The sequence below is a fragment of the Eulemur rufifrons genome, chromosome 18 (assembly GCF_041146395.1).
Source record: "Eulemur rufifrons isolate Redbay chromosome 18, OSU_ERuf_1, whole genome shotgun sequence".
NCBI classification, from domain to species: Eukaryota; Metazoa; Chordata; class Mammalia; order Primates; family Lemuridae; genus Eulemur; species Eulemur rufifrons.
In genome coordinates, this window is record NC_091000.1 from 498,330 (window position 1) to 614,877 (window position 116,548).

General features: G+C 47.9%; 2 protein-coding genes and 1 non-coding gene across 13 annotated transcripts; all 3 read left to right on the forward strand.

Moving 5' to 3' along the window:
* Nucleotides 1-21,678: 21,678 nt before the first annotated feature.
* Nucleotides 21,679-90,696, forward strand: KLHL2 (kelch like family member 2). 9 transcript variants are annotated; one of them, XM_069493717.1, is made up of 15 exons: nt 21,679-21,994; nt 32,803-32,928; nt 39,529-39,635; nt 46,878-46,999; nt 57,413-57,575; nt 67,630-67,739; nt 72,398-72,514; nt 73,743-73,892; nt 78,970-79,087; nt 82,248-82,445; nt 82,880-82,981; nt 84,500-84,628; nt 85,281-85,421; nt 89,047-89,190; nt 89,571-90,687. In XM_069493717.1, the coding sequence occupies exons 1-15, from the start codon at nt 21,969-21,971 to the stop codon at nt 89,597-89,599; spliced, it is 1,782 nt and encodes a 593-aa protein (XP_069349818.1). In that variant the 5' UTR covers nt 21,679-21,968; the 3' UTR covers nt 89,600-90,687. The 9 variants fall into 9 exon arrangements, with proteins under 9 accessions (XP_069349818.1, XP_069349823.1, XP_069349824.1 ...); XM_069493724.1 differs by having other exon boundaries at nt 21,734-21,822; nt 89,571-90,088; XM_069493718.1 differs by lacking the exon at nt 21,679-21,994 and adding an exon at nt 23,985-24,149 and having other exon boundaries at nt 89,571-90,696.
* Nucleotides 33,837-34,021, forward strand: LOC138399273 (U2 spliceosomal RNA). Its single transcript, XR_011236156.1, has one exon. It is a non-coding gene; the product is annotated as a U2 spliceosomal RNA (small nuclear RNA).
* A 5,070-nt stretch (nt 90,697-95,766) lies between the features above and the next one.
* MSMO1 (methylsterol monooxygenase 1) lies at nt 95,767-108,904 on the forward strand. Of its 3 annotated transcripts, none has more exons than XM_069493463.1 (8): nt 95,767-95,813; nt 96,644-96,875; nt 97,145-97,220; nt 100,571-100,856; nt 103,370-103,518; nt 105,105-105,231; nt 106,491-106,645; nt 107,955-108,904. In XM_069493463.1, the coding sequence occupies exons 4-8, from the start codon at nt 100,602-100,604 to the stop codon at nt 108,148-108,150; spliced, it is 882 nt and encodes a 293-aa protein (XP_069349564.1). In that variant the 5' UTR covers nt 95,767-95,813; nt 96,644-96,875; nt 97,145-97,220; nt 100,571-100,601; the 3' UTR covers nt 108,151-108,904. The 3 variants fall into 3 exon arrangements, with proteins under 3 accessions (XP_069349564.1, XP_069349565.1, XP_069349566.1); XM_069493464.1 differs by lacking the exon at nt 95,767-95,813 and adding an exon at nt 95,828-95,893; XM_069493465.1 differs by lacking the exons at nt 95,767-95,813; nt 97,145-97,220 and having other exon boundaries at nt 96,697-96,905.
* Nucleotides 108,905-116,548: the final 7,644 nt, after the last annotated feature.

Sequence of the window (116,548 nt, forward strand, 5' to 3'; positions counted from 1 at the left end):
TGTGAGCCAGGCTGATGCCACGGCACTCTAGCCTGGGTGACACAGTGAGACTCTGTCTCAAAAAAAAAAAAAAGAAGACTTTCACTTTAAACGCAGAGTCACAGCATCACGTAGACGTTCTGTTCTGTCTGTGAATCCCACTGTGCCTCCTCCTGGCCAACTTCATTCCATTCCTACTACTCTCCCCACAAATTTCCTGCTCCCACTCCTGCGTACCCACTCTTGAGACGACGTCCTCACCTCACAACTCAGTGGGAAACCAGAAACCATCAGTCCTCAACCTCCTCATCTTCCTGACACAAAACTCCACGCCCACCTACGTGGACCCTCAGGTTTTCTTTCTTCTGTTGGTCACAAGTAAACTCCTCCCCTTCTGTCATCAAAAAAATGATTGACAGGTACGGTACCATAAAACTGAAGAGGTTATTTCTTAGTCAACAGATTTCCCTGTCTATGCCTCTAATTGAAATGGAATCGTGTTTCTTCTTTTTCCTCTTTTTCTTTAAAAATTTTATAGTATAGTCATATTCTTTGTGGCGGCTGGGATCTGTGTAGGTAAATCTGTTTTCTCTCTCTGGTGACTGGGCAGTCGCTACAGACTGCGGGACTGTGTGTAGCCATCGGGTGTTTTAAGAATCTGGACACATTGCACTGAAACTTTCTGTAGCTGTAATTTGTTGAGTTAAAAAAAATCTTGGACTACAAGTGTCTTAGATGGGTCAAGGTGTCTGGGAATTGCGTGCAATGTTATTAGAGGAATATCCAAAACTAACTTGAATATGGAAACATGATATAATTCAATTGAGCTTTTGTCTTTTATGAAGTGGTTCTAGGGAGTACCGCAGAATTAATAAAAAATAAGAGTTATTCAAAAACTTTCTAGGAAAATAATTCTCTATTCCATTTTACATAGTTTTCTAATGAACCTGGCTATAATTTAGTTTTATTTTCAGATTATTTTTGCCTGGTTTGGATAATTGGGTTGTGCAACATTGAAATAACAGTTCTGTATCCAAGGACTTCTGAAATTGGAATTCAGCCCTGAGACAGCCTTAAAATAAATGAATATGCAAACAAAAAAGCATATTATTTGTTTGGCACAAGTATAAGAAAAAAACATAAAGGAAAAATCAGCTCAAAAAAAGAAGGCTAGAGAAGCATTGTTAAAAAAACAAACTTGGAGAACCAATAATTTGCCCATTGGATATTATCTTCCATTAAGTGTCTACTGACTGATTCTACTCACCAGGCTGGGTTGGATTTGTGGCTGGGTTTCTGAGGGGGGTTGGGGTTTCATTATCTTTTTAAGACAGTTGGAGCTTCTGGTGAAGGCTGTAAGGGAGAAAGGAGAGAAAGAGGGATGATGCTAAGTGGATGAACCAAATAGAAAACTGTGGCTAGAACACTATTAAACCAAGGAAAATGTATTGGAGAATGGGAAAGTAAACCTAAATAAAAGATAAGGAGAAAAAAAATTAATATAATGTAAACCCCAAAAGATTATTTTTTACAAGAAGATAAAATTTAATAATTGTGTTAAGTAGACAAATCTAGGATTTTTTTTTTGTTAAGAGACAGAGTCTTGCTCAGTTGCCCAGGCTGGAGTGCAGTGGCCCAATCATAGCTCACTGTAACCTCAAAGTGATCCTCTTGCCTCAGCCTCCCAGGTAGCTGAGACTACAGGTGTGTGCCACCACCCCTGGCAATTTTTTTTTTTTTAAGAGATGGGGTCTTGCTATGTTGCCCAGGATACTCTTGAACTCCTGGCCTCAAGAAATCCTTCTGCCTCAGCCTCCGAAAATTCTGGAATTACAGGTGTGAGCTACTGCACCCAGCCTATTTCAGTTTTTGATATAAACTAAAATACATTTGTATCAAAGGTAAATTACCTTTGCCCACTACAGGGCTTCTTTTTATAAAACTGTTTTATTGGCCGGGCGCGGTGGCTTACACCTGTAATCCCAGCACTCTGGGAGGCCGAGGCAAGAGGATCACTCGAGGTCAGGAGTTCGAGACCAGCCTGAGCAAGAGCAAGACCCCGTCTCTACTAAAAATAGAAAGAAATTACATGGACAACTGAAAATATATATAGAAAAAATTAGCCGGGCATGGTGGCGCATGCCTGTAGTCCCAGCTACTTGGAAGGCTGAGGCAGGAGGATCGCTTGAGCCCAGGAGTTTGAGGTTGCTGTGAGCTAGGCTGATGCCACGGCATTCACTCTAGCCCGGGCAACAGAGTGAGACTCTGTCTCAAAAAAAAAAAAAAAAAAAAAAAAAAAAGGAGGTGAAACCCTGTCTATTCTATAGCTCTTGGTGTATCGTTTGCTATTTGTTTCCAAATAGTATATGCTTTTGATTACTATTTGTAATTGCACTTTCTGGCAGCAATAGACTTTGTTACCCTCGTATGTTAAATATCTGCATCGTAGTGAATGATATTTTTTTACTTATTACCATATGTTCAACTTTATAATCTATTATTTGTGATCCTCTGTTTGTTCATGAACTCAAAAGTCAAGTGCGGCCGGGCGCGGTGGCTCACGCCTGTAATCCTAGCACTCTGGGAGGCCGAGGTGGGCGGATCGTTTGAGCTCAGGAGTTCGAGACCAGCCTGAGCAAGAGCGAGACCCCACCTCTACTAAAAATAGAAAGAAATTATATGGACAGCTAAAAATATATATATAGAAAAAATTAGCCGGGCATGGTGGTGCATGCCTGTAGTCCCAGCTACTCGGGAGGCTGAGACAGGAGGATCGCTTGAGCTCAGGAGTTTGAGGTTGCTGTGAGCTAGGCTGACGCCACGGCACTCACTCTAGCCTGGGCAACAGAGTGAGACTCTGTCTCAAAAAAAAAAAAAAAAAAAAAAAAAAAAAAGTCAAGTGCTTTTTTCCTGATTTTCTCTCTCCCCAAGTGCACACACCTCTCCCCCAACCTCGTCCCTTACCACCAAATCTCTACTTTCCCAATCATCTCTCACCCCCGTCAAAACCCTTAAGCTTTTGGAATTGCCACTTGGTAAGGGCGATGTTTATCTGAAATGCAGTGCCAAATATTTCAGGCGAACTTGGCCGTTAATCAAGCTAATCAAGTCACAGATAAAGCCATCCAAATCCACAGCTTGCTCCCGAACAGTGCGGATGGTGAGGGGAGGACTCCGGAAGGTACACACTGGTACCGAGCGAGCCTGCTCGTCCCTCTGTCACCCTGTCACCAGGAACATTCCCTCCAGCTCCCAGTTAAATGACCAGTTCTTTAGCTCTCCTTCCTGTCAACGGAAAAAAAATCAAACTCTGTAAATTTTAAAGAAAAATTTTAAAGTAATTTTAAAGAAATTTACTTTGAGCCAAATTTGAGGGCCATGACCTGGAGCCACGCCCAAGAGGCCTTGAGCAGGTGGACAAACTGTGGCTGGGTCACAGTTTGGTTTTATACATTTCAGGGAGACGGGGTTACAGGTAAAGTCATAAATCAATACGCAGGAGGCATACATTGGTTTGGCCCAAAAAGGTGGGGCATCTCGAAGGGAGCTTGCAGGTTATAGGTGGGTTTCAAGGTTCTTTGACTTGTAATTGGTTAAAGACATGAAGCTTTGTCTAAAGGCTTGGAATATTTCAACATAGTTGCTGTTTATCAGAGATGAGCCACTGGACATATATTTGTTGTGTGAATTGAGGACCTGCAGGTGTGTCTTGCATATCCTTAGGCCTGCCAATGGGTCACAAAGGATGTCCCCAAGGAGGGAGGGGGCACGACAAGGCCTGTCTGACCTCCCTCCTCCTGGCAGGCAATTTAGCTTTAGGATATTCCTTTGGCCACGAGGGGGTCCATTCAATCAGCCAGTCAGGGAGTGAGACTTAAAATTTTATTTTAGTTCACAGTGTTTTAAAGCTCCCCTGTTTTTTTTTTTTTTTTTTTTGAGACAGAGTCTCACTCTGTTGCCTGGGCTAGAGTGCCGTGGTGTCAGCCTGGCTCACAGCAACCTCAGACTCCTGGGCTCAAGCAATCGTCCTGCCTCAGCCTCCCGAGTAGCTGGGACTACAGGCATGTGCCTCCATGCATGGCTAATTTTTTTTCTACATATATTTTTAGTTTTCCAGATCATTCCTTTCTATTTTTAGTAGAGACGGGGGTCTCACTCTTGCTCAGGCTGGTCTCGAACTCCTGATCTTGAGCGATCCTCCCACCTCGGCCTCCCACAGTGCTGGGATTACAGGCGTGAGCCACCGTGCCCAGCCCCAAGATCATTTTTTAATGGACATATTCCTTAACTCTGTCTGAATTTAAAAGAAAAACAGTTTTGTTTTGTTTTGTTTTGTTTTTCCTGCCTTACTATCCTTTTCCCATCCTGGGCTGCTTGAACCCAACGAGAGGGAGAGAGACAGCGAGCTCACCCCAGAGGGCGCCGCTGGTGAACGTTCGGGCTGGGGGGTGTTTGGCACAGAACAACCTCCTGCTGGAGGGAAAACAGCAGGGAAGAAATGAATTGTACCCTGGCCTCATCCCCTCTTTCTTTTTTTCAATAAATGACTTTCATAAATTTTACTTCTTTTATTTCTCCTTTTTCCTGTGACCCCAGGCAGTAGATTATTTAAGCTTCCCCACCCAGAGCATTAGCTCCATGCTATGATTCAAAAAGACAAAAAAGAAAGGAAGAAATTCTAGGGACTTGTAGACCAGAGGGCAGACGGCTTCAGCCTTGTCCTGCTTTCTCCTTTGGGTGACAGGCAGGCAGTGGGAATGTGGCCCACGTCCGGCTACTGGGATTAGCTGTCACTCACACAAATTAGTCGAACAGGTAGTAACTATTTGGTCATTTCAAAGTAAGACAGGGTGGATTTAAAACTTATGCTATGATTATTGTGGTAAAAGAGAAAACATTATGAAATTATGTGTGAACTAAAATAAAATTTTAAGGCTCACCCCCTGACTGGCTGATTGAATGGACCCCCTCGTGGCCAAAGGAATATCCTAAAGCTAAATTGCCTGCCAGGAGGAGGGAGGTCAGACAGGCCTTGTCGTGCCCCCTCTCTCCTTGGGGACATCCTTTGTGACCCATTGGCAGGCCTAAGGGTATGCAAGACACACCTGCAGGTCCTCAATTCACACAACAAATATATGTCCAGTGGCTCATCTCTGATAAACAGCAACTATGTTGAAACATTCCAAGCCTTTAGACAAAGCTTCATGTCTTTAACCAATTACAAGTCAAAGAATCTTTAAACCCACCTATAACCTGCAAGCTCCCTTCGAGATAGCCTTTTTGGGCCAAACCAATGTATGCCTCCTGCGTATTGATTTATGACTTTACCTGTAACCCCGTCTCCCTGAAATGTATAAAACCAAACTATGACCCAGCCACAGTTTGTCCACCTGCTCAAGGCCTCTTGGGCGTGGCTCTGGGTCATGGCCCTCAAATTTGGCTCAGAGTAAATCTCTTTAAAATTATTTTACAGAGTTTGGCTTTTTTTCTCAGTTGACATATGTTAAAAGAAAAAAGACAGTTCATGCCTAAAGGAGGAATTTATAGCTCAGATAGACATTTTCTCCTGTCAGTGAGCTCTTGTGAATTTAGAAACCTCAAGGAATGAGTCACTGAAAACATCCCAACAGATGAAGTATTGTTAATCTGCCTTTTCTTCTCTGGAAAATCAGATGTGCCGGACTGAAAGTAAGTCCCCCACCCATCAAGTATCTGGACAATCTAGTGGTAGAACAGTGATGAGACCAAACAAAATAAAGCAAATCAGCTTCGAGAAACAGGGAGAATGTTTTCAGTTGCTGCGAAGTCCTGGAAAGCGAAGCCGGGGTTCCAGCTGTGGACTCCCGGGGGCAGAGACCCCCTGGGCCGGGCAGGCTCTGGGCACGGCTCGCTGCGTGGGAACCCCAGGTCCCCTCGGCGAAGAAAAGGCAGCCGCGCGCCCTGTCACCCCTGGTATTAAGCATTTCTGGGGTCTCTGCCAATCTCTTCTGTTCTCTGCTGTCACAGATTGTGGCAAGACAGCAGACGCCCTCAGTCTTCGCACCCTCTGTTGCAGGCCCGGGCTTCAGTCTCTTCTTCCCCTTCGTGTGTGTGTGTGTGTGTGTGTGTGTCTGTGCATGCATGTGTCTCTGTGTGTTTGTGCGTGCGGGTGTGTGTGTGTATGTGTGTGTGTGTCTGTGTGTGTGTGTCTGTGCGTGCATGTGTCTCTGTGTGTTTGTGCGTGCGTGTGTGTCTGTGTGTGTGTGTGTCTGTGCGTGTGTGTCTGTGAATGCATGTGTCTCTGTGTGTTTGTGCGTGCGTGTGTGTGTGTCTCTGTGTGTGTGTGTGTGCGTGCGTGTGTGTGTGTGTGTGTCTCTGTGTGTGTGTGTCTCTGCGTGTGAGCGCGTGTGCGCGGAAAGGCAGAGACTTTTCTGGTAAAGGATCTGAGTCTCCACTGCCTCCACAGACAACATCTCAGAAGATCTCCAGGCCCCCTATTTTTCACGCTTAGAGCCTATTATTGATTGCAGCGTGGCCCCAACCTTTAATAATCTTATTCCCGGATCTCGGGGGCGCGGGGCGCCGGGTCCGGCTGAAGTTCTCTCCCTCCCGTCCCATTCTCAGTCCCCTGCACGGCTCGTCCTGAGAGCCTATTGCTTTTTTTAAAAAACGAAATTTTCTGGATCCTAAAAGCATATACTTTATTGTTAAAAAGTGGCTTTGGGGAACTTCCAACCTCTCGCCATCCTGTCGCCGTCCCTTCAGCAGAGGTCACGGCCGACGACGTCTTGACCTTGGCAGATGCAGACAGATCACATCACTGCCAATGTTTGACGAAAGGAAGGCTCTCACCTTCACCGCAACTCTGCCGTCAGCCTCCAATGGTGCATGTCGCAGTGTTGGCAAACCTGGCCCGGCGCCAGGAAGGGCTCGGTCGGCGCTCCCGCACCCGGTGCGGCGCGGCCACCCGCACCCCGCGCTTCCCCTTCCCGCGCCCCCGCGCCCGGGACAGGGTGCGCGACGTGGGCGTGTGGCGTGCGCTTCGTGTCTATAAATATGCTCGGGGCTGCTCGCTGCTATCAGCACGTTCGCTCTTCCCGCACCCTCACAAAAAAGGAGTAAAAAGAATTTTATTTCTGCTGTGATGACCACGATTCCAGACACATTGCCACAAACCAGACATCGTTTCTAGGTGCGGCTCTCCCCAAAGATGCAAAATCAACTCCTGGTTTTCCAGCGGCGCCGCGCAGAACACTCTGCCCACTCCTCCTTCTCCACCTCCCCGGTCTCGTTCCGAGACTTCGGTTTGTGCCTCCGCCCGCGCTCTGCGGTGCGGTGCGGTGCGGGGCTCGTCGCCTCCCACCTGTGGATCCGACTCCACGTTTTGGCTAAAGCTTATCTTGTTTCTTTCTCCAGGAATCCCAGCCACAAGTCCTTCCCCCGCCTGGGCTTGTCAGCGCTCAGGGGCTGCGCGGTCCGCCCACCTGCGCGGTCCGCCCACCTGCGCGGTCCGCCCACCCGCCCTCCTGGCCTCGCCGCACCCCCACGCCCTTCCTCGGGTGCAGACGGCGTTACGAGCACAGTCTCCGGAGCAGGGTGTCTGGGTCTAAATCTTCGCGTTGCTTTTTACTAGTTATTGGTCACTTACCTTCTTGGGCTTCAGTTTCCTCATCTCAAAAATGGGGACATTCACAGCACCCGCCTCCCGGGGTTTGCGAGGACCGTGCTGGGCTCCCGCAGTCACGGCAGACGCAGCGCCTCCCGGAACGCACGCTCCGCCGAGGTCCTCAGAACCGGCGACCGGGGCCTGGCTGCGTGGCTGGGGCCTGGCTGCGTGGCCGGGGCCTGGCTGCGTGGCTGGGGCCTGGCTGCGTGGCTGGGGCCTGGCTGCGTGGCCGTCTCGGTCGGTGGCGCGAGCAGAGCGCGGAGACCCGCGCCGGCACATTCGCAGAGCTGAGCCCAGGCTTGCAGCTTTCTGGGACCCGGCCACGACCCGAAAGGGCCTGGGCCAGCCTGTCGGGTTTGACAACGCCTGCCTCAGTGGCCCCCGCCGCTCAAGTCACCGCTGGACGTGTGAACGGTGTCTGGGACCAGCCGCTCCCCGCTAACTCGCCGAGTCAGCAGGCCCGGGAACCGCTCCGGCCCAGGCTGCCAGCTCGCAGAATCGCGAGTAAATGAGCCGTGGCAGATTCGTTAAGTTTTGGCGTGATTTGTTACACAGCAATAGCTAGCTGATACAAATACAATAGGGTTTTTAAAAAATTATGAATTAACTAATTAATTTTAAAGGCTAGTCAACTGAAGCGGTGGAAGTGGGGAAAGAACAAAGGAATCTGTAACTAGTTGTGATCGATTAGCTGTAAATGACTGAGTTTTTATACGGTGCATGGAAAGCGTTCAGGAAAGTGAGCGGAACACAGCGTGTCAGTGGTTGTTTATTATGATAGTATTTATCATTAGCTGGACGCTCGCGGGTCGAGGGAACTCCTGAGCAGGGTGAGCTGCTGAGGCTTCCCTGCCTCTCTGCACGTGGCTAAAACTTCCCTGGGCGCCGACCCCTCGGTCCCTCGAGAAGGGGGATCCGAGATGTTTAGCAGCTGGCACGCGTGGGCACAGCCAATCCGGATGCACCCCCTGAACGCCAGCTCTGTCTCCGGGCCGAGATCAGAGGCCACCGTTACCTGGGGCCTGGACTGTTGTAAGACCTCATCAGGTTTCCCTGCTTTTGCTCCTACATCCCTCCGTCCCCACCCCGTAATTTGTTCTCAGCACAGCAGTATTTTTTAAGTGGAAACAATCCCTTAAAAACATAAGTCCAACCATGTCACCGTGCAGAGAGCCACAACTCTGCAATGGCTCTCCACGCACCGAGAGTGAAATCCAAGGTCTTTACCGTACTTCACACGTCCTGTGAGGTCTGAGCTCTCCGCTCCCAGTCGTCACCTGCTACTCTCCCCTCCTCCCCTCTGCTCCAGCCACACTCACCTTGCGGCTCTTCCCCAGAAATTCCTACCTAGGGATTTTGTTCCAGCTGATCCTTGTGCCTGAAACACTTGTTTGTCCTGAAGGAACAGACTTGCCCAACTGCCTGCCTCCTCCAAGTCTTTGCTCAGATGTTTCTCAATGACACCAAAGCTGACGATGGGCTCTGCCGCCTGCTCCCAGCGCCCTCCCGACTGCTCCCCTGCACCCTCAGCCCCTGCTGCTCTGTCACCTTCTGCATCAGTCAGGGATCCTCCAGAGAAGCAGAACCAGAAGATATATATATATATATATATATATCTGTCTGCCAGGATCTGCAGGACGGGCTGTCAGGAAGAGCAGCCTGGAACCCCCAGGCACCAGCCGACGCCGCAGTCCGAGGGCAGAACTACTTGTTCTTTGGGCAGCCGCAGTTTCACAGGTAAGGTCTTTTGCCTGATGGCATCAGGCCCGTCCAGGTTGTCCAGGGCGACCTCCACGGCCACACCTACACTAGGTTAGATTGGATAACTGGGACTGCAGCTCAGACAGCCGGCGCGTGAAATTGACCACCACATCTTCTGACGGACCGCACAATTTCCTAGTTTAGTATGTCTCTCATCTGTCCCCTCCACTGAAATACAGGTTCCACGAGCACTGCGGGACCTTTGTTCTATTGGCTGATATCCCAGACTTTCAGTAGAAGTTCGCTGAATTGAACAGAAGCTTCACATTCCTAGGAAATCTTCTCTGACTACCAGCCGTCCCCACAGCCGACACCACCTCCCCTAAGGGACGCGCTGTTTTCTTCTCACCTACCTTTCAGTTAGCTAAATGCATCCACCTCAATCGCACCAGTCAACCTCGTTACAGGAGATTAAGTAGAGCACCAGAAATAACTAAATATCTTATGGTTTTATTGATTTAATTTATTTATCTTTTTGCTCACATTGGTCTCCTATTTTGCATCTATTCCTTTAGCTTTCTTCTTCTACTTTCTTCGATTCTACTTTGACCCCGTGAGAAAAACAAAAGGAGGATGCATTGCGATTAACTTACATATAAAAAGAGCACACAGAAGGAGTGTTGAGTTGTTTGGTACTTGCACCTGCAGACCCAGTCTTTCAGTTTAGCAGTGTGCACCCATTCATGTCACCAGCATTTATTAAGCACCAAATAGATCAGACATTGTGTGAAGTACTGAGACCACAGAGATGAAAGTCCAGGTCTTACAGTCTAGTGGAGAATTACGAAGTGATGCCCTGGGGTCTGAATGTAGCCTTTATTCATTACAAGTTCATTGTTGGTGTGTCACAGCGGTGGTTCCGAGGACAAACCGAGCAGCACAGGGAGAGTCGGCGAATGGAGGTTTGTTCCCCCGAGGGCTCAGTGGGGTCTCGCCACCAAGTTCTGAGCCCCATCTGCTCGATTTTCCCACTTTTATTACGTTGGGGTGGTCCGAGGGGTGGGGTCTCAGGCGGCTGATGCCCCAAGTGATAGATGGGGGTCTTCCTTATCAGGTGTATGCAGTATTTGATATCAGTTGTCAACATGGAAAAATTAGATTTTACGTAACAATCAGAATTTCTGGATTCCCTTGAACTATCGCAGACATAGCGACATGGCTGATGTGTCCACGAGGCAGGAGCAGCGCAGTCTGAGGGGCCGCTGCTCCCCTGGGGCCGGCCGCGGCGTTTCTAGTTCGCTGTGTTCACTGCCAGCGTGGATGGCTTCACGGCACTAGGTCAGTTGTCCGTGGTTCCCATCATCTTACACCTGGTCTGGTCTAGTTATCAGTTACTGTCCCGGCCTCCTCAAGGCACTTGAATTTTGGATCCCTAGTGTATTGGGTTGTGTTTGATAACACGACTAGAACACTTTTTAACTCTGCAAAATAATTCTGCTCCTGTGATATAATTTGATGTTTACAATAAATCTAAGATGTAGGTAGGCCAAGTATTATTAGCTCCATTTTTCACACAAGGTAATAAAAAATTGGAATGGTTAATTTACTGATTCAGAGTGTAGAGGCAGTTCTAGCATTCAGATTTCCTCATTAGCCATCCTGTCGAAAGAGTATTGCAGAGGGATCCTATGTATGCAAAAGAAAAAAAAGGGTGTGTGTGTGCATCCCTGTGTGTAATTGGTAAGTTGAACAAATATGACACACTTTGATTACATAGAAAATGCAATTTCTGTCTTCCATTGTCCCTTTGAACATGTATTCATTGGTGTGATCTTCTCCTACCCTGAGATGAAATGCTGAACAGAACATGACTCTCAGATAATAATTATTATTTCTTCTACACACATAGGATCATACTATATACAGTATTTTGTAACTTGCTTTTCTCTTCCAACAGTATATCTTTTTATGACTTTAAGTATTCTTATACTGTATCATTTTAATGGACCCATAATAGTCCACTATATGGTGGTATTATAAAAATATTTAGCCAGTCTCCTATTGGTCAATTTGGGTTTCTAATTTATTGTTATATAAATATGCTGTGTTAAATATTCTGGTAGCTGACTCATATGCATCTATGATTACTTCTTTAGGATAAATTCCTAGAAGTGGAATTGCTGTGTCACTGGGTACATCTGTTTTTTAAAAGTTTTAATGCACGTGTAATGACTCCTTAATCAATGCCCTTCCTTCTAAAATCTCTCAGCTGTCACTAGGTCTGTCTGCTTCTGCTACATAAATCTCACTAATGTCATGCTTCAGTCTTTTACTCCCTTGTTAAAAAGCCTCAGTGTTTTATAGCTTACTAGAACATTTTCTTTCTTTCCTTCTTTTTTTTTTTAAGAGACAGGGTCTCTGTTGCTTGGGCTGGAGTGCGGTGGTGTCATCACAGCTCACAGCAACCTCCAACTCCGGAGGCTCAAGCCATCCTCCTATGTCAGCCTCCCCAGTAGCCACCACATCTGGCTAATTTTTCTGCTTTTTGTAGTGATAGAGTCTTGCTATGTTGCCCAGGCAGGTCTCGAATTCCTGGTCTCAAGCAATCTTCCCGCCTTGGCTTCCCCAAGGGATGGGATTACAGGTGTGAGCCACCGCGCCCAGCCTATTATTAATAGATCGTTTTCAAACTACCCCTCGCCCAAGCTTCGAGGGGCCCCTGGGAAAATGTCTCGTCTTCCCTCTGGAAGCTCAGGACCCCTCTGCAGTTCCGCTTGGGGCAGACCGGGGGTTCCTGCCGGGTCCACCATGGTTGTTTTCCTGCCCTTCCCTGCTCTGCTAATGTAAGTCCTGTGTGTCCCCGCAAGTCCAGATCCAATCATTCCTCTTCCAGGACGCTTCTGGGATAATCCCACCCCCAAATTATCTTTTCACTCATGAATCATATTCCTCTATAATTTTAGTATGTGTTTTTCTAAAATTTCCTTGGGGTGAGCAAGCTGTTCTTGGCAGGCTATATTGTGGATCTGCCTCCACAGAAAACACGCTGTGAGGTTCTGAATCTCGAAAAGGCTGCAAAACTGTGGACTGAGTTACTGGAAGAGGTCCTGGAATGGTCCCTGAATGCCTTTAAAATCGGTTATACTCCCATTCGAAATCAGGCAAATCAATGGACTGGATGAGTTTTCAAAGTGGCTGCAGTCGTTACTTTTCTAAGAATGTGATTACAATTAGTTATTAATGGAATATAAATTATTCTCAGCTGATCCAATGAAAGATACCTCCATTTACTTGCAAAAATTATTTGGTATGAAGTTCACTCTAAGAGAAAAAGCACTGAAAGATGATTTGATCTCCGCAGTTACCAGGGTTGTTACTGTGGTCACATGGCATGGGTTTTGGAAACCACACTAGTGAGATTCCATTGTATAAAGATACTTTTATTCATAGCTTATGATATAAAACAGAACCAATGAATTTAAAAATTATCCTACATTCTGAACATTAAGAAAAACTTTAGTTCATTTAAAAATACATAAATTATTTTCATTCCACCCCCCCAAAGTATGGTATTTCACTATTCCAAAAATACTACACATTCAAATAAACTATAATTAGGAACACACATAGCTTCCCATGGTTAGAACTTTAAAAATGGATCGTGCTAAATAAAATACATGTTGCTGCAATATGTAAGCATGATTTAAAGTGAATCATTATTATAAGTAGGCATGTAATTACTATGGCTTTAGGAAGTTTTAACCAGGAACTGAACACAAAAGAATAAAATTTCTGCAGCTTTTGACCAAAGTAGAATGAACAGACATCCACATTACTCCTTCTTCCAGGTCTTTTTAGATGAGATAACTGGAGTGAGCAATCCTGAAGAGAAAAGAGAAAGACTGGGACAAAAGCCATGAAAAAATAGAAATAGAGAATCTAGAAATACGAAGAATTTCTGGGAATGTAAAATCCAAGTTTTAAAAAACTCATCTTTGCTAGAGAAGTGATGGCTTTGAATCTTGCTCCCTAAGGACTGGAGCTAAAGCAAGATCGTCAAAGAGCATGTTTTGGTGGGAGGGGAGGGGACGTCGTCAGAGGGGCTAGGACGCAGCGGAGTAGCCACCTGGCAGGGTAGTGCTGAACCTAACGCACTAGTCAGCCTTCTGACGTTCAAAACTGTCCCTGAGATTTGTGTCGCTCACTTTAATTCCTGGATGTGCTGGCGCCTGGCAGCTGAGCCCCCTGCCCGGGCTCCCTGCAGCCACACGCAAATTGGCGTCCTCAGGGGCTGCGGACGGCGGCAGGGCCTCAGCATGACGACTTAGGTAAAACAGACAAACACAAACCCACCTACTTCTATGTGACTGCGTATACACGCAACCACACAGAAAAGCAGTTGACATGTGTCACCTCTGGTGACGAGACCGGGGGAGAGGTCAACAGGAACTTTCCCTTTATGGTTTGAATTTTTCCTGTGAGGATGTTTTCATGTGTTATTTGCCTAATTTTAAAAATTAACAATCAAGAGAGCAGCACTGGGATGCCAACCCATGCAGACAGGATGTGGGGAACACGCAGAACACGCAGAGGCCTTTCATCTGGCAACAGAGCAGTTCACGCAGAAAGTCGCAACGCCCGCTTCCTCGGGGGACAATGACCGCAGAGAGCTGTCCTGTCTTTGCACCTGGCGGCCTTGCCCCACTTACGGACGACTTCCTGTGGGAATTTTACTGGGATGTCTTGCTGTTACAGCAGACTCTGGGGTCCTAAGGCCACACACGTCATCATCTGTCCCATGTGACTTCCTTACCTTGATCAGTTCTGTCACATTTTCAGGCTACTGCGTCTTCCGTGTCCCCGTATCTAGTTAGTCACTGAGTTAGGCTTATCCCACCTTTGCTGCTTGGCCTTTTCTTCTCATTTACGCCACACTGCTCTGTTCAAGCATCAAAACAAACTCTTGTAATAGTTTCCCAGCTGATCTTCCTGCCTCTGGTCTTGCCCGTCTGGCATTAATTTTGCATGCCAGTGCCAGACTCAAAATCTGATAGCTGAATTTGTTTATTCTACTACCTGGACACACACACACACACGCGCACACACACACACACTCCGGCAATAATTGTCCACTTGCGTCACAGAAAGCCTGAGGTCCCTTCAAGGATCCCTGGAATTGGACCTTAACATTAGTGTCTCAGCTTTATTTCTTAACATTCCACTCTTAGAATCATTTGTCTCAAATCCCTCTTTATTATCCACTGAACATATATTCTCTTTTTCCCACTATGTGCTTTTCTCTCTCTTAAGTGCTCAAGTCAATATTTACCATACTTGTGAAGGCTTTGTTGTCTGGTATTTTTGTTTAATTAGTTTTATTTAATATGTTGGATTTATTTTTGTATCTGAAGTTTATTACAAATTTCTTAGAGGCAGGATCCTTGCCATAAGCTTTGTGTCACACCGCCCCCCCCACAACAACTGACTCACCCATCACAGCACATTCATCAAAGAAGGCATTCGGCTTGGAGTCCTGGCTGTAAACTCGCGAGGCTGAGGCAGGAGGATGGCTTGAGCCCATGAGTTGGAGGTTGCTGTGAGCTGTGATGACACTACTGCACTCCAGCCCTGGGCGACAGGGGCTGACTCAAAAAAACAAAACAAAAAAAAGGCAGTCAATAAATGTTGGATGATTGACTGAAATAAAAGACTCTCTGTGCCTTTCCTATTTCTGGGGAGCATTGCTGATATGCTTCCAAAAGTAAAAAAGAAAAATTAATACATAGACATAACATATATCTATTAAAATGCACACTGCATGAATTTGAGTTAGAATACATGTTCCTGGAGGAAAATTTAGCTTTTTTTGGTGCCAGTTCATTCATCCAACAGTGTTTGTTGAATGAAAATATGTACCCAGTATTTTGCCAGGCCCTGGGGATATGGCAGTGGCCAACCAGACTGAAATCCACACCTTCATGAAGCTCACTTCCAAAGGAGAGGATAGACAAAAAATAAAAGAAATAAGCAAAACATAGAGTTTGTCAAATTGTGATAAGTGCTTTAGGAAAAATAAATCAGAAAAGGAGTTTAGGAAATGTAGGGTATATGCCAGGGAGTGGTAGTTGCAATTTAAAATAGGGTGGTCAGCATGTTCCCTACCTGGCATTGAAAAAAGTTGATACGTTTATCTGAGCACAACACAATTAAGATTGGCTTGAATTGGTTTGTCTCAGAAAATATGACTTGGAATATTTTTCTCATGATTTAATTTTAGTTGGCTTTTAACAAAGATTTCAAAATGGCAGCTCAGGTTCATTTTTAGTTCAATGAAGAATAGTTCTCATACATATGCAGCCTGGATTTAATTCTATTTCTTGGGCTGGATTATTACCAAGATCTTAACAGGGAAAATGAAGAAATATGGGCGCCTCAGGAATTGACTAACCACTTACATCCTGCGTTAAACATGCCTGTCTGTATCCAGAAGCGGACTAGTACCAGATTAAGAACTAGAAAGGATTTCTTGGCAAAGGATCCTCACTTGCAAAAATAATTTCAAGACTTGGGCTGAGCTCAAATTTTAGGATTTATGTGGAAATTCAAGACTTATCTTTTTATATTACCATGTGAACAATTTGAGCAAGTAATACAAACTCCCAGAGGTTTGGTCTCAAAAGGTCTAGAGTTTGAGAAGAATCTTTTTTATCTCTGGTACTCAGCATTGCACCTTATCAGAGTAAAGCATTCCTTATACAGTGCTATACAGCAATACCTTTATTAACAAAAAGGACACTTCACTGTTTGTGGTCAACAATTTTGTGATTAAAATAATACAGAGGGCATTTGGAATGCATTCTAGGAAGAAGGAGAATGTAGGATAGGGTATGGAGACATTATTTGGCTCAAATAATATCAATATGAAGTTATCCATGTCTAAAAGCCATTTGTACTAAAGTGTGATCCACTAATCATTCCGTTAACTGATATCGTATCATTTCTGAGTTTGATTAGGGGTGGAAAGAGGACACAGGGCCCTGCAGACGGTGAGGGGCAGAGGTGACAGGTGCACTGATGCTACCAGGAAAAAAGAGGACAGAATGAGGAAAAGGAGAATGCCAAAACAAACTGACTTTACAGTTTTGCTCAGGGCCCATGCTATTAACAGTCAGCCGTGACGGACAAGCAGGAGCTCTGGGTAGAAGTTCCTGTGTATGTGCGTATGCTTAATTTGAGATCACAACAAGCTAATAATGCTTTGTATAATTTATTAAGAATTTTTACTTGCTTTTTCTTCTCCCCAGCATTGCTGACTGTGTAGAAAGATGTTTAGCCCTGGATAATTCTATAATGAGGTATTACATCACCAGACTATATAAATAGATACCATATAGCTATACACAAGTAAAAATAGATTGAGTAAATTTCCTTTTCTTAAAAAAAAAAAAACCAACTTAAAAGAAACTGCTTACCTGATATACATTAGTGTGAAACCTATTTTTGGATACTTCCTGTACCAGTTTCAACAGATTTTCAATTAAACTTTGCAGCAAACAATTTTCATTCATTTCTCGAGGAACCTCAGACACAGGGTAATGAGCAGGTGTGCTGTGCTGTAGGTAAAGTTGGCATCTCAAAGCCCACAAAGACAAGGAGGCAAGAATTGGAAGAGTAAATCGGACTCGCGGAAACGATGGATTCCTTCAGTTAAAGGTTTCCTGTGGGTCTGGAGCAGCAGACTCTCGTCACCCCCTTCGACACCACAAGCTTGTGACAAAGACCTTCCTATACTGACAAGTTCATTTGCTAAATACCAAAGTCTCACAAACATGTTTCAAAATGCTTCCTAATATATCATGTGTACTAAGCTGCTTCTAAATCAAAATAATAAAAGCAAAATCCCTAATTTAAAATTAGAAAGGCAATTTAAGGAATGCATTTTTGGCTAACTCATTAAGATAGATAATGAGACTTTTTAGAAGGTCTCCATCTTCTTCAGTGCCTATGTTTGGGTGAGTGATTCTTCTCATACTTGCCATTTTTACACTGGAAGGGATTACAAATACAGGATCTAACAGTCTTATATTCTTTCATAAAATCTTTTTTTTTTTTTTTGAGACAAAGTCTTGCTCTGTTACCCCAGCTAGAGTGCAGTGGTGTCATCATAGCTCACTGCAGCCTCCAACTCCCCCTGCCTCAGCCTCCTGAGTTGCTGGGACTACAGGCGTGCACCACCAGAGCTGGGGTCTCGCCCTTGTTCAGGCTGGTCTCGGATTCCTGACCTCAAGCGATCCTGCTGCCTCAGCCTCCCAAGTAGCTGGGACTACAGGCATGCGCCACCATGCCCGGCTAATTTTTTCTATATATATTTTTAGTTGGCCAGATAATTTCTTTCTGTTTTTAGTAGAGCTGGGGTCTCGCCCTTGCTCAGGCTGGTCTCAAACTCCTGACCTCAAGCAATCCTCCTGCCTCAGCCTCCCAGAATGCTAGGATCACAGATGTGAGCCACCGCGCCAAGCCTTAAGTCTTTTCTTTACAGGAGCAATTCTCAGCTCCCAACTCTCGCCATGTGTGTTTGTGTCTGCCATGTCATGTCGTTAGTTCTACTGCAACATCTGATTTCAACTCAATCTAAGTCTTTTTTGCCAACAGCTGCTGTCACGGTCTTGTTCATCTTTGTGTTTCCATCTTCTTTACAAGTGACATATTCTGGTCACTTACATTAGCTTTAGATTATGATGACTAGTATGGTTAAGGAATCATTCTATTTCAACAGTGTAACAACAGTATAACAAAGGGATGGACCTTTGTAAGATCTCATCCCTCTGCCCGGCATATGAAGGGCTTAAAGAGAATGGCCGAGAGGTGAGTGGAGCTAATGATCCAAGTGGGAGAGGGCAACACCTCTGCACCTCCACCCAGCTCTTACCAAGGGAAATGGGAAAGAGAAGTCCTTGGTGGCCTTGGCTCCTAATCCTTGTTTCCTTCCCTTGAGGAGGTGGTGAAACTGACAAAGGAAGAAGTGTTGTAAGTTTTTGCCCACAGTAGTGTTGGATTTGTGTTCACCCTGTCAAGCAGTTTCCTTTTTCTTGTGAATGGCGAGATAGGGTTAAGTGTGCAGACTGCGTCTGGCTGAGTTTTGTGAATTTATGTAAAGATGAAAAGTGGAAACTTTGGCCTTGTACATTGCCAGTGATCCTAGACAGGTCTGCTTATGTCTGAAAGCCAACAGTTCTGTTGCTGTCTTTTCAGAAAACAAAGGCTCAGTGTGGATTAATATTGTCAAATTGCTTCCAGAGCATTAGATGAGACACTTGATTAAATCTCGGCCTTATCTAGATTTCAGGGTCTGAGTTGTGGGTTCCGCTCTTCCTCCTCTCTGCAGGGAATGGGGTCCAGAGCAGCGCTGTGCCTAGGAATGCAGACTGTCCTCAAATCTGCTTGGTGCCACCACACTGGGATGTTGGAGCTCGTGGTCTGACAGTTACTTCTAAGCAAGGTTGAACTGCATGTGGGTGAGGAAGTACTCTTTCTCAGTCTACCTGTAAAGCCTACAGGTGGAGGTGGTGGTGACAGAAAAGGCTTGGGTGGATATTTAGCATGCTAGATGGGTTGGACCTTTAAGAAGTGGAGAATTGTGACCGACACAACTAACCCAGAGGAGGATGGGAAAGGGGCTATGGTTTTGAAGTATGTGCCTACTTGTCAGATGGACACATCTTCATTTTTGTGTCTACTTGTACACACAACGCTATTTTGGGTGGGACGATACAAAAGCAATAGGAAAGTTTTGTGTTTTTTTTTTCTCTGAAAGAGCTCCTGGAATAGCGCATCACCCAGCCCTGTTCATGCGGCTTGCATGGAGAAGGAAGTCAGGCCAAAGGTTTGGTCGAATCCGAGTTAAGAGTGCACCTCCCCGCTTCAGTACTCAATCCAGGTCCTAGCGGAGTCAGGTATAACTCATGGCCACAGAAATGTGTAGAAATAACAGCGACTAACGTTTATTAAGTGCTTCCATTATACATTTGCTATATACTTTATATACATTATTTCATTTAATTCTTATAAGAACCTTATAAAGTCAGATGTTTTACTACGGTTCTGAACAAAACCATCACCAACACTAGAGAAACAACTCATGGCGTGTGCCCTATGCACAGTGGATCACGAACGCCGCAGCACACAGAGGCCTTAGCTGGTGAGCAGGCATGTGAGGATTTGCTGCTTCCCGGAGCACTTCGCTGGCTGCCCAGACACGGCCCTGGGCCTCTGTCTGCCTCACTGGCTGCTCCTGCTTCCCGGAGCACTTCGCTGGCTGCCCAGACACGGCCCTGGGCCTGTCTGCCTCACTGGCTGCTCCTGCTTCCCAGAGCACTTCGCTGGCTGCCCAGACACGGCCCTGGGCCTCTGTCTGCCTCACTGGCTGCTCCTGCTTCCCGGAGCACTTTGCTGGCTGCCCAGACACGGCCCTGGGCCTGTCTGCCTCACTGGCTGCTCCTGCTTCCCAGAGCACTTCGCTGGCTGCCCAGACACGGCCCTGGGCCTCTGTCTGCCTCACTGGCTGCTCCTGCTTCCCGGAGCACTTCGCTGGCTGCCCAGACACGGCCCTGGGCCTGTCTGCCTCACTGGCTGCTCCTGCTTCCCAGAGCACTTCGCTGGCTGCCCAGACACGGCCCTGGGCCTCTGTCTGCCTCACTGGCTGCTCCTTTTCCGTCTCCTTTGTGGGGTCCTCTCCTCTTGTTTTCCTCACGCTGGAGTGCCCCGGCGCTCACGTGTCGGTCCTCCTTTTCTCCAGCTGCAGCACCTGGCTGACCTCAACCCGTGCCACGACTTTCCGTACCATCACACACCGACAACTTCCAAGTTTATGTCCAGTCCAGACCTGTGCGTCTAATTGTACCGTGGATGTTCAGCTGACGTCTCGGACTTGCCATATTTAGATCAGGATTTACAGATACTGCCCCCTCCCAAACTTGCTCCTTCTCGGCCTCCCCATTTCAGTAACGGGCAACTCCGCTCTCCCTGGAGCTCAGGCGGAAACCCTCAGGATCCTTCTGGGCTCCACCCTTCCTCTTCCGCTCTACTCCGTCGGCAACTCCTGTGTTTCATCTTCCAAACAGGTTCGAATCTCCCCGCTTCTCCCGGCCACTCTGACTGGAATCCAGTCCCCCCTCACCCTTCCGGCGAGGCCCGGCCCCTGCTTGCTCTCTCGTCTCTCTAATGTGCTGCTCTTATGGAAACCTGTCATCTTTTAAAAAATAACTTTTTATTATGAATTTTAAAAACATACACATAAATACACGTGATGACCGTCCCAGGCGCCCATCCCTTGGCCTCACAAATTAACATGTTGCCAATCTTCTTTCGTTTATTCACCTCCCCCCCTTTTCTTTGTGGAGTATTTTAAAACAAATCCCATAAAAGTGATCCTTTTAGTGGTCAGATCGAGCCGCTCGCCACCTTCCAGTGGCCTCTCATCCCAGCAAAAGCCAGTCCTCCACCGTGGCCGCCCAAAGCCTGCGGGACCCGGCCTGCTCCCCGACCCGCTCGCTCAGCCCCGCCGGGGGTCTCCGACCCTCGCAGGCGCCAGCGTCGTCTGAGGCGTCCGGCGAAGCAGACTGCGGGGCCTCACCCCAGAGTTAGGATTCGGCGGGGCTGGTGCGGGACCCGAACACGCGCGTTCCTAACAAGTCCCCGGCGCTCGGCTCCGCAGGGCGGACTGGAAAACGCCCAGCGCCGCTTCAGCCTGCGTCCCTCGGCGGGGCCGGCGGGGCGTGTCCGGCCTCGCGCCGCTCAGGCGCTCGCTCCCTGGCCGCCGCTCCCCCCGCCTCATCGTTCTCCACGGCAGGCGGCGTCCCGCTGCCGCAGCCGCAGCAGAGCCGGTCCCGGCGCCGCGGACGCTGACGGGAAACGCGGGACCGGCGACCTCGCTTCCTCTCGCCTCAGCTCCGTCATCTGCGAGGGAGCGGGGCGGCGACGCCCGCCCGCCCGTCTCCCCGGCACAGGCTCACGTCACGAGCGAACAGCGCGCACACGCCCGTGCGGCCGCGCGGGGAGCGGACGGCGAGCGCCAGCGCTGCGCTTCCTGGCGTCTCTTCCTGCTCGGGAAGCCCTCGGCTGCCGGTTCCGGCTCCCGCGTCCTGGTGACCCACGGACCCGCCGTGGGCGGCGCCGCCCGCTGCTGCCCTCGGGCCGCGTCCGGGCCCGGCCACCCGCCCCGCCCCGCTCCGGCCCCGCTCCGGCCCCGCTCCGGCCCCGCTCCGGCCCGCGTCCGCCTCCAGCAGGGGCGGCGGCGGCGGGAGGAAGGGGAGGCGCCGAGGGAGGGTCCCCCGGCCGCGGGCGGCCGCATCGCGCCCGTCACCGCGTCGGCGCCGGCCGGGCCGAACCCGGAAGGGGCCGAGCCCGCGCCCGTCCCGCCCCGCACACGGGCGAGCGCGGGAGCCGCAGGCACACGGAGCGCGCCCGCCGGCGGGCCATGGCCGCGGGGGCCGCCGCAGGTGGGAGCGCGCGGTGAGGCGAGCGCGGCGCCCGCGGCGGGCGGATGGGACGCGGCTGGGCGGGCGGGCGGTGCCGGCGTCCGCGGCTGGAATGGTGCTGGCGGCGGCGGTCGGTGCCTGCGTTCTGACGCCCGAGAGGAGCCACCATGGAGACGCCGCCGCTGCCTCCCGCGTGAGTGAGCGCGGGCCGCGCCGCTGCGGATGCTGGGGCTGGGCCGGGCCGCGGGGGCCCGGGCCGGCGGGCGGGGGTGCGGGACGTGACGAGGCGCGGCGCCCGCAGTCCCGCGGCGGACGCGGTGGGAGCCCGCCGGGCCGGGCGGCGGCCGCAAACGCCGCCCACGACGTGCGGGGAGGGTCTTTCCGGCCCAGGAGGACCGCGGAGGCGGGCGGCCGTGCGGGGGCTCTGCCTCCCCGAGACCCCGGGCCGCCCACCCGTGGCCGGGCCAGGCCAGGACGCGCGGAGTTCGCGGAAAGGGAACTGGGAAGTGCCAGCCACTGCTGTCTACACGGATTGGTCTTGGCCGGCTTGTTTCCCCGAATCTCTGCCAGAATTAATGTCTGAGGAGCTTCTGCATCTCTCTAAACGGGCCGCCGCCGTTCAGGGCATGTGACCTCTCTTACCTGGCGCTGCAGACAGTTTTAATCAGAAATCGGAGCGTCTTGTGCTTCCTGGGCGCCCTGGCACACGAGTAGTGGCTCGCCCTGTAGGCACAGGTGTCTCCTCCTTTGGTAGCAAAGTGCGGTCAGGATCAGCGGCAACAGAATGACTTTCTAGAAATAGCTGAAAAATTATGTAGAAGCTATTATTGCACTGTTCAGCCCAAGGGTTTTGGGGGTTTGTTTTTAAAGCATCTTGGTAAAAGTGGACTGTAAATCCGCAGGAGTTTTGAAAATTTCAATTTTGATTCACTGCTCGTTTAGGCAGGAAAGAGAGCCCTTTGAATCTGACTTTTCAAATCGCAGACAAACCTCCTTGTGAAAAACGGTGTACGTTTTCATGAGAGCTTTTCCGTGGAGCATTATTGGTTTTTTGGTTAGATTCGGCTAGCTTCACTCCATGACAGTTGTACCGCACCAGCCTCTTGTGGTTATGTGGTAGAATTCCAGCCAGAATATGGATATTTGGCTTGAGCTGAATAATTTTTTGATGTTGCATCCTTTTAGGAGAGCTAATGGGAGTCTGGAACTACAATTTCTAAGAGTGCGTTTCAGAATTTTTAGCTTGGGTGGAACAGGTCACGGTAGATGAGAAGACTCTTGAATTGACCCTGCCTGGCTGACAGAAGTGAGGGTCCAGCCGCTTCTTGACTGCTGTGCCTTTGAGGGCTCTGTGCTCCGGTCTGGTTCTTCAGCAGGTGAGGGGCCCTCGAACCCCAGGAGACAGGATGGTGGACTGTTGAGGGCAGGGTGAGCGCAGCGTGAGCACGTGAGTGTCTGTCCAGCTCAGAAGCACCCAGAGCAGGTTATGCTGTCTGTATGTAGACAACACACGGTGCATAATATATGACACATAGATATGTTACCTGTAGTAAACCTGCCCCTATATATCAGTTCTCTGCAGCCCCTTTTTACCTTTGGAGCAGAGAGATTAAAGGAAAGAGCAAGGGATGCAGGTGAAGAGAAGGGTGTGGAAAAGCAGGCTCTGGAGGGAGGGCGGGGAGACAGAAAATAATTTAAATACAAATAACAAAAAAGGAAACAGATGTGTGCATGCCCATATTGATGAACTGAATCTAGGGCAGGTCAGCAGTCATAGTTTTGATGAGCAGCACAGTTCTCTGGTGTCGAGACTCCATCAGTAGTAGTGCTGGAACAGTGAGAGGCTGGGATGACGTGGAAAACCTGGAATGCCAGCATGGATGAAAGAGTTGTTAAAACTCCTTGCAGTCATCGGTGGCTAAAGTTCTTGAGACTTTTTCACTGTTTCTGTTCATTTAACTATAAATACAAGTAGGTTTTATGTTTGTTTGGTCTATCCCGGATTAACCCTGGCTCTAGGACTTGTAGTGTTACTTGCCTTTCTGTGGATCAGAAATGTTTTTTTTCCTTCCCTCCCCGTGGCCTGTTTGCCTGCGCCGGCATTGGCTTCCTTCCACCCTGGTTCGTGTGTGCCAGATGTGGGAGGTGCAGGCGGTGTCTTTGGGACGGCCTTCGCTGGCCTCACTGCTAGAGCTGGGCTGGGACAGGCCAGTGGAAGATACTGGAAGGACTCAGATTTTCATAAGGTTAGATGTTTAGCCTGAGCGTTAAGGCAAAGAAAGATGTTTGACTTGGACTTAAAGTGCCTGGGATGGTGTGACTGAAGCAGGGACCTGGAGTCTCTGTGTGTGAGTGTCTGTTTATTAATTCAGTCTGCAAATATTGGCATGTCTGTCTCTGCCTGGCATCATGTGTGGAGCTTTTGCTGGTGCTTCTCTTTTACCATCCAAGTTTACATGTTCTCAAATCCCGTCTTGCTCCCCCCTGGCCCAAGAGCACGTCATTTCGGAGGATGGCAGGTGTCTGCACACGATCCCGACTCCCTTCAGGATGGGCTCCTTGAAATTGGGTTTTGCGCTCTCGTGCTTTTTCTCTTGCTTTCAAGCTCTTCTCATCCTTTTTGATTCTCATATTGATTGTCACTGGACTTTATATTTCTACTTACTGTTTTTTTGCAACCTTGAGTATAGGTGGCGTTTAGATTGTGTTGCCTTTTGGAGTTTGGGTGATGGGAAGACCATGTGACATTTGCTTTCAATCAAACCTGACAGATGTGCAACTAAAAATCAGACGTAGATCAGTAAAGGAATCCCAGGTAGTAAACTGAGATGTGCAAAAGGAAACGTAAATCGATCCACCCTGACTTCAGGAATGTTGTGCAGCTGTTTGCACTACGGGTTTTCAGAATTACCCTGACGGGAGACTGAGGCATAGGACTGAGTGCATCCCTCTGACCTCACTGAACATTTTCTTGGCCCTCATGTTCTTACTATGCAGGCCTTGCGTTTTTGCTTTTCCTTCACAAAACTAAGCAAACGTGCCTCAGACACAACCTCGTCTCTTTCCAGTGGATGATTCCACGTCACTGGAGACTCTTGTCGGAGGTGGGCAGACAGCGGTTGGCCGTGTTCTGCGGGATTTGGGCAGCGGATTGGTTGCACATTTTTGGATTTCACTGGCCTGTAAAATTAAAAAGAAAAAAGTGAAGTCTAACATGGAATTGCTAAGTTTTTTGTTTGGCCAAGTAAAAGAGTTATTTATAAAACAATAATTATCAATTATTGCCACCTTTTTATGAAAGAAAAAACATTTTGATATCCTTCCTCGAATATAAGAAAGGACATAATCTCTAACTAAAGGATAGTCCTTAAATTGAGTAAATTTAATTTTATGAAAACTTACTACATTGTCCTCATTTTGTCACAGACTAGGAAAAAGTTCCTTGAAGCCTGACATTTGTGATCTTCTGGGTTAGATCACCTTTAATGTTCTTTCTGATTCTAAGATTCCATAACCGTGAATTTGTTACCCTGTTACAGGGTACCCCAGTATTCATTTGTTTGTCTTTTATAGTGTATTGGACTGCATTTTTGTTTTTGTTTAACTAGTCCTAAATGTTAATTGGCCACCTCTTGTAGATGAATCTCCCCAGTGACAGACAAAGATGTTAAGGTATTTGGGTGCACCAGTGGCCCACAGGCAAGGGTACAGGAAGACATATGGATCAATGTGTGTTGAAGGAAGTGTTCTATTCAGGGACAATTTTGAGTTGCATTTGGGAACTTGAGAAGTGGATTCTGGAAATAGGTGGCATTTATGTTGTAGTTTTAAACATTTTTGATGCTGGGAAATCACTTCTCCCTTCCCCAAAAAGTCCCAAGTCTTTCGTTTCTAATTCACATTTTGTAATGCAGACAGTAGGCATTCAATAAATATTAGTAAGTGTGCTTTTCTGAAGGTGACTGTAAGTGTACTCTTCTGTGGCTATTACAGACCTGCACTAGGAGTGTTTATGAAAACCATCGAACTTCCTCCTTACGATCAGGCAGAAGATTCTTTCAAGGTGATAGAGAGAAAGGAAAATTGCCTTTCAGTTGCTTTTCTATAGTGTTCTACCAAATTCCAAATGCATCTACCATTTATGATGAGGCAGTTTGGGTTTTTTATTTGTATTTGTTGAGTGCCAGCTATGGCCAGGTTTTGGAGCCATCTCAGAAAACAAAACGAAGTCTTTTTCATCCTGGTTGATACCGATAGTAAACAGACATGTGATGTTGGTAGCGGTAGGTACTACACATAAGACTTAGGCAGAGTAGAGGGCTGGAGACTAGTGAGGGGCAGAGTGACAGTTGGGATGGGGTCAGGGCGTCTTTGATGGGGCGATGCCTTGGCACAGTCCGGACGCGGGACTGGCCTTCCAGACAGGGAACGGCAGGCCCAGAGGATTCGTGTGTCCCCCTGCTGGGACAATGTCTGCAGCGAGTGGGTCAGTGTGTTTTCTGTGTGTCACGCACCGTGCTGCCTCACATTTTGGGCCATTGGTGTTGGCTAAAATATCCCTTTGATCAGCCCCTGTCACTGATGCTGCCTTGAAACGCAAGCCTTGCTTTCCCTGACACCACTGTGGTTTCCTCCTCCGGTTTTTAGGTTGCCAAATGTGATTTACAGACTTTATTACCCAATCTCACTTAATCCTGTCAACAACCTTATAGTGTAGGTCTGTTATTTAATACTTTTTTTCAGCTGAGGAAATAGAGGTTAAGTTACTTTCCCAAGCTTATCAAGTATTGGAAAACTGGGACGCTGATCTCTCTGTTGATCACTTTTTCTTAGTCTTACATTGTTTCTCTTCTGTCCATGTTCGTGGGCAGTGGTGGTTCTTCACAGAAGTAGGTCTTGGCCAGTTCTTGTCAATCTACGGTTAATCGCTTAAATTACAGCTCCGTCTGTATCTGAAGTCTGGGCTCCGGTTCTGTGCTTCAGCCTGGAATTTTGAGCTTCTGGCAGCATCTACTCTTAGCTCCTCCCTCACCAGCTGACTGTCCTGTATGCCATCCCCCCTTATTCAATGGGGTGACCATTCTGCTGGTCCCTGATGCCCCAGACATTTGCATAGTCTTTGGTTTCTCTCTTTTTCTTCGTTCTGCACATCTTATCCATCCCCAGGAGCTGTGGAGTCTTGGTTTCAAGTGTCCATTCTGGCCGCTGCTATTCTGAGGAATGGATTTCATCACCTGATACCTGAGCTTTTCTGTGGTCTCCTGTTGAGCTCTGTATTCTCTCCTCACCTTTCACTCCACCTGCTCTTTAACCCTCTGACATCTCAGAGTCAGGGAGACGACTTTTCCAAACCAGAGGGTCAGGCAGCATTTCGACCTTATCTTATGTAGCCAAGGTCATTAGGTGCTTTAACCTCTTAGGAGAAACTCTGCTATTCCACAAGCCAGAATTCTCCAGCCTTTCCCTACTTCCGTCCCCCTGTCCGCAGTTCACACAACTCGGAGTTGCTCCAAGGCCAGCTGGAGCCCGTCTCCTTCGCAGACTCTCTCCTGTTTGCTCAGCCCCCAGCCCACTGCTGCACCCCCACGGTGCTTGCAGCTGGGGGCCTGCAGTCCTGCACCCGTGTGGGGCCCTGGGCGGCTTGGCGGGTGCGGATGTGCCTTCCCATGGCTGGAGAAGGATCCAGGCTCGGCCTCCCTGCCCACCCTCACCCTGCACGGTGTGGGCCGTGCGCTGGCTCCCAGGCAGCACTTACGTGCTTGATTCGCCAACAGCGGGGGCCATTTTGAGTGTTGTCAATTACTTGAATTGAATGTTGCAATTGAAGATATGGAAGGTCAATAAAAAAATCACAAAACCCTATCTCCATATTGGGTTTAGCTCCTCACCTCAATGGTTTTCTTCTAGACTGTTTACACTCACGTGGTGCTGAGCTGCTTGTACAGCTCCCTGAGATGGGTAGGTGAGGTGTTGTTATCTGTCTCTTTCACGTTGCTGCACGTTAGACGTATTTGTGGAATGAAGTTTCTAAGTAAACAGTCTAACGCCCAGAGAGGCTGAGTGACCAACCGGGCAGGGCTGCAGTCCAGGCCTGCGCCTGTACCTCTCCACTGCCCTTGCCTCGCTTGCGGCCCGGCCAGCTGGGTGGCCGGGTTACCTTGCCGCCCCTCTTGCCAACCGAGTGACGGCAATACCAGGAAAGCTGGCAAAACAAAGGTCGGGAATATGCATGATGAAAGAAATGGAAGTGTTCGGAGTGGATCATCGACCTCCTTTTCCCTGTCTTAGCACCTCGAAGATATCCTGCTCTGACGGCACTTTGCTAATTATTTGTAAAATATTCTTTAAAAGATGGGTCTTGCATAAGATGTGCTTTTACCCTGGTCCCTCTCCTGGTAGTAGTCACTGTCAGGGACAAAAAGTGCCTGATTGTGCTCTGTTTGTCATGTAGGTGGGAGGGAGAGAGGGAGAGAGCAGAGTGAACTGAAGCAGAGCTTTTTACGGCTCTATTGTTCTACTATCAGAGAGCAATTATCCTCCCTCCCCGACCCGGCACCGGCTCCCCGGCTCCCGGCACTCCTCCTGCCGGGCCTCACCACGGAGAGAACGGGCTGGTGTGGAGTGCCTGCCTCCACCCTTCAGCGGCCCAAGGCTCTGAGTTTTAAGTGCTAATCCATTTCAGTGAGTTTGGGCAATTCTGGTTTTTCTAGATGTTTCCTTGCCAGCTGTGGAAAATCAGAAATATACCCTTAAACTATGTGTGTCACAGTGAAGTATTCAGTGGCATTATTATGAAGTTATACGTAAGGTGTTCTGTGACTCCATGTAAGACGGGAGGTTTTCAATTTCACAAGATGCTTCATACTCGATTCTAAGGGTCCACATACTGAAGATACAGTCTAAGTCCTTATATGGCTATAGGGCAGATGTTAACATTTTTAAAAAAAAATTTAGCAATATGATCATATGTTTGTAGATTACCGTTAGTCTTCTGGCTCTGTGCCTAATAAAAATTTACACACTAAGCCCTCGAAGAAAATTTGTAGAGCGTCTCTTTGCCTTTAGCTAATTGCAAAAACTAGAAACTGCAGCCCTAGCATAAACCAAAACATGTTTCCAGGAGAGAAAGCCCCTACTTTCACAGTCTCTAAGTAATACGACTGTTCTTTGGGCGAAGGATGTGAGAGTATTTTGTTGAAAAACCTAAAATACTAGTTATGGTTGAATCTCTATACTTCTGATATCCTGGACTTGTGTATGGGAGCAATGCTAGTAAGAGACCAGCTTCTGAGAGCAAGTTTAGCTGGGAAGACAGCAGAGAATAGAAGAAATATTATAAGGTGATGGAGGAACTTCAGAACAGTACGGCGTGGATGGTGACTGAAAACAACAGCTGCTGACGTGGACGTGGCAGAATCTGTGAGTAATGGTGGGTGACTCATTGCAAGCAGGGGAGTCTTGCAGCTCTGGAGGTGAACAGACGAGTGGGGAGCTGAGACCGTGGCCACCCTGGGGCCGAGCATTTGTGTCCTGGATGCAAAAGTGTCTGCTCCTCTGTGGAGTTTTGCAGCTGTGGCGTTCATGTGAATTGTAGCGTTGTTTCTACTAGAAAAACGCCAAGAGCATAAACAATCCGTATTTTCTAAAGTGCTTGTTCTCAATCTGGGATGAGTGTCCTGGGGTGGGAGGTAAGTGGGTGGTGGGACATATTACATCATCTTTTTTTTGGTTTTTTGAAGATCATGCGTGGCTGTTTTTCACCCCTACCCTGGGGAGGCGTCATTCAGACACACCTAGTCCTGAAAGGGCTTGGTGACTCTTCACAGGAGGAGGGGTGGTCGTGCGCAGCGTGAAACAGTGTTTGTGGTGTTCACGATCTTTCTATTCCCCTCCACTGAAAATCACTGTTCCAAAGCAAATAATAAATATCTGAAGAAATTATACCTAATTTCTACAGTGTCTCAGAATTGTTGCAGTAGGTTTAGACCTTTGCCTGATGATGAAATCTTGACTGTTAGAAGGAGACAGCCCTGTTAGAGTATTTTCTTCCTCTCTGAGGATTCGGTTATCGTCAGTAGTGTGTTCGTAGGCAGAGTTAGAAAGTCACCTCCTCTGCGAAGCAGCCTTTGGCCACAGCCGGGAGTTTGCAGAAGTCAGGCGTTGAAGGAAGGGTCTGGCATTATCTGTTACAAAACCCAGCAGCACGCTGGACTCCAGACCCTGGGAAAGCTCGTTTCGATAACAGGCTGTTGGATGATTGTGAGATTAGTTGTGGAGCGTAGAGTTGGGGAAAGACTTAAAGATGAAAGAAACTTGAAAAAGTATCTCTTTGAGGTATCTTGAAGAAGACAATTCTCAGAATGAGGAGCTCTTGTGGAAAAGCCTAGCTCTTTGCTTCAGAAAGGAAGCAGGGAGGTGTAATTCTGGACTTAAGTGATGTCACTTGAAGGGTGAACCTTTACCTCCCACTTAGCTGCCTGCTCACATCTGTTGTTTCAGACACGATGCATCATGTTCTCTTACTCATTTCTGCTTCTGAACGAGAGACCGTCGAACACAAAGCCACATAGGAAATGGGAAATTACAGAAAGGGCATTAGCGTTGAAAATAGGCCTGTGTGGTAGGGTGCTGTGCTTGGAAGTGGCTCTCAGTACAGACAACACTTAAATTCAGTGTTATTTCTTACTTATTCCTCTGAGCCGTTGAATAAACTCCTCTTTGCAGAGTTCCTGTAGCAGGTCAGGAAAAGCAGGGCTGGAACTGTCTTTAACACTAGCGTGGGCCCGGCGTGCTATACGGCAGCTGCCACAGAGTCAGCTCTCCAATGCAGGGAGTTTTAATTCCCAATTTCTTAAGCAAATATACACTCTCGACTCCTAAATAATGATATTCTTTGTAGGGCAAAGTGGCTTTCGCTTCCACCGTGAGCGCTGAAAACTTCTATGATAGTTTTGCTAATCCTCAGTATGTTTCCTCTGTTGCAACCTGTAAATTGCCATAGTAGAAGCAGACGTGGAATAAATATTACCCGGCTGCGTATGTGGGCATTCGGTGTCACGTGGTCAGAGCGTTGGCGTGGGTCACACACGTCTACACGGTTTCCCCTTTCCCCGGTTTCCTGTTGTTTTCTTATACCAGGAGTGAGAGGATCTGTCTTTCACTGTGGGTGTGTCCCCAGCCCTCTCCCTCCAGATGGGACTGTTCTTTCACTTGGCTCCAAACCTACGAGTGCTGTCCCTTTCCTAGACCTGGGGTGACTTGTCCTTCACGCGCCCCCTGCCCAGGCCGTAGGGAGTGGAGCCGCCGCCTCGTCCTTCCGCCCCAGCCCTCTGCCTCCGGCCTTGGGTCTCGGTCCTGGAACACGCCAGGCACCTACGGACCTTGGCTGGAGCCTCTTCTCCCACCCGGGTGCTTCCTCTTCTCCTAGCGTTTTGTTCGGTTTTCAGTTCTGATCAGGCCTTCCCCGAGCCCCGTTTCCTACTGCAGACTCCGCCACCGTCACCCCAGTTCTCGCTCTGCACCCCGCCCTGCCTGTCTGTGTCCGCGGGCTCCCCCTGCCGGCCGGGCGGTGTGTTGCCGTCCGCACCCCCGCGAGACTCCACCCTGAGGACAGGGGGCTTGGTTCTGTTCCCTACCTGGTCCAAGTGCCTCGCGAATGGTGCTCGGTGCATGCTTTGCGCTAAAGAGAATTTGCCAAATTAATGAACAATAATATTTAAAAAAAATGAATCATCATTTCAGAAAGGGGTCAGGAAGGGCAGAGAAGTGCAGCAGTTAGTCATGCTGTTTGCTTGTTCTTTGAGACATGTACCAGTGTGAATTTTTTAGGCTTAATTTTTTAAGCCTGATTAAAAAATAGGTGCCCTGATTTTTTTATGTAATAGCTTTATTGAGATATAATTTACAGACCATAAAAACCACGAATGGTAATTGTACAGTCCAGTGATTTTTAGTCAATTTGTGTGGTTGTGCAACCCCCTCAAGAAGTTCCCTGTGTCCATTACTTTTCAGTTAATTCTCTGCCCCCTCCTCATGGTACCCTGATTTTGTGTGTTAATTTTTTGTCCCCTAAGCCTTGAAAGAATAATTCATTTAGCAATGCTAATTGGCCTTTTGCTCTTAGAAGTTGCGCATTTCAGTACGGCTTGTGTCGCGGCTTGTGTCGTGTAGGACGTGGTGTCGAACAGCGTGAGGATCAGGTGGAGACTCAGACGGGCCACACCTGCCTGGCGCCGCCGTGTGCCAGGTGCCCGGACTGTTCCCTTCACCCGTTAAACGGGGACATGATAGTAATTGATTTGCAGAGTGGTGAGGATTAACCAGTTAGTGAAAGCAAACTGCTCAGCACTGTGGCTGCCCCTTGGTAAATACTTAATAAACTCAGCTAACGTGGTTGATCTCTTGTTGGTGAAGGTCTAAAATACATGGGTAAATAGCCTTGCAGGTCGAGAGCAAAACCAGATTCTAACTTTCCGAAGTTTGTATAAAATATAGCCCTGCTGCTGTCTTGGTTTGTTAATAATGTATGACTGTAGCAGGTTGTGAAAGCAAGTTAATTTCCAACAGAAAGGGTCCCCTCTCAGCATTTGTACTTGGAGGTATCTGTCGGACCACTTTCCCTGAATTTTCTGTATCCTGGACGGCTTTGACGCCAGGGAGATAATTACACACTTTTTTTTTTTGAAACCATAGTGATCACCAGAAAGTGTTCTGAATTGTGTTTTTTTTTTTCTTTTTTATTTCAGCATATTATGGGGGTGCAAATGTTTAGGTTACGTACATTCCCTTGTCCCACCCAAGTCAGAGCTTCAAGCTGTCCACCCCCCATCAAATTGGTTTCCACTGAATTGTGTCTCAATCTGACTCTGGGACAGCCTGTCTGTGGGACCCCTAGATGCGCGGGGGGGGGCCCTCATGTGGCTCCTGTGGCTCAGTCAGCCCCAACTACATTACCTTTAATAAGATCTTTTTCTGTTTTTTTTACTGTTCTTTTACATACAGATGCACAAAGCAGGGTCATCAGAAGCCTCTGGATTCAAAAGATGATAATGCGGAAAAACACTGCCCTGTGACGGTGAACCCTTGGCACATGAAGAAAGCTTTCAAAGTCATGAACGAGCTACGGAGGTATCGTCACCCTCACGTCCACGGCCCCTGCTCTCTCCCTTTGCGTCTGTTGTTCGCAGTGAAAGTGCGGCCCGTGTTGCTCTGTTTGGTGCAGGGAACATGAAAAGCTTTCTCTGCAAATGTTTTTAGAGGCGGAGAGCAAATAATTCATCAGGTGTGGCTGGTCTGAATCCAGACGTGCTGTAGGTGGGAAACACACTGGGTGTCTAAGGCAGTGCAGAAAATAGACATGTAAAATATTTTATTAGTAATTTTAAAAAATATTGATTACATGTGGGAATAATAATAAATGGGTATTTTGAGTTAAATAGAAGATATTGAAATTAATTTCACTTGTTTCTTTTTATCTTTTTAATAAGATTACTAGAAAATTGTGACTTGCATTATATTTCTGTTATACAGTGCTGCTCTAGGGCTTCTAACTTACTGTCAAAAACAATATGGAAAACGGCCGGGCACGGTGGCTCACGCCTGTCATCCTAGCACTCTGGGAGGCCGAGGTGGGTGGATCATTTGAGCTCAGGAGTTGGAGACCAGCTTGAGCAAGAGGAAGACCCCATCTCTATTAAAAAAATAGAAAGCAATTAGCTGGACAACTAAAAATATATAGAAAAAATTAGCTGGGCATGGTGGCGCATGTCTGTAGTCCCAGCTACTCAGGAGGCTGAGGCAGGAGGATCGCTTGAGCCCAGGAGTTTGGGGTTGCTGTGAGCGAGGCTGATGCCACGGCACTCTAGCCCAAGCAACAGAGTGAGACTCTGTCTCAAAAGAGTGGTGGTGGTGGTGGCGGTGGTGGTGGTGGCGGTGGTGGCAGTTCTGGGGAGTGAGTGACCTGCCCGTTGCTAAGGCAATTCTCAAGTGTGTTGGGAGCCACTGCAGTGAAAAGAGTAACCGTAAAAGTTGACTGAATCGCTTCTCAGCTTTTTGGCCAAGGTCATGTGTAGGATCTGCTCTTACCAGTTTCGTGTCTGATACTTCCAAACAGAGGACGACACATTAAATGGATCTGGAGCTGGGGATGGAATAGGCGCTTGCTCCGTCCCCGCCACGCACCCACGTGGTGTTGCAGGACTTCAGGAACGGTGCCCCCCCCCCATCAAACAAAAAAAGTTGATTGAAAAATGAATGGCTTTTTTTTTTTTTTGTTAATTAAAAGGCTAATGAATGTATTAACAGTCTTGGTTTTATTTTCTTAGCACTGTTATGAAGGATTTGCTTTTTCCCAGCCTTCCGTTTGGGAAAGTACTTTCTACCTGCAATGCTGAAAGCTTGGCTGGGAAGGGCTCAAACTTTCCTTGATCTCTCTGCGCCAGGTATTCTTAAAAGTCTGCCCTTTAGGTCCATCATAGGCCCATCATCTGTTTGTTTCTTCTTTAATTAAATTGGCGATTTGGTAAATATCTGTCAGCTGCTGGAGATGCAAGGGTGAATGGAACCAGGAGTGGCTGCCCTCTCGGGCCGGGCTGGCTGCAGGAAGCGGGCTTTCACAGAGAACCCCAAACGATTTGCAGTAGCAGCAGGTGCTGCAAAGGAGGCAGCCTGGGCTGGGACGGTGGGTGACAGTGGTCTGGAGAGAAGCAGAGGTGAGGAGAGGGATCAGGTCATCTGTGGTGCGTCTGAGCTGCCACTGTTGCCTGAAGTCGCAGTTTGCCGCTTGGGCGGCAAGTGAATTAGACGGTGAACTCTAGGGAATCCGCCTCTCCCTGCATAGCTTCGGATCACTGTTTTTAGGGCTTCTAGGAAATAACAAAGGGTGTGTTTTTAATTGCTCTAATATATATATTTTTCTGCAGAACATCGTCAGGTTCTTTTGTTTGCATGTTGTACTGACGGAGAATATAAGACATTCCTGGAAGGAAAGAGTTGGGAAGAGCCCTCAGGTGGAGCAGACTTGTTTATTTCGGAAAGTTGAAGAAACATTTTGAAGCCAAAAGTCTCAGTTTAAATGGTGATATTCTGTAGTGTTTTTTAAGCATTTGTGATTGATATCTTTTTAAGTGGTGTTTATTGAGCCTGGGTAGGATCCTTAAACATTCCGAGGAGTGGGGAGCAGTAAGTTAATTTTCTGAACCAACCTCCCTTTCCTCATCCCTCCTCTGGGTGCTGAGCACCCACGGCCGTGGGGCGCCGCGCGGGGTTGGCGCTCACTGGCCCTCAGGTCGGAGAATCAGGTCTTACTCTGGCTGTTTTAGGTTATTGAAGAGTGTCTACTCATGGTTTATTTCACCAAGTTTTCCACAAAACCTTTAATGAGGAAGTTTCCTTTGTACATGTTGTCATATCCAGGTTTTCACCTGTGCGTCCAGAAACTGAGCTCTGCCTTAGTTTCCCCTCTGAAATCCCTGACCCTCCTCACCTCTCCCACCACCTTCTCTCTGTCCCTGACATCTTCTCTCACTGTATTTCTAACTATTCTTGTCTTCTCCTTCTCCCGGCTGCAGCCAGGTGTTCCCACGAGTGCCCACATCCGGGGACTTCCCCTCCCTGAGGGCTCCGTCGCGTCCTTGCCCAGGGTCTCTGCTTTGTCACCTTTCACGCTGACTCTGCCCTCTTGCTTCTGTCTGGAAAGAATGACAGATCGTCTGTTCTGGGACCCTTTACTAGTTTAAACCAGTTCTAAGCCACTGACTGAAATAGGTTTTCCTGTGACTGTCCACGTTGCCTGTGGCCGATTGTTGCTTTGCGTGTGACAGTCCCAGCAGGTGTGGATCTGTGGGGCGCTGAGTGGCCCTTCAGGACACACTGAGGGGCGAGTCTCAGGAACCCCAGCGTGGCCTTTTCCTGTGGTTCCTGCTGCAGAAGTTCAGAGTGCTCCCGCTGTGGTGGTTTTAAGGAGAAAAGGAAGACAATGGGGACCCCTCATGTGATCCTGTTGCTCTTTGAGGTTGTTGCATTTCAGCCAGGATGTGTCTGCCTGGTCTGTTAGGTGACATTGCCAGTTACAGGCAGTTTGGTGAAGTAGGACTGATTTAAATGAGCATTCTGGAAGCCTGAGGGCTCCTTCCCCACTCCACCCTTCCTGGGTGCCCAGTGGCCAACGCTCAGTCACGTGGCTGCTCACAGCCAGTTTTAGTTTCTTCGGCCTCTGACGTCCTCCCTCCTGTCTGTGTCTGTTGCTCCTGTTTCTTTGTCCCTGTACCCGGTGCTGTCCTCGGGGACCGACCCTGGACACAGTCCTCGGCCCAGCTTGTGTGTGCCTAGGGCCCTGGCTCGCAGCTCCTCTGCCAGCCGGGCACTGCACTGCCATCAGCTGTCCCCAGGCCGGCGAGCGCCCCGCACTTCCCAGCTCCTGGGGAGACGGGTGGGCATGATGTCCCCACCGCCCACTGCCGGCCCAGAGTGAATTCTCGTTTCCTGTGTTTGCGGATTGTTTTTGCTGCCTCCGAGCCTGGTGGCACATTTACTTCTAAGAAGATATCTACTATATATTTTAAGATCATTGATAAGTTTCTCTAGTCTTTGGAATTCATTCATTTATATTAGAAAATCAAAGGTTGTGTCGTAATGTTCAGGAATGTTTCATTTATTTTCAAAGCAGTGTTTTCCCTAAGAAGGACCAATTTCATGGTGCTGTTTCACTTAGGGTACAGAGGGCCGCTCCCTTTTCTGTGCCATTTGGGTTTCACATGAGGCCTGACTCCGGTTCTTTCTCTCTCTAGATTAGAGCTTGGCAGCCGCTCCCCTCCGAAGCTTTTCCGTGGGGTCAGGCTTGGCCTCTCCTGTGTGTTCCCAGCCCCCCGTACTCGCCCGTCTTAATATCGATGGTTCATTTTATAACCACCTGTGTCTCGTCTCCCTGCTCGACTGAGCCACGTTGTCCTGTTTCTGGTGTGAGCCGGCCTGGTGCCGGTACCCAGCGCACGCCCCCTGGATTCTCAGGAATGGATGAACACGTGCAAAATTTGCCACGTAACAACCTTATTTATTAATACTCCATTATTTTAAGGCCTTTTTTCCCTACAGTTCATTCCCTCATTAGATTTCAGTTAATAGGAACGTAAATTCAGACATTCAATATGTAAGACTTTGGATATATGCTGCTAAAACAAGTTTCTTATTTTTATTGCCGGACTTTTCATTCGTAGCTCTCTCCTTCTCACCCATAAGTCGTTCACCTTCTTGTAAGCGTGCGCATTGGAAAGAGGGAAGGGCCGGGTTTAACACGTGCACTGACCAGCGTGTGTACACGCGTCACACTGTACACTCGGTGGCACACTCAGGAGGGAGGCCGGGCAGATCTCTCTCATCTTTGAATTGTTTTAAAATATGTTATAGTTAGAGACAAAAAGACAAAACATTGAACACTAAAGCTGTGTCCTTGACTTGTGATGTGTCCTTTAGATTCCCTGTGACCTGACCCAGGGTATGGCTGCAGGGTATTTCGGCAGTGTTTTCCCCTTACTAGTTACCACACCAACAGGTAAGCCAGTCAGGCTGAACTAACTATGTCAGTGACAGCCACAGGTATTAGCTAGAAGGTCTGGATGAATGACTCATTGTAATTGAAGCTGAATGCAGTGACTTAGGTGATTTTGCGATGTTCAAGTGTAATCCCACTTAAGTTCCGTCTTGAAACTAGGAAGGATTAATGTCAAAGGGAAAACAGGCATAAAGATGCACTTGACTCTTGCTGAGTTGTGTCCAGATCCACTGGGCACAGCAGAAAAGCCTGGAAGGCCGCGTGGTAGAGGGACGGGCGCGCTCTGCCAAGCCTGCCCACCCTCCCCTCCCCATGACCCTCCCTGCTCTCCGTGGCCCCCAGTTCCCTGCTGGACTTTGCTGCTTCCCTCAGGTCTGTGAACAACAGCACGGACCTTCTCTCTGTGTTGGATCCTCTTGTTCCTTCTCCTCCAACTAACGCTCACTTGGTTTCAGAGCCCGGCTTGCCGCCAGCAGCCTTTTCTGATCCCGCTCTGATTTGAATGCCCCTCCAGGGCGTCTGCTGTGCTGCTTTGCACTTTGCCCTGTGATGTGCTGTGGCCGGCCTTTCTGCGCCTCGTCCAGGGGCAGACGTGGGCTTGCAGCGCTTTGTTGGACGAGCGAATGCACTTCATTTGATTTTTAGAGAGTGTTCTGTATCGGTAGTGCTAAAACTCACTGAAACGGGGTCCTTTATCAGCTATATACAGAACTTGAAAAGTAGTTTCTAGTGTATAGTATGTCAGAAATAAGTCATTGTTATTTATAATTTATCTGTTTTATTCACGCTTTAACAAATCTTAAAGCCACACAGCTTGAGGTGGGTTCTGTGTGGTGGCCGGGAGGCCCTGGAGTCGGACCCTGGATTTGCCTGCTGGCATTGGCGCGGGTTGGGGGAATGTAAGCAGGCTGTTCACCTTTAACCTTGGTTTCCCCGGCGATACCTACCTCATGCCACTGCGGTGGGGACGCAACGAGATATCCCCGAGGGCAGGGCTCTTGCGTAGCAGCAGCACCTTCCTGGAAAGACCACTTGCTTTCCCAGCCGGGCGGTGTGTGAGTCCGTGTAGTGCTCAGGATCGCAGAGGGTTCCTCCGTCTCAGAGCAGGCGGGTGGACTTTGTCGGTGCCCCACGCGGAGCTGGAGGAATTGCAGATTGCTGACTCCTGGGGTCAAGCGATCCTCCTGCCTCAGCCTCCGGGGTAGCTGGGACTACAGGCGCCACCATGCCCGGCTATTTTTAGTTGTCCAGATCATTTCTTTCTATTTTTAGTAGAGATGGGGTCTCGCTCTTGCTCAGGCTGGTCTGGAACTCCTGAGCTCAAGCGATCCTCCCGCCTCGGCCTCCCAGAGTGCTAGGATGACAGGCGTCCCTTTTAGCCATTCATGACGGGGCTGCCGGCAAGGCAGGTTTTAGGCTTTGGAGCCCCTCTTGCTTGTTCTGGAATAGGCGTCAGCAAATGCTTTTGCTAAACAGCTGTTCTGTGACGTTTCCCGCAGTCACCCAGAGAGGGTGGTCTGGCGCCACGGATGGCGTGTTAGAAATGAGTGAATGATACTGGATGTTTCAAAATTGGAGGTATAATTATGGTGGCCGAATAATGGTTTGTTTTACGTTAACAAAACGCTTTTTAATTTTAGATGTGGTAATATTTTCTGGCCTTGAGGGATGAGATGTTTTGCATTAGTGAAATGTTCTGATGAAGTTAAGCTTCACATGCTCACGTGCCTTTTAAGCAGTAGGTGCAACTGAGTCTGACTTTACTACTGCTTGATGACCCACGGTCATTTTAAGTATCTTTTTTATTTTGGGGGGGGAGGGAGTTGACTCAGTTTAGTTTTCTCCATGTGTTTTTTCTTTGTCTCTGCTGACACTATTTCAGACGGCCTCTCCTTTCACCGCCCGCTGGTGGATTGCTGCCAGCGGCTTCCTCGAGGCTGCGAAGTCAGTGATCAGGTTGGGGAAGTTCTGTGTTAAGCAGAGGGGGATTCTGAGTGAGGGCGCGTCACGGCTGTTTTCCGTGCGCTTCACCTGTAGGGATCCTGCCCTAAAGGGTGGCCGTCCTTTGAGTTCGTCTCAACTTCGGAGATGTGGGCTTTACTGTCACATTTTTGCGTAGGATGTTTCATGCCTTTATTATGGGAATTATTTACACGTTTTTCTCTCTGCTTCGTGAACAGTCAGAACTTGCTGTGCGACGTCACGATTGTGGCGGAGGACGTGGAGATCTCTGCGCACAGAGTGGTGCTGGCCGCCTGCAGCCCGTACTTCCACGCCATGTTCACAGGTGCGAGACGCCTCAGCGACCGGCATTTAAATGTACAGAGCTGAGCTCTTCTTTCCACGTTTTGTTTGTGATTAACATTTTACTCTGAAATGAACGATTAGAATGGAAGAAAATACTCTTCATTCCAGATTCCTCCTGGTCTCTGTTTTTCCTGGGGGGGTCAGGTGTACATACCTGTGCTCACGGTTTCACGCCCAGCTTTCCTCCTCGCGTTTGGATTTCTGTATGTTTGATCCTGCCGTTTATATCAGCTTTTTGGCATCATCTGTTTCGGCAAAAGAAAAAAACTTTCACTATTTGACATTTTTTCCAAATGATTTTCACATTTGCTTCATTCAGTGTTTACACTGAACAAAAAGATGTTTATTTAATGCCCTTTATTTGAAAATATAAGAAGATAGAGTGGTTCATCCATAAGCTTAGATGGTACTTTGGAAACTGTGAAAATATGTAGGGAATGATCTTAGTGCTTCTGGAAAAGAAGTAATTTACACCTGTCACACTTGAAGCCCGTAACTACATTCTTTTTTTTTTATTTAAATATTTAATACTGTTAGAAGAAATAAAGTTAATGTCTGTTTCTCAGTGAGTTTATAATCTTAGGGTATTGGTACTCCAAACAGAAAATAAAAGTACAAATGCAGTTATACCAAAAAGCAAAAATAGAAAGCTATTCGTGCTTTAGAAACTATTAAGTATTTCCTGCACTGGCATTTTGCCTGATCCTTGGAGGTCACAGGAAGCGCGTGAGCCTCCTCCTGCCCCGGTGGCTCCTCGAGTGGCTGGGAGACGAGAGCTGCTCCCTTCAAGTAAGGGATAGCGCGGGTGCGGTGTGCCAGGCGGCGAGGGCGGAGGTGGGCAGTGCTGAGGGAAGGGCCGCGACGCTTCCCGACACCTGGCGGGCGCGGGATTTACTCAGAGGCGGTGCAGAGGCCGCGTGCAGAGGGGACCGAGTGGAAACTTCCTGTGTCTTGGGAGCAGAGGGGTCCCCGGAGCCCCTCGCTGTTCAGCCGTCTGCAGTCCTGCTGTGCCTGAGCAGAGTTCGGTCGCCGGGGCTGAGGGAGAGCGGCAGGCGGCTGCGAGCCCAGCGGGGCCGTGGTTTGGGGGCTGCCTGCAGCCCAGGGTGCTCTGCGGAGTCGACACCAGCGACGTGAGGCCAGTCAGCGCTTCAGTCTCCTGGTTTACATCTTCCTCGTTTCCCCTGGACACTCCTAGAGAGTCTCTAGGCTTGTGAGAGAAGGGCTCACTCTGGATGCGCTGGCCTGCTGTGGGGATTCCTTCGTGCAGCGCTGGCCTCCAGGTGGGCTTCCCTCAGGTCACAGCGCTCTAGCCAGGGCCGCGGGAAACTCGCTCGGTCAGTCTGTGCCTCGGTTTCCCCAGGGGGAACATGGGGATGATAGTGTTACCCTACTTCCTAGGGTTTTGCAGAGATTAAATGACATCATATATGTGAATTTCTTTTCTTTTTAGAGACAGAGTCTTGTTCTGTCACCTGGGCTGGAGTGCAATGGTGCGATCGTGGCTCACTGTAACCTCCAACTCCAGGGCTCCAGTGACCCTCCCACCTCAGCCTCCCGAGTAGCTGGGACTATAGGTGCACAACACCACACCTGGCTAAGGTTTAAATTTTTTTGTAGAAGCGGGATGTCACTATGTTGCCCAGGCTGGTCTCCAACTCCTGGCCTCAAGTGATCCTCCTGCCTTGGCCTCCCAAAGTGCTGGAATTACAGGCGTATGTTGCTATGTTGCCCAGGCTGGTCTCCAACTCCTGGCCTCAAGTGATCCTCCTGCCTTGGCCTCCCAAAGTGCTGGAATTACAGGCATGAGCCACTGGACCTGGTAGAGTTTTTTGCTGCTGTTGTTTTTTTTAATAAATGTTTTATTTTCTACAGAGTAACAAAAATATAGTACTTAACTTAGACCTATAAGATCAAGGTTAGTTTCCTTTTCCCTTGAATAGCTTTGGAGGTTGGCCGGGCACAGTGGCTCATGCCTGTAATCCTAGCACTCTGGGAGGCCAAGGCGGGAGGATTGCTTGAGCTCAGGAGTTCGAGACCAGCCTGAGCAGGAGCAAGACCCCATCTCTAAAAAAATAGAAAAATCAGCTGGGTGTTATGCTGTGCGCCTGTGGTCCCAGCTACTTGGGAGGCTGAGGCAGGAGGATTGCTTGAGTCCAGGAGTTGGAGGCCTCAATGAGCTGTGATGACGCCACTCTACCCAGGGTGACAGAGCAAGACCCTGTCAAAAAAAAAAAAAAAAAAAAAAGGCTTTGGAGACTCGGAGTGCCCCAGACTCCTCCTAGACATCCAGAGGATGGTGCTAGATGGGGTCGGGAAGACGTCGCTTTTCTGTTGCTTTATAGTCTAAACTGCAGTTCAGTTTCCCTCCCCTCTTGTCTGCTGGTTCCTTGTTCCTCGTGTCTGAGCTGACGTGCAGTCTGCGACTGCGTGAGCTGTGCCTGGTGAGGGAATGAGGTCCCGAGCACGTTCTGGTTCCGAGTGTTCCGGTGCGTCTCAGCGGGTGGCGGGAGCTGCCTGCGGCGCACGGGTTTCTGCCCGAGAACACGCTTTCGGTGCCTGGTAAGGGTTAGGGTTGCCGTGAGCCGAGGCAGATGCAAAGTAGGAACATGGTGTTAATTTCCAGCACATACGAAGTGTGGATTGAGTACCTAGATTGTGTGTTCTACAACTTTATTGAGGCGTATTTTACGTGTCATAAAATTTACCCATTTCAAGTCTACAATTCACTATTTTTTACTAAATTTGCCGAGTGGTATTGCTCTCGCCATAAATCAATTCTAGAACGTCTTTCTTCCCACCTACTGTTTTGAGGCTCATCCGCGTCACAGGAGTTTCGGGGCAAAGTTGGTTCCCGTTCACTGCTGAGCGTGTCCCGCTGTGTGGATGGGCCTAGTCTGCTGCCGGTTCACCGGCGCTGGGCGTCTGTGTTGGTTCGGATTCTGGCTATTATTTATAGTGCTGCCGTGAACATTCACGTGTAATGCTTTGCGTAAGACATAATTTTCATTTCTCTCGGGAGTGCAGTTGCTGGGCCACGTGGTAAATTTATATTCAACTTCTTAAAAAGCTGCTGAGCTGTTTTCCAAAGCGACGGCACCGTCTTACATTCCTACCGGTAACGTGCGAAGGTTCCCACGCTCTGCCTCCGTGCCAGCACGTGTCACCGTCCACTTTGTGTTTGACTGTTGCAGCCATTCCAGTGGGCGTGAAACGGCATCTCTTTGGAGTTTTAGTTTGCATTTACCCCCTGACTAATGAGGTTGCACATCTTCCCGTGTGTTTATTATTTAGGTCAAACCTTTAGGATTCTCGAGGAGTGAATGCTATTTGCCCTTCTGGCAATCTTGGACTCCCCGATGTGGTTGGCAAGTTGGCAGAGATTTGGTCTCAATAACTTAGGGTGTGTGTATTGATCTAAACATTTGCCAGAGTGGGAGCCTGTTATTTTTTTTATTTGTTTTTCAAGGTCCGAAGCCCCTGTTAAGCTTTTTTGTAAAAATTATAGTAAAGCCAACAAGTAGACCCCGGGATGGTTTCATTCCGTGAAACACCGTGAGTATCTATGTCTTCTTGCTCAGGGACAGGGTGTTGCCCTCTTGTTTTCCCGTGACTGACTTGTTTGGAACTGGAGAATATGCAGATGTTCTTTCTTGGCTCCTGTTTTTAATCTCCCATAAACTATTTTAATGTGCTAAACAATAACAAATTAGACCCATAGAATTTTTTAATGAACTAGATCTTAGGGTTTGTCTTCTCTAACCTCTTTACTTCTCATTTGTCCACATCAGAATGGAAACATGGAGTCCCCAGTGTGAGCTGGGCGTCGGGAGTTTTGGTTAAAGTCCTTCAGGATGGAAATGTTTCTAGCCATATATATGTTCTTAAGCTTTTACAATTTGGAGGACTTCATTTTTTTTCTCAAAAGAAGGTAGAGATGATGCCGTATTTGCTAGTGAAAGTGGTTAGCTCAGCCTGGAATGAATGGCGGATGTTCCATAGATGGTTTTTGACGGAAATCCTTCACACTAGAATAGCCGTGTTCAAGACTAATTTAAGTGTTACTAATTATGTTAAGTAAAAATGCTACATTTTAAATTGATACTTTTACTTTTTGTTGTTTTACTTTCAGTTAGTCATTCATCCGTCCAACCAGTTTTTACTGGGTATCTGCTGTATGCCAGGTGTTGTGGGATACAGGGAGAAGACAGACTTCATCTCTGTTGTCAGGGAGTTCTAGAACCCAGGTGCAGAGCCCTAGGTAAAGAGCTGATTATGACACTGCATTTGCTTGAGGAAGTACGGCGAGAGCCCAACCCAGCCTCGGGCTGCCTGGAAGGTTCCGTGGAAACTTGAGGAGTGTGTGCAGATGGCCTGGGAATGGAGGGGTTGAGGAGACAGAGGACAGAGCTCAGCAAAGGCATCAAGGCAAGAAACTGCTTCCTGTGTGCGTTTACAACTACAGATAGTTGCCTATTAATGTATTTTAAGTTTAGAAGTGGGGACTGGATGTGGAAGGGGTTTGTGTGCTTGGACAGGGGCAGCTGAAGGATTTTGAACTCTGCAGTCTGATGTGTGGAGTGAGAGGTGGAGGTGGGAAGAGTGAGGAGGTCGGTGTGTGTCTGTTTAGCGAGGCTGTGGAAACGTACGTGTGGTGTAGGATAAGCCGTGTACATGTGGTGTAGGATAAGCCGTGTACAGTGTCATTGGGTGGTTCTCTACACTGCTTTACCAAACACAAAGCTCAGAGAGCATAGTGTTTAAAGATTGTTCCATAAACACGGCAAAGGGCGACAACTAAGGGCATATGTAACAACTGGAGTTAGATATAATAGCTCTTATAATTCTTTTAAGCATGTACTTGGCCTCATAATAGTTATTAGAATTTTTAAACGATTACTGCAATCGGGGCCTAACTTTTTGTTTCTGTTACTGTTTTTGTAAATTAACAGGAAAAAATGAAGATTAAAATATTTAAAAGCAGTGAATAATTGGGATGTAATTCATTGGAAGCAGATACAGTTTTCTGGGGAGGGAACTGTTAATCTTAAAAATGACACATACAGGGTATGAAGTAGCAAAGTGCGTGTTATAGCAATACCTGAAAAATGATAGTATCGAAAGCTGCTTGGCAGAGGAGTAATTATTTCTCATGCACTTGTGTGAGTTGACATCAGGTGTGGTTTTGTCTGAGCTAAGTCATGCCTGAGTCTGAGTCCCGGGTGTGGCTTGGTACTCACGTGGACCTGGACTTTGGACACCACAGGGGCCCTTGATGACTTAGATGTGACCTTTGTCCGAAGTCCAAATGGGAATTGCCAGCCTGTCTTAACTTTTGGCACAAAAGAGCCTTCAGATTCCACAAACTCCAACTGTGCCCCAAGATAGGGTAGAGGAAGGTGTGGATGAAGACTTAATTTTGCATGTTCCTCGACCCTCCTTTTTTTCTTTTTCTTTAAGGCAAGGAAGAAACATTTGCTGTAGTAGCAGACGTAAACCCGTCCGCTCTCTTCCTGCTGTTGTGTATAGTGTCTGTGCGTCTTTCCCGCTAATCCTCCTTCCCTGCGGTGCAGACGGGCGTTTTCCCGCTGGGAAGGAGCAGGGTGGTTTGGAGACACTTGGCTCTGAGGCGAACAGCTCCGTCTCGGATCCTGTCGGGGACAATCTCCGGGGAAGCGCACAGTTAGACGCACATCACTGTTGTTATTTTTGTCCTCCTGGGGTTTGTGTTTGCAAAAGAACTTGTGTAACCGTGGCTTCCCAAGGTATTTCTGTTAGTTAATGGTCGCCGACGGCACACCGTCATCTGGAAAAGAAATGAGCTGTCACGAAATCTGGAGGCCATTGTGTTAACAACAAGAGATGCTGGATTAAGGTGTAGGTGATAGGTGGTGGCAGTTTTCGTGGTTCTTTTATTTTTATTTTATTATTTTATTTTATTTTTTGAGACAGAGTCTTGCTCTGTTGCCCAGGCTGGAGTGCAGTGGTGTCATCACTGCTCACTGCAGCCTCCAAGTCCTGGGCTCAAGTGATCCTCCTGCCTCAGCCTCCCGAGTAGCTGGGACTACAGGTGCCACCACCATGCCCGGCCAATTTTTTTTTTTTTTTTTTTTCCTATTTTTAGCAGAGACAGGGTCTTGCTCTTGCTTGGGCTGGTCTTGAACTCCTGACCTCAAGGGATCCTCCTGCCTCGGCCTCCCAGAGTGCTAGGATTACAGGCGTGAGCCACCGCACTGGCTGGTTCTTTTATTTTTAAAATCTAGTGAATTCTAGAAGCAAACCTTTTTGCTAAGGGGGTCCCGCGGCACTCAGCATTGTTCTTGGACTGCCCGTTTGGTTTCAGTAGGTCCCCACCGTTCAGTTCCTCGTGTGTCCTGGTGTTTGAGGTCCACACATGGGTGCTCACAGCCACTACCTGCTCTCCGAGCCTCCTGTTTAGTGGCCGTCCCTTCTCTTCTGCTTGCCTGTGTCTGTGCACAGTGTGTGAGAAGGACGGTCTTGCGCTTTCCAGCAGGTGATGCACAGGCTGCCTGGCTTTAGCAATAGTGCTGGTCTGGAAGTGACTTCGGGGTGACGTTGCCACAGATGACAAACAGGAACTGAACTGGGGCTGGATCAGGAGATCTTTGTAACAGGCCTTTGCCCGTGACTGACCCTTTCGTGACCCCTCTTTTGCCCGCGAGCCCTCAGTGCCGTACGTGATGTGTTTCCCCTGTCGCCTGCGTGAGGCTGTGACGGCCCCCTGAGGGCCGAGCCCGGGTGTCCGGCACAGGCCGTCGGCCCCGGGCAGGCCCCCGTGCTTGTTGAAGGACTGGTGCCGACCAGGTGCGTCGTTAAGCAGGTGTTCACTGCCGTTAACCGAGGGTGGCCACATCGTCACTTCTAGTCATGCCTTGTCACCCATAGAGACAGCAAAGTGCTGAGAAGCAGGAGCCGCATCAGGTGCTGATCCTGCAGCCACGGGAATGTGGCTTACAGCCCTGGACACGTGGCTCGTTGTGGGGATGCGGTTTTCAGGCACAGGTGGGCAAGAAAAGTGCACCTGATGGCCTGCTCAGGTGAGCTTTCCCGAGAGGTGGGGAGTGTTCCAGGCCTGCAGGGAGCGGCTGGTCACGCTGAGCACATGAGTGGCGTGGCGGTCGCCGTCTGGGTGCTGGTGGTGTCACAGCACGGTGTTGTCACAGAGTGTCTTCCTGTCGCGTCACCTTCGCTCCTTGCGTTGCAGGTGAGATGAGCGAGAGCCGAGCAAAGAGAGTGAGGATAAAGGAGGTTGACGGCTGGACGCTGAGGATGCTCATCGACTACGTGTACACTGCGGAAATCCAGGTGACGGAAGAAAACGTGCAGGTAAGCGCGAGCTCCTCACGTCCTTTCGCCCTTTGCGCACACGGTTCCTTAAATCAAACAGCAAACCTGGCCGGGCACGGCGGCTCACACCTGTAATCCCAGCACACTGGGAGGCCGAGGCGGGAGGATCGCTTGTGGCCACGGGTTCAAGACCAGCCTGGGAAACGTAACAAGACCCCCCGTCTCTATTTAAAAAAAAAAGAAAAGAAAAGCAAACCCACACAGTGTACATTTTGTACAAAAGTAATAGGATTCAGTGTTAAAATTGCATTTCTAAAGGATGTTTGGAACGATTACATCTTTTAATGTTTTTGATTTCAGCATCTTTTATGTACTTAAGGTTTGAAAACACAAACCCTTCAGTTCCCTGAGCGATGCCTGTTCTTTGACGGAAACACTGTTGCATTCGCTCTCGACTCGTGACTGGCGCTGCCCACAGTTCCTGTTTGTCCCTGTGAAGGGTGCAGTCTGCAGAGGGTGTTTCTGACTGCTGGTGCCTTTCTTCGTTTTCTTTCAGCACCCTCTTGAAGTGACTCTGGGCTCAGCTAAAAGTCGACATTGCATCCTTCTTATTTTCTTTATGAAAACAACTGTTTTACATATGTTACGTAAATGTTTAAGTAACACAGATGGATGTGGAGTAAAAGGTGAAGGTCCCGCTTTAAAACTGCTCTTCTCTTTGAACCTGCCCCGGCCCCGCACACGGGTCCTCTCCTCTCTCCAGGGGCGGCTTCTGTCGTGTTCGGTATGAACCGATTCCGACCACTTTCCACGCATTCATTCTCTCTCTCTCACGCACACACACGCACACACACAGAGTTTTCTTTGCATAAATATATTTATGCCATACTTGTCATTCTGCAGCTTGCTCTGTTCACCGAACAGTGCCTTAGAGGTCTCTACACAGTCACAGATACGAGTCTAGCTCATTCTTTTGTACGGTCTCCTATCATGCCGGTCAGGGTGTATGACTTTTCACCTTTGCAAAACTGATGCAGTGAGTGGATGCTTTCATATTGTCATCCAAAAATTTCATAAGCTACATTCCTCAAAGTAGAATTGGTGGATCACAGAGTACATGCATATTTTATAATCTTTTGGTAGTGATGCCAAATTACCATCTAAAAATTTGTATTTATTTATATTCCTTCCAGCAGGGACACTGTGTTTTGAGGACAATGAAAAGAACTGGGATTAAATTCTTAAGAAATAATCTTTAAATTCTACTCGCACAAACAGGAAATTGTGGGTTCAGTCTTTCGTTCTTTTTACCTAGTATGCTGCAAAGTGTTTGAGTGTGGGGGCTGCGGCCTGCACCCCGCCGTGTTGAGACGCTGCCCACTGTTAAGCGTGGGGCTCTGGCGGTGGGAGGCTGCCTGGGCATGGCTCCCAGGTGGTCTCGTAGCTGTTGCTGGAAGTCCTGTTTGTGAGGTGGGCACTTGGAGACTGCAGTCAGTGTTGGGGATGTGTGTAAAGGAACGGATGTTCACGCCAGATGAACACTCTTTAGCATGGAAGAAAGTGTTTGGTGTATGTCATGAGATCACAGCACGAACACGTCATCGCATTCTGGTTTTTTCTGTGCTCTTAAACTACGTGCTAGATTCTGGGGCATTGTTTGCAACAAGAACTTATCTTGGTTTCTTTTTTCTTCCTTTTATTCATTTTGGTGCACGGGCTTCATTGTGCCCCATGCATGACCTTCAGCAAATGATTTACTGATTTCTCTGATTCACAGGGTGGGCCACACGGGGAAACTGAGGCGATGATTTGGGCCTAAGGACCAAAGCATGTGGATTCCGTCCTCAGTGCTGTTTGTAGTGGTTCTTGAGGTTCTCGGCCAGTTAGGAATTAGGAGGACGCCTCTCATGTCTCTTTGGTGACTGTCACGGTCTAGTCCTGAAATGTCAGCCATCGTAGCCTTTCAGAAAACCTCTTGCCATGCTGATTTGCCTTTTGTGACTATCCCTTAGCTCTTAGAATGTGCAGGAATACACTCGGAGTTACCCTTGGCAGACTCACTAAATGCTTGCCGTTTGTGTAGTTTTCTTTTTTTTTTAAGAAGGGGAGAGATGTCTCTTCAGCATAGGAGTGTCCTGGTATGTAAAGCTTTATTTTAGATTCCTTTGAGAACTACTTGTTTTGGAAAAGCAGTTTAAAAATAAAATCGATTAACAGAAGCTGCCCTTTCCATAACAAATAGTTTCCAGTGAAAATGCCCTTTCCATAACAAATAGTTTCCAGTGAAATATAAAATAAGTTTTTACGTATCAAGATACACCAAAACGTTTCTTCTTGTGTTTTGTATATGTGTTTTGGCCACCTAGACCTCGTCACGTCTTCCTTGCGAAGTGCTGTGCGCCTTGAGGACAGGAGCAGCGTGACGGAGGTCTCTGTTCCCACTGAGCTTGAGCTGGGGTTGAGGAGGCCGTAGCCGGAAGCTGCTCTGCGTCCACACCTGAGAGTCCAGAGAGCGCGGGCAGAGCTTCGGTGATTCACATGTCTGTTGTTGTTGGCTTAGTTTTTCTTTAGACCTAAAATCAAACCTTTTGCCAGGTGACCTCTCGTTAAGTTTCTGTTTTAGCCCTAAAATACAACATTGGGGTGGCAGATATGTTTGGGATTGCATGTTTCTGTGTGAAGTCACAGCGCCAGAGAGCGCCGAGGTCCAGCCGTCCAGAGTCGGGGGGTGACAGGACAGGACCCTAACTCTGGTTGTTCTGACTCCTAGTTGGGGTCTCCCCACGCTACATGCGGTCTCCCATGCAAATTCAAAACAATGTAATAGTGTTTGAAGTGAAGGTTATTAACTTTCAGTTAGAATGAGGGAAGAGGAATTCGAAAAATTAACTCCAAAGAAGGAATAATTGTTACTGTATTTTATAAGCAATTGGGCTTTAATTTTTGGCTATTTAAAGTTTTCCAGTTTGTGTGTGTGTGGGTGTGTGTTTTGCTGCTAGTTTTTTTAGGTTTTTAAACTTTGGTTTTAAATTCGGGTTTTTGTTTTTATGTATGGCAAAGTTGGAGGATATTTTGAGCTAAGTGAGTTTATAGTTATTTGTTTTTTTAAAGAGAGATCGAAGGAGAACACACATTTTGCTGTGACCATTTTTTTAATTTGACTTTTTTGTTGTTGCTGCTGTTGAGTTAATTAAAATCTAGCTTGTGTCTGGAGTTTCCAGGAAAGGTTTTGAACTGCACAAGTCTGGGGAGTAGAGAAAATATGGCTAAAGGCTGCCGGGAAGTGCGCTTTTTAACTTTTGGGGCTTATGGACTCCTTTGAGAGTCTGAAGAAAAACTGTGGCCCTTTCCTCAGGAAAGGCACATGAGCACACACGCTGTTCTGCACACGGTTTCAGAGAATCCACGCGCTTTGCTGCCTGCCTCCCACTGTTAGGAATACTGGGCTTTAGGGACAAGAGCATATATATGAATGCATCTATAGATATGAATATATAGATATGTACATAAAGGATTATGTACATATGTACTTAAAGGCATTTAAGTTCTTTTTAATTTTTGATATAAATAGCACTATGATGAATATTCCTGTAGCTGTGCATATCCACATTCATAGTTTGTTTTGTTGTCTGATGTAGCAGCCCAGGGTTCCTCTGAAAGCCCGGCTTGTGTGCCGTGAGTTAATTTGGGGGATCTGGCCACAGCCAAATGTGACGTATTGATTCTCACCAGGACCTTTCTCCCCGACTCCGCCATCCTCCTGGGTCAGCCCCCCAGGTAGCTGGGCTATGGGGGTCGCCACCATGCCTGGGTAATTATTCTGTTTTTTAGTAGAGACGAGGTCTCACTCTTGCTCAGGCTGGTCTTGAACTCCTGGCCTTAAGCGATCCGCCCGCCTCGGCCTCCCAGAGTGCTGGGATCACAGGCGTGAGCCACCGCGCCCGCCCACTAGGACCAGTCGAGGAGCCTTAGGAGCTGGGCCTCAGGACTCTGCTTGCGGAACAAAAGGGGGAGTATTCACCTTCCTTCCGGCTCTTCCCCGCTGCCCGAGGGCGGCCCCACCGCGACACGTCCTCTGTGCTTCCCCCTGTGCAGGGGCGAGTGCCCGTGAGGCACTGAAGTCCCGGGGTAGGAGGCCGGGGACAGTATGGCCGGGCTGGGTGAGGACCGTTACTTTACTTCTTCACCAGGGTGATCAAAGCCTGCTTGGACCTGTTCGCTGCTGCAGCTTGAGCAAGAGGTGGAGCTGAGAGGCTTTGCAGCAGGACACGGGAAGTATCCTGCGCAGATACGTTCCTAGAAATAGAGTCTGTAATCCTGGCTCAGAGGACACCCAGCGTTCTGTCTTTTAAAATACAAATACCCATGGGAGTGACAAGTTGGCCTGCAGTTTGGCTCACAGTGAGGTGCTCCGGACTCTAGGACTGGGCGCCAGCAGGGGTGAAGCAGATGTGACCCTCCTGCCGTGGAGCTTTTCCTCCTTTGCAGAGAGTGACAGTAAACGTGGGAACAGGCACGCCAGGTCGGCCTGACAGTGGCAGGTGCTGTGAGCAGGTGCATGAAGCGGTGCAGTTACAGGGGCTTGACAGGGAGTGACCCGCCAGGTCTGCGTGGAGACTCGGGGTGGGCGGAAGGGAGCGAGGGGAGGGTGTGGGGAGGAGGGCGAGGCCCCACTGCATTTGCTGCCCACTGTGCGTTCTTCCTGGAGGCTGACGTGCCGGAGAGAGGGGGCCTGGCTTCCGGAGTGTGTGTGCACTCAGTGTGTGCGCTACATGGGCTGTAGTCATCCTTAGATCCTTAGTGTCATTAACATTCAAAGTAGATAGCAGATTACGATTGCTCTTTTTTTGATGTTTTAGAATATAGTTCAGGATCTTAGAGTGCCTTCGGGTCATTTTCATCAATCTCAGGGTTAATACTAGTGCAGCATAAATAAATGGAAATTCCCCATTAGATGGTGGCTGGGGGATTATTGTATCATTGCAATTCTACTTCATGTGAGACAGCACTATTCAACTGCTCCTTTGCTTTAGAGAGCTCAGAAAATACAGTTTTAAAGACATAAATGTACTTATTGGACCTTTTAGTTACAATGCTCAAGATATTTTTGTGCCCTAAATAGCAAATGAAGAAATCACGCCTTTACATTGCTGGGTGTTTCTTCCATTTGTCCCCAATAGCACAGTTTATCCACTTCGGTAGAAAGTGAGCCATGGGTTTGTGGTGGCCCCAGATTAAAGCACATTCCTCTTTTTCAGTGATATGTAAAACCACAGGAATCAGAGTGGTACCAGATATCGAAAGAATATTAAATCTGATCTCCCAAATCAGAGTTTTCCAAATTCCAATCATTTGTGTGCCACCTTCCTGATTTTGCTATATTCTGTATTGCTAATACTACTAAATATTTAATGTATTTCTCTGCAGTGACTCAATTTTTGTTTAAATAAATTTATTTGAGAAAGAATGTTTACATTATTGAAATAAAAGGAAGGTAACTTTAAAAATATATTCCTGTTGACACAAGAGCGTTTATCTGTGTGCTAAAATCATCACACCCATTGTGGCTAACACTGCTCTCGTAGCAGGCCTGACCCGCTGGGTCCCTTGTGACCTTGGGCAAGCTGCCCCGCGTCCCCAAGCCTCTGTGCGCGTGTGCTGGGGACGATGAGGCAGCGTCGCCTGCCGAGGGCTCCGCCTGTGAGTGGTGACTCAGAAACTGGGAGCAGCTAGAAGAGTGCGTCGGCCGCGCGGTCCTTGTCTTTCTTACTCTTGCTGAAAAGACCAGGGCTGGAGAGTTAGAAATGACATGGGCTCTTCCCTTCTGCTCCCGGACATGGGGCTGAAGGGTTGGAAAAGAGTAGACCAGAGGGTCGGCCAGTTTGACTGCATCCCTCGCGTCCCGTGATTGGCCAAGACACTAAACCCTTTAGGGTTTGGCTTCTTCATCACACAGATTAGGAAGTTGGCTTTGATTTGATCCCAAAGCATCCAGCCTACGGGGTTCTGATCATAGGATACGGTTTATCTGAAATCAGAGCATTTTAAATTTTGTTTTGTTTTAACTGGCCATTTAATACACAAAATAAGCTGGGAGTTGGTGTGGCCCCGGCTGGTTTCCTGCTTTCGTGATGCATGACCGATGGCCACCGGGGGTCATGCGTGACCAATGGCCGCCGGGGGTCATGTGAGCAAGTGGGTCGGTAAGTAGCTGCCTTTGAAGCCGGATGTCATTAATTCCATAATTGTGAGCTATTGAAGTCTAGTCCTAGTAAAATTGCATCATAAAACTGAGGCAGTTTTGAAGGATGTACTGACAAAAGAAAAACATGAATAAACTCTTATTACACATTTGACTCAAATTTAAGTTATGTTTAATGTGTTTGCCAAGCATGCAGCTACTTATCTCTGCCGTCAGTAAACACTGATATGTGAGTTTCTAGCCACTTGGGCCACTCTTGAAATGGCGTTTACATCTCTGAGCTGGGTGACTGTTCGGCCCTTCCAGATCAGACGTTCTGCAGTTTTACGAGTTTCAGTCTCCTGATAAGGTGGATCTGGACTTGGCAGTGAGGGAGTTGAAATCAATAAAGCAAAATAAAATTTAAAAAGCCTGCGATAGCTACTCTTTAGAGGAATGTGTGTATAAGTGTGGATGTGTCTATTAGCATAACATACCAATCACTTTTTTCACTTAGGTATATATCTTAGAAATTGTCCCATTTATATCGTTTTTTCCTTCTTTGGAATGACGGCAGAGTTTTCCATTGAATGATCACAGTTATTTAGCCAGTCTCCTTGTGATGGACACGTGGGCTTTTCTCTGACTTCTGAGATCACCCACAATGAGCTGTGACGAATGTCTTGCACATGTGAGATTTTGTGCACATGTCAGTGTATCTGTAGGTGAAATGGCTGGGTTGGAGGATGTGTGCATTTATAATTTTGAATTTGGAATAAACGTTCTTCGTGGCGGTTGAAGCAACGTATACCCCCCAGCAGTGTGTGGATGAGGCTGTTTCTGCTCAGCCCCCCCCAACCGCCACTGTGTGACCCACAGTTTGAATCCACCTGTGTGACCGTGTTTCTTTAGGAAGATGCTGCTTGGAGGGGTGATCGTGCCGTTTGTGCCAATTTCACAGAGACTGAATGTCACACTGAAGACCACTTTCCGAGCCGTGTGGACTTGCTGAATTAAATGGCTGCACCGTTAAGCCTCTTGGAACGGGATTTACGCTGCGCCAGAGCAGTTACACCAGCACGGAAAACCTCCAGTGTGAAAATTACCGGCACATTGAAGCCTTCCTTGGAGATCCATTCTCATAGCATAATGAAACCTCTTGTACACGTTGTGCAAAAGGTTTGGCTATAGCAGCATTATTTATACTTTCTCTTAAATTCAGAAGGAAAAGGCATTATATCTGGATACTGTTTCCATTTGTTTAGAGGAAACTAATATTGGTTGGTGGAGTTGGGGGCTAAAACACACAAAGAAACTCCCCTCCTAATTCCATGCATTACTATCTGTGTGTGTGTGTGTGTGTGTGTGTGTGTACATACACACACACAGCCTTTAGGCCCAAGAGTTAGAGCTTCTGTCCTTCAGAAAATAAGAGTAGTTTGTGTCACAGAGAGAGACCAATGCTCTTTCTTTTTTACATTTAGGATCATCTAGATTTGGGAAAATCATAAAAGATATTCATAAACCACTATTTCTTTATTCTCCTTGGGCTGAAGTGTGATGTGTGAAAGTCAATTCCTGAAGGAACTTAGAAAATTTTATCTATTTTTTATGCTGATGTTGTCTCTTCTAAAACTGACCATTGTTCTAATAGCTGAGGGTTTTCCCGCTTGGCTTTTATAAAAGAACAATAGATGTTCAATAATGTTTTTAAATGCAGTTTTCCTCCGTCATTCGACTTCCAGGCGTGATCCTTACTGTAGCGCTGCGCTGACTCACGGGGAAGGATGTTCCATTACTGACCTGTTTGAGCAGCACTTGGAGTGGTGGATGTAGTATTTATAGTGAACATGGGGGTTAAATCCTAAGAATAGCCTGTAATTAATATAAAATTGCTTAGAGATATTAAAATAAAAATATAGATTAAAAAGTTATTAGGCAGTTACCTTTTGTGCTTTCCTTTTTAGCACACCTATTACATTATAGAGAAACTATCTGCTTATACCTAGAGACTGTTGAATTTAAAATTGTTCCACCCCGGCAGGAAAGCTGTCTGTCGTGTTATTCACACAGTGGAAAAGCAGGCGTTCAAAAGCGCGGTCGGTGGTGGTCTGTGCTGCTCTGGGCCCAGGCCTTGTGAGGAAGCAAAACCGTTTCGTTGAACCGTAGCACCCCTAGCATTCTAGGGATTTCTCTTTCTAAAAGTCAAAGGAACACTGTTTTAATGCTTGGAAAACAAAACATTGTAATCTAACATGATCTGGTATCACTTACATGGTGACCAGGGAGAGACCTTGGAGAGATTCCTTGGAAATGACGGGCATGCGAAGAGTCATTCCCATCACGCGGTGCACGTCACTCTTGCGCTTGTTTCCTGTGGGACGTTCGAGTGGGTGCAGATCTGAGCTGTGGCCGAGCTGCTTGTGCCCGTGCGGGTGGTGGGCAGAGACCGTCCCGCAGCCCGTTGCCGGGCGCGTTTGTGCCGGTGCGGGGTGGTCGGCGGAGACCGTGCCGGGCGCGTTTGTGCCGGTGCGGGGGAGTCGGCAGAGACCGTCCTGCAGCCCGTTGCGGGGCGCGTTTGTGCCGGTGCGGGGGAGTCGGCAGAGACCGTCCTGCAGCCCGTTGCGGGGCGCGTTTGTCCCGATGCGGGGTGGTCGGCAGAGACCGTGCCGGGCGCGTTTGTGCCGGTGTGGGGGAGTCGGCAGAGACCGTGCCGGGCGCGTTTGTGCCGGTGCGGGGTGGTCGGCGGAGACCGTCCCGCAGCCCGTTGCGGGGCGCGTTTGTGCCGGTGCGGGGTGGTGGGCGGAGACCGTGCCGCAGCCCGTTGCGGGGCGCGTTTGTGCCGGTGCGGGGTGGTCGGCAGAGACCGTCCTACAGCCCGTTGCGGGGCGCGTTTGTGCCAGTGCGGGGGGGTCGGCAGAGACCGTCCTACAGCCCGTTGCGGGGCGCGTTTGTGCCGGTGCGGGGGGGTCAGCAGAGATCGTCCTGCAGCCCGTTGCGGGGCGCGTTTGTGCCGGTGCGGGGTGGTCGGCAGAGACCGTCCTGCGGCCCGTTGCGGGGCGCGTTTGTGCCGGTGCGGGGTGGTCGGCAGAGACCGTCCTGCGGCCCGTTGCGGGGCGCGTTTGTGCCGATGCGGGGTGGTCGGCGGAGACCGTCCTGCGGCCCGTTGCGGGGTGTGTTTATGCCGGTGCGGGTGGTGGGCAGAGACCGTCCTGCAGCCCGTTGCGGGGTGTGTTTATGCCGGTGCGGGTGGTGGGCAGAGACCGTCCCGCAGCCCGTTGCGGGGTGTGTTTATGCCGGTGCGGGTGGTGGGCAGAGACCGTCCCGCAGCCCGTTGCGGGGCGCGTTTGTGCCGGTGCGGGGGGGGTCGGCGGAGACCGTCGCGCAGCCCGTTGCGGGGCGCGTTTGTGCCGGTGCGGGGTGGTCGGCAGAGACCGTCCCGCAGCCCGTTGCGGGGTGTGTTTATGCCGGTGCGGGTGGTGGGCAGAGACCGTCCTGCAGCCCGTTGCGGGGTGTGTTTATGCCGGTGCGGGTGGTGGGCAGAGACCGTCCTGCAGCCCGTTGCGGGGTGTGTTTATGCCGGTGCGGGTGGTGGGCAGAGACCGTCCCGCAGCCCGTTGCGGGGCGCGTTTGTGCCGGTGCGGGTGGTGGGCGGAGACCGTCCCGCAGCCCGTTGCGGGGCGCGTTTGTGCCGGTGCGGGGGGGGTCGGCGGAGACCGTCCTGCAGCCCGTTGCGGGGCGCGTTTGTGCCGGTGCGGGGTGGTCGGCAGAGACCGTCCCGCAGCCCGTTGCCGGGCGCGTTTGTGCCGGTGCGGGGTGGTCGGCAGAGACAGTCCTGCAGCCCGTTGCGGGGTGTGTTTGTGCCGGTGCGGGTGGTGGGCAGAGACCGTCCCGCAGCCCGTCGCGGGGCGCGTTTGTGCCAGTGCGGGGTGGAGGGCAGAGACAGTCCTGCAGCCCGTTGCGGGGCGCGTTTGTGCCAGTGCGGGGTGGTCGGCGGAGACCGTCCCGCAGCCCGTTGCGGGGCGCGTTTGTGCCGGTGCGGGGTGGTGGGCAGAGACCGTCCCGCAGCCCGTTGCGGGGTGTGTTTGTGCCGGTGCGGGTGGTGGGCAGAGACCGTCCTGCAGCCCGTCGCGGGGCGCGTTTGTGCCGGTGCGGGGTGGTCGGCGGAGACCGTCCCGCAGCCCGTTGCGGGGCGCGTTTGTGCCGGTGCGGGGTGGAGGGCAGAGACAGTCCTGCAGCCCGTCGCGGGGCCCTTTGCTTGTGCGTTGCAGGTGCTGCTCCCGGCGGCCGGGCTGCTGCAGCTGCAGGATGTGAAGAAGACTTGCTGTGAGTTTCTGGAGACCCAGCTCCACCCTGTCAACTGCTTGGGGATCCGGGCTTTCGCGGACATGCACGCGTGCACGGAGCTCCTGAACAAGGCCAACACCTACGCAGGCAAGTGCCGCGGCCGGCCGGTCCGAGCCCAGGGGGAGCCCGGAACTCTCGGTTCTGATGTGACTCCACAGAGGCCTCTGGAAAGTTCCTTTATAGAGGTGCAGTTAAAATTATGTTACTATGACGGTAGCACTGCATGACTGAAGCAAACTCATAACATTGTGAACTTAAAAAAGCAACTGTGAATTGGTATTGGACCTGACTAATAGAGTAGTTTTATGCAAGTATTGATTTTGACTTCCTGTGTGTTTTTCTTTCAGAATGTCAAATGAATAGGCATATGAAAAAGCATGTGCCTGTGAAACTAAGTTATTTTATCTCTGACACGATTTTCTTGCATCCATGAAAACACTTTTGTGGCTTAAAAAAATCTTCAAAGCAGTGAAATCTGGATGGTTTGAGTGGAGCAGAAAAGTAGAGCCCTTGTGTGCAGCCCTCTCCTGGACGCTGGTCGCACGCACAGCCTCCACGGCCTCCCCTGTGGAGGGGGGTGGGGGGCCCTCGCTGTTGTGGAGCCGCCACTGGGACAGCTGTGCGCCACCGTCCCCGACTGTGCGCGCCCCTCGCCGGCTGTGCCATCGTCACCGGCTGCGCCCCAGGCCCCGGTGGCGGAAACCCCTTTACCAGCTGTCCAGCATCCCCCACCGTCTTGCTGTCCTTCCCACGTGGCCTGTAAATGATCAAACTTTCTGTGTGTCCAGCTGTTTTCTTTGTCTTCAGTGAAACTTTGCTCTTCCCCCAAACCTGTGTGCTGGGGGCGAACTTCTGAGGGGCCACTCCCCCGTCCCTGGGTGGAAGGCGCTGGGGTCTGCCACACTCTCTGTCTAACACCCGGGTTATCTCTTCCTCCTTCTCTTCTGCCTCCAACAACGTCAAAATCTGTGCCACCGGCTCATTCGAGACTCCGCCTTTCCTTTATAAAGGTGACTCACTTGACCCCTTAGGCCACATTGCCGGGCATGTCAGAGCTTGTTGGTCCCGACCTTTGTGCTGACCGTATTTCTGTCAATACCTTCTCGTTCTGTTGTCGGAATTCATGAATCTGTACTCGCTGGCCCAGCTCTCCCAGCCAGCTCTTGGCTGCTCAGTGAGACCTGGTGGTCGGTCATTGCCGCTTCTGTGCCCGGCACTGCTCCAGCTGCCGTGGGTGGCAGGTGAGGGATCAGTGCGGTTCAACCTCCGCTTAGAAGGAGTTTACAGCCTAGAAATAACAAACTCATCCCCGAGTTTAGTATATTTATTTGGATTATGCCTTGTATATTTGTTTGGATTATCTGTAAAGTCAGTTATGAGATTTTCTCCCATAGAAAATTCGCAGCAGTCACTCACCCACCCGTCTGTAGTTGGGGCTCGGAACCGCTGCTTGGGACAGACACCTGCTAGGGCGAGGCCGGGACTCGAATGCTGCCCTCTTCAGAGCACTTGTGTTGAGGGAGTGGCTCCGTGCTGGCGTTGCTGGCCTTGACCCGCGGCAGGCGTGCTGAGCCGCAGATGCGGATTGTTCAGGGTCTGCTGCAGTGTTGATTTGCTGGCGCGCAAGAATCCGTCTTCTGAGAACTGCGAGTGCACTGGATGCGCAGCACTTCCGGGCGGAAGTCGCGCCGACCTCGCCAGTGCTTGCTGAAAGGGTCAGTCATGTTTATATTCCTGTACTCGTGATGGTGCTCGTTCATGTCTCGGTGAACTACCTGCAGTCTCTGCTCTGCTGACAGTTGTTTTTAGCTTATGTGAGTCGGCTGTTTTCAAGTTTCTCCAAAACTGTCTGTTAGTGGAACTGTGAGAGGTGGAGTTGGTTGTGCTCTTTGATGCACAAAAACTTTTAAGTTTGAGATATTCCCATTTGTCTATTTTTGCTTTTGTTGCCTGGGCTTTTGGTGTCATATCTAAGAAATCGCTGCCAAATTCAGCGTCATGAAACTTGTCCCCTGTTTACTTCTAGGAGTTTTATGTTTTTGGGTGTTATGCTTAGATCCTTATTCCATTTTGAATTAATTTTTATATCTGATGTATGTGGTCCACCCTCATTCTTTGGCATGGGGGTGACTGCTTTTCCAGCACCGTTTGTGGAAGAGACTGTCCTTTCCCATTAGATGGTCTTGGAGCCCTTGACCAAGGTCATTTTACCACATGCGTGAGGATTTAAAAATATCCGAAAGGTATACGTTGAAAAGTCTTCCTTTCACCCTTGTCCTTCATTTCTCTTCTCCCTAAAGATAATCACTGCTCTAGTTTCTGATTTTTGTTTTGTGCTTTGGGAGGGGAGGCTGGGAAACCCCTTCGCATGGTTCCCGTAGCAACAGTGTGAAGTCCGTCCACGCAGACAGGTGTTTCCGTACCTGGCCTGCGTCCATCCTGCTCAGGGCCTTCCGTAGGCGACTGCTTTCACTAGTTCCTTCTATCTCTCGCCAATGTACAATGTCTTATTTCTACCCCTTCTTACCCCAAAAGTAGCTAACGTGCTATATATACTGTTCTGCACCTTGGTTTTTAGTTGGCAATGTTTCTAAAAGCTCTTTTCGTATCAGGAGTATCCTTGTTCTTTTCGACAGATGCAGACCATTCCTTTGTGTGGATGAACTGTGTCTTAACCAGTGCCTGCTGATAAACTCTCTGCTGTAATTATTAAAACAGTGCTTCAGTGAATGACTTCAGAGTGTGTCATTTCGTAAGTGGTCAAGCATGTCTGTAGGACGGCGTTTCAACACTGCTCTTTGTAAAGCTTGTGCTGATGTATCCTCCTACCAGCAGCAAGAAAAGCGCGCTTTCACAGTCGAGTCTTGTTTTTGTTTTTTTAACTTTGATGTTCGTGGTTTTGTGGCTTCAGTCCGGGGAAGAAATATTCATATTCTGTCATTTTTACCAGTGGTAGTGGTGACGTAAGAGCATTGACTGTCTGAGCACCAGAGAGACAAGCAGTGATTTCCATCGAAGGCGCATGGAGTGACAGGTGGGGGCACCCACCGTGCCCGTCTCCCCACGGTTTCTATGAACTGATTTCTATCTAAAGGTGTTTTCAGTTGCTGTTTGGTACCTAGAAGTTTGAATGTGTGTAGAGGAATCTTAACATAGCGATTTGACACTATTAGTCACGCCAGGTTTGTGTTATCTTAACGTTCTGTGAAGGTCAGACCCAAGGTTTTCCCAAGTGACTCACTCACGGGCGGGTCGCGACGCGGCTGGGGATGCGGCTGGGTCAGCGCCGCCCCGCCCCCCGTCGGCAGCCTGCGGTGCAGCCTCGCCTGGCGGTTCTTCCTGAGACCGAGAGAGTCCCCTCCCCGTTAGGGACGTTTCACGTTCCCGTATCAGTTTTGTGCGGCTTCTTCTGCCCTTCAAAGTTTGACATCCGCTGTTTTTCTCCTACAAATGTAGAATTAGGTAAACGTTTTTATCTTCAAATGACAGGGAGATTTGCTTTATTGGAACGGAATTAGTTATAGGTATTTTTAGAAAAGCCCCTTTCCCTTCTCACCACAAAGCATTCTGAGGCGTAAAACTACAGTGGTGAGAACATGGCTAACAGATTCATTCAGACATGCACGTATGTTTGGGCGTGTGGATGGACACACGTGTAGTGATTCCTCCCGCTGACGAATCCCACCATCCACGTGAAATGCTGCTCTGGATACTCAGAGGTTTCGCTGTGACCGGAACCCGAAAGCAGGTGGTTTGGGGACAGCGACAGGACCGCTGTGCTCACAGTCTGAGGGTCCCGTTGCGAAAGTGTAGATTAACCTACGGCCAAATCTCCTTTAGGGATGAGGGATTTGTGTGGTATTTAGATATTAATATGTGTTCTCTTGGCCACTGTTAGGCTGTGAGCTAGCACACGTGGGTTTTGAGAAAGATTTCTCCAGACAAAGATTAGGGCAGAAAGAAGAAAAAGTTTATTTTACTTTTTCTAGATGGGAAAAAGGGCCACCACAGTGAAGAGAGGGAGATGGTGTTGGCAGAGAGAATCCGCTGCTCAGGCCTCCGACGTAGGGTGAAGGTTCCTGGCTGCAGCCCGACTATGGCACTGCTGCGTCCGCTCCCCCTCCTCCCCCTCCTCCTCCCCTCCTCCTCCCCCTCCTCCCCCCCCTCTCTCCTCCCCCTCCTCCCCCCTCCCTCTCTCCTCCCCCTCCTCCACCTCCACCTCCTCCTCCTCCTCGGCAGAGCCCAAAGTCCGAGCGCTGGCGTCCGGCCTGGCCTTGGAGAGGGGCTTTATTGCTGGAGACGGGACTTTGCCCTCGAGATACAGTGGGGCCCGAAGCTCCAACCCGGCTGTTCTCCAGGAACTCTGTAAAAAGCAGATTCTCAAAAGCAATTTTAAAAGAGAGAGATTTACATCTTTTCCATCTTTTCAGCCCTTTTCAAAAGTTGTGCAAGCAGAACGCCTGCAGGCGTCTGTTATCGGAGAACCCACAGGATCGACCCTTAACCGTCACTGGGGCACCTGTGGGATGAGAGATTGTCCTGCTGTTTGCCAGGCTGCCCCTCCACATGCGCGAGAAATGTGTCACTCACGCAGCAGTGGTGACTTCGCTCCTCCCTTCCCAGTGTCCAGTAGCGTTGGCCAGAAGCTTAAATCAGCAAACTTTTTCACTAAATCTTTTTTTTTTCCTTTATGGTGCAAGGTTTACAAAGAAAAGGGACACATGATAGATGCTTTTGAAAATACGATAAGAAGTTTGGTTACTATTTTTCAATGTTTTCAGTCATACTCAGTGAATTGGCTAAGCTAGTTGATGGGGTCGTGCAGCACATGCGTGGGTCAGTGAGAGCCCGGGGCTGCAGCCTCGGCGTCAGAAACACGCCAGACACGAAGCCGCTCTGCAAACACCCAGGGCCGGGCCGGGACTGGCACCCGGGATGTCCGTGAGCCGTGCTGGGCTGTGGTTTGTGTCAGGGCCCATAAACCGTGCGATTCACTGTAGGGGATCGCGTCGAATCTCCAGTGTAGTCAGTAGATGATCTACTCCAAGGTCAGTAGATGCCACGGTTAGGTAACATTACATCGAGAAGACTGTTGACAGGACAGGCTTGGACAGCCGGAGTTCAGAGCGTGAGACAGACGTACGTGTTCCTGTGCACGCTGTGTGTGCGTGGTCAGCCAGCTGCCGGCACTTCCTGAGACGCGGGTGCCGGGTCCCTCGAAGAGTGTCGTGAGCCACCGTCTCGCCGGACTGCCCCTCGGTTAATGCGCAGAACACGTGAAGAATCACCCTGTTAGTATAGAGAAAGGCAGGCCCTGAAGTAAACTGATTCACTCCAGATGTTGCCCAATAGTGGCTCCCGTATTTGCTGACACTTCACATATTTACCACGCCGTTGCCAAAGAAAATTTAACGTGGGGGTGTGAGCATCAGATGCCGAAACCAAAAGATTTTTCCAAAGAGGTAGGATTGTGCCAGCAGAAGGTATCCGAGTGCTGGAAATAATAGCACATGTTCGTCTGCAATGAAAGTTACTTTTAATTTGAAAAATTCTTCTTTCTTCACTTTTCCTTTAGACTAATTTTCTTTTGTAATTGGTGAGAGGGTGGCGTATGTTTGTTTAAATAGTAGCTGTGTTATGGTAATTGCTGATTTTTTAAAGAAATCACCATTTTTTTTTTTTAGCAAGTCCGTTTTTTTCTGAGCGTTGAAGCAGAGACTAGGCCGATACATGTAGTTCCCTGGCACCGGAGAGTTTTTCTCCCCATGAAAGTGCAAGGAGCCAGCAGTCTCTTGCTTTGACACAGATTTAGAATTTACAAAAGAAGCTCAGTGTAAACTCAGGACAGACGTATATCTGGAGGTGAAGATATTTCTGTGACGGGGGAGGAGGTTTATGTAGCTTCTCTTTTGTTCAGTAGCTACTGTGTATTTTCTATTTGAATTTCCAAGTTGCTATATGTATTTTTAAATGTATATGTTGTTTGCCAGCTTTTCATTAAAATGAATTTATTTCTCAATATTTTGGAACTTTTAAAGAGTCTCATGCTTTTCTTATATTCATTCTAAGAAGCCCAACTATAGAAAAAGGTTTTCTCTTTTCTCTTAGTGTATAAAAAAACTTTTGAAATGATTATTTTATATAAACTTCTTGTAAAGTCAGGAAGTAGCGGATTCATATTTTAGACACGGAGGGACCCTGGCAATGACTTATGGTGGCTTTGACTCTGTGAGCCCAGGAAACACTCACCTGGGGTTTTGAGTGCTGCCGTGAAGGACTCTTGTGCCAGGAGGACTCGATAGCTCTTAAAAGTGGATATTTAAGTTTATTCTTTAATTTGCATTTTTTTATATGCCGATTTGACTTTTTTCTAATTTGAATTTTGATCACTCACAAATTTACCATTTATGTTGCTCTTTACTAGTGCATTATTTTTTAATTAAGAGAGTTTATTTTTTAGAGCAGTTTTAGATTTACAGAAAAATTGAGTGGAAAGTACAGAGTTCTCATGTTCCCTGAGTCCCTCGCCTCACCCACAGTTTCGTGTGTGTGAGTGTGTGTGTGTGCGTGTGTGTATGAGTGTGTGTGAGTGTGTGTGTGCATGTGTGTATGAGTGTGTGTGGTGCATACGTGTTAGTGTGTGTGTGTGTTGTGTGTGTTGTGTGTGTGAGTGTGTGTGTGTGTTGTGTGTGTGAGTGTGTGTGAGTGTGAGAGAAAGAAACAGAGTCTCGTGCCAGCACCCCAGCGGGCGTGCGGTGGCGCCGCTGTCTCTGGCTGCAGTGAGGGGCCCTGGGCTCACGCGATCTTCCACCCTCAGCCTCCCCAGGAGCTGGGGCTGCGGGCGTGCGCCACCACAGCTGGCTAATTTTTAAATATATTTTAGAGACAGGCATCTCGCTATTTGCTTAGGCTAATCTTGAACTCCTGGCCTTAGGAGATCCTCCGCGGGATTCTGGGTGCGAGCCCTGCGGCCTGGCTGGTTTCCCACTGTTTACGTCTTACATGGGTCTGCACGATGAGCCAGCGTTGATGCGTTGTTATTAGCTGTCATCTGCGGTTTACGGTAGGGTTTACTCTTTACATCGTGCACTACAGGTCTTGACACACGTGTGATGACGTGACCCCCCATTGCAGAAGTTTCACTGCCCTACAGACCCCCATTCACCTCTCGCTTGCTCCCTGCGGGAGACCTTGCCAACACTGGCGTTTTTACTGTTGCCGTAGTTCTGCCTTGTCCAGGACGTCACATGTTTGGAATCGTATGGTATTTAGACTCTTCACGTTGGCTTCTTTGACTTAGCGATATGCATTTAAGGTTCCTTTGTGTCTTTTCAAGGCTTGGTAACTCATTTCTTTCTGTCACAGAACAGTGTTCCATTGTGTGGTTGTACCACGCTTTATCCATTCACCCATTGAAGGACATCCTGTTGCCTCAAAGTGGTAGCAAGTGTCAATCAAGCTGCTGTGAGCATTCGTGTGCAGGTTTTTGTGTGGCCGTAGTTTTCAGTTCCTTTGGGTAGACACCAAGGAGTGCACTTGCTGGAGGGTGTGGTAAGACTGTGTTTGATTTTGGGAGAAATTGCCAAACTATTTTCCCACCAGCATGACGGGGAGTTCCTGTTGCTGCGTATCTTTGTGAGCATTTGGTGTCGTCCGTGTTTCGGACTTGGGCTGTTGCAGTAGACGTGTGCTGAGTGGCATCCCACCGAGGTTTGCCGTGCGGTTAGTGACACGCACGGGGAGCGTCTCTCTTGTGCTTATCTGCCCTCTGCACGATACGTCGTCTTGGGTGAGGTGTCTGTTCAGATCTTCTCACCCGTTGCTAAACTGGGTGGTTTATTTTCTTACTGTTGAGCTTTAAAGGTTCTTTGTATATTTTGGATAACTATCCTTTATCAGGTATGTGCTTTGCAAAGATTTCTCCCAGCCTGTGGTTTATCTTTTCATTTCTTTAAGAGTGTGCTTTGCAGAGCAGAAGTTTTTAATTTTAATGAAATGGAACTTATCCATTTTTTTCTTTCACGGATAATACTTTTATTGTTGTATCTAAAAAGTCATTGCGGTACCCAAGGTCGGTCAGGTTTTCTCCTACGTTGTCTTCTAGGAGTTAAGTTTTGTGTTTTACATTTAGGTCTGTGATCCATTTTGAGTTAATTTTTGTGAAAGGTGTAAAGTCTGTCTAGATTTAATTTTTGAAATGTGGATGTCTAGTCCTGACATCGTTTGTTGAAAAAACTATCCTTTCTATGTTAAAGTGCCTTTGCTTTTTGTCAAGGATCAATTGACTGTATTTGTGTGGGTCTAACTCTGGGCTCCGTTCTTTGACATTGATCCACATCATCCAGCATCCGGGGGGTGGGGGGTGGGGGGTGGGCTCCAGGACCCCTCCCAGGTGCCCAAATCCACGGATGCTCAAGTCCCTTCTATAAATGGTGCAGTATTTCCATATAACCTACACAATCCTCCTATATACTTTAAATCATCTCTGGATTACTTATAATACCTGATGCGGTATACATGCTATGCAAATAGTTATAATATTGTATTTTTTATTGTTGTGTTGGTTTTTTTTTTTTCCCCCTAATATTTTTTATATGAGGTTGGTTGAATTCCCTGGTTGTTTGAATCCACAAATATGAAACCGACGGATACAGAGGGCTGGCTGCGTCTGTCATTTTCGTTATTTTTCACTTTAATCTTCATTTTCATATTTATTTGAATGCAATACCTTGCTTAACCAAGACTTTAAGTTTCAAAAACTATGTGTCAGCTGGGTTTTTATAAATCCAATCATTTTATAGTGACCCTGGGGTGCTTATTATCTTTAAAGTCTTCTTGCAATGCCCCTTTTGTAAAGTGAATAGTTGTTAATGAAGTTTATGAAAATGCAGATTTTATTTTTTAAATGTTTCTGAAGGGGAAGCCAGCTATTCCTTTTTATGGTATGTTGAAATACATTTTTGAAATGATTCTTTTATTTCACTTAGAAATGACTTTAAAAAAAAACCCAATATGATTAGAATATGGTTAATTGTGAAGACCTAGATGATGATCTAGATTTTTAGCAAATTTTGCTTTAGAATTTAGGAATCAGAGCAAGAGCTAAATCGTTGAGTCCACACTCTCCACCAGACACACTTGTAGGTGCCGCATAAGCCGTTAGCCGTCCTATTGTGCTGTCTGTTATCCTTCTTCTGCCGATGAGGAAACCAGGGCTTAGGGAAATCGCGTAACTGACCAGGGCTGGGCAGCTCAGCACGTGGTCGAGCTGGGATTTGACCCTGACGTGTCCGACTGCAAAGCCGAAACCACATTTGCTTGTGAGTTCACACTTCAGAGCGAGAGATGGATTTGCAGAAAAGTTATTTTGTAAATGATTTGTTCTTTGTAAGTTTTTTGGACATTTAATTATATTAATAAAGTTTTTTTTCCCTTTGGGAGGAGTGGCCATATTTGTGAAATCAGGAAATTGCATTTTTTTAGTATTTTAAGAGCTACCAACTTTACTAGTTTCTAGAAAGGAATTGAGGTCTAAAATCATGTAATTTGATTCCCAGTGAACTGTATAGACTTCAGAGCTATCTATATCATAGACCAATTTTGTTTCTTTTTTTTAAAATGTTGGTCATATAACATACTCAGATTGACCAGCATTTAGGATTTCTTTAGTTTTCAAATAAAGCAGAGTTTTCTTCCTTACTCCTAATGTTTTTGAGCCCTCTAATGTTTTACGTAATACATCCAAGTGTATGAATGTATAACATCATGTTCTTTATCTGACTTATGTAATAAAAAAGGTTTTACAGACTTAAATACTGATAGTGTCATTGCCGTATAAGGAATAATGTCTGACTCTAAAATACCACCACACAAAACAAGTGATTCAACTGAGCGCGTGCACATAAGGCAACTTCCCACCTGTTCTGTTTCTTCGCTTGGGTGTGCATGGATCACTCAAGATCTTTTCCCAGTATCTCTGAATTTGTTTCAGTTTGTCTCCTTAGTCTTGCCTAGAGGAAGTGTGGTTGGTTTTCTCGTTCTTAGGTTAGAGACGTTAAGAGAAACCTCTTCTTTTTTCAACAGTGTGGAGCCGTGAGAACGGAATGTGGGTGTTAATGGAGTTTCTTTCTAACTCACACAGAGCAACACTTTGCAGACGTGGTGCTTAGTGAGGAGTTTCTCAATCTCGGCATTGAACAAGTGTGCAGCTTGATCTCCAGCGACAAGCTGACCATTTCCTCAGAGGAGAAGGTGAGTCTGTGTTTCTTCTCTCCGTGTGCAGTGACACCGCATGTCTCCTGTCTGCATTTCTCCTGGTTGGGTGACTGATCCCGCTAGTGTGGTGACGGTCGCGACCTTTGCTCTGGTAGTTAAGAAACTCAGCTAATTGACTTACTGATTGTCGGTAAGTTACTCTGTTTCTTCACTTCTTGGGAGGTTCCCTAAATTTTTGGACGTTAGGGTTTTGCACGGGGCCTCCGCAGCAAACACAGTGAACCCTGAAACAGGGTTCTTCCTGCCACCAGATGCCTGTAAGAATTCTGATCTGAACACGGTGCTTCTCACGGAAGTAATCTCACTGTGTTCTGCGTTGAGAGACGTCATCCAGGTGGCAGTTTTGCTGGTTCTGGACGGGACCCCCCTGACTGTCCTCTTCCCTTTAAGTTGGCTCCCTGCGACTCTCACCTCACCCTGGGCGCTGCCTTTCGTCCCTCCTCGCAGAGCACCTGCCGGCCGCGCGCGCCTGCCCCGTCCCGCGGCCGCCCTGTCCGCCACCGCACTGCCCTGTCCCGCGCCTGCCCCGTCCCGCGGCCGCCCTGTCCGCCACCGCACTGCCCTGTCCCGCGCCTGCCCCGTCCCGAGGCCGCCCTGTCCGCCACCGCACTGCCCTGTCCCGCGCCTGCCCCGTCCCGCGGCCGCCCTGTCCGCCACCGCACTGCCCTGTCCCGCGCCTGCCCCGTCCCGCGGCCGCCTTGTCCGCCACCGCACTGCCCTGTCCCGCGCCTGCCCCGTCCCGCGGCCGCCCTGTCCGCCACCGCACTGCCCTGTCCCGCGCCTGCCCCGTCCCGCGGCCGCCCTGTCCGCCACCGCACTGCCCTGTCCCGCGCCTGCCCCGTCCCGCGGCCGCCTTGTCCGCCACCGCACTGCCCTGTCCCGCGCCTGCCCCGTCCCGCGGCCGCCTTGTCCGCCACCGCACTGCCCTGTCCCGCGGCCGCCTTGCCCGCCACCGCACTGCCCTGTCCCGCGCCTGCCCCGTCCCGCGGCCGCCTTGTCCGCCACCGCACTGCCCTGTCCCGCGCCTGCCCCGTCCCGCGGCCGCCTTGCCCGCCACCGCACTGCCCTGTCCCGCGCCTGCCCCGTCCCGCGGCCGCCTTGCCCGCCACCGCACTGCCCTGTCCCGCGCCTGCCCCGTCCCGCGGCCGCCTTGTCCGCCACCGCACTGCCCTGTCCCGCGCCTGCCCCGTCCCGCGGCCGCCTTGTCCGCCACCGCACTGCCCTGTCCCGCGGCCGCCTTGCCCGCCACCGCACTGCCCTGTCCCGCGCCTGCCCCGTCCCGCGGCCGCCTTGTCCGCCACCGCACTGCCCTGTCCCGCGCCTGCCCCGTCCCGCGGCCGCCTTGCCCGCCACCGCACTGCCCTGTCCCGCGCCTGCCCCGTCCCGCGGCCGCCCTGTCCGCCACCGCACTGCCCTGTCCCGCGCCTGCCCCGTCCCGCGGCCGCCTTGCCCGCCACCGCACTGCCCTGTAGTTGGGGAGCAGCTTCTCCCCATGGGCTTTTCTTTGGGCGGGTTTCATAGCACGTGGGGATCAGGACATAAAAGCTCGTGAAAACACTGTGCTTAGAGGAAATGAAACGTTTATATACACAGATATATAAATTTATAGGGTACAAGTGTAATTTTGTTACATGAGTAGATGGCGTAGTGGTCAAGTCAGGGCTGTTAGGGTGTCCATCACCCAAATAATGTCCATTGTCCCCACTAAGTAAGTTTTCATGGCTCACCCCACCCTTCCGAATCTCCACTGCCCATCATTCCACTCTATGTCCATAGAGAGTGTGCACGTGTTATTTGGCTCCACTTACGAATGGGAACATGTGGTATTTGTCTGTGTCTGGCTTATGTCACTGCGTGATTTCATTTTCTTATGGCTGAATTGTTTCATTGTACACACCACATTTTTATCCAGTCCTCTGTTGCCGGACGCTTAGTTGATTCCGTATCTTTGCTGTTGTGAGTGGTGCTGTGATAAATAAACACATGAGTGCAGGTATCTTCTTGCTTTGGTTTATTTTCCATTGGGTTGATATGCAGCAGTGGGATTGTTGGATTGTATGGTAGTTCTGTTTTCAGTTTTTTGAGAAATCTCCATACTATTTTCCATAGTAGCTGTGCTAATTTACATTCCCGCCCGCAGTGTATAAGAGTTCCCTTCTCTCCACATCCTCGCCAACACCTGTTATTTTTTGTCTTTTTAACCATGGCCATTCTGACTGGCATAGGATGATGTCTCATTGTGGTTTTAACTTGCATTTCTCTGATGATTAGTCATACTCAGTATTTTTTCATAACCTGTTGGCCATTTTTATGTTGTCTTTTGAAAAATGTCTGTTCATATCCTTTGCTCACTTTTTAAGGGGATTATTTGTTTTTTGTTGTTGAGCTGTTAGAATTCCTTGTATGTTCTGGTATTAGTCTCCTGCTGGATGAATAGTTTACAGATGTTTTCTCTCATTCTACAGGCAGTCTGTTCACTCCGCTGATTATTTCTTTTGCTGTGCAGAAGCTTTTTAGTTTAATTAAGTCCCAGCTGTCTATTTTTGTTTTTGTTGCCTTGCTTTTGAGGTCTTGGTCATGAATTCTTTGCCTAGACCAGTGTCCAGGAGAGTTTTTCCTAGGTTTCTTCTAGTATTTCCATGGTTCCAGGTTTTGTGTTTAAGTCTTTAGTCCACTTTGAGTTGGTGTTTGCGTGTGGTGAGAGACAGTGGTCCGGTTCCGTTCTTCAGCTTGTGGCGTCCCAGTTTTCCCAGCATCAAGGAAAGGAGCCTTGAGTTTCTCCTTTGTGTGCTTTGCATGTAAAGTTGCATTAACTCTGATTCTGTTTCTCAAGCGTATTCACTCCACCTGGGGGTACAAAGACACATTTGCTCGATGGCTCACAACACGAGGAAGCGTGTGACAGTGTTTGTGGGAGGTATAACCGTAGCACTCTAGAAACACAGAGGAGAACATGACGATTCACATCTAACAGACGAGCATCGAGTGCCTGCCACACACCAGGCACTGTCCTGGGTCCCAGATGGAAGATTAGCAAAATAACGTCCTTTACTTCTCTACTTGTGGGACGGCCGGCAGGGCAAATGGTGACAGAACTTGGCAAAGAGTGCCTTGGAAGCTTTCGGTTTTTGTGGGAGGAGGATAGGGATGGTAGTTCAGCTTGGTTCAGATGTATGATCTGGTCTTTCAAAATGCATGAGTTTGCCAGGGAAATGGGAGGGGCATTCCAGGTGGAGGGAAGAGAATATGCAAATACAAAGAGATAGGAAAGAATGATTGTATTCAATTTGCTCAGCAGGATTGGAGTTTAGAATATGGGAAAACCGTGGGAGGTAAAATGGGAAGATGACATAATAGAATATCTTCTCAGCAATATTAAAGAAAATTGACTTTATTGTAGTGATGAAGACCTCTAAAATCTGCATTACAGACATACCCCGAGGGCTGTTCTGTTTTTTCTCTATCTAACAAGCCACTCCAAAATGTAGTGTCGTGAACAGTAACCATTGTATCGCGCTGAGAATTCTGTGGTCAGCAGGGCTCAGTGGGAGCAGCTCGTCTCTGCCCCACGGCCCGAGGCTCCGGCTGGGGCGGCCCAGTGGCTGGAGTATCTGGCGTGATTCTGCGGGAGCCCCAGACCCGGGGCTTGAGTTCTGCTCTTGGCATCTGGTGCATCTGAAAGGTCCAGGGTGGCTTCTTCACTCGCTTGTCTGGCTCCTGGGCTGGAGGTTCACTGCCCTGTCCGCAGGGCACCTGTCACACAGGTGCTCGGCTAATACTTGACAGGTGAATTGAAGAGGGGTGTTAAGTGTGATGTGCATTGTTTTTAGTTTCTCGCTCTCTCCCTGCATCAAAATAACCTATTTCCACTGCCAGTAACCTGTTTGCATATTACCAAACATTTTCTGTAACTCTGACCTCAAATGCAGGGAAAATGTTAAGGATTATCAGGTGATATGTTTTCTTCCTTCAGTGTGAAAGGAAATTATCTGGACAAGTACTGTCTTCATGTTAGCTTATGAGCTTTCTCATGGGTGTATGTTGGAAGTAGTAATGTTGAGTTTGTAAAAAATTTCAAAATATTACATTTTAACATATTCTATTGTGACAGAGCAGAATTAATCTATTCTGCAGACCCTTGATTTATAAGTTTATGGTCCAACATTTATTTGTAAATCTAAAGAGCCAAACATGAATTATTTATAAGAGTACATGATTTTCATTCCAGCATAGCACTTTGCTTTATTATTTGAGATGCTTCATTCAAAGGGAGGTAGAACTAAATTCAATTTGGGAAGGCTATCTATGGTGAAATAGTTCATATATCATCAAAATTAAGATTAGGTGGTAATATATTGGTAAAATGCTTAGTAAATACCAGATGAAAGGTACTTACTGACTATGCAAAGGTACTAAAAGCACTTACTAATATTATGTAAAAAAGAGAAAGAAAGAAGCGGAGTGAATGGCTGTGTAAGCACATTGTAAGTCAGGATTCTGAAACCGCTCGAGCCGTGGGTTAAACGTGGAGGTGTCAGGGAGAGCTGTATGTGCAGTGTGGCGGCCTCGTGTTTCATCCGGGTGCCCTGGTACGTGACTCACCTCTGCTCTCTCCTCCCCGTGCTCCCCGCAAGGTGTTCGAGGCGGTCATCGCGTGGGTGAGCCACGACAAGGACGTGCGGCAGGAGTTCATGGCGCGGCTGATGGAACACGTGCGGCTGCCGCTGCTTCCTCGGGAGTATCTGGTTCAGGTGAGCGCTCACGCCAAGCACACGGATGATGCGGCAGCGGCGTGTCCCTGCCTGGCCCCACGCGGATCCTGGTCACGCGGTGATGAGAGCTGCAGGGCACAGGTCCACGGGGCGCGGCACGGGGGACAGGGGCGGTGTCTGCGGCTGTGCAGCTGCCGTCTCGGACCCCCCGCCCGCAGGGGTCTGCTGCTCCACCCTGGCGTGTCCACCCTGGCGTGTCCACCCTGGCGTGTCCCGGCGGCGCCGAGGTCACTGGCGTGTGGCGGGTGGAGCGCGGGTGGCTCTGGGTCGCGCGCTGCGCCTTCCCTGCCGCCTCCTTCCTCCCGCGGCCTCTTCCCCTCCCTCCAGGAACGCAGTTGTGAGCTCCGACCAAGTACTGTTTGACTTCACTTCATAATTTAATAGTGGCCCACGCTCGATTTTTATCTTTATTTCTAAGTAGAGGAAACACAGGTTATTTGAAATAAATCGGAACAAATGATTGTTTAGTCGTCCCCGAACAAGTTTGAATTTGCTCTTTATTATTAGCATCCTACTAGGAGCACTTCAGCATTATCTTAATAATTGAGACCATCGAAAGAAACATTTCTTTATTAAGAGATTGGATCTGAACATTGTAGGATTTCTGGAAACCTCATTATTTGTTGGGATCTGCATAATCATTGGTCCTCTGTTGAGTAAATAAACTGGAAAAAAGCAAAACAGTGTCCTGCGTTTGCCGTCGGGCATCAACAGGACAAGATTCATCTGGGGTGTGGGCGACTGCGCTGAAGGACGTTGAGTCTCTGCCGGCGCTTCACCTGCCCTCGCGTGTCTGAAGAAGGTTCTGGTAACTTGCTGGCGTGGTCTCCTCCCCCCTGAAGGATTCATTGCCTCAATTTTGTTCCTAGTTTCTTTTTTACTGTTTGGCTTGATGTTTAAAGCTAAGAAATAGGTGACTGTAATATTATCTAAAGAGTTTATCATATTCTGTAGCTGACATCACACTCAATCATTTTCACTGCGGTTCTTCTCCTTATTGCCAATGTGTGTTTCTCTCTGCAGGCCAGATACTGGGGCGGTTTTTGGTTTCATTTATTTTTCTCTTAGTCATATTTATGAACTTTGCTCTTTTAGACTAAACTAGAGAGGATAGTTACTGCTGTTTTCCTCCTCTTTACTTCCGTTTTTTGGGCAGTCTCGTAATGAAGTAGCTGTCCCTGCACAGGGTGTGTCTGGTTTCTTGCAGAGGGTGGAGGAGGAATCCTTGGTCAAGAACAGCAGCGCCTGCAAAGACTTCCTCATTGAGGCCATGAAGTACCACTTGCTGCCCACGGAGCAGCGGGTGCTGATGAAGAGCGTCCGGACCCGGCTGAGGACGCCCATGAACCTTCCCAAGGTGGGACCCGTTGTCCTTCCCGGCTCTTCCTCAGCTGAAAGGCCCAGAGTGCAGCTGACTGCTGATGTTTTCGCTCATCTGAATTTCCGCGTTCCGTTGTTTCAGTTTTCCTGCGACAGGGAGGGTTCCCAGAGTGGGTTGTCGTCTGCGTGGTTCAGTCTCGCTGACTGTGCAGGCTGAGGGCGGGGCCGTGCGGTTCTTTCTAGATCATTATGGGCTGCATGAGGTCACCCTTCTGGAGCAGGAGACAGCTGGCTTTTGTGCCCCGAGTTTCCTCAGCGCCAGTGACAGTCCAGGAGGCTCTGGCTGTAGCAGAAAGAGGAAAATCAGACCAGGAGGAAGGTTGCTCCGTGAGCCAGGTATTCACATGGTACCTGGCCCTCGTGGTTTCCCAGAACCACACGGCAGAGCCAAGGACGACAGACAGGGGTTCCCGCGTCTCTCTGTCCCCTGTCGGGCTTGTGCCTCGTGGTGGCTCCTCACACGTCACACGCAGCTGTTTCAGCGTCGATGTTTCATGTCTCCCATCTTCAGCGTTTGTATGTTCCTGTGCGAAAGTTTATGTTCTACCTTCATCTTTTTGGTTGTGCTTTTCTGATTTAATTTTTCTTGCAAAAGAACCCCTCATTTTTGTCTCTGTGTTTGCAGTTCCCTCTGTTCTGTTTGCCTCTTTACAATGCTAGAAGGCCAGCACTTTAGGTACCATTTGTGTATGGTCTAATCAGAATGATCTGTAATATAATGCTTTAATTCATGTTTTTATTTTTAGCTCTTGTGTGAGTTTGGAGCAATGCTGTGTTAAGAAATAAGAACCTGTTATCCATTGTTTTCTTATATCATCTTTAGTTGCTACTCTGTCCTTTCCATTGAATTATGTCTTTTAAATTCTTTCACATCAGTGCTTTTATCTAATGTTTCTAGTTTGCTTGTGGAGTCTGCATTTTTAATTGCATCAAATCTTCATTGGTGTTTTGTTTTGCCCAGTGTTACCAACAGTTCTCATCTTAGAACTAACGGCAGATTTTGCCAGTGTGCTATTTTCTCATTTTTCTAGATCATCAGTAAATACTTTAATTTAGAATGGACCCTACCCACCCACCCCCCCCCCGCCCCCGTAACCCCTCATCGGAGATACCCACCCGTTTGTGGAAAGTTTCGGTCTTTGTGATCATGTTTATTATCTAAGCCAAAAACGTGTAACTCGGCCTGTGACATCCAGAGAGACTGAGCGTTAAATGAATTCAAATTTTGCATGATTTTTTTTAACATCCCTGAGTGTTACCCATTTTATTGGCCCCTAGAAGTTTGAATGCTTTTCTGAAAATATTCTAAACTTTACTAAGCTTTATTATCACTTAACAAAAGGTATTTACAAGGCATTCGCTTCCTGCCTTGTCTGGAAAGTTGGTGTTTGCCTCTTTTAAATCTTCTGATCTCTCCTCAGTTCTCCAGGTTTTTCAGAAGTGATTGTAAGTGGCCCAGTGAGTGTCAGCTGGTTCCCGCGACATCTCGGCACGGCTGCCGTCTGGTCTGCCGGCTTCGTGGTGTTCACATCCTCCCAGCACCCTTTCATCTGCTCTTACAAGGAGCCTCTTTATAAATCTTCATTAATTCCTATTTGTCCATATTACTCGGTGTCAGTCTTTGTTCTTACAAAATAATCGACTTATAAAGTGTTCAGAGTCTTGGCCATAAATTTAAAGTTACCATTTATTTCATGATAGTCTTTTCAACTTCCTTCTAAATAGTTTGTCTTGAATACTTTTTGAATACTTCATATTAATAAAAAATCTCTTCCTGTCTATTTCCTCTTGTGGCATCTTCCGCTTTGCTGTGTCCAGCTCTGCTGCAGAGACCTTTAGAGTCAAAACGAATCCACTTCTGGTTTCTGGAATAAGCGTGTCACTGCTGAAAGCCGCCTGCAGACTCAGGGGAGAGCCCTCCCCGGCATGTCACTGGCTCTGTGCAGGCTGTGTCGTCCGTTCGGTTTGTGTTGCTTCCGGGCGGGATCCGCGGTCGTGGTTTCCGAGTGGCTTCTCCATCCGGGCCACACGTTTGGGGTCTCGGCTCTTTGACTTCCATTCTGTGGCGGGTGTGTGACACGCGGGCCCCGTTTGTTCCCCGTGGGCAGGTGCGGGAGGAGGCCCAGCCGTGGCGGCAGCGTGAGCGACGCGTGCGCAGCCCCTGCGTGTGCCGTGCTCGCACCATGCCTCCTCCCGCTGACCTGCCCACACGTGCTGCTCACACGTGACCCACACGTGCTGCTTGAAAGCTGCCGTGCTGGGTGCTCTCAGCAGCACGCGTGGTCTCTGTGGGGTGGTCACTCACACCGATGCCAAGCATGTGGGGAACGGTGACGCACAGACTGACCTCTCGTGCTGAGCGTTTCATGGTAGCGAGGTGTCTATCACGCAGTGACGCGTCAGATGGAGCACACCTGGCGGCAGAGCTGAGGAACTCCCTGCGCAGCTTGGCAGTGACACGACAGGGACACAGCGCTGTCACGCAGCCTCTGATTCCGTGACGTCATCCCGCTGGCACTCGTGCCATTCCCAGGGAGTGCTTAGGTTGTGTGCGGCACCCTTGGATTTGGGCGTCGTCATAAAAACTACATGTGTTTTGCTCTGTGCTTTGTCAGCTGCTTTTTCTCTTTAGAATCTGCGTTATTTACAGTGCTGTCATGTTTCTGGGTATTTTAAAAAATATTTTTACCGAGTCTGTCTGAAATTTCCAATTAGAAAATTATGAAACTTGCTTTTTCAGGAGACAATTTTTTTTTTTTTTTCCCTGAGACAGAGTCTCACTCTGTCACCCTGGCTAGAGTGAGCACCGTGGCGTGAGCCTCACTCACAGCAACCTCAGACTCCTGGGCTCAAGCGATCCTCCCGCCTTGGCCTCCCAGAGTGCTGGGACTACAGATGTGAGCCACCACGCCCGGCCTTCAGGAGACAATTTTAAACTGATATTTAGTGGGTGAAGAAATTAAAAAGAACAGAGTTTAATTGACCTACATTTTAGGTATTAAGCAAATTCAGTGCTCCTTGCCCACCTCAAATATGCTACATTTAACTCTTCCTACACAAAGTCTTCCCTCTTGCTCCTTTACCACATAGTTTGTGTGGTGTTTCTCAGGGGAGATCAGGTGTCTTCACAGGTGGGGCTGTCGGCGTGGGAGCAGCTCCTCAGAGGACAGGAACACGACGCCTTTAGGTTTCTCCATTTTGTGTAAATACTGCGGCTCCCTCACCCTCCCGTGTGGGTTCCCCACGGTCTCCTTCTGCCCCACCCCCACTGCTCGCGGGTCCCGATTCCAATCCTCACCCCCACTGCTCGCGGGTCCCGATTCCAATCCCCCCCCCACCGCTCGCGGGTGTGTAAAGGACGACTGTCACTACTGTCCCTTCCGTCCTCACTCTGATGGGTAAAAGTGAACCAGTGCATGAAAATAGCATTCAAAGCGTGAGAATCATGAAATCGATAAATCAGTGCTGTTTCTCAAGGATATTTTAAACAGTGTTCCCTTCTGAGATTTTTTAAAATTGATCTTCATCAGATTCATCATCCAAGACTCTTCAACTCTCGTCTGACTGTTGGGCTGAGTTTTGACGTTTCGAACACAGACCCCTAAATACCAGGTTGTGGTTTTACAGCCTTGCCTCTTCTCCCGTCCGTCCTTTGTGGTAGGAGGGAAGGGCGTTCGTTGCGGATGTTCTTTAATTCTTCCTTTTATTTATTTGAATTCTACACTAGAAGAACAACAGACCTGCAAAAAATCGTATGATTGGTCTGAGTTCAGTCTTCTTTTAAGATCTTTAAAATTCCTTCTGCTCTGCAGTTACTAAATAACTAAAACGGCTTCTTTTTGGAAGCTCGGGTTTGCTCTCGTTCAGGAATCAGAATTTCTGTGCACCCGTCCGGGAGTTCCGAGTACAGGGGGTCCTTGCCCAGCCGAGGCTGTGAGCCCGTCTGTGTGTGTGAGCTGCTCCATGTTAGGTTTGTTTTGACTTTTTGTTTCTTTTTAACGTCTGTTTTTGTAGTCATCATCTCGTCTCTTACCCCGGGTCCTTGCCATTTTTTACGACTTCCTGCGAGATGTCGTTTTAACTTTTCCGTTCTTCTGCAGTGAGGGCTGTGTCTCAGCGTTGCCAGAGGGACCGCGTGTGCGTGGCAGGCGCCCGGCACTGAGGTCTCTAAACCGCATCCATCTCCCCAGGCCCGGGTCAGGGTCCAGCCCGCCGGGAAGCTTCCCCTCCTGGGCAGCAGCAGCAGTCCGTGTCCGCGCTGATCACGCAGCCTTGCGGTCACGCGTCCCTGCGTGTTGCTCTTGAGTCACTTCAGGGCTCCGTCTCCTCGCTGAGACCTGCGAGCTCTCGGGCTGGAGACGTGGCTTGTGCTCGTGTCTGGCACCCGGCAAGGCCCGCGAGGGGCAGGTGGTCGGCACTTAGCGGGCAGTTGTTGGATTGAGCTGAAGATGTCTCTCGACCTCGCTGGTTCTCAGCAGCAGACGGTGCCGATTTCCGGCATCTCCGTGATCTGCCCTGTTGGGTTGTTCGTGGCTGGGGCCTCAAGGGAAGTCTCCTCACTGGAGATCCGGGAACGTGTGCTCAGCTGCGAGCTCCAATTCCGTTACTCCTCCTTTTCTGAGAGTTTTCTTCTTCTTCCATCTTTCTTGTAACCTGCTGTCCTTTTCCCCTCACCTGCCCGGCAACACGCGTTTCCTTTGTCTGCTCCCCAGGTCTCGGAGGTCTGATGCCTGGTGGTTGGGAAACCAGGGTCAGGCTATGGAAAGCCCGAAGACACGCTGCCTGCGGTTTTGGCTTCAGTACTGCTTTTGCTTGAAAGATCAGAAAGTCATTTTAGTTTCTGAAATCCTTATTTTTGAATAAATGTGCTGGATAATAGAATAGTGGTTCTAACACGTTCTCCCTTTGTGGAGTTTACTAAGTGTCGGTTGGTTGTGTCTCCCAGCGCCCCCCTCCGTCTTCCTGCTGACACCCTCCACACCTACATCTTTGTAGGGCATTCAACATCCCTGAGTACGTAAGAGTCATTTAAGCACATGCATTTTCCCTTGCAGTTGATGGTGGTGGTCGGGGGCCAGGCGCCGAAGGCCATCCGCAGCGTGGAGTGCTACGACTTCAAAGAAGAGAGGTGGCACCAGGTGGCAGAGCTGCCGTCCAGGAGGTGCAGGGCAGGTGAGCGTCATGTGTCCTGCCTACCGCCGGGAGCCGGGAGCTTCCCTCTTTGTCCCATTGTGTTAGTTAGAAGAATCTCTTAGAACAGCGGTGATTGAAACAGCCACGTGGTTAAACAGTGATCCAGGGCCTCACGTAAGTCACGTAGGACACGGTCGGGGAGGGCTGCCCTGCCCCCATCGTCACGTGTCCGTCAGATTCCTTGGTGGAAGCTGGAGGAGCTGGCACTTGGCCGGTGTTTCCCCAGCTGCCTTTGGTGGGGTGTCGGGAGGGGCCTTCTGTAGGCTGGGACCCTTGGTGTTAGGAGACTCCTGACCCCGCCGTAAGTGACAGCTGCCTTCCTCCAGGCATCGGTTTTGCAAGCGTTTGTTGACTTAGACAATCATTTCCCCACAAATGCAATCAGAAGAGGCCGGTGCAAACTCTGATGATCCTTCCTGAGACTTAAACTTGGATCCGTGGTTTCTGTCTCCCATAGCGAAGCGCGTTCTAGAGGCAGTGGAATATTTCTGTGATGGCGACAGTGTAAAAATACATCTTGGAGAATGTTACGTATCAGCATATTCAGAGTTAACCTCATTCTTTAAAAATTGTCTAGTATTTTATTTGGGTCTGGATAGTAGTATGATTTTACTAGTTTTTAATTGCACGTTAAGATTGTTTTGAATCTTATGTTATAAATAGTGCTACAGTGAGTTCCTTAGGCATACATCATCGTGTACATACGTGTACATCGTGTACAGGATAAACTCCAGAACTGGAATTACTGACTCAAAGGGTATCCTGAGGATACGCTAATTATTATTCGTACTAACAGTCGATAAAATACCAACGTGCTGGTTTCCCGACACTCCTGACAGCACTTCGTAATTAGATGTTTGGAGCTTTGCCAGTCTGGTGGGTGAAAAATGATATCGCATCTTAATTTTCACTTCTGTAATTATGAGAGAGTTAATTCTCTCTGAATTGTCACTTTGTTATTTGTGCCATTTTTATTACATTGTTTTAGTGATTTCACAGAGAAAGGAGCCTTCTTCATGGGGTCTGTCACATGTGGTGTGAAGATTTGTGTTCATCTTTTATCTTTTGACTTGTGCCATTTTTACCACATAAAAACTTCACTTTTTATGTAGTCCTGTTTACCAGAGTCTGAGTCTTTGGACTCGGGGATTTGTTTTTTGCATAGAAAAGCCATACTCCAAAATTATCTATGCGCGTGCGCGTATGTGTGTGTGTCTGTGTGTGTGTGTGTACACATACACAACATGTTTTTTAAGTATTTAATGCTGAAATAATTTTACTTACGGAATAATAGAGATAGAACCAAGAATTCTGGTGCACTCTTTCCGTAGCATTAACATCTTACATATGGTGATAAGATCAAAGCCTAGGCATCGGCACTAGACGTTGCTGTTAACGGAACTTGTTTCAGATTTCACTGGTTTCCACCGACTCCCTGGTTCTGCCTCAGGGTCTCACTCCGTGTTTGGCGGTCGTGTCTTCTCAGGCTCTCTGGTCTGCGGTAGTTCCTCAGCCTTTCCTTGCCTCTTATGTCCTGGATTCTTTGGAAGAGAACGGGTCGTATATTTTGAGGACTGTCCCTCAATTTGGATTTGTCTGAGGTTTTCTTCTGGTTAGATCGAGTTATGATGATTATTTTTCTGTGATGTTAACCGTGATCACCTGGGCAAGGTAGTATCTGCCAGGGTCTTTCCTGTAACACAATTATGTTGTAAAAACATGAATCTCTTATTACCTTTACAGTTTTATTTTTTATATTCATATCTAAAACATCTGAGTATATTTTGGTATAAGAAATAAGGTGTGGATTTTGTTCAATGGTCAGCCAGTCGTCCTGACACCCTTCGTGGACTAATCTACCGTCTGCACTCATTCAAAATGCTGCCTGTGTCATGGACTAAATTCCTACATTTACACGCTTTTGTTCTAAATTTTCTGTTCTCTTTCGTTGTTTTGTTTTGCTATCTGAACATCAGGACAAAGCAGTTTTAATTACTGGGCTCTGGAATGTGTTTAGTATGTGATGGGACTAGTGTCTTCTGTCCTTCAGTAGATTTTTAACATTTTCTTTATATGGTTTTGTATGTTTCTTGACACATTTATTCCTGGGTATTTTATCTTTATTGTTGTTTTAGAAACGGAATCTTGCATGCTATTCTCTAACTGGCTTCTTGATTCCTGCCCGATCGCTGGTACTGTTCCCCTTTCATTGCTCCATAAACCATCAGACGCCATTTGTTCCCAACGTCCTGTTTGCTTGTTGGGTGACTGCGGACAGATTCACTCCCATCGTGCCTCTCCCTCCACCTCCTTCAGGTCAAGAGTGGATACCCTTTGGCTGTGTCATCTTGGCCAAACTCTCTAACAAACTGTGCAGTTAACTTCTCGGTACTTTGGTTTCCTGGCAACTTTGGGTTATCACGTTTCGTTTGGCTTCATCTGCTCTCCACCCAGAGCCTTGGGGTCCCTCGTAGATTAATTGTTTTCTTCTCCCCTGCTACTTAAATGCCCTAACATTTGGTAAGCATTCTGTGCGACCTGTGAGAGGTGGTTTGTTTGTTTTTTTGTTGTTGTTTGTGGAGAAAGGAAAATGAAAATTGCAATGGCTCAAATTCTCGCAGTGAACACTCCCTGCTATTACTTGCGATATCTAGATGCAGGATTTTTTATGCTGAAATTTGCCGCCTGCTCGCTTGCTCAGTTGTGCTCCCTGGCCCCCTGGCGGGGGGGGGGGGGTCTGCGCAGCCCCTGCCCGCAGGAGGCCGAGGGAGCAGCTGGTTCGGGCCGAGCGGCGTCTGCTGTTGGAGGCAGCGTCGTCAGCCCGATGGCCTCACGTAAAACGCCGAGCTGGCCAAGCACAGGCGCGGAGAGCCGACTGTGAGCACGGCGCTGCCCTCGGGCAGGCAGTGACCGAGTATTGCAGCATTGAGACCAATAAAAATTTTAATAATTTAAAGCAGTGATATTGCAGGCGTGTCATACAGATGTTATTTTCTAAAGGGCTTCGGGATCTAGAGGTGATCCGGAAGCCTCACAGAGAACGTGGAACTTGGGAACGGGCTTGAAAGAAAGGCGCAGTCCTTAGTGGGTGGTGGTGGTTGAGTCGCGTATCGATCGCTAAGTGCTGTTTCCTTTGCAGGGATGGTCTACATGGCTGGGCTTGTGTTTGCTGTCGGTGGCTTTAACGGCTCGTTAAGGGTCCGCACGGTCGATTCCTACGACCCCGTGAAGGACCAGTGGACCAGCGTGGCCAACATGCGGGACCGCAGAAGCACGCTGGGAGCCGCGGTGCTGAACGGGCTGCTCTACGCCGTGGGGGGCTTTGACGGGAGCACAGGTAACGCGCCTCCCCGGGGCCTGGGCTGCGCTGCTGCCGGAGGCGACACAGCGACCGACTTTGTGGAACAAGTTGTGGCAGAATTAGGACATATTTGAGTGTTTTAATAGGTGTTATATTTAAAGATAAGTTTAAAACTTGCATCAAGGATTTCTTGAAATGATATGTAAGTGCTAAGTATATAAATTTTCTCTCACCTGTCAGTGTCAGTCATCTTACCAAGCTGAACAAGCGTGTAGATGTCAGTGGGCTGAGCACGAGCCCTCTGGAAAACACGCTGCTCCCGTTGTCACGTAGTTGACGTGTTTACGTCCCGCCACCACCTCCTTGTAATCTCAGTCCGGGGCCACACTGGATGTGTCTCCCTGACGGTGTGCACGCAGGACAGCTGCACGTGTGCCGGGGGACGTGAAGAGTGCTGTGCTTTGTCGCAGGTTTGTCGTCGGTGGAAGCGTACAACATCAAGTCCAACGAGTGGTTCCACGTGGCTCCCATGAACACGAGGAGGAGCAGTGTGGGCGTGGGCGTCGTCGGAGGTAGGTGCTGGCGGGCTTTCGGGTGAGCCGCGCCAGGGACACGCGGCGTCTTTACTCTGGAGAGTGGTTCTTCCCACAGCCTAAGCCCCCGTCTTATCAATGGGCAAATTGTCACTTCGAAAAGAAAAGTAGTAATTACCGTAAAATTTCACTTATCCTCTTTCTGTAAATTAACCCGTGTAAAAGGCCCTCTGTCTCCTTCTCTCTCCCTTTCTCCTCTGTCTTTCTCGCTCTGTGTGTGTGAGTGTGAGAATGTGTGTGACTGAATGTGCGTGCGCGTGTGTGAGTGTGAATGTGAGTGTATGTGTGTGAGTGTGAATGTGAGTGTGTGAATGAGTGTGTGTGAGTGAATGTGTGTGCGTGCGTGTGTGTGAATGAATGTGTGTGAGTGTGAATATGAGTGTATGTGTGTGAGTGTATGCGTGTGAGTGTGAGTGTGAATGTGTGTGTGTGAGTGAATGTGTGTGTGTGAGTGTGAATATGAGTGTGAGTATGTGTGTGAGTGAATGTGTGTGTGTGAGTGTCAAGAGAGAGGCCTGTACGTACAGCTGTCACCTGACTGTCACGCAGTGGTTCTGGGACCAGCCGGCTGGCGTGTGTGGACTGTCTCTGGGGAAGGCTGTCTGACATTTAAGGGGTGGGTGGCCACTGTTATTTATTTATATCCTACTTTGTCCCCAGCAGAATTTAAGGAAGGCTGTAAGTTATTCTTCGGTATGATTTTTTTTTTTTTTTTTTAACACTGGTTTGGGCAAATTTGCATTCCCATCTCCTCTTCCTCACCGTGGGTGTAATTCTCTGTACTTAAAAAAAAAATACTTTATTGCGATGTAATTCCCATACCGTACAATTCACTCATTTAACTCACACAATTCAGTGTGCATCCGTCACCACCATTCATCCCAGAACATTTTACGGCCCCCAAAAGCAGCCCTGCTGTCCTTGGCCACTCGCCCTGCCCTCCCCAGCCCTCAGCAGCCGCTGCTAGACTTTCTGTCACTGCACAGATTTGCCTCCTCTGGACGTTTCATATTGATGAAATCACGAGCACGTGGCTTCCTTCACTTGGGGTGATGTTTTCAAGGCTTGTCCAGGCTGTAGCATTTATTAACTACTTCATGTCTTTTTATGGCCAAATAACACCCGTTGCATTCTGGTATTAACTCTTGATTTAACTTTTTTTTTCAGTTAACTAAGATAAATTTGATACTTAATTCCATTTTCCAGGGTGATGTTGTTTATTTATCAAATAGTGTTATCTAAAGATGGAATGCGTATACTTTCTGTTCTATCAGGTTATTGATGAGAGTGTAAAATCAGCATCATAATCTGTCCCCTGCAGATCTTCACATGGTTTGGTTACCTGTCCTGTCACCGCTAGGCAAGGCTTTAGTGTAGACCATAAAACTCAGTAGCCCTTGACGGGGAAATGCCACCAACCAGGAAAATATGTTGATATTTTCTGACTTAAAAAGTGGCTTTTGTATAAACGTGGCTGTCTCTGCGACGCATGCCCAGGTTTGCTGTATGCCGTGGGCGGCTACGACGGAGCCTCCCGCCAGTGTCTGAGCACGGTGGAGTGCTACAGCGCCACGGCCAACGAGTGGACCTACATCGCCGAGATGAGCACCAGGCGGAGTGGGGCCGGTGAGTGCGGACCTCGGTGAGCAGCCGAGGCACGAAAGTGATGGAAAGTGATTACACCAGTGAAGTGATTCATTGGCGTCTCTACACATTGTCTGAAAATACACTGTGTGCTGATTTTAATGCCACTGCTAAGTGTCTTTCGAATTGTGCGGGAAGTGGTGGGTGAGATTTAATTTCTAACTGTTACGTGAAAAGACTTCTCTGTTTCATGTGTATGTGCGTGTTGCTGCCATTCCTCTTAGTTTTTGTTTTCCCTGCTAGTGGGGAACCTGCTGAATAATCAGGTCTTTTCATATCTATTTTCTTATATATCTTGTGCTTTAATACTGAATTGACTTTTTTTGTGGATGTTGTTTTCAAAAGGATTATATTAAAGGCCTTTTCCTCCCTGTGTTTCACCTAGATTTTTTTTATTTATTATTTTATTTTTGACATACCTCTTTTTTTAGAATAATAGTTCTGTTGAGATCCTTGTTTAATCATCAGTTCTATTCATTTCCATTTCTTAAATTGTAGGCTGTGATATCGGCTTACTTTTATTATGAATTATAGTTTGAAAAGTTTTGGTTAGAAGTCATTTGAATAAACCCTGCTAAATTATACATTTCTTGCTCTTTCTGCTCTACCATAGTTTGGTTGTTGTGTTTTGTAGGTGTTGGTGTGTTAAACAACTTACTGTATGCTGTAGGAGGTCATGATGGCCCTTTAGTACGAAAAAGTGTTGAAGTCTATGATCCCACCACTAATACGTGGAGACAGGTTGCAGATATGAACATGTGCAGAAGAAATGCAGGTATTTGTCCAGTTTAAGATTGTAAAATTTATACTGAATTTTATTTAAAGCTGTACTGATATCACTTTGTATTTCCATTGTTCTTTTACTTATCTGGGTTCCCCGGTAGATTTTGAACACTTTTGAGGCAGAAACTTGTGCAGTAACCCTACGGAGTGAGTGCCTAGCGTAGCTTCCGGAACGGAGCAGGTGGCTGTAACGCTTCAGTCAACTTACAGTTTCTCCTGGCTGCTGCTGGTGGGTGAGGAATGTGGAAACCAATCAGGAGTAGAGCTGTCTTTGTTTGATGCTTGAATTCACGCATCCTCACCACTAGCGTGTTTGAGTGGTGCCTTCCACGTGCCACACACTGGACATCCCAGTTCCCAGGGAATTCAGTCTAGTTGGGTAAATATTTACACTTGGTTAGAAAGCGAGTTGATTATCTGAATCTGGAGGGCAAGCCTGAAGATGTAACCCTTATTTAATACAGTTCAGGATGTCCAGAAAATGAAAAAAACTAAACCAACAACGAATAATAATTTTAAGAAAGCAGAGGTCTTCAAAATTAAGGAACTAATGAATTGCTTGGGAAAAAAGGTCTATGGAGGGGAAATACAAATGGAAAGTAGATTCAGGATAACCTGATAGCTTGTCAGGAAATGCCAGTCTTCAAAATACCATTATCTTCATGCCATTTCCCACAGGCTGATGGGAAATCCCAAGATCCTGATAATCCTGGTACTTCCTGTACACCATTGGATGGTGTTGCAAGATGCACCCCCCAAAATGTTCTTCTTACTTTCCCTTTAGTTTGTGTGTGATTCCTAAGGGAGCGTAAGCACGTGGGCCTGCAAGGGCTGTCAGCCACAGAGCAGAATTTATTACTAACCCTGTCTGGGCTGGGCCTCGTCCAGCTGCCGTTGGTGGGTTCCTGACAGCCGTTCGGCCGTGGCACGTGTTGAGTTAGAACAGCCGCGGTGACACGTGCTCGTGGCTTCCTGGACGAGGAGCTCATTTGCAACTGGAACTGTCATGATCATTTTCCTAAAGGTTGAAATAAACTTACTTTTTCTCTACATATGTTTATTGCTGTCCTATCAAAATTAGCTCATTTCTTTTATACAGAAGAATAAGGGGATAATTTGCACAGAGAGCTGTCGTTATCCTGGCCTTGGAAAAATTTTGTGGGAAAGGGTGGGGTTTAGGAAAAAGACTTTTCTTAAGTCTCTGTTGAAAAATTGTTTCATACTTTGATTTGGACAACAGTTAATTGAGGTTTCTTTATTTGGGAACCATCAGGAAGAGGGAAATATGAAAGTTAGTTTTCAGTTTGTTTTTCCTTCTCACGTATATTTGTTTTCCATGCAAATAATAAAACTTAATTTACTTCTACAATTTACAAGACAATACAATCCTATGGAACATGTAATTTTCAGTTATTTATATACACTCGTAAAGAGTATTTTAAAATTCCGTATTTCTGATAATCTAAACAAACTTCTGATAAGATCTACCCAGCCCATCCTTTTTAGTATCCTACGAGAAAGACCTCATCCAAACGCCTAAATTGGGGAAAAAAGGGTTAAGCTAGCAAGGAGGGGAGGACATATATTCGGTTTCAAATGAGGAGAGGTGAAAGCATCCATGTAAATTAGAAATAACAAGCAACCTATAAGTCAGATTTCAGAAGTTTTCATAAACATGGTCAATTATGACGTCAAGAGTGGAGCGAAAATGAAGCACATTTTCATTAGGTCACACAGAGCCCTGCACTGCTCAGCACCTGTAGGAGGCTGAAGTGACGTGACGACGTGGCGTGACAAGTGAACAGTCGACTGGAGCCAGGGAGCACTGCTCTGAGGAGCACTGCGCCGGGGAGCACTGAGCCAGGGAGCACAGGGAGCACTGCGCCGGGGAGCACAGGGAGCACTGCGCCGGGGAGCACTGCGCCGGGGAGCACTGCGGGAAGAGCTTGCTCTGTGCGTTGCCAGAGCGACGGGCTCCCTCTGCCCAGGGGGCATCTGCGGTTGTGCATTAGTGGGTTGGCAGCACTGACGTCTTTGGAATGTGTCGCTGACACATTCACACGCGTGTGCGGCCCGACCTCCCTTTCCACAGCGGGTGCTGTCTCATCCTGGAGCCCCCGTAGATTAACCGGGACAGCTCCTGCTCTTTCCTTCCATCCAGCAGGGCACTGTGGGGTGGCCTGTCCCTGCCCAGGCCTGCGTTGTCTGTCGTGGGCTGGGACAGTCTCGCACCCACACACAGCAACTCTGGGGACCTGTGTGGCAGCTCCTGCTTCGGGTACCCGAGCTCCTTTTGCAGTGGTGTGAGTGTTCCCCGTCAGGCGGAACCGGGCACCGCTGAGTCTGGGCGGCACAGAGGAGATCCGCTCCTCCTGCACAGAGCGAGTGCTGCTGGGGAACTTTTCAGTGCTGTGTAGAGGCTGGGGCTTATTATTCACTATGCTAAAAATCTGCAGCGTCGGTCAGTTATGGTAGGAAAGCTGTCTACAACCGCAGAGACCGGCGTGTGGCAGCACCCTTCGGGGTTCTTCGCTGGCCTCTTTCTTACGAGAGTTCATAATGGCACTGGGCCTTTCCTAGGATATTAAATACACTTTATTTTTGCACGTGGCCCGTTCTTCTGCAGAAAGGATATTAAATGTACTTTAAACAAAATTAAATTGAAATAATGAGCTTTTAAAAGGTGTCTACCATTTGATTCAGCAGTTTTCTTTCTAATAATTTATAGTAAGAAATAATTGCACAAGTATTCAGAAAAGTATGCAAAAGATCCTTATTTATTGCAGTATCATTGATAAGAGCAAAGCAAAAGATAACTAAAAGTAACTAAATATCTCTCTGTAAAAGGTGATTAAATAATGATACTATCATACATGGAATACTGTGTGGTCATTAAAAATTATGTACATTTATGTTTATTAACTTGAGGAAATTTTCAAGGTATATTGCTTGGCAGAAGTGGGTGAGTACTAAAGTAGCATGTGTAGTGTGAGCTACTTTGGGATTAAAAAGGGAAGTGTTTGAGTGCATAAGCATACAGGAAAGTTAGAGTAGAGATCACAATTCTTAGTCATTATTCTAAGTGGTCTAAGACTAGAGGTGATCTTTGTTCCTTTATACTTTTGTAGGTATTCTGAATTTTTGCAAACAACTGAATTTTTTTAATCAAATAAATAATATTTCTTCCCCCTTTCAAGGAGATAAAGTAGTTAACCATTCAGTATAATAACTTAAGAACATTTTTTACCTTCTGCTAATAGATGTTTTTTTTCCCCCTTAAGATTTCCTAAGAAGCTGACTTTGGGAGAGCTACTAAACTTCTTTGACCTTTAATTTTCTATTTTTTTTTAATAAAACGAGGATCAAAATAGTAAGGTTATTGTGAAAATTAAATGAAATAATGCACATATAAAGCAACTGCTACTTAATGACAGTAGGAGCTTAGAAGTGGTATCAGACTCTCATAAATAACAGGAATTCTTTACGTTTGCATCATCTTCTCTTCTCGCCGCCTTTCCGGGAAATACGTGTCCCGGGATCACCTCATTGAGCATGTACGTGGATATTCATACTCACCAAATTTTTAAAACAATGGTCTTCTCTGTAATTTCTTAAAGGCGTGTGTGCGGTTAACGGTCTGTTGTACGTGGTCGGAGGGGACGACGGCTCCTGCAACCTGGCGTCGGTGGAGTATTACAACCCGACCACGGATAAGTGGACGGTCGTGTCCTCCTGCATGAGCACAGGGAGGAGCTACGCAGGTAACTCTCCTTCTCCCAGAGTCTCCTGGTACAGCACAGAGAGCCCACGTCACTGTACCCACGGTGCCTGACAGTTTCCTTGTGTCCCTGTGAGGGGTATTAGCGGAATGTTGGTATCCTGAGTAAAATCCGTTTTTCCAGATTGTAACTATAAAGAGCAAAACACTAGGTCTGGATCAGTCTGCTGTGGTCCTGGACCCCAATACCCAGATTTCACTGTCATTTAGGTTAAAGTGATGGCACCGCTAAAGGTTAAGAGATTCTAAAACATAGTGACTTCTTCAGTCCCTGTTGCTGCAGTAATAAAGAATTCGGTATTTTCTGAGAGGTTCAGAATGCTGCCTGTGACTTCTGTTTCATTTCTTCGTTTCTTTGCACAGGGGTCACAGTTATTGATAAGCCATTATGAGCCTCAAGGACATTTTCGGCATATTCACACGAGAAGCAGGCTTCACAGGTATTTCCGCAGTGACTGGGAGCCTAGCGCTTCTCCACTTGCAGCTGCACTTTACGTCTCAGCAGAAGATGCGAGCGTCTGGCTTTCTAGGCCTCGGATGCTGAAGGTTATTTTTGGCAGAAGCACCGTGTAGGCTTTTTCTGCAATGAGCAGCAGCTGACTGAATTTCCATGAGACGCTTGGACTTAGGGCTTATTCTGTAGTCTTCAGATAACAGTTGCTTTCACAAAGACTAGTTCTTATCCGCCTGGAATGACTACGGATTATTCTGTGAAGGAGGATAAAGTAATGTGTGTTCTTGTAAAATTAAATTTTATCTGTATTTCTTTTCCTGAAAATAGACCCAGGAACTGAAAATCTTTGGACAGGTCTTAAAATCTACATACGTAAGTATACAAACTAGCTGAGGGATAAAACAGTTTGCTTTTATAAAATATCTTTGATTACATGAACATAATAAATTGTGTGCATATAAATGTGTGTCTATATGCTTTCCTTTAAATATGTTTGAAAAGATGTTTGAAACTTGATTATACTATTTATAATTGGCACAGTACTTTGAATTATGCCAGTACTACATTGTAAAACAGAGTTGTATTTTTTGATATTTAACAATGCTTACTACTTTAAAATGCCACTTCTGAGGAATGAACATGGTGTAACACACTTGAATATGTGTGAGGCCAAACTTTTTAAAATAAAATATAAATTAAGCTTATTTATTATTTTCTTTAGTTCTATCTTGGTCATGTTTTGGTGTGTATTTTTAATTTTTTTCTTAAAGTAACACTTTGGCATGAACATTACTGCAGGTTTTTGATGAATATAATGAATGTATGGAATTAAACTGAAATTTGCATGGTCTTAAGAATTTTTTCTGTGTGTACAAATTTAGCTGCTATTAACAGAAGAGAGAACTTCCTGTGAGTAGCCATGTGTGTTGATCAGATAGTTTTTCTGAGATCTTCAATTAATCTCACTTTAAAAATGACCAAAACATGTCTTTCTTGAATTACCTTTGAATAAAAGTTTGTATATTATTTGTTTCACTGTGTACTTGATTTTTCTCTATTGAGTTCGAGGTTAAAAAAGTTGCCTGTTAGTTTTATAAAATTTGCATTTTGTAACTTTACAAATCTGTGTTTTTAATTTTTTATCAGAGTAACCTGTAAGACAAGACTATTAAATCAATAACGTAAGTCACTGAAAATTATTTTCCAAGAAAAAGTAACCTTGGCCATCAAGGAAAAATTTCTTAAGGATTAGTGAAGTTAAACTTTTCATATTTTTATGTCCCTGATATGAACAGGACACGAGATGAAGATAAAAACAAGTAGCATTGGATCAAAAAGAAAGTCAAAGAAAAAATACCTACTCTAAAGCAACTGAGGACTAAATTGTGGTTTTGATACCAAATACAGGGAATTGAGGAAATGGGGGTGCAGGAGTGGGGTCGGGAGCTGGGGTGCCGGACACAGGGAGGGGTGGGGTTGGGCCGTTCCTCTGGAATTTGAAAGGTTAGCAGGAGTTGCTGCCACAGCAGTTGACAATGGGGGGGGGGGGGAGATGCCTATGATAACATTTCTATTTAGTGAATATCGAGTGTTCAAATTTAAACATAGAACCATAGTTAACACTTAGTTGAACTTTCCATTATAAATGAAAATACAAAGAATTTAATCGGAAAAAACCTATGCCCACTTGATGGAAACATGAATTTATGCAATAATGTGGCCTCCAGGCACATCCTTGTCAACAGGTATGTTCGGGGCCTGATGAGCTTGGAGCACTGTTAGCTGTTTCTGACGGAAGCGCCAAGAAAAATGTGAGGTCGTTGTCTTTACTCATCCCTTCCGAACACTAATGTTCCATGAAACTCTCTGTGAATCTATCAATTAAAGATTTATCTAACAATTCTTAAAGCTTTTCTTAAAATATAACCTCAGGCTATTATGGTACCAAAGTCGGAACCACTTAGTGTCAAATCGCTCTTTGTCTTGGCCGTGCCATGCAAGGTGTACCAGGGTTTCCCTGCACCTGGGTTCAAAGCTCTGATTTCAGAGCTTTCCTCTCATGCCAACCTTTGTCCCAGTTTGAAAGGGCTTTTTATTTTAAGGCATATAGAAGCTTTTCCAGCGTGTTCTAGTACTGTATGGAAAGGAGGTGAGAAGGTGAGGTTAGCGGGGTGTCCTGGAAATCCTGCCAAGGAAGCAGCCCGAGGTGTGTGGGAGTCCAGGCCGGGTCCCTGAACCTGCGCCGAGGAGCTGCTCTGCGGATGGCGCTGCCAGGTGGGGGCTGCGATGGCCGGGGTGTGGGTGGGCCCTGTGAGTGTCAGGGGACCCTTAAGTCTGTTCCCGTGTCTGTGGTCTCTGGCGTATGATTCCTGGTATGTAGTATCTCCTTGTTATCCCTTATAGCAGGAGGACTCGGGTGTGTCTAAGCTTGGCTGCTGAGCTATGGAACGATCTATCAGGGTTGAAAGGGTCGCAGTGTGCTAAGGCTGCCTTACTTGTTTGGCCTTAAGCCAACTTCCTCCTCCTGGCCTAGACGGCTGCCAGCACCTCACTGCAGCGAGGAGGCCACCTAGGAGGATGGAGGACACTCCCAGCCCAGACTCGGGGGTTGTCCATCCCGGCTGCATCGCTGTGAGGAGAAACAGCTGTGTGGCGTATTGGGACGCGCACGGCACGGACATCAGGTGGGTCTAGACTTTCATCCCCCTCTATCACTTGCTGGCTGTGACTTTCAACACTTTAAACTGTGACACTTATTTTGTCTTTCAAATGGCAACACTCGTGTCTGTGTCACAAGGTTATCGTTTGGTTTGAAAGAAATGTGTGCTAATAATGTGCTTGAAATACAGGGGCCCTCAATAAACAGCTGTTCCCTGAGCCGCCCAGTTCTTCATGGCGAGGAAATGAGTGAGTAGAGCTGCAGGTACGCATCTCCTTCCAGCTCTGCATCTCCGAGGTTTAAAATAATACATTGACCCCTCTACACACAACACCTGGCGCCGAGTGGGAAGACGGATCTACTTTGGTGTAATAGAACTCCACGTCAGAAGGAATAACTGTGTTTACTGAGTGCTTCTTGTTCGCCAGATAACATCTCATTTACTCATCATGACGTCTCTTTGAGATGTATTATCATAGTACCCATTTTACAGAAGCGTGAATAGCACTTAGAGAAGTTAAATAATTTATCTCAGAACACACTGCTGAGAAATGACAAGTCTGACCCTATAGGGCTGCAGTCCCCAACTATGGGGCTGGGTCCCCGTACTGGTCTGTGGCCTGTTAGGAACTGGGGAGGAGGGGGCACCTGGATTGATGGGGAGGGAGGAGGGGGCACCTGGACTGATGGGGAGGGGAGGAGGGGGCACCTGGATTGATGGGGAGGGAGGAGGGGGCACCTGGACTGATGGGGAGGGAGGAGGGGGCACCTGGATTGATGGGGAGGGAGGAGGGGGCACCTGGATTGATGGGCAGGGGAGGAGGGGGCACCTGGATTGATGGGGAGGGAGGAGGGGGCACCTGGATTGATGGGGAGGGGAGGAGGGGGCACCTGGATTGATGGGGAGGGAGGAGGGGGCACCTGGATTGATGGGCAGGGGAGGAGGGGGCACCTGGATTGATGGGCAGGGGAGGAGGGGGCACCTGGATTGATGGGGAGGGAGGAGGGGGCACCTGGACTGATGGGGAGGGAGGAGGGGGCACCTGGATTGATGGGGAGGGGAGGAGGGGGCACCTGGATTGATGGGGAGGGGAGGAGGGGGCACCTGGATTGATGGGGAGGGAGGAGGGGGCACCTGGACTGATGGGGAGGGAGGAGGGGGCACCTGGACTGATGGGGGAGGAGAGGAGGGGGCACCTGGATTGATGGGGAGGGGAGGAGGGGGCACCTGGATTGATGGGGAGGGAGGAGGGGGCACCTGGATTGATGGGGAGGGGAGGAGGGGGCACCTGGACTGATGGGGAGGGGAGGAGGGGGCACCTGGATTGATGGGGAGGGAGGAGGGGGCACCTGGATTGATGGGGAGGGAGGAGGGGGCACCTGGATTGATGGGGAGGGGAGGAGGGGGCACCTGGACTGATGGGGAGGGAGGAGGGGGCACCTGGATTGATGGGGAGGGGAGGAGGGGGCACCTGGATTGATGGGGAGGGAGGAGGGGGCACCTGGATTGATGGGGAGGGGAGGAGGGGGCACCTGGATTGATGGGCAGGGGAGGAGGGGGCACCTGGACTGATGGGGAGGGAGGAGGGGGCGCCTGGACTGATGGGGAGGGAGGAGGGGGCGCCTGGATTGATGGGGAGGGGAGGAGGGGGCGCCTGGATTGATGGGGAGGGAGGAGGGGGCACCCGGATTGATGGGGAGGGGAGGAGGGGGCACCCGGATTGATGGGGAGGGAGGAGGGGGCACCTGGACTGATGGGGAGGGAGGAGGGGGCGCCTGGATTGATGGGGAGGGGAGGAGGGGGCACCTGGACTGATGGGGAGGGAGGAGGGGGCACCTGGATTGATGGGGAGGGGAGGAGGGGGCACCTGGACTGATGGGAAGGGAGGAGGGGGCACCCGGATTGATGGGGAGGGGAGGAGGGGGCACCCGGATTGATGGGGAGGGAGGAGGGGGCACCTGGACTGATGGGGAGGGAGGAGGGGGCACCTGGATTGATGGGGAGGGGAGGAGGGGGCACCTGGATTGATGGGGAGGGGAGGAGGGGGCACCTGGACTGATGGGGAGGGAGGAGGGGGCACCTGGACTGATGGGGAGGGAGGAGGGGGCACCTGGATTGATGGGGAGGGAGGAGGGGGCACCTGGATTGATGGGGAGGGGAGGAGGTGGCACCTGGACTGATGGGGAGGGAGGAGGGGGCACCTGGACTGATGGGGAGGGAGGAGGGGGCACCTGGACTGATGGGGAGGGAGGAGGGGGGGGGCACCTGGACTGATGGGGAGGGAGGAGGGGGGTGGCACCAGCACTGATGGGGGAGGGGGAGGTGGCTGATTCTTCCAGGCAGAAGATCCAGGTTGAGCAAAGGCGTGGAGGAGGGAAACAACAGCGTCCTGTTTGCAGAAACCGTATACGAAGGGCTTTCACACAAAACACTCACACAGGTATCTATCAAAACAGGTGTGCACCGTAAGTATATACAGTTTTTGTCAGTTATACCTTAGTAAACCTGAAAAAAAGAAAAAAGCCTTCAGTAGCGCAAATAGCGTCCTTGTGCGATATTAAAGGGGCTCTTTCCCACGCGAAGGTTCTCGGCGTGTCACCGCACCATTGCGGTTTATCGTTACATTCAGCACTGGGAGTTTCCTGTACTTGTGCTCAGAGGGCGGGAAACAGCTCACGCCGAGACACGTCAGTGTGGGTCCCGCCCCTGCGGTCCCCGCACCTGGGATCGCCTCACCTGGGGTCCCCTCACCTGCGGGTCGCCGCCCCACGGGGAGGTCAAGGTCCTAACGCCCGGGGCGGCCATCTGCCCTGCTGTCCAATAACGTCTCAGTTTCCCCGAGCTTCTATTTCTCATCTGCAACTGAGCGTGCTCGCATCCGCGATGCTCCGTCTCCCACAGACCGGGACTGGTTACAGGGCACCGGCGGGCACCAGGCGGCAGAAAAGTCTGGATCCGCGAGGCAGCCCAGAGGCCGCGGGGCCTGGAAACACAACAGCCGCCGCTCCCTCGAGTGTTTTCTCCCCGGATTGCGGCGAAGCGGCCGCCGCACGGGGCACGTCTGACGGGAAATCCCGACGCAGGCGCTGACTGACAGTCAGCTGGGAACCGCCGTTGCCTAGGCGACCCCTCGCGGAGGGGTGGCCGGCCGCGCCCGCCCCATCGCGCCGTCGCGCGCTCTCACGCGTCACCGCCCCGCGGCGCGCTGCGGCGCCCGCCACTGGCCAGACGTGCTGGTCTCACTATCCTCACTCCATCCGCGCAGCCAATGGCTGCGGCCGCCAAGGATCCGCTCCCGCTAGTCACGCGAGGCCGGCAGACGCGCAGACCAATCACTGCGCCGGGAAGGCGGGGCCGGAGCCCTCTCGGGCCAATAGCGGCAGGAAGCGCCGGCCTCACCCCTCGGTCCCACCCCCGAGCCGGGCGAGGCAAGTGCCGACGCACCTGGCCGGGCTGGGTATCGGCGGCCGCAGTCGCCCCGCGACGGGACAGGTGAGCGCGCAGGGTCGCGGCCGGCGCGAGGAAGGGCAGCTGGCCCGAGGCCCCGCGAGGCCCGGGGCGGAGGGGACGCGGTGAGGGCGGGGATGCGTGCGGGCGGGGAAGAGATGGCGACAGTGGGCCAGAGTCTCCGGTGAGGGAACTATTTTTGCTCTTTGCGGAGTTTACTGCGCTCGGCGGCCGGACCGTAGGAGACGGGAAAGGGCCGGGCGGTGCGAGCGGGGCGAGCTCCACGGAAGCGCGCTCCGACCGCGGGGAGGCGCGGTGGGTGTGAGGGCAGCGGGGTCGGGAGCGGCTGCGCGGGGTTCCTGAGGGGTGCATAGGAGTCCGGTGGGAGGACGGTGCTGGCGGGGAACGGTGTTCCGTGCGCGGAGAGGGAGGAGCGGCAGGAGCCGCGAACGACCACACTGCAGGGACGGGACGTGTGGGTGGCGGGAGAGGGGACGAGCGAAGGTCTGCGGGGCGTCTCGTGCGTCGCCCGGGCTTGGTTTTCAGCCCGAGAACGGCGGCCCCTGCCGGCTGACGTCGGTCTCGTAGGCGCCGCGTTGAGGAGCGCGGCCCGGGACGCGAGGCAGCTCCGGGCCGGGGGCGCTGGTGGACTCCGGGCTGACGGAGGGAAAGCGCCAAAGCACGGGCCCTCCTGGCTGGCGGCTCCGCTCCCGGTTTCTCGGAGCATCCGCCGGTGCCTGTGCGTCCGCGCTGCTGTTCCTGGTGTCGGCTCACCGGGCTGCAGAGTAGGTCGCCCACGGATGCGGGAAGGAAAAGAAAATTCGAGACCTTGTCCGCCCCTTTAATTCCCCTTTTTGCCTTTGTTCGGTTGGCAGGAACGTGTCCACCCCCTCGGTCCAGGAGAGCAGGTGCTGCACGTTGATTAAACCGAGCGTCTCCGGTCGGGCAGAGTTTGAAGGCGGCCTCGGGCAGCAGAAGTGGCAGAGGCCTAGAACGTTCCGTGTGGGGGACCAGGGAGGCGAAGGTGCAGCGCCCCAGCCGGGCGTCGAAGGAGGAGAGTATTTGGGCGGAGGTGCGAGGAGCGCTGCTGAGCTCTTGGACACGTGAGTGCCCTGCGCTTCGGGGAGAGGGTTCCAGGTAGAGATAGTGGATATCAGCGTATTTCAAGAACAGAAAATGTATATAGCTTGATCTTTTGTACCCCGTTAATGAGCTGAAAAACCAACAAACAAACAAAAAAAATTAAAAAAAAAAGAAAGAACAGAAAATAGTTAAGATCACCCGAGGCAATCTGGAGTAGTAAGAAGGGACTAAGGCAGGCATCACTGGGAGACTTCCCAGCCTGTTCTCGAGTGTTCCTTTCTCAACAGCTATAGCACGACGTCCTGAGCCAGACCAGAGCCAGACCGTCCGTGTCCTCTCTCCTCTCCTGCTTGAGTCTGCGGAGCTGCTGTGCGTCGGCTCAAAACGTCCCCCTCCCCCACGTCCCCGTCCGCTTCACTGTGTTTTAATCTAGTCTCCTCCTCTCCCGTTCCAGGGCTCGTGTGGATAGTATCTCTCTCTAGAAGTTCGCATGTGTCCCCCTTTATTGTTCTCATCACGTAACTTTATGATCCTTTGGGTACTTCTTGGTATCCTCACTAGATTTTGATTTGCGAAGTCAGGAATGAAGGCAGCATAATGACTGCACACCCTAAGCGCAGATTAAGTATTTGTCACTGCATACTCATGAACCCCAAGAACCAAGGAAAGAGTATTTCGAGGAGAGAAGTATCACATCTTCCAGATCAGTCAAGTGAAATAGCTCCACACAATGGCTGTTGGGTTTAGCAGGTGGGAGATCCTTAGTGCTTTTGGTAAAAGTAAGTTCAGTGCAGTGAACAGAGTAGAAAGAAGATTGCAGTGGCTAGAGAAAAAATGGGAAAGAAAGAATGAAGACAACTCATGTAGAATGCCCTTTTCAGGGGTTTGGGTAAACTGTAAGAGTTATTCTCCTTGTAATATTTATTGTGTGCTTTATTCACTTTTGCTTATAGTAGAGTATAATGGATGAGCACATGGGATCCCCCACTTAGCATTTGTGTGGCTTTGGGAAAGCTACGTAATCTTTCTAAACCTCAGTTTTTCGTTTATGAGATGGGGATAATAAAAGCAGCTACCTTATGAAGGTGTGGTAAAGACTAAAGTGAAAATGTAGGCATGCTTAAAACACACAGTTCCTGGCACATGGAAAGTGCCCAATAATTGTCATGTTCTTGTGGCCACTGCGGTCCAGGTCCTGTGCTGAGCACTTTACCTGCATCATCTCTTGGACTCGTTGCTAGAACTATTGTTACTGTCTACTTTTGTAGGTGATAAAACTGGGTCACAGAGAGGTTACATAATTTGCTCAAGGTCACATGGCTAATAAGTGGTATTGGTTCAACATTGTCAAACTTGGTGATCACCTCAAGAAAAACGAGGATTGGAATGTTGTCTTATTTTGCAACTTAGAAGATCAGTGCTGTCCTCTTGGTATGGGTGGGGAGCGAGATTGCAAATAGCCCAGTGAGTGGTGTGGGTGTGAGTTGAGCAGCCTTCATGTAGACGTCTTCTTTGAGAAGGAAGTTGGTTGGTTCAAAGAGAGAGAAACGAGACAGTGGCTTGTGAGCGATGATAACCGTTAGGAAAGCCTTCCTTGTGTGTGTGTTTGGACTTGAGGGAATGGACTCAGTGGAGAGCGAGGGAAGGAAGGTGAGAACGTGTACGTGATGGACGGTTCTCGGTGAGGTGAGGTGAGAACGCAGGAAGGCTGCTCGCTCTCAGAGGAGAGGACGGGTGGGCACAGAGGACTTCTGAGGCTGGAATGGCACAGGGCGGAGCCGACTGAGCATGGATAGGGCGGAAGCCTGAGGACGTGCGGTGAATTCAGAGGCTTGAAGTTGGATGAGCGTCTCAGTATCTCCTGATAAAAGGTCAATGTGGGGAGGGGGAAGCATTTTAAGCACTATTAAGAACTCTTCGGAGGCTTTAAAATGTCTGTTTTTAGAGTGGTCCGTCATAATTCATAAATTAGAAACAGCAGTGAACATTTTTAGGAAAGTGACATTCTCAGTAAGTGTCCCTGTTTTTTTTTTTTTATTGGTGACCTATTAGGCTTATTTATTATATAAGTAGAACATGCTCATTAAAAAAAAATTTAAGTTGTACAGGAGGCATAACATAGAAGGTAAGATTCTCCTCCTGTTCTGTGACACTCCCCTCGCCTGCCTCTTCCTGCAGGTCAGCACTCCACACTGTCCCCTTCTCCGTTTGTGTGTCTCTGTGTGTCCACACGCATCCACGTGCACGGGTAAAACACATACCCTTTCCACAAACACATAAGTGAGGCTCTTGCTATACTTACTGTTCTGTAACTTGTTATGTGGAATGACACTGTGTCTAGACATCTTTCCAAGTAGAACATACAGATCCTCCTCATTCTTTTAACTGGCTGTATAGTTTATGGAAGGACTTAACAGGATTTATTTAACTCAGTCTCGTTGATGGACTTACTTATGTTTTGTTTTTATTTTTTCTCTCTGTTTATGTCATTGTAAGCAGTGCTTCCTTCCATCTTAGCATATCTGTCCCTTGAATGAGAAAATCGCTGGGTCAAAAGATGTATTCATTTTGAATTATGATAGATATTGCTAATTTTTTCTCAAATGATAAACTATTAATAATTTATCCCCCCACCGACAATGTATGATCATGCCTGTTTCCTTACACCCTCACTAGCACTAGACACTATTAAATTTTAAAGATTTGCCATTCGGGCAAAAAGTATCTGTTTTAGGGTACATTTCCTCATTTGAGTGAAGCTAAGATTCTTACTTGTTTAGTGACCATTTGCCTTTATTTTTCTGTGAATTGCTTGTGAGTGGCCTTTGTCACTTTTCTCTTGGGTTTTTAGTCTTTTTCTAAAGCACACTTTTTAGCCCTTTGTTATAAAACGCTGGAAATAGTTTTCCCAGTTTGTCATTTTATGTTTGACCTTGTTTATGGTTGTCTTTTTATGCCCTGGTTGGAAGTATTTAGTTTTATGTAGTCATATTTGCCAGACTTTTTCTTTATAGGTTCTTTTGGTTATAAGTGACACTTTTAAACCCAGCTATTGTTCATTTAAATTATTAATAGAAGTTTTTCCATGGAGGCCACACTGGAAATCTCTTTAAAGATAGCTCAAAATTTCTTTTCTACTGTTCTTTTAGATACTGCTCTTAAAAATAACATGTGGTTTTTAAAGGGTTACGTACAAATGGAGTTGGTGATGCTATCCAGTAGATTTCTTTTTTTTTTTTTTTTTTTTTTTGAGACAGAGTCTCACTCTGTTGCCCAGGCTAGAGTGAGTGCCGTGGCGTCAGCCTAGCTCACAGCAACCTCAAACTCCTGAGCTCAAGCAATCCTCCTGTCTCAGCCTCCCGAGTAGCTGGGACTACAGGCATGTGCCACCATGCCCGGCTAATTTTTTCTATATATATTTTTAGCTGTCCATATAATTTCTTTCTATTTTTAGTAGAGGTGGGGTCTCGCTCTTGCTCAGGCTGGTCTCGAACTCCTGAGCTCAAACGATCCGCCCACCTCGGCCTCCCAGAGTGCTAGGATTACAGGCGTGAGCCACCGCGCCCGGCCAGATTTCTTTTTTAATCATGTAGAACCTGAGAAATTGGTAGTCCTTTAGTAATTACCATTTTTAAAATGATCAGAAGATGCATCTTTAAAACTGCTTTTTTTTTTTTTGGAAGCTCATTGTTTAGCTTACATATTTATTTATTTTACAGAATTACAGGCGTGTCTGCAGAGATTTGGAAAATGGCAACAAATGAAAGTGTCAGCATCTTTAGTTCGGCATCCTTGGCTGTGGAGTATGTAGATTCACTTTTACCTGAGAATCCTCTGCAGGAGCCATTTAAAAATGCTTGGAACTATATGTTGGACAATTACACCAAGTTCCAGATTGCAACGTGGGGGTCTCTTATAGTTCATGAATTCATTTACTTCTTGTTCTGTTTACCTGGATTTTTATTTCAATTTATACCTTACATGAAAAAGTATAAAATTCAAAAGGTGAGTATGAGGGACTAGAAATAGAATATTATCATTGGTGTTGTTGAAGATTTTGAAAGTAAATATAGCTTTGTTTTGAGAGACTCTAAATCAGTGATGCCCAAGAGAAATATGATGACACCACATGTATAATTTTTAATTTTCCGGTAGAATACATAGAAAAGTTAAAAAGAAGGGAAATTAATTTTCATAATTTTAACTCAATAAATGTAAACTATTATTTTGACAAATAATAAAAATAAAAAATGCTTAATGGGACAATTTATATTCTTATATTAATAAGTCTTCACAATCCAGTGTGTATTTTACATTAGTTTTTAGCTCATCTCAATTTGGACTAACCACGTTTAAAGTGTGCAGTGGCCTCATGTTGCTGGTTGCTCCTGTATTGAACAACACTATCCTAGATCATTAGTGATAATGTTTCAAGAATAGTGTTTTAAGTATATGTGATGTTTATTGAATTTGGATTTATAAGTTGTAAGATTTAACCTAGCTGGAAAGGAAAGGTATGGTGATTTGTGGGTATCATTTTGCATTTCCAGCCCATGAAGTTCCAGAAAATCTAAGTGGGTATTAATATGCTAAAACCTTGATGAAGTTTTTTCCCCCTAAATCTGTGGTAGGCTGTTCGGCAGCACTCATGTCATCCCAAATAAGGAGATGATGCCCCTAGTTTCCATGTGTCTGCTTTGCTGTACGCAGCGTCTCTTGCGAGCCCGCCATGTGCATGACCAGGTGGACTCCACCGCTAAGTGCCGTGTAGGCGATGAGCTTGACACAGTTCTTGGGAGGAATCTGGAGTAGCTGGTTAGAGACCAGTGATTTGTCAGCGCTTGGTAAACCCACGACAGTTTCTAATGCTTACGGTTTACTTTTCGAAAAAGTTATGTCAAACTGCAACTCAGGGACACAGAGTCTCAGTAGAAAGTGGACACGTTGAGCGTGTTCGTCTGTGGAAGGTAATTTGCATTCACTCAGTACAGTTGGCCCTCTGTGTCCACGGTTCCACATCCGTGGATTCAATCAACTGCAGATTATTAGTTGTAGTTGATTAAACTTTGTGATTTCTGTAGCCACAGAGGTATCAGATCCTAGCAGGGAAATTAAAAGTCTATGAAACGTAGTTGCTGTGGTACCATTGCCAACCCAAGCCTGAATCTTCCATTATTTTGTCCCCAGTCACAGACTGGAGGATTAAAGGAGTGGAGTCAGATGATGCTCAGAGTAGAAATACCAGGACAGTTGTTAAATTAGCTTGTCAAATCCCTCGTTTTATTGCTGAGGGCACTGAATTGTGAGCATCACAGAGCTAGTTAACAGGTCAGTGGCTGTCCTGGGCTTGGAGCCCGGCTCTCTGGATCGATTCTCAGTCAGTGCTTGTCCTGTTTTTGTCAAGAAGGTAACTCTTAAAGAATTTTGAGAGCGGAACTGGATCTAGAGACTGAGATTTTGGTTAGTCCAGGTTCGCTGACAACTGCCTGTGTGATCCTGGGCCAGGTGTTGGCCGCTTTGAGCTTCTGCAGATGAGCGGTTCTCATACTTTGAATATTGTAGTTCAGTTAAAAGAGTTTTGTTTGCAAATTTCTGAATTTTTAAGTAATGATGGGGGTGGGGAAGGGAGGGATTTATACCTACATGATGGGTGCCATGCGCACGACCTGGGGAACAGACACGCCTGGATCTCTGACTTGGGGGGAAAGGCGGTACAGGAGCAACGTATGTAACCTGCAATTCTGTATCCCCCATAACAAGATGAAATAAATAAATAAATAAATAAATAAAAAATAATGACGTTTAAAGCAATAACTAGTATTTATTATCACCATCATTTTGTAAAACCCAAAGCACTTTTTCGTGTCTAAGCGAAGCCCTGTAACTTGAATAAATTAAGTTTTTTTGATAATGGCTTGCTAAGCAAATCGGTATCCTGATGAGGTTTTATGAACATCTCATTATATTGATCTCATTTTGACTTGAATTGGAAACTTCATCGTCAGGACACATCTCTGTCGTTCTCTGCTCAGAGACTTTGTAATCCTGTCATTGTGTAGGAACAAAAGCACACCTTTCTTGGAATGAAAACCGCCGAATACCTGGAAGCATCGATTTGCCTGTGTAGTAAAGGCTTCTGGTGCTACATGTACTTCTTCAATAATTAGGGACACCCATAATCTTAGCATAACACATTTCCTCTTTGAAACTCTGGTAAGAGAAGTGAGTGATCGATGGCAGCAAAGACTAGAGTCTTCGTTCTGTGGTGTCTCATTGGTTTATTTAACAGTATTATGGCTGAGTGTGTCTGTTAACAGTTTTTTCACCTGTTTAAAGTAGGGACAGTGGTTGTCAAGAAATGAGAAGGCAAGGATTCCTGAGCCTTAGTGACTATAACATAAAATTAATAGAATTAAGGCCCATGTAAACATTAGAGGAAAAATTAGGAATTCACTGATAGTTGTCAGTAAAATACAATAGCAGAGGCTAATATTAAATATTGTGTTTTTTCTCCATAGGATAGACCAGAAACATGGGAAGGCCAATGGAAATGTTTTAAAGTACTTCTCTTTAATCACTTTTGTATCCAGCTGCCGTTGATTTGTGGAACCTATTATTTTACAGAGTATTTCAATATTCCTTATGACTGGGAAAGAATGCCAAGATGGTATGTAGATAAAATTTTGATTTTTATATTCAGTCATGGTTTATTATCCCATTAAGTTATGCTTAATGTTTATCTTCTTTGTTCATTTGGTTAATGTTTGTTCTCACCTTTGGAAGTAAACAAATAGTAAAAAAGTAAACCATAGTAGAAACATAAAATGTTCACATTTTCATATCTTTCTTTATTTTAATGTAATATTTTATTGGAAGGTGAGTTTCTAGCATTGTAAGTTTCCATAACATCCTTTATATGATTATATACAGATACCCATGCTTATGCTAAGAAAAAACATGTTACATTTGAAGTCTAAAATGAATGAAGAATATGAGATAGTTCGGGGGTTTATAAAAATCATGTCCATGTAAATACCAGTATGTGTGTGAGGACGCAGGCACAGAGGCATGTGTCGTTTAACCTGTGACTGCCGGGGGGGGCTGCTGAGAAACCCGCCGTTCAGTGATTGGCCGTTGTGCAAACTCATGGGCTGTGCTCACCCAAACCCGGGTTGATAGGCCACAGCCGTACAGTGTGCTGCTGAACTGAATGCTGTAGGCAGTTGTGACACAGTGATGATTATTGGTGGATGTAAATATAGAAAAGGTACAGTAAAAATATGGTATTACAGTCTTGAGGCCACTGTCGTGTATGCAGTCTGTCACTGACTGAGATGCCATTAATGTGGCGTGTGACTATATATGTTTGTTTATATGGACACAAATTTTATTATTTTATTATGTGTATTTAACCGGAGTGCAAATATTTGCATTCAAAGAATATTTGAATTCTACTGCCTGTATCTGATATACCTGAATATAGATATACCAACATATAGATACAGTCCATGTGTATTCAACATATAAAAGAGGCCGGGCACAGTGGCTCATGCCTGTAATCCTAGCTCTCTGGGAGGCGGAGGCGGGAGGATCACTTGAGCTCAGGAGTTTGAGACCAGCCTAAGCAAGAGTGAGACCTCATCTCTACTAAAAATAGAAAAATTAGCTGGGCGTGGTGGTGCCTGCGTGTAGTCCCAGCTACTCGGGAGGCTGAGGCAGGAGGATCGCTTGAGCCCAGGAGTTTGAGGTTGCTGTGAGCTAGGCTGACGCCACGGCACTCTAGCAGGGACAACAGAGTGAGACTCTGTCTCAAAAAAAAAATAAGAGCAAAATAAAAGAGCTGCTGTGTAGTGCATTTGTATAGAAATTATTTTTTGCCCATTTTACACTTAAATTATATCTTCTTGTGGAAAAAAATGATCATTTTGCTATTACTAATGTTAGTTTAAGTCCTTCATCAATATTATTCTTTTCCTAGAAGTTTTGGATTGTGTTTCTTACTTCTGATTTTATACCTGTGCATTTTTGTCAAAATGAAATAGAGTTGGTTTAGCGGTCCATCTCTTTACCCTTGTTTCAGGTTACATCATGTAGCTGTATCTAGCAGTTTTGAGAATTTATTGATCAGTGTGTTCAATTAGGTCAAGCTGGTATTTGGTTTTATGTAATGTCTCCAGCAGTGATCCCAAGTAAAAGTCTATATTGTTTAAATAAAAGTTATTTCATACACGTCACCATATTTTTATCTTAAAGGTGTATGCTGTTGGCAAGGTGCTTTGGCTGTGCGGTCATTGAGGATACATGGCACTATTTCCTGCATAGACTCCTGCACCACAAAAGAATATATAAGTATATTCATAAAATTCATCATGAGTTTCAGGTATGTCAGAAATATATTTAATAATTTTTTTCTATTAGAGGCAAAATGTCTATTTTTACGGCCTGAGCATTTTAAAAAAATTGTCAGTGATGTTTTCATTTCTTTTTCCTTTGGCACGAGTAAGAACATAACACACACACACGCTCACAAACCAGTTCTGCAGATTTTCTGTAGCATCTAAGTTCATGATGAATTGAGACCTGAAAGAACAATGTGACATGGACAGGACATAGCTGAGACTCTCATCCCTGTGGCAGAGTGCTGTCCTAGCTCAGCCGGACACCTGGCAGTTTGACAGTGGCCAAAGTAATGTTAGAGTCATTTCAGTGAGACCCTCAAATGTTGAACCTTTAATATTTAAACTTCTACAACAGTTATTGACTTAGTTTTAACATATTTTTATCACATTGCTAACTCCCACAAAAACAGTGATTTTTATTACGCCTGCTTTGATGTGGCTTTGTCAAGCTGGCTGTGCCGGTATGTATGTTCTGCGTTGATCTTTACTGCGTGGTGTGCTAAATCAAGCATCCTTTTCTTGACAAAACAAAATGAATGCATAAATAAAAATTAGAGTTCAAGACAATTATTAAATGCTTTTGTCTTAAACCATCAAAGACAGTAAGATTTTATATCCTTAGACCTTTTGATGTTTAGTAGGAACAAAAAGATATTTTTATTGAAAATTGCTACTATTATTTATATGTATACATAGCTAGATATGTTATTGTTACATATAGAAACAGTATAATTGTGTAAAATATGTGCGTAAATAGAGGTATTATTCAGGTTCTCCAGAGAGAAGCAGAATCAGTAGAGCATGTGTTAACAGCACTCACAGAGAGGTTTATTGTGAGGAGTCGGCTCGTGAGTGAGTTGGGCCATCACGTTGGCATCCGCAGGGCCGGCTGCGGCTGGACCCCAGGTGAGAGCTGTGGCCGCAGTCTGGGATCCAAATTCCATGGCCGCGAGCTCTGGAAGCGCAGCAGGGTTTCCGTGTTGCAGTCTTGAGAATTCCTTCCTCAAGAAACCTTGGTCTTTGCCCACGAGGCCTTTAACTGATGTGTTGAAGCCACCCTCCTCATGAAGGGAGGTCTACTCAGGGTCTCCCGATCGAAACGTTAGCCTCATCGGAAAAAGACCTTCGCAGCAACTCTAGGCTGGCGTCTGGCCACACGGCTGGGTACCAGAGCCCTGCCCAGCTGACACGTGAAATTAACCGTCACGATATGTGAAGGCACTTTTATCCCTTGCTTTAGGCTCCATTTGGGATGGAAGCTGAATATGCTCATCCTTTGGAAACTCTGATTCTTGGAACTGGATTTTTCATTGGAATCATGCTTTTGTGTGATCACGTCATTCTTCTCTGGGCGTGGGTGACCGTGCGTTTGATGGAAACTATTGATGTCCACAGGTGAGCGATGCTTTCTGTTTAGGGGTGAGGTATCATAGATACCTTTATTTCGATGGTCATAAGGTGATCTGTATTTCTAAGTAGACTAATAGAAGTCAATCTTTTAAATGTTATTTTTAAGAAAAGAGGAGAACATAATCATTGGATTAAATAAGTCCAATCTATTCTGTTATTTTCATAGTGATAATGTGTTATTTGGACAAATAAATATTTAGGAGCAGCAATTTCTTTATTTTTCTGAAATAAGCGTACACCTAACTCATATCTGAAGGAATGCTGAACATTCAGCCCTCACCGAGTCAGACTGTTTGAGTCCTGGCTGTGGGCCTGAGGAAGGCCCTCCCAAGCTGAAAACACGCTCTTAAGGCGCGTGTCGCAGACGCTGCCTTGGGCTCATTGGAGGGTGTCTGTGGTAAATTACTCACAGTGAATGTCTTCTTAAATGTGTATTCTAATTTTTATTATTTAAAAATTGCATGCTCATTGTATTTTGACTTTGGACTTGTTACTAGACCCAAATTCTAATAATTATTTTTAAACTAGTAAAATAGCAAACGTAACGCTATGGTCCTAGGCGGAGAATATTCTTCTATAGCAAGATTGTGGGGGGCCCCTTTCATCCTTTCCTGCCACTGCTCCTTCTCCCTCCCCCGCTCCAAGCCCCCCAGGAGGAGCGGGAGGGGCTGGGTGATTCAGTGTCACTGGACGTCTGGTTTTAGATGTGTAGTTGGAAGTAAAGGAGGGTCTCTAAATGGGACTCTTTCTTGAAATCACTTATGTTTTCCCAGCTACAGAAAAGCACACTGGTATTTTGATTAATTGTGGTACATTTAATTCCAACTGGTCATTGCCTGAAAAATAAAAAAAGTTGCTATACAAGTGTTCTTGGGTCTGACTTTTTAATGCTTGATACTACTTTCACGTAACTTACTCTAAAAGACATATTTAGTATTATGGGCTTGCTTTCCAACTGTTACAGACTGTCGTGGCAAGCCTCCTGTAAAGCTTAAAAGAAAAATAATTCTTAAAAATCTGTGTTTTAAAGATGCATAACCATTCTTTTTTGTCCCCTAATGTATAATATATAATTTTCATAAATCTTTCAAGGTTTTTTTTAAATATTCTAAAAGTAGTTTCTAGAATGTGCACCCTTTTCTGAAAGCTTTTTACCTTTTATAAACATCTCAGAAATAAAGTGATTTAGGCAAAGTAGAATATCGTTTAAATTAGTTAATAGGCACATAGCTATGAAAAATGTCACTTACTGTAGACGTATTGGTTTCTTTAGTGATGGTTGTTTCTGTTTCAGCGGCTACGACATCCCCCTCAACCCCCTGCACCTCATCCCCTTCTACGCCGGCGCGCGGCACCATGACTTCCACCACATGAACTTCGTCGGGAACTACGCGTCCACCTTTACCTGGTGGGACAGACTGTTTGGAACAGATGCTCAGTTCAATGCCTATAACGAAAAGATGAAGAAGTTTGAGAAGAAGACGGAATAAATATCTCACGTAAACCTTCCTGAAGATGCACGTTTTCCTAGAGTGAAGCTGGCAGCTCACGCAGCTTCTGGGGAGCGTGTCTCGGCTACTAAGTGATACAAAGAACATTAACCACCTTTAATTATCTTCCCGGTGGGAACTTTTTCTACTTTACATACAAGTTCTGTATATGTAGAAATAAATCAGTGTATATTGAAGTCGCGTTTTCCTGAGGAAGTCTTACAGGCTGCGTTGCTAAGCTCACAAAAACGTTTTAAGCAATGGAAAAAGTATTCTGTGATTTTCCCCCAGTGATACTGAAGTTCACATGGGTCTTTGGATCTTTAGATACATACTGGTGATTTCAGAAAAGTCTTAACAGTGATGTTGGCATATCTTTAACTTTAAACCTTTTTAAGAATTTGCCTGAAGATCAAAGAGTCGTGGATGGAACCGCCTTGGCGGGTGCATGAGCGGCCGGGCTGCCGCGTCAGGCGCTGCGCCTGGTGCAGACCCCATAGCCGGTGACCTGTCCTCCGAAGTCCTCTGTGACGCATTTAGCACAAAGCATTTCCTGACTAACGAGAGTGGAATATTTTAGTCTAAAGGTTTTTCAGGTTACTTGAATTTTTTAAAAAATTAAGGAGCTTTATTTCTGCTATTTACCCTTTCATTTTTGTGTATCAAGTTTTCATTCACCTAAAGTTGTATCTTGAAACTCTGAACTGACTCGCTGTATTTGCACTTTGAGCTATTGAAATAAATGTGATTTTTGTCTGATTATCAGATTCCTGGTACTTAACTGTCACCTTTTATTTTTAAAAGGAATAGTTCTATTTTTAAGTTCTTCATTTGCTAACCTGTTTCCTGGCAGTTTCAACATATATTTATCAGACTTATCTATTGTGGGAAATCCAATTGACCTAGTAAAATGGCAGATATTGAAGTAGCTCTTTGCTTTGCTCAGGAAATATATATTTTATGTACAGATGGAGGAATAGAGCTGAACTTTTTTTTTTTTTTTTTTCAGCATATTACAGGGGTACAAATGTTTAGGTTACATATACTGCCTTGCCCCACCTGAGTCAAAGCTTCAAGCGTGTCCATCCCCCACATGGTGCGCACCACACCCATTAGGCATGAATACACCCATCCCCGCCTCCCCCTCCCACCTGTGTGACATCTGATGAATGTTATTACTATATGTGCACTTAAAGTGTTGATTAGTTAATACTAATTTGCTGGTGAGTACGTGTGGTGCTTGTTTTTCCATTCTTGGGATACTTCACTTAGTAGAATGGGCTCCAGCTCTATCCAGGATAGTACAAGACATGCTAGATCACCGTTGTTTTTTGTGGCTGAGTAGAACTCCATGGTATACATATACCACATTTTATTAATCCACTCATGTATTGATGGGCACTTGGGTTGTTTCCACACCTTTGCAATTATGAATTGTGCTACTATAAACATTCTAGTGCAGATGTCTTTTTTATAGAATGTCTTTTGTTCCTTTGGGTAGATGCACTGTCAAATGCTGACATTTTACGTGAAGTCACCAGGGGGCCACCGTAAAACGTCGCTGGGAGGTGTGCCTCGAGGGCTGCTGCGTTCTGAACGTCTCCAGCAAGATGAGAGTGGCTGGAAACCAAAATACGAAATAGTACCTTCCAACTATTAAAAAACAAACAGTTCCATTCAGGGCACACACGCAGGCTTGCTGCGCGCTCACAGGCCGGGACGGAGCAGGGGGCAGGACAGCTGACCACGGGGGCTGCCCCGGAGCCCGAGAGCTGCGCTGCGGGGCCCTGGCAGGAGGGACACGCTCGCGACAGCACAGCCGTCGTGACCCTTTGCGGGGGGTCACTGGTTCACTTCCTGGAAAGCCTGTTCCCCCCCCCCACACTGCATCGAAACCCCTTTTCTCATCTATGAAATGAGGATAATGATATTCACAGGGAGTTCGTGAGGAGTGAAGTCTGTGATGTGTGCAATAAATAAATATTAGCTGTTATCTTTAAAATTCCCTGCCTTTCTTTAAAGGCCAGCTCACGCTTCACCCCGCCACTCCACCGGGGCCACCCTCTTCTCCGCCAGAGAAAGCTCCAGGGTCCCTCGCTCGCGTTCTGCTGCCCCTCCCGGGGTGGCCCCCTCTCTCTTGCGCAGTGCATGTCCCTTGCTCCGCGCCTTTGCAGGCGTCTCTCTCAGCAGGGGAGCCCGTCACGTGGTCAGGGGCCGACAGCCAACGGCAGGGTCGAGGCCTCCCCGCGCGGCGTGTCTCTCAGCAGGGGAGGCCGTCACGTGGTCAGGGGCCGACAGCCAACGGCAGGACTGAGGCCTCCCCACCCGGCGTCTCTCTCAGCAGGGGAGGCCGTCACGTGGTCAGGGGCCGACAGCCAATGGCAGGGCCGAGGCCTCCCCACCCGGCGTCTCTCTCAGCAGGGGAGGCCGTCACGTGGTCAGGGGCCGACAGCCAATGGCAGGGCCGAGGCCTCCCCACCCGGCGTCTCTCTCAGCAGGGGAGGCCGTCACGTGGTCAGGGGCCGACAGCCAATGGCAGGGCCGAGGCCTCCCCACCCGGCGTCTCTCTCAGCAGGGGAGGCCGTCACGTGGTCAGGGGCCGACAGCCAATGGCAGGGCCGAGGCCTCCCCACCCGGCGTCTCTCTCAGCAGGGGAGGCCGTCACGTGGTCAGGGGCCGACAGCCAATGGCAGGGCCGTGGCCTCCCCGCCCCGCGCGCGTTTGCTCTCCGCGCCCTCCGTGCACCCAGCGTCGCGCCTTCCCCGTGGCAGGAGTTGGACGCATTTCTGTGGATGGAAAGAAAGAGCGAGAGCATCGTGCCGGCACCTTAGAGCGCCACAGAGGTGTTTGGGGACGACGGTCAGTGCCGGGAGGGGCGAGGGGGCGGGGCTGGCGGGACACCGGCGGGACAGGCGCGGGACGTCCGGCCACGCCCGCTGCTTTGGCGCCGTAACGCCGGTCCCCGGGCAGACTCCCGCGGGACGCGCGGCTCGGCGTGTTCTTTGGGGGGACAAGTCGCACATCGGAGCTCCCGCGTGTCCGCGTCACCCGGCGGAAGGCCGTGTCCACGCAGTAGGGACAACGCGGCGCGCCGGCAGGTTTCAGCCAGACCTCGCGCCTTCCGGGAGGGTCCTCTGCGCTCTGTTTGGCTACGACATGATTCGCCTGTCGGGGCCGGCGTGTCACGACGCGCGGGGGGACGCGTGGGCCGGAGCTGCTCCACACCCGTCTTGGCGGGACAGTGACCCTCGAGGGGGGACGGAAGCAAAGCCCTGCTGGGAGGGACCGAACCGTGTGCGGGGACTAGGAGCAAGGCGCTTCCCGCCTTCAAACGAACCGAGGTCTCGGGGTCAGGCGGGTCGCACCCCAAGCCAGGGAAGCATTTGCAAATGTGATTGTGAAACCATTTCATTTTTATATATTTATTTATGTATGTATTAATTTATTTTTGAGACAGAGTCTCACTCTGTTGCCCGGGCTAGAGTGCCGTGGAGTCAGCCTCGCTCACAGCAACCTCAAACTCCTGGGCTCGAGCGATCCTCCTGCCCCGGCCTCCCAGAGTGCTGGGATTACAGGCGTGAGCCACCGCGCCCGGCTCATTTTTTCTATTTTTAGTTGTTTGGCTAATTTCTTTCTATTTTTAGTAGAGGCAGGGTCTCGCTCCTGCTCGGGCTGGTCTCAAACTTACGAGCTCAAGCGATCCTCCCGCCCGGCTTCCCAGAGTGCTGGGTTACACGCGCCGGGCGTGAAACCATCTTAAATATCAGGCAGCGAGCGGCCGGTCTTCTCAAACTTTGCAAGTCTGTTTTGTGTGAGTTGGGGTTCAGAGTCTCCAGAGAAGAATCCTCCAGTCTCTGTCAAGGGCAGAAACTGCTCAGCTGCGCTCGTTCTGAGAGTCCCGGGTGCGAGCAGGAGCCTCCCAGGGGGCTGGGGTCACAGGCCTGAGCCGCCGCGCCGGCCTCCTCTGTCTCAGTGCTTCGCTATGAATTGCCCTCTTGGTGCTGCTTCCGCTGCACCCATGAGTTTTCCTATGTTGTGTTTCCGCTTGTCTCAAGATATTTTCTAATTTCCCTTTTGATTTCTTGTTTGACCCAATGGTTGGTTAAGAGTGTGTTGTTTAACTGCCGTATAGTTGTTAATCTCCAGTTTTCCTTCTGTTACTGGTTTCTATTTTCATTCCACTGTGGTTGGAAAAGATACTTGGTATAAATTCAATCTTCTTAAATTTGTTGAGACTTGGGACCTAACGTGATCTATTCTTGAGGATGCTCTTTCCGCACTGGGGAAGAATAAATATTCTGCTGCTGTTTGGTGGAATGTTCCGTGCATGTCTGCCAGGTCCACTTGCTCTATAGTGTTGTTCTAGTCTATTTCCCGTACTAATTTTCTGTCTGAAAGTTATATCCATTGTTGAATGTAGAATGTGAAATCTTCTATTTTTATTGTGTTGCTATTTCTCTTTCAGATCTGTCAAGGTTTGTTTTATATATTTTGGTGGTCTGATGTTGGGAGCACATGTATTTATAATTGTTATATCTTCTTGATGAATTGTCACTTTTATCATTAAATAATGACCTCCTTTGTCTCTTGTGGCAACTTTTGACTCGAAGTCTATTCTGTGTGATGTGATTAAAGTCGTCCTTGCTGTGTTTTGGTTGTCATTTGTGTGGGACGTCCTTTTTTATCCCTCACTTTCAGCCTGTGTGCGTCTTTGATTCTACAGTGTGTCTCTGGCACACAGCATAGAGTTAGATCTTGTTTTTATCCATTCAGCCACTCTATGTATTTCTGTTGGAGAGTTAATCCATTTATATTTACACTTAAATTTTTGAGAAGTAAGGATTTACTGTTGACATTTTGTTAATTGCTCTCTGTTTTGCAGTTCTTTTGTCCCCCTTTTCTTCCCTTGCTGTCTTCCGTTGTGTTTCGTTGATCTTTTTGTAGTGACACGCTTTGATTCCTTTTTTTGGGGTATGTACTAGAGGTATTTTCTTTTTTTTTTTTTTTTTTTTGAGACAGAGTCTCACTTTGTTGCCCGGGCTAGAGTGAGTGCCGTGGCGTCAGCCTAGCTCACAGCAACCTCAAACTCCTGGGCTCAAGCGATCTTCCTGTCTCAGCCTCCCGAGTAGCTGGGACTACAGGCATGCACCACCATGCCCGGCTAATTTTTTCTATATATATTTTTAGCTGTCCATATAATTTCTTTCTATTTTTAGTAGAGGTGGGGTCTCGCTCTTGCTCAGGCTGGTCTCGAACTCCTGAGCTCAAACGATCCGCCCACCTCGGCCTCCCAGAGAGCTGGGATTACAGGCGTGAGCCACCGCGCCCGGCCTAGAGGTATTTTCTTATGGTTCCCATGATGTTTACACAAAACATCTTTTGATAGTCTGTTTTAAGCTGATAGCAACTTAACTTTAATTGCACACAAAACTCTATGTTTTAACCCCCTGCACACACGTCACATTGTTGACTTTCATATGCTTTCATGTGGCTGTTCAGCCTCCTTTCCTGTCAACATGAAGAAGTCCCTTTGACATTTCCTATAAGGAAGTTCTAGTGGTGATGAACTCCCTCAGCTTTTGTTTGTCTGGGAAAAATCTCCCCCTGCCCTTCATTTCTAAAAGACAGTTTTGCCGGTAAAATATTCTTAGTTGGCAGGTTTTTTTCCCCCTAGCACTTTAAATAAACCATCCCACTTCCTTCTGGCCTGCACGGTTTCTGCTGAGAGATCTACTAACAGTCTTACGGACATTCCCTTGTCTGTGATGAGGGGCTTTTCTCTTGCTGCTCTCACCATGTGTTTGTCTTTGGCTTTTGACAGTTTGATGATGATGTGTCTCAGTGTACACTTGTTAGGATTCATCCTGCTTAGAATCCCTTGAGCTTCGTGAATCTGGGTGTGCATTTCCCTTCCCAGATTGAGAGAGTTTTCAGCCATTTCATCTTTAAGTAAGCTTCTGTTGCCCCTCTCTCTCTTTCTCCTCCTGGATGCCCATGATACACATATTTGTTTGCTTGATAGTGTCTGATAATTCCCTTAGACTTTCTTCACTTTTTTTCATTCTTTTTTCTTTTTCCTGCTCTGATTGGGTAATTTCACGTGACCTATCTTTGAGTTCAATGATTCTTTCTTTTGCTTGATCAAATCTGCTGTTGAACCCCTATGGTGAATTTCTTACTTCAGTTATGTATTCTTCAGCTCCAGTATTTCTTTTTGGTTCTTCTCTATTGTTTCTATTTCTTTCTAATATTTTTGTTTTGTTCATATATTGTTTTCCTGATTTTGTTTAGTTGTCTGTCTGTATTCTATTGTAACTTGCTGAGCTTCTTTAAGATGATCATTGTGAATTCTTCATAAGATAATTTATAGATCTCCATTTCTTTGGGGTTGGCTAGTGGAATTTTGTTGTTATTGTTCTTTTGACTGTGCTTTGTCATCCTGATTCTTTGTGTTCCTTGTAGCTTTGCATTGGTGTCTATGCATTTGAAGAAACAGCTTCCTCTCCAGTCTTTATGGACTGGCTTTGATTGAGAAAGATCTTTGCCAGTTATCTGAGGTGGAGTTTCTGGACCTTTGCTCCTAGCTCCTGACCCCAGGCATCCAGTCTTTTTTTTTTTTTTTAAGTCAGTGCCAGTAATCTCTTGCTCCCTCTGGTTCCTATATAAGTTCCATCAATGCTCCCTGGGGCCTGAGAGAGAAGCAGCTCTTCAGGGAGCCCAGTGAAAGGGTAGGGACATTCGAGTTATGATCCACTCCTCTTCTACCTGGAGGGGAGGCCTCAGCTCTATGATGTCTTCAAGTCTCTCAGAGCCTTGCCAGCCATAGAAACGTGCCCATCCCCTGAGCTCTCCCAGGCGTCCGGACTATTCTACTTCTTTTAGCATTTTGTGAGAGGCAAGACAGACACCAGCCACTTGGGGAATGTACTGAAGGGCTAGCAATGTTGGATGCTTGCCCCGCTCCCTACCCTGCCCCAGTCCACCCCAGGGAGGAGTGGCAGTCCGTCTTGATGCTGAGCTGTGCCAGCGGGTGAAGCGACATAACTCTTCTTGTCTGTTTCAGTGTGGCCAATCCTGCTTTTGGGTTTGTCTGGGGTACTGAAACTTCTTGATTCTGGGCTTCTTACAAAGCTATTTTTGTTACTTATATCATTGTCCATCTGTGTTTCTGTGGAAGAATGAGGGCTGGGACTTCCTATTCTGTCATCTTGCTAATATCATTTTATCCTCTATGATCATGAGGTTATTTATGTCCACTGTATGTGTATAGGAGAGATGCTGTATGTATCAGTTATCTATAGATGTATGACAAATTGCCCCAAACTCACGGCTTACGACAACAAACATTTACTATGTAACTGTTCCTGTGGGTCAGGAAACCGGAAGCTGCTTAGCTGGGTGACTCCGAGTCTCTGACGAGGCTGCAGTAAACCTCGGGGACATCAAACGTCAGAGGTGGAGTCCTCTCAAGGCCCAGTCCATGCTCGGGGTCTGCTCTGTAGTCCACTTGCATGGTTGTTGACCGGTCTCATTCTTCACTGGCCAGTGGACTGAGGATGTCAGTTTCTTCCAGCCTCTTTGTCAGATGCCGAAGTTTCTTGCTCTGGGAGCCTCCCCACGACATGGCAGCCAACTGCCCCAGAACCAGTGATGGACGGCTGGTGGCAGGAAGAGAGCAAGCGAGCATGAGAGCACGCAAGCGTGAGGGAATAATTGGGATGGATGCTTCAGCCCTTTTATAACCTAATTTTGGAAGACAAATCCCATCACTTTTGCTGTGTGATGTTCATTTGAATGACTCGCTAAGTCCTCAGATGGAAGGAAACTAAGTTTCATCTCCTGAAAGGGAGGAGTGTAAAGAGTTTGTGCCCATCACCCCACTGTACCATGGCATGCTACCGCACATCTCTCCCTGACGCTGCCACAATGATGCCACATAGGTGATTGGAAATCAGCCACCGTGGGAGTATTTACACCATGGAAATCAGCAAACATTCTAAACCAGCCTCCCCCACCCTCTCCCGTCCACCGAGAGCTGAGTGTTCAACATTTACCAGCACACGAGTGGATGTGCACAGAGCTATGCATTCGCAGAATGTTTATGGAGATGAATTTTAGAAAGGGCTTTGGAGGAAGGGAACAAAAGCTCATTGGTACAGGAAGGGATCTGAAGATAATGAAGGTGAAGCAGGAAGTGAGGGTTTGGGGAGTTTAAATATGCTCAGATAAATGTCCAGAAATGACATTAAAAAAAAAAAAAGGTCTCTCTTGCTTTTTCTCTCTTGTGTGTGCATGTGTGCACATAATTTAAAATGGAGGCTGCAGACTAAATTTATCTATGGGTATGCAAACACATTAAAGATTTGGCCTGCAAGATTTTTTATCCAGCAGACAGGAT

Excerpts from the sequence above, each read along its gene's own strand:
- MSMO1 (XM_069493463.1), top strand. The coding sequence starts at position 100,602 with ATGGCAACAAATGAAAGTGTCAGCATCTTTAGTTCGGCATCCTTGGCT. Across the intron at positions 105,232-106,490 it reads AAATTCATCATGAGTTTCAG|GCTCCATTTGGGATGGAAGC; the intron begins GTATGTCAGAAA and ends CCCTTGCTTTAG. Across the intron at positions 106,646-107,954 it reads GAAACTATTGATGTCCACAG|CGGCTACGACATCCCCCTCA; the intron begins GTGAGCGATGCT and ends TTTCTGTTTCAG.
- KLHL2 (XM_069493717.1), top strand. The coding sequence starts at position 21,969 with ATGGAGACGCCGCCGCTGCCTCCCGC. Across the intron at positions 32,929-39,528 it reads GTCATGAACGAGCTACGGAG|TCAGAACTTGCTGTGCGACG; the intron begins GTATCGTCACCC and ends CTTCGTGAACAG. Across the intron at positions 89,191-89,570 it reads CACAGGGAGGAGCTACGCAG|GGGTCACAGTTATTGATAAG; the intron begins GTAACTCTCCTT and ends TTCTTTGCACAG.